The sequence below is a fragment of the Panthera tigris genome, chromosome B4 (assembly GCF_018350195.1).
Source record: "Panthera tigris isolate Pti1 chromosome B4, P.tigris_Pti1_mat1.1, whole genome shotgun sequence".
NCBI classification, from domain to species: domain Eukaryota; kingdom Metazoa; phylum Chordata; class Mammalia; order Carnivora; family Felidae; genus Panthera; species Panthera tigris.
The window spans coordinates 74885785-75026548 of NC_056666.1; the positions used below are offsets into that span (position 1 = coordinate 74885785).

General features: G+C 42.4%; 4 protein-coding genes and 3 non-coding genes across 14 annotated transcripts; 1 reads left to right on the forward strand and 6 right to left on the reverse strand.

The window, feature by feature from the left end:
* Positions 1-11148: 11148 nt before the first annotated feature.
* On the reverse strand, positions 11149-30395 carry KANSL2 (KAT8 regulatory NSL complex subunit 2). Of its 4 annotated transcripts, none has more exons than XM_007072957.2 (10): positions 30328-30395; positions 29518-29776; positions 28550-28728; positions 27881-27995; positions 22196-22359; positions 21804-21970; positions 20840-20936; positions 17129-17280; positions 12036-12155; positions 11149-11364 (listed from the first exon to the last, which is right to left on the reverse strand). In XM_007072957.2, exons 2-10 carry the CDS (start codon positions 29766-29768, stop codon positions 11233-11235), a joined length of 1377 nt encoding a protein of 458 aa, XP_007073019.1. In that variant the 5' UTR covers positions 29769-29776; positions 30328-30395; the 3' UTR covers positions 11149-11232. The 4 variants fall into 4 exon arrangements, with proteins under 4 accessions (XP_007073019.1, XP_007073018.1, XP_015395450.1 ...); XM_007072956.2 differs by having other exon boundaries at positions 17027-17280; XM_015539964.2 differs by having other exon boundaries at positions 12005-12155; positions 17027-17280.
* On the reverse strand, positions 11567-11701 carry LOC122240671. The gene has a single exon (XR_006220443.1). It is a non-coding gene; the product is annotated as a small nucleolar RNA SNORA2/SNORA34 family (small nucleolar RNA).
* On the reverse strand, positions 13082-13214 carry LOC122240670. Its single transcript, XR_006220442.1, has one exon. It is a non-coding gene; the product is annotated as a small nucleolar RNA SNORA2/SNORA34 family (small nucleolar RNA).
* Positions 20612-20748, reverse strand: LOC122240669. Its single transcript, XR_006220441.1, has one exon. It is a non-coding gene; the product is annotated as a small nucleolar RNA SNORA2/SNORA34 family (small nucleolar RNA).
* An 8540-nt stretch (positions 30396-38935) lies between the features above and the next one.
* CCNT1 (cyclin T1) lies at positions 38936-67937 on the reverse strand. Of its 4 annotated transcripts, XM_007072958.3 has the most exons (9): positions 67496-67937; positions 65632-65713; positions 58967-59095; positions 55751-55811; positions 53222-53284; positions 51230-51275; positions 49904-50067; positions 49675-49745; positions 38936-40855 (listed from the first exon to the last, which is right to left on the reverse strand). In XM_007072958.3, the coding sequence occupies exons 1-9, from the start codon at positions 67654-67656 to the stop codon at positions 39452-39454; spliced, it is 2181 nt and encodes a 726-aa protein (XP_007073020.2). In that variant the 5' UTR covers positions 67657-67937; the 3' UTR covers positions 38936-39451. The 4 variants fall into 4 exon arrangements, with proteins under 4 accessions (XP_007073020.2, XP_042848128.1, XP_042848129.1 ...); XM_042992194.1 differs by lacking the exons at positions 65632-65713; positions 67496-67937 and adding an exon at positions 62654-63197; XM_042992195.1 differs by lacking the exons at positions 65632-65713; positions 67496-67937 and adding an exon at positions 62247-62622.
* Positions 67938-75058: 7121 nt separating this feature from the next.
* Positions 75059-102479, forward strand: TEX49 (testis expressed 49). 2 transcript variants are annotated; one of them, XM_042992197.1, is made up of 5 exons: positions 75059-75185; positions 91607-91684; positions 99929-100051; positions 101711-101855; positions 102297-102479. In XM_042992197.1, exons 1-5 carry the CDS (start codon positions 75107-75109, stop codon positions 102343-102345), a joined length of 474 nt encoding a protein of 157 aa, XP_042848131.1. In that variant the 5' UTR covers positions 75059-75106; the 3' UTR covers positions 102346-102479. The 2 variants fall into 2 exon arrangements, with proteins under 2 accessions (XP_042848131.1, XP_042848132.1); XM_042992198.1 differs by lacking the exon at positions 91607-91684 and having other exon boundaries at positions 75061-75185.
* A 215-nt stretch (positions 102480-102694) lies between these two features.
* Positions 102695-118861, reverse strand: ADCY6 (adenylate cyclase 6). Its single transcript, XM_042992192.1, has 22 exons — positions 118518-118861; positions 117547-118402; positions 113804-113953; positions 113299-113420; positions 113093-113204; positions 112812-112939; positions 112171-112323; positions 111947-112088; positions 111701-111829; positions 111405-111430; positions 111025-111172; positions 110686-110783; positions 110421-110508; positions 110128-110244; positions 109688-109846; positions 109204-109382; positions 108288-108323; positions 108075-108204; positions 107504-107767; positions 106496-106700; positions 105546-105670; positions 102695-105345 (listed from the first exon to the last, which is right to left on the reverse strand). Exons 1-22 carry the CDS (start codon positions 118823-118825, stop codon positions 105220-105222), a joined length of 3801 nt encoding a protein of 1266 aa, XP_042848126.1. The 5' UTR covers positions 118826-118861; the 3' UTR covers positions 102695-105219.
* Between the last annotated feature and the right edge of the window lie 21903 nt (positions 118862-140764).

Genomic DNA, 140764 nt, shown 5'->3' on the forward strand with positions numbered 1-140764 from the left:
ACTTCAGGACACCTGGGTGGCACAGTCAGTTAAGCATCCAAATTCTTGATCTCAGCTCAGGTCTTGATCTCAGGGTCATGAGTTCAAGCCCCACGTTGGGCTCCACACCGGCTAAAGCCTACTTAAAAAAATTAACATAGGGGGTGGGGCCAAGATGGCAGAACAGCATGGAACTTTTTTTTGCATCTCTCGACCCTGAAATACAGCCAGATCAACACTAAGCCATCCTGCACACCTAGAAAACTGATTTGAGGATTAACACAACAATCTGCACAACCTGAACCAGAGAACTCAGTAGGTATGTGGTGCAGAGAGGTGAACTGGGGGAGAAAGCTGCAGAGGGCAGGAAGCTGTTTTTGCTTGAGAAGAGAGGATGGAGATGGGGGGAGAGTACGGAAAGCATCCCCCTGTCCGAAAGCAGCTGGGGAGAAAAGAAAGGGTATGCAAGGGACTGAACAAAAAAAGGAGGAAGGAGAAAGGAGAAAAGAGAGGGTTTAAATTCCATTAAGTCTCTATAAACAGGGGCAGCACAGAGTCTGAAACTCTGCAACTCAGTACCTGGTGGTGCTCTCGTGGGAAGGGTGAATCCCCAGGAGCAGAGAGCGAGATCCGAGAGGTCCTCAGACCATATGGGGAGGGGAGAGGCTGTTCCCCTTCTGGGAGGACATTTGGTAGAGGCTGTGCAGCCTTCTCACAGGCAAAGGTCCCAGTGGACCCCAGAGAACAACCGTATTCACTGTTGCTGGAACAAGGACATTAAGGGGGAAGCCTGGTGCCAGATGTGTGTTATGATTTTCCATAATCCATGAAATGCTGCTGCCACACGAGCGCGTGAATTTTTATGGGGCGGGCTAGCACCCAGTCGCAGTCTCTAGGCATCAGCAGGAGCACAGTCTCCCGAACGCTCCTGGGGGTGGGCCAGCACCCGGCCATTGCTCAGTGAGACCCTCCCTAGAAGGCCTGAGTAGGTCAAAGCCGCAGTCCCTCAGAAATGAGGGGTTGGGAAACAGCCACATCAGAGATAAAACTCAGGAGGGAGGTGCCGCCTGACAACTTGATGGCTTGGTCACGGACAGTGTAAAAGCGGGGAGTGGATAGAAGCCAGAGACAGAGGAGAGGTGCACGATTGCTGGTCAGGGAGAGCACTGAGTTCTGATACTAGAGACTGGGTAGCTGGGTGGTGCCATTTTCACTCCTCCTGCACATGTGCATAGACACACACAGGGGCCACAACAATCCACCCAAGTAAGCTAAGCAGCGCCATCTAGTGGAAAACGGAGCCATTACATAAACCCCGCCCAGCTGGGCCAACCTCCCTCTTCAGGAACAACAAAAGTCTCTGCCTGCTTAGTTTACAGACTATAAAGTGCTTCATAGATTGACTTCTAGGAGAAACTGATATAATTTCAATCATAGTTCAGTCTGTTTGCTGGTCCATCCAACTTTTCTTTCCTTTTCTTCTTGAATACAGAGAAAAAATTTATTTTTATTTTCCATTTCTATTAAAAATGTTTTTAATTTTTTTCTACTATACTCTTTACTTTTTTGTAAGTTTTTCAAACTCTATTTTTTAACTTCCATCATTTCATTTTATTCTATTTCATTGTATTCATTTTTTCAAATTTTCAAATATTTTCCTTTTGTTTTCCTTTTCTTATCTTTCCCTTTTGTCTCTAATCTATCAAGCTCCTTTCAATAACCAGACCAGAACACACCTAGGATCTAGCATCCTTTATTTTTTTTGCGTTGTTTTTAATTTTAATTTTTTTTTTTACCTTATTAATTCCTTTTCTTCCTTCAAGATGACAAAACAAAGGAATTCACCCCAAAAGAAAGAAAAGGAAGAAATGACAGCCAGGGACTTAACACAGATACAAGCAAGATGTCTGAACCAGAATTTAGAATCACAATAATAAGTATACTAGCTGGGGTTGAAAACAGATTAGAATCCTTTCTGCAGAGATAAAAGCTAGTTAGGATGAAATAAAAAATGCTATAACCGAGCTGCAATCTCGAATGGATGCCACAGTAGCAAGGATGGATGAGGCAGAGCAGCAAATCAGCAATACAGACGACAAACTTACGGATAAAAATGAAATAGAAAAAAAGAGGGAGACTAAGGCAAAAGAGCATGATTTAAGAATTAGAGAAATCAGTGACTCATTAAAAATGAACATCAGAATGATAGGGGTCCAAGAAGATGGAGAGAAAAAGGGGTAGCAGTGTTGTGTGAGCAAATCATAGGGGAAAACTTTCCTAACATGGGGAAAGACACAGACATCAAAATCCAGGAAGCACAGAGGAGTCCCATTAGATTCAACAGAAACCAACCATCAACAAGGCATATTGTAGTCAAATTCACAAAATACTCAGGCAAGGAAAGAATCAGGAAAACAACAAGGGGAAAAAAAGTCTTTAACCTACAAGAGAAGACGGATCAGGTTTGCAGCAGACCTAACCACAGAAACTTGACAGGCCAGAAAGGAGTGGCAGGATGTATTCAATGTGCTGATTTGGAAAAATATGCAGCCAAGAATTCTTTATCCAGCAAGGCTGTCGTTTAAAATAGGAGAGGGACACCTGGGTGGCTCAGTTGGTTGAGTGTCTGACTTCAGCTCAGGTCATGATCTCATGGTTTGTGGGATCGAGCCCCACGTCAGGCTCTGTGATGAAAGCTCAGAGCCTGTTTCAAATTCTGTCTCTGGCTCTCTGCCCCTCGCCCGATTGTGCTGTCTCTAAACTAAATAAACATTAAAAAAAAACTTTTTTAAATAATAAATAAAATAAAAGGAGAGATAAAACGTTTCCCATTCAAACAAAAATTAAAGGAGTTCATGACCACTAACACAGCCCTGCAACAAATTTTAAGGGGGACTCTCTGAGGGGAGAAAAGACAGGGAAAAAAAAAAAAAGACCAAAAGCAACAAAGACTAGAAGGGACCAGAAACACCACCAGAAACTCCAACTTTACAGACAACGTAATGGCAATAAATTCGTATCTTTCAGTACTCACTCTAAACGTCAATGGACTAAATGTTCCAATCAAAACACACAGGGTAACAAAATGGATAAGAAAACAGGATCCATCTATATGCTGTTTACAAGAGACCCACGTTAGATCTAAAACACCTTCAGATTGAAGGTAAGGGGATGGAGAACCATCTTTCATGCTAATGGTCACCAAAAGAAAGCCAGAGTAGCCATACTTATTATATCAGACAATCTAGACTTTAAAATAAAGACTGTAACAAGAGATGAAGAAGGGCATCATATCATAATTAAGGGGTGCATCCACCAAAGAGACCTAACAATTATAAACATTTATGCTCCAAATGTGGCAGCACCCAAATATATAAATCAATTAATCACAAACATAAAGAAACTCATTGATAATAATGCTATAGTAGTAGGTGACTTCAACACTCCACTTACAGCAAGGGACAGATCATCTAAAGAGAAAATCAACAAAGAAACAATGGCTTTGAATGACACAGTGGTGCAGATGGACTTAATAGATACATTCGGAACATTTCATTGTAAAGCAGAGGAATAAACATTTTTCTCTAGTGCACATGGAACGTTCTTCACTTCTCCAGAATAGACCACATACTGGGACACAAATCAGTCCTCACCAAGTACAAAAAGATCGAGATCATACCATGCATATTTTCAGACCACAATGCTATGACACTAGAAATCAACCACAAGAAAAAACTTGGAAAGATAACAAATACTTGGAGACTAAAGACCATCCTGCTAAAGACTTAATGCGCTAACCAAGAAGTTAAAGAGACAATTAAAAAGTACATAGAAGCCAATGAAAATGATAACACCACAGCCCAAAACCTCTGGGACGCAGCAAAGGCGGTCCTAAGAGGGAAGTATATAGCAATCCAAGCCTTCCTAAAGAAGGAAGAAAGGTCACAGATACACAACCTAACCTTACACCTTAAAGAGCTGGCAAAAGAAGAGCAAATAAAACCCAAATCCAGAAGAAGGCAAGAAATAATAATGATCAGGGCAGAAATCAATGCTATCAAAACCAAAAACAAACAAAAAACAAAACAAACAAACAAACAAAAACACACAGTAGAACAGATCAATGAAACCAGAAGCTGGTTCTTTGAAAGAATTAACAAAATTGATAAACTCCTAGCTAGTTTAATCAAAAAGAAAAAGGAAAGAACCCAAATAAGTAAAATCAAGAACGAAAGAGGAGAGATCACAACCAACACAGCAGAAATACAAACAATCATAAGAGAATATTACAAGCAATTATATGCCAATAAAATGGGCAATCTGGAAGAAATGGACAAATTCCTAGAAACATATGAACTACCAAAATTGAAACAGGAAGAAATAGAAAATTTGAACAGACCCATGAACAGTAAAGAAATCGAATTAGTAATCAAAAATCTCCCAAAAACCAAGAGTCCAGGGCCAGATGACTTTCCAGGGGAATTCTACCAAATATTTAAGGAAGAGTTAACACCTATTCTCTTGAAGCTCTAATCAAAAAAAAAAAAAAAAAAAGGAAGGAAAACGTCCAAATTCTTTCTATGAAGCCAGCATTACCTTGATTCCAAAACCAGACAAAGATCCCACTAAAAAGGAGAACTATAGACCAATTTCCCTGATGAACATGGAGGCAAAAATCATCAAGATACTAGCTAACTGAATCCAACAATGCATTAAAAAATTATTCAGGGCGGGTTCAATATCCTCAAAACAATCAATATGATGCATCATATCAATAAAAGAAAGGACAAGAACCACATGATCCTCTCAATAGATGCAGAGAAAGCATTTGACAAAATACAGATCCTTTCTTGATGAAAACCCTCAAGAAAGTAGGGTTAGAAGGATCATACCTGGAGATCATAAATGCTATATATGAACGACCCACTGCTAATATCCTCCCCAATGGGGAAAAACAGAGCTTTCTCCCTAAGGTCAAGAACAAGACACGAATGTCCACTCTCACCACTGTTATTCAACATAGTATTGGAAGTCTTAGCCTCAGTAATCAGACAGCAAAAAGAAATAAAAGGCATCCAAGTTGGCGAGGAGGAGGTCAAATTTTCCCTCTTTGTAGATGACAAGACACTCTGTATAGAAAACCCAAAAGATTCCACCAAAAAACTGCTAGAACTGATCCATGAATTCAGCAAAGTCGCAGGATATAAAATCAATGCACAGAAATTGATTGCATTCTTATATACCAATAATGAAGCAACAGAAAAAGAAATCAAGGAATTGATCCCATTTACAATTGTACCAAAAAACATAAAATACCTAGGAGTAAATCTAACCAAAGAGGTGAAAAATCTATACACTGAAAACTATAGAAAGCTTATGAAAGAAATTGAAGACACAAAAAATGGAAAACTATTCTATGCTCCTGGATAGGAAGAACAAATATTATAAACATGTCAATACTGGGGCGCCTGGGTGGCTCAGTTGGTTGAGCGGCCGACTTCAGCTCAGGTCATGATCTTGCGGTCCGTGAGTTTGAGCCTCACATTGGGCTCTGTGCTGACAGCTCAGAGCCTGGAGCCTGTTTCAGATTCTGTGTCTCCCTCTCTTTGACCCTCCCCTGTTCATGCTCTGTCTCTCCCTGTCTCAAAAATAAATAAAAACGTTAAAAAAAAAATTTTTTTTAAATGTCAATGCTACCCAAAGTAATCTACGTACTCAATGCAATACCTATCAAAATAACACCAACATTCTTCACAGAGCTAGAACAAACAATCCTAAAATTTATATGGAACCAGAAAAGACCCCGAATAGTCAAAGCAAATCTTGTAAAAGAAAACCAAAGCAGGAGGCATCACAATCCCGGACTTTAAGCTGTATTCCAAAGCTGTAATCATCAAGACTGCATGACACTGGCACAAAAACAGACACTCAGTTCAATGGAACAGAATAGAGAACCCAGAAAAGGACCCACAAATGTATGGCCAACTAATTTTTGACAAAGCAGGAAAGAATATACAATGGAATAAAGATAGTCTCTTCAGCAAATAGTGGTGTTAGGAAAACTGTGGACAGTGACATGCAGAAAAATGAACCTGGACCACTTTCTTACACGTACACAAAAATAAACTCAAAATGGATGAAAGACCTAAATGTAAGACAGGAAGCCATCAAAATCCTTGAGAAGAAAGCAGGCAAAAACCTCTTTGACCTTGGCCACAGCAACTTCTTACTCAACACGTCTCTGGAGGCAAGGGAAACAAAAGCAAAAATGAACAATTGGGACCTCATCAAAATAAAAAGCTTCTGCACAGCAAAGAAAACAATCAGCAAAACTAAAAGGCAACCGACAGAATGGGAGAAGATATTTGCAAACAACATATCAGATAAAGGGTTAGTATCCAAAATCTATAGAGAACTTATCAAACTCAACACCCAAAAAACAAATAATCCAGTGAAGAAATGGGCAAAAGACATGAATAGACACTTCTCCAAAGAAGACATCCAGATGGCCAACCGACACATGAAAACATTCTCAACATCACTCATCATCAGGGAAATACAAATCAAAACCACAATGAGATACCACCTCAAACCTGTCAGAATGACTAACATTAACAACTCAGGCAACAACAGATGTTGACGAGGATGTGGAGAAAGAGGATCTCTTTTGCACAGCTGGTGGGAACGCAGACTGGTGCGGCCACTCTGGAAAACAGTATAGAGGCTCTTCAAAAAATTAAAAATAGAACTACCCTACGACCAAGCAATTGCACTACTAGGTATTTATCCAAGGGATACAGGTGTGCGGTTTCGAAGGGGCACATACACCCCAATGTTTATAGTAGCACTATCAACAATAGCCAAAGTATGGCAAGAGCCCAAAAGTCCATCAATGGATGAATGGATATTACTCGGCAATCAAAAAGAATGAAATGTTGCTATTTGCAACTACATGGATGGAACTAGAGGGTATAATGCTAAGCGAAATTAGTCAAAGACAAATTATCATAGGACTTCACTCACATGAGGACTTTAAGATAAAAAACAGGTGAACATAACGGAAGGAAAGCAAAAATAATATAAAAACAGGGAGGGGTACAAAACATAAGAGACTTAAATATAGAGAACGGAGGATTGCCGGAGGGATTGTGGGAGGGGAGATGGGCTAAATGGGTAAGGGGCTTAAGGAATCTACTCCTGAAATCATTGTTGCACCATGCACTAACTTGGATGTAAAAAATAAGTAAATGATAGAAAAAAAATAAAAAAGAAAAAAAGAAAAAAATTAAAAGGGTAAGATTTCAAGCTGGGAGAGGAGTAGGGGGCTATTGTCTTTCTCAAGAGAGAACGAGGGGTTGCAAATTCCAATGTCTGTAGGAGCCTGACATTAAGTGAATGAAGCAGACAGGGTCTAAGACAAGAGAGAGGTGAAATCTGTGGAAAATGAAAAGCACGTATCCCTAAAAAAACACTATTCGGCTCCAGTCAATTGTTTCATTCAAGAATATTGCTCAGTGGCAGCTTTTTCTACCTACGGGTCCTGTCCTCATGCTTTAATAAAATCACCTTTTTGTACCAAAACAAAACAAAACAAAAAAAGAATATTGCTCAGTATCGCTAGAGCTTCCAAATTATCAAGACATTTTTAAGGTAACTTTTTTATTTTCACAATTGTGCAAAAAAGTCCTCACATATAGGCCAAACCTGGTAATGAAGGTCATCAGTTTGCAACCTGTGGCCCAAAATAAGGTAATGTCAGTAGAGATGAAGAAAGGAAACAAACTCAAGGGACATTATGAAGGAGGAATTGTGATAGCAATCAATCAGGTGTGGGCAGAAGAGAGAACAATGGAATACTTCTAGATTTCCAGTTTGGTCACTGGGTGGATGGTATGCCATTCACTAAGCCATGAAACACAGGTAGAAGAGGTAAAAGGAACATTTGGGTAGCTGTAACTAATCAGCTGAAGGAATGACTGGGGTTGGAGCTGAAGTCATTTTCCAGCTATATCCGTTCTCTAGGCACCACCACTCCCATCCCTACATCTTTGGTTCAGCTCCATCAGTGATACCTAGTCAACTGATGAAACATGGGACATCAAAGTGACACCTGGTACTAAGCAGACTAAGTTTGAGAAAAGCTGGGTAGATACATCCATCAAATGGAACCATCCATGGAGGCTAGCAGTGAAGCCAGGTGGTATTGTCTAATGTTACGATGGTGACAGTCCTGGTGACCTAAGGTTACAACCAAAGTGGCCAATCATTGCAGGTTGAGAGATCTGGGGAGCTGAGCCAGTTGGGGACCTCAAAGTGTTAGGAAAATGAAACAGGGAACCCAGAAAATATCCTCTCCTCTTAAAGGAAACTTAATTTCAAACATTGAGACTATGATCACCTGCCCATTACACCATCCCTGGTTGCTGGAATCTGAAGGCATTAACCTATCTTTATTTATCCCAGCCACACACTGGTCAAAAGGCTTCCTGAGAGAAAGGAAATCCTGCCATTTGGGACAACATGGATGCACTTGAAGGCATTATGCTAAGTAAAATAAGCCAGAGAAAGACAAATAGTGTATAATCTCACCTACACATGGAGTCTTAAAAAAAACCAATTCACAGAAACAGGTAACAGACTGGTGGTTGCCAGAGACAGGGGTGGGGATAAGGGAAATTGGTGACCGTGGACAGAGGTACAAACTTCCCATTACACAATGAATACATTCTGGAGAAGTAATTACAGATTGAAAAAAAAAATAAATGGGAAGTAGGAGAGCCAAAGGGGTTTCTTAAAAGGAGGCCTCTTTCACCTGCAGCACAAAAGCACCCAGAACTGAGTAACGGGCTGAGATTTAAGAGGTAAATTCTAAAAAAAAAAGCTCCAATGCTCAACCACAGTACTTATGCTAAGGTCAGGAGCCTGATTGGAAAAACCTGAGATCTTATAGTATTAACACATCTGGGTAGAAGCCCCCAAGAATACTGGCTCTGCAGACTTCCCTGAACTGTATTTGCAGAGGTGGCCCATCACTCCCTAGCAATAGCTAGCACTTCCCTCATGCAGGCGGGCTCTCTTAAAGCCTTCCTCACACAAAGCTGCCTCAACCTCATCTCTCTTCTGCCAGGCTAGTAACCAGGGTTAAATCCCAGCATAATCCAGCTGGAAATGCAGTGGGTCAAATAAAGATACTGTACCACAAACGAACTAAGAACTAGCTAGCATATACTGGTAGGAGGCAGGGGAATACCAAGGGTATGCCTAATCAAGGGCACCAGAACATAAAACTGGGTAAGTCATGGACTTGGGAGCATGTCCTCAGTACTCAGGATTTAACATCTTGGCCAGGAGCCCAGGGAATGGGGTAAACTAGCTTCCAGGGAGCCTTTCAGAAACCTGGGGAAAAAATGATAGCAAGCACTCAGCGAAATGAAAATGCCAGAACTGCCCTGGCAGAAGGCAAAGCAATCAAAAGGTGCAGAGAGGAGGATATGCCAAATTGGGTCCATTTTGAGAGGCCCAGAGGACATCCTCATTCACCAAAGCCATCAGGTAAGCAGGGCACCAATATTACTAAGTTCAGTGCGCCTTCTCTGGAGGCCAGGACCGAGCTTGGTAATACCTGTGAAGATCATGGGGCTACTAAATAATGTAAGTCAGGTGGGCAGCACTTTAACTGACAAAAATCAAGGGACAATTACAGGTATACCTCATTTTATTGTGCTTCACTTTATTGCACTTCGCAGATAATTGCGTTTTCTCACAAAATGGTTTGTGGCAACCCTGCATTGAGCAAATGTATTGGCACCATTTTTCCAACACCATTTGCTCACTTTATGTCTCTAGGTCACATGTTTAATTCTTGCAATATTTCAGACTTTTTCATTATTATATATGATCAGTGATTAGACTTGCTGAAAGCTCAGATGATGGTTAGCATTTTTTTAGCAATAAAGTATCTTTTAACTAGGTATGCTCTTTTTTTAGACATAATGCTACTGCATACTTAATAGACTATAGTATAAACATTTTTATATGCATTGGGAAACCCGAAAATTCACCTGGCTCTTTATCTAGATACTTGTTTTACTACAGTGGTCTGGAACCTAACCCACAATACCTCTGAGTTAAGCCTATAATAGATAACTTCTAGCATAGGTAACTCAAACCTAAATGAACTTCTATTTTAACCCTATCTTTAGATTCATCATCAAAATGATCTTGACAACTTATGTCTCTCTCAGTGATCTAGCATCAGGCCTGACTTCAATGGAAGTTTTACATATATATATATTCCAAGCTCTGGAGAATTCTATGATAACCAGACATTAACTGGGAGAAAGAAAGGCAAGTGGAAGTAGGGGACACAGAGAGCAGGATGAAAATAAGGAAGATACTTGGAACTAGTAGGCTTTAATAAGGAAATTCCACCCCTTTCTACCTACTTCTTACAGGTTTTTATGTTATCCTCCAAACCAAACCAATTTACCGAAAATGTATCTACTTCTTGGAAAGGAAGTTTATCTGTCCTGTTTTCCCTTTCCCATCAGAGCCAACTCCCTAAGGACTCCAAAATATATATATGTTCACAAATATAAACAAAACATGCATTCAAGTGATTGTTTTACATTTTCATAACATTTTAACATTTAATAGAAACTATATACAATTTTTTATTGTATCTTACATAAGATAGCCACTACAGAAATTTACATAGGTTAGAAGCAAGATGGATGGTTAAGGAGGGCCCAGTCCTGTGGGCTATTCTCAGAGGTTATAGGTCAGAGTTCACTGGAGGGTTGAGGGGGGGGTTCAGATTATCCAATCAGGTGAGAGGTGAAGAAAGGCTAAAACACAAGCCATTAGATAGAGAAAATCAAACACTGGGTTTCATCAATATCCGAAGGGTACACATCTCCTGCCTAAACACCTATGTGGATTTATTCCAAGACTTGGGAATTCCCATTACAAAGATGTCTCTCCCCTCAGGCATGGTCCCAAATACTCTCTCAATCCCAGCAGCTCTGACATGAATCACCGATCTCTCTTCCTTGCACAAAGTGAGAAGGCATCCACAACCTGTAGATACTACTGGTCCCTTCCCCCCAAATTTGGTTTGACTACAGCACTCAATAACCCAGAGGAAAAACAACGTAATCGGAGTTGTCCTTCAGTGAGAGAGAGTCATAAATATTTGTTTAAAGAATGGAAAATTCAAATCCTCCAAAGTCAAATGGTTCCCAAAACAAACTATCAACTGATAGAAGAAGGTTCTGGCTTCCCATTTGCAGTAGCCACTCCACTTTGAGGCAGTGGTGCAGAGACTTTCTCAGAATTTCGAGACCCCTGTGATCTGCACCCATCTCCAGCCATCTGTATCTGGCCCTGTTAAAAGAAAATCACTTTGGTTACAAATCCATTCATTAGGGTCTGAAACATGAATCTGAATTATCAAGATCAAGACAGCAGACATAAAACAACTCTGAGCAGATGCTCTTCCCCATACGTAACAATCTCTGACCCTTGGGAGTAAGCAGTCATTAGCTATAGCATTCCTGAGGCTCTCCCAATGGGAAGGAGAACTGTGGGTTGTTTCTTCCAATGAAACAGCCATTCTTTGCTGAGACTCCAGAACAGCCAGCAAATCACAGGAAGATAGTTCTTTGGGCCTCTGCTTGAAACCAACAGCATAATACAACTGCTAGCCTTCAGTCAGGGCCACTGGTACCCCACCCAAGAATCAAAGAAAGAAGCCATATCACATTACTTGTCCATACTCTATGAGAAAAACAATTCCAGTGCTGAACCCTCCCTTTAAAAAGAACCATTTATGTAGACTCCTTGTCTTAACCTCTTCTAGTTAACTACATAAACAGTTTCCTGCTGAGATTCTGGGACTAGTGTCCATCAGGTGTTCTCTCTAAGGGCCCATCTGGAGAACTGCCATCTGGGGCACCTTATAGTCCTCTTGTGATAACAACCCCACTCACTGGGAGTACATGCTAGCCATAGCCAGCAGGGAGACCTGTGTCTGGATGGGGTTGTTCTTCACTTGCCAGAATATCCACTGAGCCTTCAGCAATTTCTTTGACTGAATGATCTTCAAGGGTTAGTGAAGGATCAAAAAGCAAGGGTGAAGGAGGGCACTGCATACCATCACCCACAACATCCAAGTCCTAGGAAAAGAAAGAGAAAAGCCTATCAGGAACACCAAGGGAACCAATAAGCTTAAGTTGGCATATTTTTCAACAAACCTCAAAGCAATTCTCCCATAGTTCCCTCACCTCCTTGCCTACTTTTAATCAAAAAAAGATTTTCCCCAAATGTCTAACAAATGGGGTAAGATCCAAAAAGCACTAAAAACTTTTCCTTGCTGCTGAGTATAAAGCACAGACCACTACAGTAACTTAAACCCATATTTTCAAATTGAAAAATTCAGAGACAGAAAGAATAGTAACTGGAGGGAGAGAGGAAACAGGAGTTTTAGTTCAATGGGCACAGAGTCTCTGGGCTGATGGGAAAGTTCTGGAGATGGTGATGGTTGTGCAATACTGTGAACGTACTTAACACCACTGAATTATACACTTAAAAATGGTTGAAACAGTCAATTTCATGTTACAAATATTTTACAAAGAAACTCTATTAAAAAGAAGCATATTCCCTCTAAGACTAACTGTAATCAAGATCTACATTCACCGATGTTGAATATAATACAGACAATCAGCATAATCACAAACTAAAATATTGCTTTAACAGATTGGACAATATGAGGGGTGCCTGGCTGGCACAGTCGATGTAACATGCGACTCTTGATCTCAGTGTCATGAGTAGCCCATGCTGGACACACAGCTTACTACAAAAAAAAAAAAAAAAAAAAAAAAAAAAAAAAAAATTGGACAATAGAAGATTGCTTGATTACAATGCCCTAACAGCCATAGTGAACTACAAAATTCTACTCTGATTAAGTCCCTATCCCCAAACAGCAAATCCCTGATTTTTACACATACTCCAGTTGCTGAGAGAGAAAGGAAAAAAGCAAAAAAGGAAAAGGAAAAGGAAAAGGGGAAGGGGAAGGGAGAAAAAGTATGAACAATTCTATAAACTATGTTCTTCCAATTGAACTAGCCATTCCCATTGGGGTGCTGAATGGCTAACAGACCACAGAAACACATTACTCTTGGCTCCTGTTTGAAACCAACAGCTACAGCAAACCACTGGTCTTGATTCAGGGCCTAAGCATTGCAAAGCCATAGACAATGTGTCAAACTGACTTTCATGCCACCAAGAGTCTACTGCTAACCTCTCCTTCACAAGAGTGAATATTACCCAAGGGTTTCTACTCCCCTACACCCAATCCACTTAGCCCCACAAAGCCCCAATAGAGGCTCAAAGTTTCCAGTAATCTAGCTTCACAAGAAGCTTAGTTCTATGCTTTTAAATTAAGTCTAAGAATATGAAACCCTTTCCCTTTCTTTGGTGTGCTAATCACACTTCACAATTAAGGTAAAGTATATAATTAAAGAATGTACTAGACTTAAAGCTGATTAAAGCAGAAATTTGGAAAAGGGTACGGCCGGCTAACATCTATTTCAGATGTGTAAGAAACTTCTGTACTATTCACAGAAACCAGTGTTTGCACATGGTTAAGCCTGTGAACTATTTTCTCCAATTCTTTTAATATGCACATTATACAAATAATTAACATGGAATTTAAAAGAACCCGTTTAGGTGGTACACCACAAAGTTTCCAAATCTCAGGACGACAATGGTAAGGAAATGTCTTCAAAACAAAATAGATACTGAAAAGGCTTTTCTCACATAGTTATGTTGTCTGTTACAAAAATTAAAATTGGGGGAAAGAACCTAAAACAAGAGAGGAAGAAGGGATCAGCAGAAATGCCTATCACAACAGCAATATTCAGAGATATAAATCCATCAGGACACAAAGAATATATATTTTGTTCTGATCTCAAAAATCACACACAAAAAGAGAGGAACCTCAAAGTAATAGAATTAAGGTATTAGGTACTTGCCAAACATCCTTGGATCAAAGCACAGAAAACAGGCAAATATAACACCCAGATGAAAGACTGAATTTTAGCCTAGATTAATACCTAATACCAGGTCTTCCCATAGGTAAAGTTCTTAACTTCTGGTAAAGTTACCAGAAATTATTAACAAGTTATAGAAATGGTGTATAAGGCAGAATATAGGTTACAAGCTAAGAATGCTTGGTGAAATTCATACAGTTAAGAAATCATTTTTTTCCCAGCAAATTTTTTATGCTAATAAATATATCCAGAATTATAGGACAAAATTTCTTTTCTAAAACTGGATTTTGTTTCAACATTTTCTGGAGAATTTTTACCTCCAAAGATTAAGAATAAAACTAACTTTTAATGACCAATATGGTTTATCAAAAGTACATTAATATGAACATAATAGATGTTCAAGTACAAAATGGAATGTTTATCATTTTTAAATCTCTAATGTCAAAGGTCCATCTTAAAAACTCACTGGGTTCCCAAAAATAAGGGGTTACTTCTCATACATTCTTTTTAAGTTTATTTATTTTGAGAGCGAGCAAGCACGTGCATGAGCACACTGACAAGTCAGGGAGGGGCAGAGAGGAGACAGAATCCCAATCATGGTCTGCACCATCGGTGCAGAGCCCAGTGCTGGGCTCGAACTCTCGAACTCATGAGATCGTGACGTGAGCAGAGATCAAGAGTCAGATTTTTAACCAACTGCACCACCCAGGCGCCGCTCCCATACGTTCTTTTTAAAAAATCCAAACAACAAATAAGAATTAACAGATTTGATAGTATATTTTAAAATATTTTTTAAGATTCCTTAAATGTCAAGCTTCACCTATGATCACATCTTATAATCTCTAATGTTTTGTGAAAATTTCTCCAAAAAGCAATACTGAGATGACAAAAACAGGTGAAAAGGGAAAAGCAAAAAGGTCAAACAGAAATGGTTCTAAGAAATTAAAATCAGATGATATAGAATTTACTAACCTAATACATCTATATAAAATACATTTGCTACTTTCTACATATGTACATTAGTACCTGAAAGGAATCTGGTGATGTGCTTATTAGGTTAATTTTTAGATCCTATAAAGCTGCTCATGTTACTAAAAGTTAGAAAAGAAAAGAAAAGAAAAGAAAAGAAAAGAAAAGAAAAGAAAAGAAAAGAAAAGAAAAGAGAAAAGAAAAGAAAAGAAAAGAAAAGAAAAGAAAAGAAAAGAAAAGAAAAAAGAAAAGGGCACCTCTGCATTTTCTTCACATTTAAAATGAAGGAAAGTGGACAAACTCTGTCCTTATCAATCTAGGACTATGTATTCATTTACCCTCTTCAACATAATCTCTTTGGAAAAATTTGGAAAGCACTTAAGTATATAATAAGGTCCCTTTCTAGTTTTCATATTCTATGAAATGTGTGAAAAATTTTTAATAAGAATTAAGATTATAATAAAAATTGTAATTTTATTATAAATGAAGTAATGAAAATCAAAGTCTAATAAGCATGTAAACCATACATAATCAAAACAGGGGGGTTATGGAAAAAAATTAGAATCAGTTTATTCTTTTGTTTTTTAAGTTTTTATTTATTTTGAGAGAGAGAGAGAGAGAGAGATCTCGGGGTTGTGGGTTTGAGTCCCACATTTGGTGTAGAGATTACTTTAAAAAAATAAAATTTTAGGGGCGCCTGGGTGGCTCAGTTGGTTAAGCGGCCGACTTTGGCTCAGGTCATGATCTCGCGGTCTGTGAGTCCGAGCCCCGCGTCAGGCTCTGTGCTGACAGCTCAGAGCCTGGAGCCTGTTTCGTATTCTGTGTCTCCCTCTCTCTGACCCTCCCCCGTTCATGCTCTGTCTCTCTCTGTCTCAAAAATAAATAAACGTTAAAAAAAGATTAAAAAAATAAAAAAATAAAATAAATAAAATTTTAAAAAACAAGCACACCTGGCTGGCTTAGTTGGGAGAAGCACGCAACTTTTTTAAGTTTTTTTATTTTGGGGAGGGGCAGAAAGAGAGGGAGACAGAGAATCCTGCCCAAGCAGTCTATGCACTGTCAGAGATCATGACCTAAGCCAAAGTCAGACGCTTAACCGACTCAGCCACCCAGGTGCCCCAGGATCTTTTTCAGATATTACCCTGTCCTGGTATATCCCCTTTTTTAGCAAGCAATACCCTTGAGGCCACTCAAACTTTGCTTCTACCCTTTGCAAAAATCTTAAAACCTATATTCAATCTTCCATTTAGATTTGTCACATTAAATGTGACATGGTTATATATAATACACCTTTTATTATGAAATTCAGAAGAATTATCTTCAGAATAAATAATGAAGACCTTTATCCAGAGGGCTAAATATTAAGCAAAGTGCTAAGCTAGAGATGGTGTGTCAACTGATGCCTGAAGTCAGACAGTAGGGTAGTGCTAATTAGGGAAACGAAATCAGAGATGGGTTTATGGGCTGGGACCAATTGAGGAACAAGCTTCAAAAAGTAGTGTACATACTTAGAAGGCTATAAAAATAAATAAAGAGATCACTGCTGTTCTAGTCCATTCACAATAGAATCTATGATAACGTATCAAAAATAAAGCCAGTAGCCAGAGCTAAGTTTACAGTCATTTTCTGGGGGGCACGTTAACCTGAAAATGAAACCTTTACTACGACAGAACAAAAACACAAGCTTACAACTGTCAAGAGTAGATCTCAGAATCCATTTGTATTACTAAGATTCTAGTGAATCACTCACCTTGTGGGTACCAAATTTCCTGGCTACACCAAATCCATCCATAATCTTAACTTTCCAACTTCCAATGGTTACAGTTTATTTTCCTTATCATTCTTGCAGCAAAACTTGCCAATTTAACGGTCTCTAAATCAATATGCTAACATACAAATACAACCATACATATATCATTTCAAAAACTTTATCAACTCTCCTGGCCACAAAAGACTAACCTAGTCTCACCATTAACAAATAAGGCCTTGCCTCAAGGGCCAACCAGAGCAGAGCTTCTCTAACTTACATCACTGAACTCCAGAGGTAAACTCTCAGTGGGCTGAAGCTCGGCAGCACTCAAGTACAGATCCATGGGGCCGGCTTCCAGATCGTGTGGCACAGACAGTACCTGCTCGGGCTTATACATCTGAGGAGGCAACTGGAAATGCAGTGGGCAGCAGGGATCCTCAGAGAGGCTTACAGGAACTGGTTTGTTGCAGGGTACCTCTTCAGACCCCTGGCAGCATTTGAAGAGAACCTGATTCGTGTCCTGACAAATATCTGTAGAAAAACGGTCAAGGGAAATAAAATGGATCTATCGGAGGCACAAAATAGGAAAGAGTTGTCTGCCATGTAAAATTCAAGGTGTGGACTACGGAGACAACTGGTTACATTTGAAACAGAACCAAACCCAGTTAGCAATTTTTAAAGTTCTTCTCAAAATAAGTGTCATTCACTAGCATCTAATTCTAGCTCAAACAGCAATTTAAATCTAGTCCCCAATCTACACTTCAGGATCCCAGTCATTTAAACCAGAGACATTAATCTTGTTCTCACTGAGGAGAGTCAAACGCAAAACATTTGAAAACAGTGCTAAGCAAATAGCAGTAACAATTCTAGGTCTCTACACCTATTCAGAAGAAACATGTTATGGCAAAAGCAGGTGGATAGCTTGCAGAGGCGGTACCACCTCCTTCCAAGAATCAAGACACAAATGTTTCTGCTCTGTTAAGCAGACTGGCAAAAGATTACAAAAACTTTTTGAATTTTATTTCCAAACTGTTCACAGGTTTTATACTTAAAGCAGCAGAGAACTGGGGAAAATAGAACCTCTAGTAACTAGGGATCTTATCTTGACAATAAAAATAAACTTATTTTATTTCCATGCCCCCTTCCCTTTTGAGGGGGTGGGGGTACTAATGCAGAGGAGTTGCATGCTCCCCCAGAAAGAAAGGAAATAGAATTTCCCATGGAAAGGAACTACTCCAGGAACATTTCAGGAGTACTAACAATTACTTCTATTAAGAGTAAAACAGAAAAGGGCCAGTTTCCAAGTTGGCAAAGAAGCTCTGTAAAATGAATCAAAATTAAAATCATGGTTAGGTAAAACAACAAAATTTAGTTCCAGTTACTCTATGAAATAGTTTTTTACTCAAATGATACCACTTCTTGAAATCTTAACTACATGTTTTTTCCCTAGATTAACAGACAACTGTTATTTCAAATGTGGGTTTATTTTTAAACCAGAAAGCTCCATTTCCTATAAACTACGTGTACCCAGGATTATAGAATTATGAGTAAACTTTTCTCCCACATTTTGTGATAATTCCTAAAAATTAAAAAAAATCTAACATACAATTTATTTTTAAACCAAGTAAAACTTCTTGAATAAGCCATTTCTCACAATCACTTCTTGGAAATCTAAGGCAGGGTTTCACAACCCTGGCACTATTGACGTTACTGGCTGCCCAGTGCACTGCCAGGTGCTTAGCAACACTCTGGCCTCTACCCACTAGATGTCAGTAGCATCTCACTGTCACTCCTGAATTAGAACAGGCAAAATTGTCTCCACACATTGCCAAATGAGGATAAAATGGCACCCAGTTGAGAACCACTCCTCTAAAAGAACAGTAAATAGTACAAAGTAAACAGTATTTATTGAATGAAAACGAACAATCAAATGAACAAGCACATGAATCTAATAGGAACAATCAGATTTGCATTGCTTAAGAAAATCTAAACAGTCTCCAATGTGCTTAAAAAGCCCAATCTTATTAAATTATTAATACTTAAGATCAATCCATTAAATTAAATGTTTTAATCAGAACTTTTTTCATGGAATTCAAAGAACTTTCGTCTCTTATTTAATACAATATATATATCTTGGAAAAACCCTCCCCCCCATCCTCCTCCACCCCCTTTCCTTTCAGATGGGGACAAGAGAGACAAAGAGAAGGGAATGGTTGACCTACAACTAGAGTCTGGGTCCTTCACTTTCAGTCCAGTGCTGTCTCCATTAGACCAGAGTAAAGAGTTAACAGGTCCCCAATGGCAGTCGCATCTTTCTCTGGGAGAAGGACTTAAGGAAGGGTAAGTGACTTAAGCAACTATGGAGCGGAAAGGAAAAAAGCATAAAACAAAAAAAATCATACTTCCCTTCTCTTTTCAAATACATTTCATTTTCAACTCTGCTTTTTAAAATATTAATATTCTAATAAGCTATTTGAGAATAATACTGTAAGTCTAAAATACTCCTTAATATCTGTAAATTGAGTTTTTTTGACTTATAAATTCAAGCTCACTGAAGAAAACCTGCAAGTACAAGGCAGAGGAATAAAGGGCATTGCATTCACAACCCCACCATCCAAAAATAGTCAATTTTTACTTCCCCTCCCAGGATTTGATTATATGGAATTCCATACCCTATTTTTGTCACTATCAAACATTTTTCTATGTCACTCATTAATTTTATTAAATAAAATGTTTAACCCCTGACCTATTCCATATTATATAATAATTTTCTTCTTTGTTCCCCATCTCTGAGAATTTCAAGGCTGTCTCTAGTTGAAAAAGTTTTATGTAAAAATATTGGTCTTTGCATTTGATTATCTCCTTAAAATAAATTCCCAGAGGTGACATTATCATATCAAAGAATATGAATACTGTCAAGCTGCTTTCTAAAGTTTGTGCCACTTGATCTTCCCACTGACAGTATTTAGAAGGATCCATTTCACCATAACCTCAACCTGAAATTCACTGAATAAACATCATATATATACAAACATCAAATTCATAGATTAAAATTTTCATTTCCTATTTCACTTATGTACAGTGAAAACACTTTTCCACTATTAGCCATTTCTACTTTTAAATCTGTCCACCTTTGCCCAATTATGTTTTGAGCATTTATCTATAGTTTTTAATTACCTTGCACAAGTATTTTGTGTATTAAGGACAGTAATCCTTCATCAGACATTTATTGCAATAATTAATAAACTAGTAAAACATTCAATAAATAGAATAGAAAAAAGTCTTCTTTTCAAAGACCAAGAAAAGGTTCTCCTTTTTCTATTAAAAAGATATTTTATTTTCCATATACTTTATATCTCCTTCCAGGCAAATGAAATCCATCAAGATTTATGCCTTTAGATAATAGTATTTAACAAGTGCTTTACCGTGAAAGCAACTTACTCGATATCCATAATAAAGATGCACTTTCACAATCGAATAAACAAGTCAAAAAGTCTTGTAACCTGATAGTAAACGTGACCTCGTAGCCGAATCAAGAAATGCTATGATGGTTCAAAGGCAAACTAATTGAGAGGGTAGGGGTGGGAGCATTCCATTTTTGGAAACAGATAAGCTTCCAATTTGAATAAAGTCTAAAATACACAAATTGGCCATACAAAAGATTAATTCTCAAAGGAAGGTCACAGTTCAGAACCTATTGTTTTTTTGGTGGAAAACCCACAGTAAATTTTTTTTTTTGATAACTGGACTTAACAGTATTATAATTCCAATGAACAAGTTCTATCAGGGATCTCTATAGTTTGGAATCCCAGTATTAATCAACAACAAATAAATATTAGCCCACACCTATCTCTAATGACTCAGATGTTTCTTTCTAATGAACTGACCATTACATTTCCAAAGTTCTGAAATGGCCAACAGACCATAGAAAGACATTTCTTTAGGCTCCTGCTTGAAACCAACAGCTTCGACAAACTGCTGGCCTTGATTCAGGGCCAAAGGAAAACAAAGACCTTCAATTAAGCAAACTATGAGATATTCCCACCAGCCTTTAGCCTAGCTAGCAAACTGAAAGGAATAAAAAAGATACGGGTAAGGCAGTGTCTGGTCATTGGAAGAGACTGATTGGAACATCGAACATCATCCACAAAGGCCAAGCACCTCTGACTGGAACGAGTCGTATGAGCCTAAAACGGAGAAAATAAATAAACGTTCAAAAGAAAATACAACCAGTTATCTATGACAATACTAACTTATAACATGTAAGGTACACCCTTAAAGGCTAAAGAAAAAAAAAACCCTCAATATTTGACAAATTTACTCACAAGACTATATGAAAGAAAAAAAAAGTTAAAACCTCATGTTCAAATAATGAGTCAACCCTAATCCAAAATACTTCTCCAGATTATAAGAATGTGATCAGCCTAATGGTTTTCAAACTATTTTGTCTTTTAGAAACCCTTCCCCCCTTTTTAAGGCTTGAACTCATAACCTCAAGATCAAGAGTGGCATGCTCCAAAGACTGAGCCAGCCAGGCACCCTAGCAAACCACTTTTTAAAACTGTAATTTTATAGGCGCCTGGGTGGCTCAGTCAATTAAGTGTCTGATTTCGGCTCAGGTCATGCTCTTGCAGTCCATGAGTCTGAGCCCCACATTGAGCTGTGCTGACATCTCAGATCCTGGAGCCTGCTTCAGATTCTGTGTCTCCCTCTCTCTGCCCTTCCCCTGCATACACTCACTCACTCTCTCTCTCTCTCTCTCTCTCTCTCTCTCCCTCACACAAATAAATATTTAAAAAAAATTTTTTTAATTGTAGTTTTATGTGGAGCCTCAACAAATAAAACAGATAAAAATGGAATTATCATTGAGGCAGAGACCAAGGGCTTAAAAAACAAATTAAGAATGATCACTTAACTGTGCTCTTTTCAATTTACCCCACATCCAATTAAAAATTAAGTCAGATTTCAGAGCCAAGACTATACAATATTTTGACTATTTGTGACTTTGTAAACAACGCAAATATATGCCCCTTAGAGGTATAAACACAAATTACCTGTTGGGCAGCACCATCTGTGGCCAGCATTCTGCGTTCCTTCAGCTGCCTATGTAATAAGGCTTCCACTCCATAGCGCTGACGATACCGCCGAAGACATTTTAGACGCTTTAAGTTCTCTCGTTCTTTGGCCAAAAGTCCCTCTGGGCCAGTCAGGAGACTACTACCTGGTGAGTCACAACAGTCAAGACGCTATGTGCCAAGTAACCAATGAAGGATGGCTTCCCCAAATTAAGAAGAAATAAACTGGGAAATCTTTAGCCGTAAGACAGCCATCTTCAAAAGCAAATTTTTCACTCCAGGTACCAAGACAGAAATACATCTAAGTACTACCAAATGCACATGTTGAACCCACAATACAACAGCTTATTGGAACTTAGCATAAAACTTGCCTAGAGCTTCATGTTCCACTTTGCGATTATGTAAATAACGTCGCTTCTTCTCTTTGAGCAGATGCTGAAGTCGTTTAAACTGATCGATGTACAAAGACTGCAACCGAATTAGTTTCTCACGCATAATCAGGGCAACTTCTTCTGCTGTATAAACACCAGCATGTCTACAATGAAACAGAATTCAGCAAAGCATAAGAAAACACAATAAACCCCAAGCTTAAAAGGACACAAGGTTAGAGGTGAGACTTAACCTTGTTACTTAACAAGAAGTCACCCAACTGCCCATCAACAGATGAAGGTAATGATGTGGCATATATATAAATGGAATATTTACTCAGCCATCAAAAAGAATGAAATCATGCCACTTGCAACATGGATGGAGCTAGAGTGTATTATGATGCTACACAAAATAAGTCGGTCAAAGAAAGACAAATACCATATGATTTCACTTATGTGGGATTTAAGAAACAAAACAGATGAACATATGGGATGGCAGGATGGCGGGATGGCGGGATGGCGGGATGGCTGGACGGCTGGATAGATAGATAGATAGCTGGCTGGATAGATAGATAGATAGATAGATAGACAGACAGACAGACAGACAAAAAAGAGGGAAAGAAACCATAAAAGACTCTTTAACTACAGAGAACTGAGGTTGCTGGAGGGGAGGTGGGTGAGGGATGGGCTGGAAGGGTGATATGTATTAAGGCGTGCACTTGTGATAAGCACTGGGTGTTATGGAGTCTTTTTTTTTTTAAGTTTACTTATTTAGTTTTGAGAGAGAAAAAGAGAAAGCACATGCACACAGAAGGGGGAGAGCCAGAGAGAAAAAAATCCCAAGCAGGCTCCACACCATCAGCACAGAGCCCGATGCAGGGACTGAACTCACGAACTGTAAAATCATGACCTGAGCAGAAGTTAGTCATTTAACCAACTGAGCCATCTAGGCGCCCCAAGCATTGGGTGTTGTATGTAAATGATGAATCACTGAATTCTATTCCTGAAGCCAATATTACACTGTTTGTTAACTAACTAGAATTTAAATAAAAATTAGAAAATAAAAAAGAACTCACCACTGAGACAATCACCTTATTAAATATGAACATTGTCATGCAACATGCAAGTTGTTATTAAAAAACAAAACAACAGGGGCGCCTGGGTGGCTCAGTCGGTTAGGCGTCTGACTTCAGCTCAGGTCACGATCTCGCGGTCCGTGAGTTCGAGCCCGGCGTCAGGCTCTGGGCTGATGGCTCAGAGCCTGGAGCCTACTTCTATGTCTCCCTCCTTCTCTGCCCCTCCCCCGTTCATGCTCTCTCTCTCTCTCTCTCTCTGTCCCAAAAATTAAAAAACGTTAAAAAAAAATTTTAAAAACAAAAACAAAACAACAAAGAAAATCTCCAAGTATGGATGCTAATGTATAATCTCACAATATGAGGAAGGGGAGATGTTTCATTATTTTCCCCAGTTATGTTACATTATGTTTAAGAAAAAGTGAAGATATGGAACACTCAAAAATTTTTATTAATCTACATTCTTACCCCATTTCATAATTTAGTCACTTACCAGTCAGGACAGCTTAAAAGTATTCAATTTAGTAGCATTTATATCTTAATATATTTTAAATTAAGTACAAAAGGTAACAAATAATTTCAATTTCTAATTTAAAATACATTCTTTTTTTTTTTTTTTTAATTTTAAGTAGGCTCCACGCCCAGCCCAGAGCCCAACTTGAGGCCCAAACTCATGACCTGAGATCAAGACCTAAGCTGAGATCAAGAGTTGGACATTCAACCGACTGAGCCACACGGATGCCCGGTAATTTAAAACACATTCCTATATTGGGGTTTACGTGGGCCCTTAAAACACTGGTCCACAAACGCTATTCACTGTCCTCCAGCTCATTTCCTTGACAAATTTCTCAAAATACAGTACCCTAGGTTAACCTTTAATTGCCAAAGATCTAGATCCACACCAATTTTACTAAGCTTTGCCACCAATTATAAACAGAATTTTTTAAAGTTATTGTGCTGATTATGAGGTCACAAAGCCAATGAGTTAAACGGCGGTTTAAATGGAGACTTTCCAGACTGATTTAAGTAACTCAAATGAAAAGACTAGTTGCAAATTTAAAAGACTTTTGGTTCCATTTGCCTTGTGTGATCATTAAACAGGAAGAGCAAACTAGGTATGTACCTTGACTTGCTATTTTCATTCTGAGTAAAAAATTATTTCCTTCACTTAAAACACAATGCATGCAAATTACATACTCTAATTTTAGGGGCACCTGTGTGGCTCAGTCAGTTAAGTGCCCTACTCTTGATTTTGGCTCTGGTCACATGCTCACCGTTGAGCCCCATGTCAGGCTCTATGCTGACAGAGCAGAGCCTGTTGGAGATTCTCTCTCCCTCTCTCTCAGCCCCTCCCCTGCTCACAATCTCTCTAAATAAACAAACAAATAAATATGGCTGTTCCAGACATTCATGGCTAATTATTAAAATCATGTTATTAAAACCAGGACACACGGGTGGCTCAGTCAGCTAAGCATCTGACTCTTGATTTTGGCTCAGGTCATGATCTCACAGCTGTTGAGATCAAGCCCTACATCAGAATCTATGCCAACAGGGGGGCCTGGGCGGCTCAGTCGGTTCAGCGTCTGACTTCGGCTCAGGTCATGATCTCACCATTCATGAGTTTGAGCCCCATATCAGGCTCTCTGCTGACAGCTCAGAGCCTGGAGCCTGCTGCGGATTCTGTGTCTCCCTCTCTCTTTGCCCCTCCCCCACTCGTACTCTGTGTCTGTCTCAAAAATAAATAAAACATTTAAAAAAGTCAAAAAAAAAAAAAAAAAAAAACAAAACAAAACCATGCTGACAGCCAGAGCCTGCTTGGAATATTCGCTCTCAAAATAAACAAACATTAAAAACAAAATTTTTTTAATAAAAGCATGCACCAACTTCCCTTACTCTGATACTCATAAATTTAAGTCAGAGATTTATTATCTGACTGCATCTTCTTTTTTTTAATTTTTTTTTTTTTTAACATTTATTTTTGAGACAGAGAGAGACAGAGCATGAATGGGGGAGGGGCAGAGAGAGAGAGAGACACAGAATCGGAAGCAGGCTCCAGGCTCTGGGCCATCAGCCCAGAGCCTGACGCGGGGCTCGAACTCACGGACTGCAAGATCGTGACCTGAGCTGAAGTCAGACGCTCAACCGACTGAGCCACCCAGGCGCTCAACCGACTGAGCCACCCAGGCGCCCCTCTGACTGCATCTTCAACAAAAAGGGAATCATCTTACATTCCTTGTATATTAGTGTCTCTTATCTAAGGGCATTCCTCCAAATTTATTTTAATAACAATGAAGACTCAATAACTTGAAATGACCTTTACCAAAACTAACTCTGAATGCCTGTAGAAGTCATATAATAAAAATTACTTTCTAAAAAGGGAACGATTGAACAATTACTCTTTTTTTTTTTTTTTTAACTTTTCTTGGCTGGCTATTTCTGTTGTTGTTGTTTATTTTAGAGACAGAGAGGGGGAGAGGGGCAGAGAGAAAGAATCTTAAGCAGGCTCCACACCCAATCTTACCATTGTTGAGATCAGGAGCTCAGCTGAAATCAAGAGTCAGATGTTTAACCGACTGAGCCACCCTGGCGCCCCTAACAGTTACTCATAGGCTAAAACTTCACCAGTGCTGGATGTTGTTATAAATGGACTTTTCAGATTCCTTTTTTTTATTTTTTATTTTTTAGCATTTATTTATTTTTTGAGAGGCAGAGAGAGACAGTACGAGCATGGAAAGCACAGAAAGAGGGAGACACAGAATCCGAAGTAGGTTCCAGGCTCTGAGCTGTCAGCACAGGGCCTGATGCAGGACTCGAACTCACCAACAGTGAGATCATGACCTGAGCCACCCAGGTGCCCCTCAGATTACTTTTTACAAAGCAATTAAGTAAATGGTTACTTTGAGGGAAATCACATACACATACCTATAAGGGGGAAAAGAAACTATGCCAATATTAATCCTAGTTAGGATAAAATCTCTAATGACATCATAAACAATACAAAAAGCACCCTCCTGGAACAAGCAAATGAAGACGATATATGCTGTAAATTGCTAACGATTCAAAAAGTGGTCCTAGTGACAATAAGACACTGGCACCAGAGATGAAATTCAAAGAATTTCATAAAATACTCTTTTATTAAATTTAACAAGACAGTAATATGCAACCACATTAACAAATTTAATACTCTAAGACATTTCACAACTGTATTTACATCCCTAAAAATGCAAATATCTTAGGAGGTCAAAATTTTTTGGATAATCTCATGGGGGAATTAAGGAAAGCCTTATATTTAGTTGCCTAATAGTTGACCATACTTGGGGCTTTACTTTCCCCCTTGGAATGTTCCTTTTAGGAGAAATTGACACCACATACCTAGTCCTTTTAACATTTATACTTCTCATTAACTGGTATTTTTAAGCTACACTAGCATAAATGTGTCCCCAAGAGACTGATCCACTCTAGATTACTACTGACAAAATCAAGTTTCTGGACCTTCAAAGCTATTTACCATACCAAAGGACAGTCACTTTGTGACCCTACAGAGCATATACCTCTTCAAAGCAGCAAGTCTGGCATTTCCAGAAGCACAATGGGGGGGAAAGAATGTTTGATATTAAGTTACCAAGTAAATAAACCAAATAAACCGAAGTTACTATGAGAGAATTCTGCTAGATAATGACTAGATAACGAACATTCCTTTGCAAACTACTTAGATGGAACTTTCCAATAAGTACTTCCTGAAGAGCTGACTACACTGACATTACTCAAGAAAAATAGACGCAATTATTATACTCAGAAAATGTAAACCTAAATGACTTTTTATGAACAGACTAAAAATTCATTACCCCTCCCACTATTTATAATACTTCTATGCAAATGGTCAGTGGGAAGTATTAGACAGTAATCAAAAAGAATGAAGAAAACAAAAAAAGAAAAAACTCAAGTAAACACAAACCATGAGACTTTTGAGTGGCAATGTTTGTTTCTGTAACTCCAAGGTGACCCATGGGTTAAATGAAGAGTAGAACCTTAGTTAAGATATAATTACATACACATATTACTCACTTCTGGTTTCTACCTCAGTTTCTCTTAGCCATGAAACCAAAGGGCACTCTTGAACATCTTTTTATTTTTCCACCAGGGGAAAAAAAAAAAAAAAAACACTCATAAAATGTAACTCTGAAAAAAATGCATTCAAATACAATCACATTATTGTTCCTGAGATTTAAGCCAGGAATCCACTTACATCAGTTTCCTCTTCTCTAACTGATCTAAGCCATTTCTCAACCAACCTTCCACTCCTATGTCCAAGAAATTTCCTATTTTTTCCCCTATACTTTCTCATGTGTAGAATTTGATACCTAAAAACTTCCCCAAATTCCAAGACTTCCAAACAAGAATCAAATTTTGCCTTGCAGCAAGATGGTGATGAACCAGGACACTTTAACATACAGAAGCTATTAAGCTATTACTGCTCACAAATAACTAAGTTATCTTCAACACGGCTAGGTTATTAACCTATTAATAGTTTACTATAGTTAATTAACAGCATTACTGTAGTCCACACACTGACTGCAAAAAATATTTAAAAGCCTTATGTGGAGTTACAACTTACTTTAGGGGATCTTCTTGATCACTGTCTATGCTATCAGCTTCACTGTCAGGGTCACCTCTCCATGTCTGATCCACAGTAATGGGTTCCTGCTCCCCATCACTCCAGCTGTCTTCATCTGAGGCAAGGAAGGGAGAGCAGCCATTAAGACTTCCCACCTCTGTAACTCCACCACACAAAACTAGATTACTTAACACATCAACCCAAACCTTAAAATTTAAAACAAAACAAACAACTCCCCCCCCCGCCACCTCCCCCCCAAAAAAATTTTTTAGCAGAAAGGCACTGGCAAATAAAGTCAGCTTAAAAAATACAACCCAGGTAAGCGTACTTATAACATAAAGGAGGTAACCATGCCCTCAAAAAGACAGAAAGGTCAACTCAAAATTACTCTTGCTTCCTGAAATTACCTTGCCTAACAAAGACAAGCATAAAAACAGCTATGAAGGAAACAGTCATAAAGTCAAGAAAGTAAACCCAAGCACAGGCTACTTCAAACTGAAAAGAACTGGCGAACATAGCAATGCTGGAATTCTCATCAAATTGTCAATGAATTATATTATTACCGTATTATCACGTGTCCTATATGTTCAAGATACTGTGCTAAATAAACCAAAATAAGTTCTTTAACTTACTTTTTCCTTTTTCATTCTAAGGAGAGAAGATCCTTACCCAGAATTCGGCTGGCTTCGCTGCGGCTACTTTCTGGAGTCTGAGACCCCAGCTCTGTCTTAGCATAGGAGCTCAGCTGGCACAAGAGTGTTTCACCCATAGGCCCTGGATTAGTCTTCTTCATTTGAGCATGAAGTGCCAGGGCATTCCTACGGGCATGTTCAGCACAGAAAGACACCCTAAGAAGACAAAATATTAACATTTTATACTCAGGTCCCTTCTTGAAAGAGTTCTACCATTTTCACTGTCACTAATCTTTAGATCATTTTTAGGAAATTAAAATTACTATTACCTTCATTTATAAATTAAAAAGGCCAGTGAAGCAAAGTAATTTAGCCCAAGGTCAACTCATTTGGTATTACTAAGGGGAAATGCAGGTATCATAATCTGGTGCTTCATTCATCAAACAAAACATTCCAACTATAAAAACGCTGACATCATCTTAGAACAAATCAAAGAGATCCTCTTTCATCTTTCAAAATTGGTTCTGGAAGGCAACTCTACACTTTAATTCAGTATCAATCCACTGAAGGTAAGAAGATGTGGGACACAATTTTAAAACCAAAATATACATGCAGAATTCACTAGCCAAGTTATGTGAATACTTTTGCTTCTGTGATGAAACCTATAAAGCTTTTCTGGGGAACCAGAATACACATACACGCAGTTTTGCATATTACTTAACAAGGATCAGGGATGACCCACAGGGCCATGGACTCCAGAGTTAAGAATAATCTAGAATATCCCTTTATTTTATAGACAAGAGAAAAGGTCTAAATAGATTAATTGAGTGGACCAAACGGAAGTGGTCTCTCCAGTTTTCAACGTTTTTATTTTTTCTCCCCAAGGATATATCCATAACCCCAATTTTACAAAAATCCCCGATATTCCCAAACCCACAATATACCACATCTCCCCTCTCGCTTTAAAAGTACAAACGACATAGATTATTATCTACACATATATACCCATCTTTCTTCTCAGGCTTTGGAGCAGCACTGGGACATCTTTTTCCATTCTTCGTCGATATATAACTACACTGCTTGAAGGGTGCATTCTTGTCTTCAAGGATATGCTTAATACAAAACTCCTGCCCCTCCAAACGAGGTTGCGAGCATGGGCGATGAGTGAATGAACAAGACAGAGGCTCCTGAGACCTGGGCACTGGGGTTATCCTCCCCCGATTGGTCGGCAAGACGTGGATCCGAATCCTGTTCATACCAAAACCTGCAGGGTCACACACACAAAAAGCCCTTACCCTTCCCGAAAATTCCTGCTCTACGACATCCGGGCAGACTGCAGATAGTTTCCAAAGGACAAGCAGAAGTCACGCTCTGTAACTCCCCTCCGCACAGGTCTCCCCAGGCCATTAGACAATTTGTCTCACTTCAACCTCTGCACCATGCCCGCCCCCACCCTGAACACAAGCACGTCGTATCTCAGACTCGCATGGCCGGCGCACGAGGAAGGAGCGCCCGCCCCACGCGGTGGCGGCAACGCCGCAGCGCCGCGCCCGGCCTCCGCCTCCGCCTCTTTGCACGCCGCCTTTGTCCCAGCCCGCCTCAGAGCTCACGGCTGGGCCCTGCCCGTCCTCGGCCGCCTGTGCAAGCGCCATTTTGTCCTCCGGCTCTGGGCACCAGAGAATCTGGCTTCTGGGAGCCCAGAGCAGGAGAGCGACATCCAGGCTGTTTGAGACAAAGTAACAACTCGGAGAGGGCAGGAGGAGCGAAGCAGCAGCCTAACCGCAGAACAGAGATCAAGCACCGCGGCCATGTTACCTGTGCCGCCGCGCCGCGCCGCGCCGCTAGGCCTCTGCCCGCGCCAGCCGCTTCTAACTCGGCCCCCGCTCCTTTCCAGGCTCCCAATTCCTGATTGGCTACTGTGCCCACGGCGGTGTGTCACCATTGGCCGAGGCCAGCTACCTATCATGTCTGGGGGGGCGGGGCGCTGAGAAAAAGCGCGGCTGGGGTGGCTAAGAAGACCTGTCCGTCAGTCAACAGCTCCGCCCCGGGGAGGGTGAGGTTGAGGGTGATCTTGCTGCCGGAGTCTTTGGCGCCGCGGTGCTGTTTTTTTCTACGTCACAGCGTGGCTTCCTTTCGGTATACTTTTGGGACTACTTTTGGCCGCTGTGTGGTTCTAGGGTGCTGTTACCTCACCGTCCCTACACAGCGGGTAAAAAAAATCAGTCATATAGAGGCCAAAGGATCACGGTACAGTTGACTCTTTATACAGGAAAAAGCTGTAGTTTTCTTTTGTGAGCAGTTGGTTTGAGTACGGAGTCTGGGAAATTAAACACTTGATTTTTCAGAGCAACCCTAAGAGGCAGAGGCTATTATTTCCATTTTACAGATAAGATAACCAAGGAATAGAATGGGCCTAAGTCTAGTAAATGGCAGAAGGAGAATTTGAACCCAACCCTCATTCTTTATCCCTTTATAGTACAGAGCATTGGACTGAGAATAAGGAAATATGAGTTCTGGTTTAGGCCTTGGTTATTGAAAATTCTCTACAATTTCATGCTAAATAATGGAGGTATATAGAAATGGTAGACACAATCCCAATTTTATACGTTAGCAATTTTTAGTTAAAAACATCTTTTTTCATCACCACACCTCTTGTAGAAATGAACCAACAATCTTTCCCTCTAACCCTTCTGGATCTTTTTTGCATCCCAACATTCCCAAAGCTTCTTTATCTAGTGTCAGTTTCATTTAAAACGTTTCTCCAGTACCAATGAGCAGGTATGATTCACAGTGCAGGTGAGTATAGAGAATCTACAATGCTCCAACAACAGCAGTCAGCTTAGTCACAAGGGATTAAAACAAAAATGGGAGGTGGAGTAGGTAGAGGAGATGCCAATTCCAGATTAGGGCATCCCTAGAAGGCCCATTACTGAAATTCATTCAAGAAATATTTACTGAGTGCCTAAGTGCCATGCACTAGACATACAGAGAGAACAGGAAAGATAACCATGCTCTTTTGAAGTAAACATGCTTGAGCAGTTTGAGATTGTGGATGCAATACAAACATAATATTAATAGCAACTGTGATTTATACACATAAGCAAACACTCCGACCTTCAAAAGGGGTACAAAGAAGATATTTGTTATAAACACTCTATAACTCCAAACTAACTGGAGGAAACCACATTACAGAAAATATGGGAATCAGAATCTACAACCAAGGACACCTGACTGACTCAGTCAGTAGAGCATGCAACTCTTGAACTTGGCATTGTAAATTCAAGCCCCACGTTGGGTAGAGAGATTACTTAAAAATAAAACCTAAAAAAAAAAAAAAAAAAAAAAAAAAATCTGTAACCAAATGTGGTAATATCATAAAGGGATATTAAAACTCTACTATACTGAACAATGAAAAGAGGCTTTAGGAACTAGATAGGGATACAGCAGACTTTAACTAGGTCTACCATAGGTCTTAGTTGAAATAAAACCCTCCTGCTAAATCCAAGAAAGGCAAAAAAGTTGCTATGTAGAGCCACTTCCTTCTAAGTGAGTAAGAGGGCAGATATTATTGAAGGGTCAAGATGTTAGCAAACTTTTTGTGCTGTTTAACAAAGTAGATGGCTGTTTGTAATCCACTGAACACTCTGCTAGGCATTAAATAGGTTAAAGTGGACCTGAGGATCTTTGTAAAGAAAAATTGGCAAAGATGAATTTTTTTAATCTTTTTTATTTAAGTAACCTCATTTGGGGCTCAAACTCATGAACCCAAGATCAAGAGTCGCATGCTTTCCTGACTGAACCAGGAGGCCCCACAAAATCAGGTGCCCCACAAAAATGAATTCTTGAGAGTTTTTCAGAATTTGGAGTTTTGGGGACCAGTCCTAGAGAAAGGTATGCATGTGAGACAGAGACAGAATGAATATGAATGAATGCCAAACTCCTCCTCTTTCTATAGTCATTCTCATCTCAGTATGACAACTCCATCCTTCCAGTTGGTCAGGCCAAGCACTGGGAATCATCCTTGACTTCTCTTCCAACCTTACAGCAGATCCTATGGCTCCATCTTCAAGATACGTAATTTCTCACTACCTAGTCCGAGCCACTCTCATCTGTTACCTTAATTATTGTGAAAGCCCCTTTAGCTTTGACTCATGCAATCCATCTTAAATACAGCAGTCCAAATGAACACTTTAAAACCTAAGCCAGATCTTGTCACTTGTCAGCTCAAAGCGTTTCGATGGTGCATTTCACTGTCTACAGAATGGCTTACAAGGCCTTATAGTATCTAGCTTTCCATTGCCTCTCTAACCACATATCCTGCTACTCTCTGTTCCTCACTTATGTCCATATTAGCTACACTGGCCTCCTTGCTATTTCTCAAACCTGCCAGTGTATTCTCACTTCAGAACCTTTGCACTTGTTTCCTGGAATGATCCTGTAAAGTTCTTACCCCAACTATTCTCACGGCTTGCTCTCACCTCTTCCAGATCTTTGCTGAACTGTAATTTCACGAGGCCTTCCTTCCTAGCCATCTTATTTCTGATTTCAAGAGCCTTACCTACACACACACAAAACATCTCTATCCCTCCTTCTCCCCTTTACATTCTCCAAAGTCCTTGTCATCTAACATACTAAGTTCTACTTATTTATTTGTTTCCCCTACAACTACAATGTGTAAGTTCTGTGAGGGAAGGATGTTTGTGGTTTACCGCCATATCCCCATCAGTAAGCGGTACACAGCACTTGATAGGTACTATTTTCTTTTTTTTTTTTAATGTTTTTATTTATTTTTGAAGGAGAGAGAGAGAGAGACAGCATGAGCAGGGGAAGAGCAGAGAGAGAGACACAGAATTGGAAGCAGGCTCCAGGCTCTAAGCTGTCAGCACAGAGCCCGATGCGGGGCTCGAACCCACAAACTGTGAGATCATGACCCGAGCCGAAGTCGGACGCTTAACCGACTGAGCCAGCCAGGCACCCCTGATAGGTACTATTTTCTAATGAAGGAATAAATGTAAGGTAGAAAAGTGCCTGAAACTACTCTTCAGAAAAGGTTGATCTAGTATTCAATTTTAACTTGCTTTTATCGCTGTGGCTTCTTGGTTACCTGTTGGTTTTGTGTTATGTGAAATGAAGAAAAGGTGCAAAAAGGTAGCACACATAGGACAGGTGACATAAACCACATGAGTTCAGAAATAGGCCCCAGAGCTACAGATTGCAGTGAACACATGCCTCTTATACAGTAAATGCAGTCCACAGAAGGGGCTTCAAACTTTCCTCAGAACAATGAATGAGATCAAGCCATTCTTATTCAGCTATCAAGTGTCATGGAAACCATCATCACATAAACATTAAAAGATGAAGCCTAATTCTATCAATTAGTTTAACAAGCCCTATTAATGGGGATCCAGTTGCACACCACCTTTATATTGATTTATACCTCATCTATTCCCAAGGATGACAGTTGATAGTAACTCTAACAAAGAGAAATCACTAAACTTATGACTTTGTAGTATCATCCATCCTTACATTATTTCTCTTCTCTTCCATTCAAACCAGACCAGAATTCTTAAAATGCCAGCAATTCCCACAAAAGTTTTAGGAGAGGTACAGCAAACAAAAATCCTAAGTTGTCTTATTTTAGAAAATGGAAGGATGACCAGAACTCAAGTGATTTTTTTTTCAGAAGTGTACATCATTCTGTTAAATTGATCTTTTTTCCTTGTAGAGTTTACTTATTTTTGAGAGAGAGAGAGAGGCAGAGAGAGGGTCCCAAACAGGCTCTCCACTGTCAATGTGGAGCCCAAGTCAGGGCTTGAACTCCCAAACCGTGAGATCATGACCTGAGCCAAAATCAAGAGTCCGATGTTTAACAGCCTGAGCCACCCAGGAGGCCCCGCCTTTTAGTTTTTAAACTATAGCTTCTGCTAACTTTGTTATAATTTGGGAGTATTTTAGCATAAAATCCTTTCCCTTTAAATGTGTAATTTACATATGTGTGGTTTTACATGTCCCAGAAAGAATATTCACTATCAATTTTTCCAAGCACCACCAAAAATACTTTACTGAGTGAGGGTTTTTTCCCCCTCTGACTACATCATACTACCATACTACCGGGTTCACTGTGACCACCAGATCTTAGGTCCTTCCAATGAACTCAATTCACACAGGATCCTGTGTAGTCAGAAAGTACATACTACTACCAAAACTAAAAACTGTAATCATAACAATAAGGTGACAGTTAAAGACTAATTTGAAGACTTAGGACACATAAACAACAATCAGATAAGTGTTTTATCATTAACATTTATTGATGGGATGGATAAATACATATTGAGAAACATACTTGACAGCAAGATATCAAACTGATAGCCAGACTATAAAATGTATACAACATCCTTTTTTAAATTTTTTAAAAATGTTTTGAATTTTTTTACAAAGAGCCCTTACTGTAATGGTCACTTACATCCTATCAATCACATAACAACAGTAGAGATCCCAGGGGTAGCATCCAGAACTGAGGTGCCCCAAGGAGGACAGAGGCAACAGCAGAATAGTATGCTGAGAAAGGTCTCTTAAGAGCAATACAAAGAAAACAGACAAAAATATTACCACAAAATTGTACCTGAGTGACATAGATTGGTAAAGTATTTTACTTTTTTTTTTTCTTCTTTGCTCTTTGGTCTGATAAGAAAACGGACAGTTTCAGGTGTGTGGAACAGGATAAGGAAAGGTCAGTTTCAAATCCAGAAACCTAGGTTAACACTAAGTTAGGCTGCCGCATTCTTTTCTTTGGGTGCTTAACCCAGACAGCACTTCCATCTTACAACAATTTCCAATGTGATCAACCACTAATCAGTTAGTTCCTCAGCATTCGACTGAAGAGTTCCTGATAACCTGATGGAGACATACTTGCTCTGGCTTCAATTAGCATGCTGTCAAGCATCCCTCTCTACGCTTAACGTGGCAACGGAAAACCCGAGTCTTTCTCTTCTTTTAATTCAACCATAAATATGCACTCACAAAGGGGAAGAGCAGACACTGCTTTTTAGTAAACATTCATTTTCTTTCCCTCCCTTTTCCAATGCCAAGTTCATATTAAAAACTTTAGAAACATTAAAATGGAAGGGTCTCCCACTTAGAAAATAATTCTCACTCCAGGCCACTCTATCAGGTAGGATTGCAGTACCATGCTTGTTTCAAACTCACACCCACAGAGGGATAAAACGACAAAATAAAACTTGATATTCTGATAGAACATGAACATTTCTTAAACCATCAGGAGCAAACCTCAGTTAAAAGCTGGGTGTTAAAAAGCAGCAACATGGGAAATCTGGGGAGGTACTGAAGTCACTGAAAGCTTAGTGGGACTGCGGAGGGCTTATTTCTCACCATGTGAGGGGTTGCATAGACTGCTTAAATTCTCCTAAACCCAAGAGAATAACATTTGTATTCCAACTTCAAGATGTTCTAGAATATCCCTTTTCCTACCATTAGTATCAAAACAACTTATCAACAAAAGAATAATCCTTTAAAGAAGTGATTTGTTCCCAAGTTCCCACAGTCCCTGTGTTTCTGTGGGAAACACAAAATCCTACCATACTGGGATAAGATCCCTCTAATTGCCTTTGTCCAGAAGCATAGTATGAGGGGTATACATTTTCAATACGGGGAATTAGGTAGCAAAAGTTTAAGGAAATCAAGCACTGATGTTACCATGATTTTATTTCTATACCCTAATCCATTGCTGTTTCCAACTGGAGATTTAAATTTTTTTTTTCTATCAACCCTGGTGAAGCCAATAATACGTAACTATGACAAAGGATATATTGAATCAAAATACTAAAATCTTTAAAAAAAAAAAAAAAAAACTGAGAGTCTCAGATATTGCAACACATTGATTCATGAGTGAGAAACTTAGACTAAGTCCTACGTATTTTCTAAACCCAAAAAGCATAACTGATATTGCAGAAGACCAATTTAGCTTTAAATTAATGCTTCACTAGAGGTCAGTCAACAGCAACACAGGTATCTGATTAAAAGCTCTAAGGACATTCCACAGGTGTTTGTTTTTGCCAACATGAGAGTCAAGCAAGGTTTTAGTAATGAGATTTATATAGAACTTGAAGCTCCGGGCCTGCTTACCACCACTTATCCTTTTGACAGTCTAGGTTAAAAGGAGAAAAAAAACCCCATGTTTAACTAGACTAACTTTGGATGTATAAATCCCATTCTCACCCTTTGAAGGTGTGAGCATAGAGAAAACACAGAGTTTAGAAACCACACTACCCTTTGAAGCCTAAGTCTATGTTAATTTGAACAATATGCATGCTAGCTGACAGGCACATCTGCTAACCCAAATCCAGTAGCTTCATGCAAAGCACATAGGACATTCATGACATATGAACAGATCTAAAAGCAAACACTGTAGGTATCTTAAAACAGTATCAGGAGGCAGTAATATAGAAGTCTTTAAACTGACCTATATCAGCAATGATCTACTAGTGCAAACGCCAGACTACACAGCAGAAAGCAGCCCTCAGGCTCTAAAAAGCACTTTTTCTAGTTTACTCCTGACAAAAGGTCTAAGGAACTAACTACAGACTGCCATGGAGAACGGCTCGGAGGCCAAATGGATATGTATGCCTCTGTGGTGAAGGGAGTGCATATGATTAGAAAATATGTGGCATTTGATGAGAAAAACTGAACACTGTAAAAGGTATTTTCATAATCAAATCAGTGATCAATTCCACCAAGACACAAATCCAAACTAAATAAACTTTTGGGAAGGTCAGGAAGGAGAGCAGACTCCACCAAACAAAATCTAAACAAATAGCCTAGATTTAGTAAGCACATCATAAATCTACCAATTACATAGCACAACACAGAAAATATCAAGGAGAAAGAGGAAAATGCCATCTGTAAAAACGAAGTAACATTCCAAGTCAAAAGTATTACTGGTTTATAGATCAGCAGAGAGCTCATTTTACACAGCAATGACAGGCACTCTAGACAGTTCAAATATGCAGAGATACAGGACACTAATTCACCTTAAAGTTTACTGTACAAATTCCTTCCTACATTAGGCCAGTGCATCAACAATTCCAATTGCCTCGGTTTTCTCCCCAGTCTGTTCCTGGCAAGCAGCAGCACATGTACAACTCCTGTCTCCCTATGACTTCCAATGAAAAATATTCAATTTCTCTATAAAGAATATTTGGTAAAGGAAGCTGCGTTAAAAACAAGAAGACAAATTCAAATTGCATCATCTTTTCCATAGCAAGAAATACCATGAAGACCAAAGACTATCACATCAAATGATCTGTAGCTTGGTGGCATTTTCAGTTACACAACTTGGCTTAGAATGCTTTCTAGCCCCTTGAAAAATTTTTTTCCTCAGCAAAAGTGTTGAGTGCTAGGATCCTGAATACCACTTATCCTGAAATCTGGGATAGTCAAACACCCGTAAGAATAGGACTCCTAATCCATTTTTTTAAAAAAAATTCTTAGAAACCGGAAAAACCTCTGCCTAGAAGCTAAAGCCACCAAAGATGAACAATCTGTACCTGTGGGCTAGGCTTGCTCACCCTCATGACACCAGTACTGTTAAATTCACAAGCTCTAATCTCTGAAGTCATATAGGTTTGCAAAAATTAAGGATGCAGCTGTTTCCCTTTAGATATACAGATAAAAAGCAAGTCTTACATTCATAATATAATTTAAAACACAATATCCTAAAAATACCCAATCACAATTTCATTGTTTTCAGTATCCTCTAGCTCCATGGCTTCTCCCAGAACTACTCTCATATATGGTCTGGGCTTTCATAGGCAGGATATACAGCACATCCCCCTTCCCTTCAGAGACCCTGAGACTGCTCTCACTTGAACACTTTCCCAAAGCCCAACTTGAAAAAAAGACACACCCAATTCTGTAGGGCAGAAGCCAGCCTTGCTCTCCAATCCTTCTTCCGCAACCCCACCTTTGTGCTGCATCAAAAGGAAAAGGGGGGTAAAAGTTTTTATAATGGAGTCCAGAGTCAGGCCACTGGCTACACTTGCCCAAACTAGAATTTAGAAGGCTACCAGTCAATTACAGCATAAAGAAATGGGAAAATACCATGTTAAACACATGCCTCTTCCTTCCTTTATGTTCTAAAGGCCACACCGTGTTCTCTCTAGTAGACTGTTGGGAAGTGAAAATGGTGAGGGACAGGGAGGGAAAGATAAAACATGATTTTTAAACACACATACTTAAAAACGCACATACCCACACTTACATACACACTTAAAGGTCTCAACACTTCAAGTGGCCGGAGCCTATCAGAACTCAAGGCCAAAGCCTACCCTCCCATCCCCCCTACACACCCCCCACCCTCCAATCCCACCCCCCAGGAGTCATTGCTATGTATCTCATACACACAGCAAAATCCCTATCCCCTCCCCAATGATATAAAAAAAACTAAACAGATAACTTACTTTCTTTAAATTATTTTTAAAAGTCTCTTAAAAGATTTTGACGTTTAAATACTTCCTCTCTTCTGATAATATTAAACACCAAAAGGATCCACAACTGTTTGATAAAACCAACCCTCCATATTTCAGTCCTGGCAAGAAGAGGGAAGACATCAACTCTAATCGATCTAATTAGGAGGTGGAGAGGCCAAGAACAGAGAAAGTACTCTTAATCCTTCACAGCTTAACACATTCTCACCTCTCTAATACCAGTAAAAACTATAATAAAATAGTTAAATTTCTGAGGCAGTAGATATAACCAAGCCCCTCTACCACCCTCCCACCTGCATGTCAATATTCATTTATTCCCTAGTCCAAGAAGGGTGACGTATTTCATGAGGGAAGTAATTTCCTTAGTCCAGAATCAGTAGTTAAAAAAAAAAAAAAAGTTGTTTTTATGGAAGTTTTTTTTCTCCTCTTCTTTTTCTTTACTTAGGAAGGGGTGGAAGTGGTGGAGGAGGTTCTGATGGTAGAGGTGGGAGCCGGGGTTTGTCTGTATTGCCAGACCTGGAGGACATTCCACCACCCCGTGGATTCAGATATTCACCATAAGAATGAACAAATTCAAATGCAGGGGGCTGAGTGGGCTGCACACCTTGGGCACTGAGAAGGGAGTGAAGCATATTCACAGTATCTTGATAGTCTATTGTCTGGGTTGTGTTGTGACCATTGGCCCCAGTGGGCCCTTTGTCCAGTTTCATATGAGGAACTCGAGTTTTACAGCTAGGCTGTGTAAAGGGAAGGCCACTTGTGTCTGAGCTATGCCCAGGCAACTGGGCCATTGTAGGAAGAGGAGGGAAGGGGAAATTTATGGAAGAGGATTTAGTACTCTTGGCAATCTTGGCTGGATGATCAAACACTGCCCCTCCAGTCTCTTCAGAGGGGCCCCTTTTACGAATAGAACTGGAAGAGGAGAAAGAACTAGACAAGCTATAGGGTTTGTGTGCTAAGGTGCTTGTCTGGCTACTATGTTTTGGATCACCTGGACGTTTGTTCCCAGGACCAGCTGGAAGCTGTGAGTGAGAGTGCTTGTGTGAGTGGTGATTATGATGATGATGATGATTAGATGGGTGGGTCTTGTGCTTTTCTTTGTGCTCTCGGCTCTTTGTGACACTGTCCTCTACAGAATTGTGCTTGTCAGCTGCAGCATGGACTTTAATGCGCATTTTTATCTCCTCTGGTTTTGAAGAGGCAGCTTTATCTCCACTTGCCACTGGGATTCTCATTTTGAGAGCTGCTTTGTCAGGTTTTTCCAGAAAAGGCCGCTCAGGGTTTTCTGAGCCCTCTACGGGCATTTTCAGAATGACCGAAGAATGGCTATCATGGTGTGACAGAAGATTCTGGGCAGCATATGCATATTGTGACTTCACATTGGCCTCCATGTTCTCTAATTGCCTCTTTTGGGCAGCCAACTCTTCTGCATGCTTTGCACGGTATTCTTTCAGAGACACTTTAGCTGATGGCACACTCTTACTATTTTGCTTCTGGGAAATAAATGTATTCGAACCATCCTGTTGCAAAGAATGATCAACTCCTATAAGTGCTAAATTCTCACTAGTCCGATGACCCTGAGCAGGTTCCAGTTTAAAAGGGGGTTGGGAGGACAGCCAACGTTCGCCCTGCAACATCTCCACATTGCTTAAGTTGCTGGATGACTCTTCAGTGGCTGGAAGGGAAGGCACTGCACTTGTGGTAGAAGTTGACATGCTCATTAAACCTGCGATAGTTGTGTCTGAAGAGCTCTGGGAAATCATACTGAGAATTGTCTGCTCCGAAGTGTTTTCATCTGTTCCTCGATCATCTGCTTTTGTTTTCTTGGGAGCCTGGCATGCCTAGAATGAAGCAGATGACATCTCTTTACTTCAGGAAATTTATAAAATGGAAAACAAAACCAAATAAGCACAACCTAAAATAAGAAGACTGCTTGCTGAAACACTGGAAGTTTCAGATACTGAACAGGCAGTTGGCTACTCTGAGATCAATAATTATAACCACTAGAAGTCAGATTTTAAAAACCTTCAATCAAGAGTCATACAAACAGATCTCAAAGAGATCTCTTTACTCCCATGTTCACTGCAGCACTATTCACAACTGCCAAGATAGGGAAGCAGCCCAAGTGTCCATCCATCGATGGGTGAATGGATAAGCAAAATGTGGTACTTACATACAATGAAATTGTGCTTAGCCATAAAAAAAAAAAAAAAAAAAAAAAGAGGAGGATTCTGGGAAAATGTCAAGAGTAGAAAGCACCAGGAATCTGTCTCCCCACCTAGAAAACAATTGGACTGGCAGAATCTGTCTGATGTAACTATTCTGGAGTCCGTTGAAGGCTTGCAACTTTTGGGGCAAGCCTTGGACAGTAAATTGAGGTTAATTTATATCAGTTTCATCTCTCAGCACATCAGCAACTACCCATCTCCTACCCCAGCCACAATGAAGGCAGTTGTGCACCTGCTCCTGGAATAGCCTGCACACACTTTGGGGAAGCCAGTACCAGCAAAAGACTATCCTACAAATATCAAGCTCTGTGCTTTGACCCCTGATTGCAGCTTCTGATCACAGAGGTACAGACCAAGAGGCAGGCAGCCACTGTTGTTGTGCCTCCCTCCACTGTTGCAAGCTCCTCCCCTTCTGGCTAAAGTAACTTCCAGGGGATCTGAAGCACGTGCATCCTTTCTCCTCTTCATTTTTTGCTTTTTTCCCCTTTGGGGAGCCAGACATTAAAGATCAGGACATTAGAAAACTTGGACCACACATTCCCAGGGAAAGGATCAGAAAAGAAGTGACAATACCTTAAGTTTACACCTCAGGCTGATCCTCATCAGCGACACCATACAAAATCAAATCCACTCCACATCCAAAAACAATAACAAAAACAGAAAACCCTGGGAATCTGATTTCTAGAGTTACCACATTATTAGATTCAAATGGCCAGCATTCAACAAAAAAATCACAAAGCATTTAAAGAAACAGGAAAGTATGGCCCATAAGGAAAAAAAATAAATCAACAAAAAAATGCCCCTGGAAAAGACCTGATGGCTGATCTACTACACAAAGACTTTAAAATAACTCCCCTAGGGGAGTCTGGGTGGCTCAGTTGGGTGAGCTCCCGACTCTTAATTTCAGCTCAGGTCATGATCTCACGGTTCATGAGTTTGAGCCCCATGAAGGGGGCTCACTCTCTCTCTCTCTCTCTCAAAATAACATTGTAAAAAATTCAAAAAAAATAGTCTATAACTGTGCCTTTGTTTCCTACATGATTTGAGACTTAATACATTTTAAGGGAAAAAACACAATTATTAGTGTAAAAGCTAGTTATTACTGTAACTTTGGTTTGTAATTCAAATCTTAGTTTCTATATAATTTAAGAGCCTAATGCATCTAAAAGGATTATTAGTTTATGTTCTGGGGGCATGCAATGTTTAAAGATACAACTTTGTGACAGCCAACAATCAAAAGATGTGGGGACACAGCTAAAAGGAGGAGTTTTGTATGTATGTTACTGAAGTTAAACCAATATAAATTCAAATTAGTATAACTTTATGATGTTAAATGTAATCCTCATGAGAACCACAAAGAAAATAGCCATAAAATACACACAAAAGGAAATGAGAAAAGAATTTAAAATTTTCACTATGGAAAAATCACCTAAAAGAAGACAGTAATGCAAGAAATGAGGGACAAAAAACTATAAGGCATATAGAAAACAAATAGCATAAGCATAATGATATCATTTATAATTACTTTTAAGTGTAAATAGATTAAATTGTCAAAATGCATAAAAACGTATGTCCAACTATATATACGCTCTCTACAAGCAACTGAGATCCTAAGACCCAAACTTGAAAATAGGAGGAGGGAAAAAAATACACCATGCAAACAGTACCCAAGAGACAGCAAGGGTGGCTAGTGGTATACTTTTTTTTTTTTTAAGGTTCTAAATTTTTTAAATTTTATTTATTTATTTAGAGAAAGAGAGAGAGAGAGACTGCATGGGTGTGTGAGTGGGGGAAGAGCAAACAGAGAATCCCAAGCAGGCTCCATACTACCAGCTTGGAGCCCAACACAGAGCTCGAACTCACAAACTGTGATATCATGACCTGAGCCAGAACTGAGAGTAGGACATTTAACTAACTGAGCTACCCAGGCACCCCCCAAGGGTGGCTACACTAATATAAAACAAATACACTTTAAAACCAAAAAAGTTTTCAAAAAAAAAATAAAAAAGGTTTCAAGAGAAAAGAGCATTATATATTAATACTAGGCTCAATACAACAACTATAACTATTATAAACATTTACACACCCAATAAAAGACCATCAAAATACAGGAAGCAAAACCCACAGAATTGAAGGAAGAAATAAGACAGTTTTACACTAATAGGTGCAGACTTCAATACCTACCCACAACAATGGACAGAACAAACCAACAAAAGATAAACAGAATTTAAAAAATAAACCAACTAGCTCTAACAGACATATATGAACAAACACTCTACCCAACAACACTATAAACATTCTTCTCAAGTACACATAGGGCAATTACCAGGATAGACCATATGTGAGGCCACAAATTAAGTCTCAATAGATTTTTAAAAGACAGATACCATACAAATTAACTTTTTTGACCACAACAGGATAAAGTTAGAAATCAGTAACAAAAGGAAAACTGGAAAATTCACAAAATTGTGGAAATTAAACAGCACTTTTTAAAAATATTTATTTATTTAAGAGAGAAGAAGAGAGCTCAAGCAGGGGAGGGGCAAAGAGAGAGGGAAACAGAATCCCAAGCAGGCTCCGCCCTGCCAGCACGTAGCCCAATGGGGGGCTCAAACCCACAAACCATGAGATCATGACCTGAGCCAAAACCAAGAGTCAGATGCTTAACTGCCTGTGCCACCCAGGCGCCTCTAAACAGCACTTTTAAACAACCAATGGATCAAAGAAGAAATCAAAGGGGAAACTGGAAAATACTAGGGATGAATGAAAACAAAAACACAACTATCAAAATTTATGGGATGGGGGCGCCTGGGTGGCTCAGTTGGTTAAGCGTCCGACTTAAGATCATGATCTCATGGCTCGTGAATTCGGGCCCCACACTGGGCTCCATGCCGACCGCTCAGAGCCTGGAGCCTACTTTCGATTCTGTGTCTCCCTCTCTCTCTGCCCCTCCCCTGCTCGCACTCTGTCTCTCCCTCTCAAAAATAAAATAAAACATTAAAAAAATAATTTTTAAATTTATGGGATGTAGCGAAAGCAGTGCTAAAGGAGAAATTTATAGCTATGAGCACTGACATTTAAAAAACAATAAAGATCTCAAATTAACAAACTAACCTTATAACTTGAGCAACTAGAAAAAAGAACAAACTAAAGCCAAAGCAAGAAGAAAGGAAATACCAAAGATTAGAGCAGAGATAAACAAAACAGAAAACATAATAGAGAAAAATTAATAAAACTAGAAGTTGGCTCTTTGAGAAGATCAAAAAAGTTAAACCTTTATTTAGCTAAATGGTCTGAGAAAAAAACAGAAGACTCAAACCACTAAAATCAGAAATAAAAGTGGAGACATTGCTACCAATTCTACAGAAATAAAAAGGATTATAAGAGTACTTTGAACAATCATATGCCAACAAATTAGATAATCTAGATGAAATGGACAAATTTCTAGAAACACAAAACCTACCAAGAATAAACCATAAAGTGTAGAAAATCTGAACAGATCTGTCTAGTCAGGAGACTGAATCAATTAAAAAAAAAAAAAACTCCCAACAAAGAACAGCCCTGGACCTGATGGCTTCACTAGTGAATCTCAACAAAACGTTTAGAGTAACACCAATCTTTTTTAAATTTTCCCAAAAATTTGAAGAGGAAGGAACACCTCTCAACTCATTCTATAAGGCCAGCATTACCCTGATATCAAAGCCAGACAAAGACACTACAAGAAAACTAGAGCGCCTAGGTGGCTCAGTCAGTTAAGCGTCTGACTTTGGCTCAGATCATGACCTCACGGTTCATGAGTTTGAGCCCCGTGTTGGGCTCTGTGCTGACAGCTCAGAACCTGGAGCCTGCTTCAGATTCTGTATCTCTGTCTCTCTCTGACCCTTCCCTACTCTCTCTCTCTCTCTCACAAAAGTAAATAAACATTAAAAGGAAAGAAAGAAAATTATAGACTAATATCCCTTATGACCATTGATGTAATAATTCTCAACAAAATACAACAAACTCAGAGCGCCTGAGTGGCTCAGTCGGTTAAGCGTCCGACTTCAGCTCAGGTCATGATCTCACGGCTTGTGAGTTTGAGCCCCGCATCGGGCTCTGTGCTGACAGCTCAGAGCCTGGAGCCTCTTCAGATTCTGTGTCTTTCTCTCTCTCTCTGCCCCTCCCCCACTCACACTCTGTCTCTCTCTGTCTCGGTCTCTCAAAAATAAACATTAAAAAAAAAACCTAACAAACAGAATTTATTAGCAGCATATTAAAAGGATTATACACACTATGACCAAAGGGATTCATTTCTGAAATGCATGAATGGTTCAACATACAAAAATCAACCATGCAATACATCAAACACAATAAAGGAAAAAACCACATGATCGTCTAGATACAGAAAAAGCATCTGACAAAATTCAATACCCTTCCATGATAAAAACACCTAACAAACTAGGACTAGAAGGAAACTACCTCAAAAAAGAAGCCATATACAAAAAACCCACAGCAAATATCACATTCAACAGTGAAAAACTGAAAGCCTTTCTGCTAAGATACAGAAAAAGTCAAGGATGCCCACTCCTATTCAACAAAGTACTAGAAGTTCTCATCACAACAACTAGGCAAGAAGTGGATGGGTGGCTCAGTGAGTTGAGCATGTGACTCTTGATTTCAGTTCAGGTCATGATTCCAGTGTCATGGGATCCACACCTGCATCAGTCTCAGCACTGAGTGTGGAGCCTGCTTAAGATTCTCTCTCTCCCTCTGCCCCTCTCCCCTGCTCGCATACACTCACACTTTCTCTCTCACACTCAAATTTAAAAAAATAAAAATAAAAGAACTAGGCAAGAAAAAGGAGTAAGTATTCAAATTGGCAAAAAAGTAAAATTATCTGTTTGCAGATGATATAATCTTGCATAGAAAACACACACACACACAAAAAAATGAATTCAGCAAAATAGCAGGATACAAAGTCAACACATAAAATTCAGTTGCATTTCTATACATGAAGAATCTGTAAAGGAAATAATGAAATAATTCTATTTACAATAGCATCAAAAAAAAAAAAAACAAAAACAAAAACGAATGACTAACATAACAACTTGTACAATTAAAACTGCAAAACACTGTTGAAAGAAATTAAGACATAAATGAAAACTCGTCCCATGTTCTAGATTCAAAGATTTAATATTGTTAAAATGTGAATATTATTACCCTAAGTAATTTACAAATTCAATGCAATCCCCACCAAAATTCCAATGATGTTTTTTGGCAAAATAGAAAAGGCTACCCTAAAATTCATATGGGATCTCTAAAGACCCCAAATAGCTAAAACAATTTGAAAATGAGTAACAAAACTGGAGAATTCACACTTCCTGATTTCAAAACTTACTACAAAGCTACAGTAATCACTGTACAGTAATACAGTGTGGTACTGGCATAAAGAGACATACAGACAAATGAACAGAATAGAAAGCCCAGAAATAAATCCATGCAATATATGGCCAAATGATTTCTGCCAAAGGTGCCAAGACCATTTAACGGCAAAAGGATACTTTTTTTTTTTTTAATGTTTATTTTGAGAGACAGACAGAGCATGAGCAGGGGAGGGACAGAGAGGGACAGAATCCAAAGCAGGCTCCAGGCTCTGAGCTGTCAGCAGAGCCCAATGCAGGGCTCAAACCCACGAACCACGAGATCATGACCTGAGCCAAAGTCAGACTCTTAACCAACTGAGCCATCCAGGTGCTACAGGATAGTCATTTCAATAAACAGTGCTAGGAATACTAGATATCCACATGCAAAAAAATGAAATTATACCCTTGCCTAATACTACATACAAAATTAACTCAAAAATGGATACAGAACTTAAAACTCTTAGAAGAAAACACAGAACAAAAGCTTCACAACAGTGGATTTGGCAACTTCCTGGATATAATATCAATGGCACAGGTAACAACAAAAAGAACAATCTGAACTTTAAAAATTTTTTTTATTTTTCTAATTAAAAAAATTTAAGAATCACTTCAAAAAATTAAAATTAAAAACAGCAATTCCACTTCTGGGTACATAACCAAAAGAATCAAAAGCAAGGTCTTGAAGAAATAAATACTTGTACACCCATGTTCACAGCAGCATTATTTACAATAGCTAAAATATGGAAGCCACCCAAGTGTCCATCAACAGATGAATAATTAAGGAAAATGTGGTACATACACACAATGGAATATAATCAGCCTTTAAAAGAAACAAAACTCAGTAAGCTACAACATGGATGAGCCTTGAGAACATTATTGTAAATGAAATAAGCCACAAAAAGATAAATACTGTGGGTGCCTGGGTGGCTCAGTCAGTTGAGCGACTGACTTCAGCTCAGGTCATGGTCTCACGGTTTGTGAGTTCGAGCCCCGCATCGGGGCCTGTGCTGACAGCTTGAAACCTGGAGCCTGCTTCAGATTCTGTGTCTCCCTCTCTCTTTCTGCCCCTCCCCCACTCATTCTCTCTCTCTCTCTCTCTCTCTCTCTCTCTCTGTCTCAGAAATAAACATTAAAAAAAAAAGATAAATACTGTATGATTCCACTTCTATGAGGTACTTACAGTAGTCAAATCATAAAGACAGAGAGCATAATTGTAGTTATCAATGGCTGGAGTTGGGGGAGGGGGAATAGGTAGTTATTTAATGGGTATAAAGTTCCAGTTTTACAAGATGAAAAGAATTATGGAGGTGAACGGTAATGATGGGTGCACAACGATATGAATATATTTAACACTACCGAGCTATACACTTAAAAATAGTTAAGATGGGGTCCCCTGGGGGCTCAGTCAGTTAAGCGTCTGACTTTGGCTCAGGTCATGATTTCATGGTTCGTGAGTTCAAGCCCCACATCGGCCTCTGTGCTGACAGCTAGCTCAGAGTCTGGAGCCTGTCTTCAGATTCTGGGTCTCCCTCTCTCTGTCCCTCCCCTGCTCCTGCTGTCTCTGTCTCTCTCTCTTTCTCCCTCAAAAATAAATGAAACATTAAAATAATTAAAAAAAAATAGTTAAGATGGTAACTTTAATGTTATATGTATTTTACCAAAATTAAAAAGAAAAAAAGATGGAAATCCAGCCATCTGCCATAATATGAACAAACCTGGAAGGCCTTTTGCTGTGAAATATGCTAGACACAGAAAGACAAAAACACTGCATGATCTCACTTATATGAGAAATCTAAAATAGTTAAACTCATATAGACAAAACAGATAGTGGCCTGGGGGGAGGAGGAAAACAAGGACATGTTAGTCAAAGGGTACAAAGTGCCAGTTATACAAGGCAAGTCCTAGAGACCCACTATACAACATAATGTCTGTAGTTTAACAATATAGTACTGTATATGCGAAAATTTGCTAAAGGGGTCAATCTCGTTAGGTGTTCTATCACCTGCCAAAAAAGTTACATTAATCTATACCAATGCTACAGGCAATTAAAAAAGTGAATCTGTGCATATCTAAAATCCATTTGTGAACGTCTATGCCTTATGACTGCATAGGACAGCAGTTAGTCCAAAAGCAAATTCCAGAAATATCGGTGAGGTGTGATGTGATTACCATGGTGACCTATGTACTCATAAGCCTCCTTTGAATCCTAGGCAAACTCATTTTCTACAATTCACTGAGCTCAGAAGAATGAAATTAAGTTTATCAATCTGGATTTCTGAGAATGCAGGGAACATCTTAAAACAAACTTTCTATCTGACACTAGGGGGAAAAAAGATTCCATTATGCATAAGTAAAACTTTGAAAAATATTTGAAATACAACTTTAGCCTACAATCTAAATAAAAACAAAGTTCTAAAATCCATTTAAAAAGCAAATAATGTCAGGGTGCCTGGGTGGCTCAGTTGGTTAAGTGTCCACCTTTGGCTCAGGTCATGATCTCACAGTTCGTGAATTCGAGCCCCACATCCATCAGGCTCTGTGCTGACAGCTCAGAGCCTGGAACCTGCCTCATCCTCTGTGTCTCCCTCTCTCCTTACCCCTCCCTGTTCATGCTCTGTCTCTCTCTCAAAAATAAATAAACATTAAAAAAAAACAAACTTAAAAAGCAAATAATGTCAAAGACAGCATGATACCAGCTCTAACCCTGCAACTCCATCTTTCCTGTACCAGAAGTCAACACTTTTATGACTCAGAGAAGCCATACTTTTCCCAAAAGTCTCCACACAGAAAACACTCAACCAATGTTGCTAACTGACTATATCACAGGAGTTGCACAACACAAAACAAATCCTGCTATTACCTACCACCATGGACTTCTGGGCCAGTATCCAAGCTATGAAGCTATCAGTATATAACTAAGAAAAGGAAAATTCCAAACATGGGGTACGTATCCAATTCTGCTATATTCACCGTGCAGTCAAAAGAAAAAAAAATAGTTTTGTACCGCAAGCTGACAGCAAAAATTCTTACCCTCCAATTCCGAATTCGTTTGAGCCTGTTGGGAGTTTTCTCCAGAATCTGTAGAAATTCATGTGTCAGTTCTACAAATGAAATAGAACATTTGAGAAAAACTTAAAGCACAAGTAAAAACCAAGAATAACCTCAACTAACTATTTTCTTCTGAATCAAGTCACTTTGGGCCAGATATGTGACAGATCAAGAGCAAGTGCTTTCAAAGGTCCCTTACTCTAAAACTTACCATCTAAAAGTTCCAAGGTCACAGTGGCGTCAACATACTCCCACCAGTGCTTCCCATCAGTTGAGACTGGGATCTCCCAGTTGGACCACTTGCAAGCCAGATGAATGCAGACACAGGCCACCACAGGAGGTGTGTACTGCAGGCTAAATGTGGTCAAATGCAGGCTGACATCAGAGGGAAGGAAACAAGAGAGTGTCATGAGCTCTCAATTCTGAACCCAAAGTTAAAACTCTCCATTATTTAAAAAGAAAAAAAAAAGTTAAAAAAAAAAAAAAAAAAACCACTGGGGAGTAAAAAGGGCAAGAAATATCCAGTGCTCTGATCCAGCACTCAACATGACTTTCCATTAACCCACCTGCCCACTCAGGTAACATTTCTAAACATTTTGGCTACACATCACTCAATCCACATACTGACGAAGGACAAGGACCAGGACCAGGACCAAAACCAAACAGACAAGGAACTCTGTTATTTAAAATAAGGATCTATTAAAATAAGCTTCTTCTGAGAAGAAGCTTAGAACTTAAGGAAAATTGTAAGATTTTGGCTATGTGTAACCCCTAAACCAAATACTTAAAACCCCCTTAAAATTATCTGGTTTCTTGCCAATCACAGGTCTGGTCCACTTAAAATAACGAATAGACAATCACTCTCTTAATTGTGAATGTGGCTGATTGATGGTTTACTTCAAAAATGTCTCCTATCAGGCTATAAAAGTGAACTTCTTAGTCCCGGCAGTCAACAGAAGTTATCTTTGGTTTTCATGAACAATCAATTAGAGATGAGAATGAGCAAATAATTTGGTAATACAAGTTATATATTAATTATTTTAAAGCAAGAAAAAAGAAAATTATTATAACTCTTTACACATATATATGCCCATTTATCTGGAATGGAGGAAGAAAAAGGAAGTCTTTTCATTATCATAATTATTGCAGAATCCTCCAAATTAGATTCTCAGTCACTGTCAATGAACCCCAAGTTTACCTAAACTTACAGAACTATGCTCTTGGATATTTTAAAGAAAGGTAAGACATGCAGAATTGAGTAGGCTACCAAACAATCAGTACTACATAATTATATTACCTTAGCAAGTTAAACAGCATGGAAATTTAAGGTACAGTATGAAAACTGTATAGAAAAATCAACATTTACCAGAGAATTGTCTGTTAACACATTGTTATCAAAGATCCATCCTGGGTCCTTGGGTTCTAGTTTACTAAGTGCCAGACCTGATATCTTTCCACATACCCCTCAAAAGGTGACAATTCCAACCCAAGTAAAGTCCTATCCCAAAATATAAGGGAAAAATATTAAAATATAAACCTGTTGGTTGCCATGAAGTAAGAAGTCTGTGCTAAGTCCTTGCTTGCTAAAAAAAAAAAAAGAGGGGGGAGAGGGGAAAAATTATTAGTTCCTTTCATTCTCAACAATCATTTAGTGAACATTTAATATTTCCACGTAGAGAGTATCATAACGAATAAGGCAGACAGGGTCCTTGATCACCTGCTATTTAACATTATACCAAAAGTGACAAATTAGTTTTTGTAATTACAGTAACTATGCTGCTTCCAGACCTAGGAACTCAAGCTTTCTACACACCAAATATTTGGGGTACTTGTTTAAAATGCAATTCCTGGACATCCTCCCTACAGTGTGACTCAGTATGTCTGGAGAAGGATACAAGCATTTTTAACAGGTAACCCAGAAATTCTGATGCAAGAGTTCACTGAGAAATACTGAACTGGAAGATGAACTAATTTAGAGGCAAGATCAGAACCCAGAAGACCTTGATATATTTGGTAAAAGTGATTTGTGCTTTAAAAAAAAAAAAAAAAAAAAAAAAAAAAGGTTTTTAATGGAGTATCCTGTGATTCATACCCCAAATCATCAAATAACATGAATTACTGACATATCATAATCAAGGGGAAAAAAAAAAACAATGACACATCCCTCTTTCCCCAAAAAACTTCTCTGGGTAAAATAAAGCCAATTTTAATCTTTCTTAAAACTTAGTCTTTTCAATATTAGCATGTATCTACCTCTCTTTAACCTTATCCTTGTTCAAAATAAACCTTCTTATGCTTTCAAAATATAAAGAACTTGGGGAAACTTTGGAAGGCAGCTATGCTCACCACTATACCACCAATGCTGCACAAAAAGTTGGGAAAACTTTGGGAATTTACAGATGAAGCACACATTAGCAAAATATAAAATAAAGCCAAATGTTAGTTTCATCTACAAAATGAAAAGGCACTCCAATGCACAAGTGTCTAGATATTGCTACTACTATTAAACTAAGTAAAAGGAACAAGGTTTCATGCAATTATAGCTACTAGGTTAAATTAGAAAAAAAAAGGAAGTCCTGCCAAGGGTTTGTCAATCATGGAAATAAGTCAAATAAATTCTACATGATCCTCTGAGTGGCCTAGGACAATCAACCCTAAAATCAAATTAAGATCACCACTCCCAAGATAACCTTAAACTGCTATTAGATACTCATGATTTGACTTTATAAAATCTGCTCCAGGCTCTGAGAAACATCCTCAAGAGGCTAATTCTCTTTAACCGGAGAATTTTTCTTAAAAAATTTAAGAACCAAGAACCCAGGGCACCTAGGTAACTCAGTGGGTTAAGCGTCCAACTTGGGTTCATCATAATCTTATGGTTCGTGAGTTCAAGCCCCAAATCAGGCTCTGCACTGACAGCACAGAGCCTAGTTCAGATTCTCTGTCTCCCTCTCTCTCTGCCCCTCTCCCACACACATGTTCTTTCTCATTCTCTCTCAAAAATAAACATTAAAAAAAAAAAAAAAATCCTTGGGGCACCTGGGTGACTCAGTCAGTTAAGCGTCTGATTTCAGCTCAGGTCATGATCCCACCATTGGTGGGTTTGAGTCCCACCAACTCAACTTTAAAATCCCAAGTTAGAGGGGTGCCTGGGTGGCTCAGTCAGTTAAGTGTCTGACTTCAACTCAGGTCATGATCTCATGGTTCATGAGTTTGAGCCCTGCGTTGGGCTCTGTGCTGACAGCTCAGAGCCTGGAGCCTGCTTCAGATTCTTTGTCTCCCTCTCTCTCTGGCCCTCCCCGACTTGTGCTCGCTCGCGCTCTTTCTCTCCCAAATATAAACATTAAAAAAATTTTTTTAATAAAATAAAATCCCAAGTTAGAAACACTCGTTTTGATTTAAACCAGGTAGTCCTTTCAATTTAACTTCTAGCTAAATTAGCTGTTATATATCTGTCCACCATAAATAAATCATAGCCATTAAATGGTAAAACAATTTAAGACAACCGTTTCAAGTTGGGATTCCTTACCTCGAACCAGTTGAGTGCACTTTACCACATGTGTATGTGGATGATCAATTGTTAGTTCAAATCCTTTTAAAAAAATAAAATAACTAGTTAAAAAGCTAAAGATACTAGAGTCATTTTATACTTCTGAGTCATCATTAATGGCCTCTCTCATTTTCCTCTCCCAAAAGTGCTGTTCAGAGGCTAAGAGGGTCACACAACATACACAGCATGCTCTTCTCTAAGACATATGATCTTCAATGACACTTATATCTTGAGCTAGATAATAAAGCTAATGCACTTTTAAGACTCCTGAGGAACCAATAATCTCTAAATAGAAAACACTTTTTCTAGGGACAATAGAATATAAGGTTAGAATAAACAGTCATTCAAGTATAACTTCTAAAGCTTAACCTTGAGAAAACATTTTAAAACCTATTCCTCTTGGGGCACCTGGGTGGCTCAGTCAGTTAAGCATCTTGGTTCGGGTCATGGTCTCACAGTTGGAGCCCCACGTTGGGCTCTGCGCTGACAGTGTGGGGCCTGCTTAAGATCCTCTCTCTCCCTCCGTCTCTGCCCCTCCCCTGCTCATGCTCTCTTTCTCTCAAAATAAACAAACCAAAAAAAATACTCCTTAAAAAAAAATTTTAATAAAATAAGAATAAATTAAAAAAAAACTACTACTTTTATCTCAGTTTTGTTTCTTTTCAACATTCTAACTTATAATAGTAAGTAGTAATCATTTATTTAACCCCAAATGGTGTTTACCAAAAAAATACTTAAGGAGAAATTGGTCTATAAAAAATTTTTAGTAAGTTTCTTTTCTTTTGCATATGTAAATAAAATTTTCTAGATACAATTAAAAAATTCTACTGAGAAATTTACATGATGTAAATTATTCTAAATGGATGACTCAGGCAAATTAAATCTTAGTGGCTTCCACATTAAAATATTAATAAAAATTTATTCCACCAGAAAAATATCAATGTCCCCTAAAATATGTTACTTTGAAGATAATTTAAAGTAAAAAGCTAATTAACATAAACTTCAGAGATAAGCTTTGCAGAACTGTGTGTACAGACATGCAATAAAATACAGCTATACCAGTAACTTTCCAACACGACTCAGGAAATCTTCCCTTACCCAGAGAAGAGAAAAATAGCCCAATAGAACTAAGAAAAAAATCTTTGTTTTCCATATTTGGTAAGCTTTTAAAAGCAGTGTCTCTGATAAAAATAATAATAGATAATAGCATCATCAGCATTGCCCATCAACCATGATAGCTTGAATTTCTCCATCCTCCACTTTGCTAAACACTGACCACCAATTTTAAAAATAAATGCTATATCTAAATATAATGACAAACATGGGAATGCAAGGTGGTGCAGCCACTCTGGAAAATAGTATGGAGGTTCCTCAAAAAACTAAAAATAGAACTACCCTATAACCCAGCAATTGCACTACTAGGCATTTATCCAAGGGATACAGGTGTGCTGTTTCGAAGGGACACATGCACCCCCATGTTTACAGCAGCACTATCAACAATAGCCAAAGTGTGGAAAGAGCCCAAATGTCCACTGATGGATGAATGGATAAAGAAAATGTGGTATATATATACAATGGAGTATTATTCGGCAATCAAAAAGAATGAAATCTTGCCATTTGCAACTACATGGATGGAACTGGAGGGTATTATGCTAAGTGAAATTAGTCAGAGAAAGACAAAAATCATAGGACTTCACTCATATGAGGACTTTAAGAGACAAAACAGATGAACCTAAGGGAAGGGAAACAAAATTAATATAAAAACAGGGAGGGGGACAAAACAGAAAAGACTCATAAATATGGAGAACAAACTGAGGGTTACTGGAGGGCTTGCAGGAGGGGGGATGGGCTAAATGGGTAAGGGCCATTAAAGAATCTAGTCCTGAAATCATTGTTTCACTATATGCTAATTTGGATGTAAATTTTTAAAAATAAAAAATAAAATTAAAAATATATTATAATAATAATAATAGTAATAAAATAAATATAATGACAAACAGATCATAAAAATCCATAAAGGAAAAAAGTTCTTTAGTTTCTGCCATTATTTATCAGAGAGTTAAAAACGGGGGTGCCTGGGTGGCTCATTTGGTTAAGCATCAGACTTCAGCTCAGGTCATGACCTCACAGTTCATGAGGTCCGAGCCCTGCTGACAGCTCAGAGCCTGGAGCCTGCTTCAGAATCTGTGTCTCCCTCTCTCTCTGCCCCTCCCCCGCTCACACTCAGTGTATGTGTGAGTCTCTCTCAAAAATAAACAAACACTTAAAAAAAACTTTTTTAAAAATTGACCAACCTTAAAAAGCAAATCATGAACCCAAAATTTAAACACCCTGCTAACTGCTACTCTATAGGTTGGCTATACCTGCACTCTCCACACTATACAATTTGCAAAACCTCTATAATTTGCAAAACCTTCAGTAGAAATTTTCTTCCTGTTTCCTATTTTGCAAATTTTAAAATATTATATTACATTCATTTTTTAATGTTTTAAAGAAAAATAAACTTACCTAAAGTCTGCAGAATTATGCTTTCTAATATCACCAGATCTTGAACTTGTTGCAGGTAAGCCTGCAGGTGAGAAGATAGATAAATTATTCCCCAAAAAGGCACAATATATGAAGTGTAAACAATTCTAACACCCCTTCCAGGGAAACCAAAGCAACAAAAGGCAGGAATGGAGTTAGGAGGTAGAGTAGGAACTAAAATAGAATCCTTGTATCTATTCAGCACAAATTCTCCTCTTAAAAGAAGAAAAAAAGTAGTATACTGAGATATAACACTTTATTGATAACTGGCTACAGAAAAGGCACCAGAGATTTGGCTCACTTTCAAGAATAATATTTGTGACGTAGACACAGATAATTAAAAATACATCTTTTTCAACATCACCAAAATACATCTGTAGATCCTTCCTATAGTACTATAGGCAATATCAAACATTTGACTACTGATAAACCTTTGAGGTAGATTTCTAAAAATTATAAGAAGAGTTCAAAGGAAAAGGGAATAAACTAACAGAAAAAAACTCTCTCAGATTTGTACCAGCCAATACTATAGCCACTATCCACACATGGCTACTGAGCACTTAAAATGTAGCTAAATTTAAATGTGTAATAGAATATACCCCAAATTTTGAAGACTTAATTTAAAAAAATGATGCAAATTACCTCAATAATGTTTTAATATTGATTTTATGCTGATATTATATTTGGTGTTAAATTATATAAAATCATTAAAATTTCTTCTTTTAAATGAACATTCCATTTTTTAAATGAAGATTTTAAATCAAATTCAATGAAATGTCAAAAATTTTTAATTACACATGACTCCCATTATATTTCTATTGGAAAGGAATGGTCTAGACCTCTAGGAAAATGAGACTGAGGGAGGAGTTAGATCTATATACTGTAGTGAAGTTTCCACTTTATGATCCTGAGGAAGTCCAGTAAGGACTTAAACTATGCCAGTTCTCCTCTCCATATAGTGAAGAAAATATCTTCTAAGATTCATCATCTCATGTGAGCACTGGGTGTTGTATGGAAACCAATTTGACAATAAATTATACTTACAAAAAAAAAAAAAAAAAAAAAAAGATTCATCATCTCATGAGGAATAGAAACTCAAGTGAGGGGCACCTGGATGGTTCAGTCAGTTACGCATCTGATTTTGGCTCAGGTCATGATGTCACGGTTCCTGAGTTTGAGCCCCACATTGGGCTCTGTGCTGACAGCTCAGAGCCTGGAAACGGCTTTGGATTCTGTGCCTCCCTCTCCCTCTCTGCCCCTCCACCCCTCCTCTGCTCATATGCAGTCTCTCTCTGTCTCTCAAAAATAAATAAACATTAAAAAAATTTAAAAAAAAAAAAAAGAAACTCAGGTGAGAAGTTATATAAATACACTTTAAAGGGAAAAAAGTGAGAATTATTTTTTGTTTTACTTTGTTAAAATAAAATTTTGTTTTATTTGGTCAGTTCTATGGACCAGTGTTATTTACTAGTCTAAAGCCAAAAAAAAAAAAAAAAAAAAAAAAAAAAGTCCAGGGCAATATAAGTCTTTCAAGAAGAGCTACTGCTGTACCCAGAGAAAATGATGTCAAGACACTGCAAAACAATTCACATAATTAGGGGCTATTATCAAAATAAAAAGAACCCTCTCAAAAATTACTTTCTCCAATATGAGCAAAACACGCAAATTTATTTGATAAAGGATGACTCATGCATCCATTGTAAGAGACGGAAGTAATCTAGTAACAGAAACCCATAGTTTAAATACTTACAAATGGTCAGACCTCAAAATTTCTCACAACTCATCACTCTCCAACAAGACTTTAAGTTTATTTATTTTGAGAAAGCAAGAGAACACACTCTAGAGAGAGCACACAAGAAGGGGAGGGGCAGGGAAAGAAGAAGAGAGAAGTTTCTAGATAGGTTCCGTGCTGCCAGTGCAGAGCCCAACATGGGGCTTGAACTCACAAACTGTGAGATCATAACCTAAGCCAAAACCAAGAGTTGGACACTCAACCATCTGGCCACCCAGGCACCCCCCGCACCCCAAACAGACTACTAAAGCCAGGACAGAGTTTCCCCTCTTTAAAAAATGGAGGGTAAAAAAAAGCTATGTGCACATGCATAGGACAAAGGTCTGATGAAAATATACTGGAATTATAATCAGTAATACCTTGCTAAGAGGAAGGAAGGTGAGCTTTAACTTTTACTTCAAATGATTCTTAAATGTTTGGATTCTTTTTTTTTTTTCCATGTTTATTTTTGAGAAAGTGCACCATCAGGGGAGGGACACAGACAGAGGGAGCCGGAAGATCCGAAGCAGGCTCTGCAGTGACAGCAGAGAGCCTGATGCAAGGGCTTGAATTAAGAACTGCAAGGTCATGACCTGAGCGGAAGCCAGTCGCTTAACCAACTGAGCCACACGGGCGCCCCAAATGTTTGGGTTCTTTCATAACAAGCATATAAATCTTTTGTAATTTCTTTAAAAGTTGAAAAAAAAAAAGTAACAGGACTCATTTTTTTAAGAATTCACAACAAAAATATATTTGTAAGAGTACTATTCACAATATTATACTGGTAAAAAGTTGGAAATTATGTTAGCAGAGAATGAATGATTATGTATGTACATAAGGAAATAAATTATCTCAACATTTAAAGAAAATGGAGAATAAGATGGGAAAATATTTGGGGGGCACCTGGGTGGGTCAGTCGGTTAAGTGACCACCTCTTGTTTCGGTTTAGGTCATGATCTCATGGTTTGGAAATTTGAGCGTCGTGCCAGTCCTTATGCTGACTGTGTAGAACCTGCTTGGGATTCTCTTTCTCCCTCTGCCCCAATCTCTCACTCTCTCAAAATAAATAAATAAACTTAAAAAATATATATTAAAAAAAGAAAATATCTGGGATAATAAGAAGTGAAAAAGACATACAAAATATGTACGTGTGTGGCTATTCATAGAAAAGCAGCTGGAAATAATGATTCACCTACATATCCGTGGTTCAAATTATATCTAACTAATATTATTTTCTTTCTGTTTTCCTGTGTTTTCCAATTTTACTATAATGTATACAATTAACTTTTGCCATAACGTTTCTGATTTTTTGTAAAGGAAAACACTGAAAGTTTAACAGCCCCCATTTAGATTTCAGCAAATCAAAGTTACAAAATTAAATCATCATCAAAATAAAGAAAAACAGATATGTGTAATTAATCCCTTACCTCACTCCTAGTATCAGGAAGTGATTCCTGTGGATGGAGACAAGCATGTGCTACCTTGATGACGTGTTCCAATTTTTTTGGTTGCTCCTCTACTTTAGCTGCTAGAAATAAGGCCGCTGGAGCCACAGACTGGATGGAGAGAAAATAAATCGTATTTATTCCTAGATCGAAGGAGATCTAAAAAAGAACTAAGTCTCAAACCAAGTTCTTGGCCTGCCTCAACTTCATCACTTCTTGTTAATGCCTTTTCTTCTACTTAAAATATCCTCCCCTCTCCTACCCATTAATTCACATCCACTCCTGAAAACCAATCCTTCAACAAACTAAATACCTAATGCAAGAAACTACTAGGTGTAAATAGTTGGCTTTTCATTTAAAATGAAATTCTTTCTTTAAGTTTATATCATAGCCCTCTGTATACTTTTTTTTAAAGGAGTACACTGAAAGTAATTAGTGGTCGCCAGGAGCTAGAAGAGAAGAATGGGAGCGACCACTAATGCTTAAGAAGTTTCTTTCTGGGGTAATATAAATGTTGTGGAATTAGATCATGGTGAAGTTGCACACCTTTGTGTGTTAACTGTACACTTTAAAACCAGCTAATCATACACTTTAAAGGATAAATTTTATTTTATGTGAATTATCTCAAGTACACTTACATATGAGGGAGCACAAATCTCAAGGGAATTCAAAGAATATCATTACATTCAAGAGGCTATACAAAGAAAGCACTTAGGGAGGGAAAGAATCTCAAGCCAACACACAAGTAGACAACAAATTCAGTCACTAAACAATATAAGAGATTAGAGCAATAGGACATAAGTGTAGCTTGGTAGTGATCTAGAAAACCTCAGGAAGAATTCTTTTGAATCTTAACAAGAATACTTCAATGAATCAAAGATGGAAATGGCAAGAGGCAGGAGTCAAAGAAATACAGTAAATAATTTTTTATACAACTTAAATATCCACTTTACTGAGTAGAACTGACAAGCATTCTAATACTTATTTGTATCCCTGCTATCTGCTACTTTGCTAGAAGAGATTTTTATCCACAAATTCAATTCACAGTAACAATTCTCTTCCTTCATATTGGCTGCATATTTCCTTCACATTTGTATGGAGCCCTATTTGTATGCAGCAAGCTCCATATACATACATTCCTAGACCTTAGGATAAGCACAGCAGAACCAGAAGAAAATTGTCATGAACAAGATGTGGGGAATCAGAGCAGGAAGCACACTAAACTGAGTAGGTGACACAGATAACAGGATATGGAACACAAAAGATCTTTAACAAGAGAGTGACACTAGGGGCGCCTGGATGGTTCAGTTGGTTAAGGTCCAATTTCGGGCTCAGGTCATGATCTCATGGTTTGTGGCATCAAGTCCAGTGTCGGGATCTGCGCTGGCAGTGGGGAGCCTGCTTGGAATTCTCGGTCTCTCTCTCTCTCTCTGCCCCGCCCCCTTCACATGCATGTGCGCACGCTTTCTCTCTCTCTCTCAAAAATAAATAAAATGAACATTAAAAAAACAACACACAAAAGAGTGACGCTAAAGATTTTAGGGAAAAAAATGTATAGTTTAAGAAACATTTAGAAAGATATCTTTGGTCCCAGGAGGGACCGAAAGGAAGAAAGAATGAAATGCATTAAAAGGTAATTTAAAAAAAAATTTAATAATCCAGGTATTAAAAAATAAAGTTTAGAGTAGGAACTAGCAATACAAATAAGGAGGGGAAAAAAAACACAGACATGATTTTAGAAAATTAATAGGGTTTCACTAAATGTATGTATTTGCACGCAGAAAAAAAAAATCCTAAAATGGTAACAGGGTTATCTCCAAACAGTGTAAGAATATCATCATTTCCTCCTTTACTCTCTGTCTTCTTTTAATTTTATGATGATGACTGCGCACCAATAGAGACATAAAAACAGTTAACACTATAAAAATTAACAGGACTTTATAACGGATTTGAAAAAATGGAAAAGAACTACTTAATGACAATACTAAGATTCTAAGCCTACAACTTTGCCTTCAAAGAGCTAAAAATATATTTGAAAGGCAGAAACTAAAACATAGTATACTAACAATAACTAAGAATGCAAGATAATAATGAAGTGACTACAAGAGATAAACTTTAATCTAACTTTTGTGCAGTCAACCATGTAAATACTCATTGTTCCTCATGGAATCACTTACCAAGCCAGTTTAGCAAAACATTTTCCCATTAAAGGCAGTTTCTAAGAGGAACTCTTATACCAGGTAAGAGTTTAAGATTTTCTCCATTTTGTTTTACTTAAGTTTATTTATTTGAAAGAGACAAAGAGTGAGTGGGAGAAGGGCTGAGCAAGAGGAGAGAGTGAGAATCCCAAGCAGGCTCCGCACTGCCAGCGCAGAGCCGGATGCGGGGCTCGAACCCATGAACCGTGAGATCATGACCTGAGCCTAAGTCAGACGCTTAACTGACTGAGCCACCCAGGCGCTCCTACATTTTAAAAGAATAAAAACGCTGGGGCGCCTGGGTGGCTCAGTCAGTTAAGCGTCCGACTTCGGCTCAGGTCACGATCTCGCAGTCAGTGAGTTCCAGCCCCACCTCAGGCTCCATGCTGACAGCTCAGAGCCTGGAGCCTGCTTCCGATTCTGTGTCTCCCCCTCTCTCTGCTCCTCCTCCTGCTCGTACTCTGTCTCTGTCTCTCAAAAATGAATAAACATTAAAAAACATTAAAAAAAATAAAAATTAAAAAATAAAAGAATAAAAATGCCACTTAATATTTGTTTGCTATGTACAGGCATTTTGTAAATTAATTCATTTAAATCTTATTAATACTCTATGAAACAGGCACTGTTACTGACTCCAAAGAGATGAAAAAACTGAGGCCTATGTAACTTACCCAAAGCCATAGAACTAGTAAGCAGTGCAACAAAAATCCAAATCTAGACAGGTCTCACTCCAGAGCCCATCCTCTTAACCACTAAGTTTGACCCCTTACGGATTAGCTAATCAGAAGAAAATACACATAATCAAATCAGTTAGGTATCAAAATACAACACCCACATTTTACAATATATGAAATACAACATAAACACACATACCAAGTTGCTCACCACTAATTTTATATTCCCCCATTTGAAAATACTTAAAATAATACATATAGAAATTCAATTCATGAGGTTAAATTTCTTCTCAAAACGAGAGTAATGCAATGCCAGTATTTAAGTAAAAATAAATCTATTTAAGTAAAAATAAATCATTCAATCATGTTCACTAAAGAAATAAAACTTACTTCCATTGAAAGGCAACCTCTCTATCTTCCAGGGTGTTTGAAATATATTTTATCTTGATATAAGTGATGCAAAATACAATAATGCAAAAATTAATCAAGTTGCACACTTCAGATTTTTATGCTCTACTGTTCAACTTCAATAAATTTTTTTAAAAAACAAATGTTTAAAAAGCAAGAGCTCTAGGCTCCAAAACACTGAAAAATGAGAAAAGTACCCACAACATGTGAAATACAGCTGTAATACATAAGAGCTCATATAAATTAGGAAATCAGGATAAAAGCGGGACAAAGGGAATCAACAATTTTTAGTCAATTCTTCAATTTCATAAGAACAATGACCAATAGGTATAAGAAACTCAACTTCACTAACTGAAGAAATGTAAATTAAGAAAATAATTTAGGACTACCTCTATCTTGTTCACCACTGTATCCCAAGTGCTCAACAAGTAGTTAAAACTTGGCATTTCCTGATGTAATGAATAGAAGTTCTGATGTAATGAATACAAGTTATTTGTGATGAAGCAGAGAAAAGGATCCTCTCTTACAGTGCTATAAACAATGCATACTGATATAATCTTTCAGTAGGGCAAACTGGCACAATGAAACAATGTATACTGATATTATCTCAGTAGGGCAAACTGACATAAAAATTTTTCAAATGCAGTCTCCTGGACACAGCAATTCACCTATAGGAATTTATATTAGAACAAGCACATAAGTCACATACTATGTATGTACCAATTTTATGTAACACTATTTGTAATTAATAAACTAGAAACAACCCAAATATCTACCAATAGGGAGCTGACATAAATTATAGTAACTACACAAATAAATACTATGTGACCATTTAAAGTATAGTGACCCTCAAAAACACATTGGGGGCACATTTGGGGTTTGGGGCACCTGGGTGGCCCAATGGGTTAAGCATCTGACTTCGGCTCAGGTCATGATCTCCCAGTTTGTGAGTTCGAGCCCTGTGTCAGGCTCTGTGCTCAGAGCCTGGAGCCTGTTTCAGATTCTATGTCTCTGCCTCTCTCTGCCCCTCCCCCATTCACACTCTGTCTCTTTCTCAAAAATAAACAAACATTAAAAAAAACTAAAAAAAAAAAAAAAAAACCAAACAAAAAAACAAACAAAAAAAAAAACCCACGGGTTTGAACTGTGTGGGTCCACTTATATGTGGGTTTTTTTCTATAAATATAGTCCAGTACTATAAATGTATTTTCTCTTCCTCATGATTTTAGTATTTTCTTTTCTCCAGCATATTTTATTGTAAGGATATGGTATATATAACACACACAAAAAACGATGTGTTGACTGTGTTATTGGTAAGGCTTCTGGTCAACAGCAGGCTATTAGTTAAGTGTTTGGGCAATCAAAAGTTATATGTGGATTTTTGACTATGTGGGGGTCAGTGCCCCATCCCCACCCTGTTCAAAAGTCAACTGTAATGAAAAACCAATACAAAAAGATAGAATATACAGTTAACTGATAAAAGCAACTCGCATAAGAGTATAGTAAGAAATGATTTTTTTACTAGAAATAAATACTAGTATATTTATAAAAAAATGTCCAAGACCCAAAATGACAAAACATTTATCCGTGGTTACCTCCGGAGGGTGGGATTACAAAGGAGCTTTCACTTTCCACATTATACATGTCTTTCTTTCCTACTTTTTTTTTTTAAGTTTATTCATTTATTTTGAGAGAGAGGGAGAGTGTGCGAGTGGGGAAGAGGCAGGGAGAGAGAATCCCAACAGACTCTACACTGCCAGCAGTGAGCCCAATGTGGGGCTTGATCTCATGAACTGTGAGACCATGACCTGAAATCAAGAGTCAGACCCTTAACCGACTGAGTCACCTAGGCACCCCTACATTATACATTTCTATATTAATTTTTACCATAAGTATTTATTACCTTTGTAATGGTAAAAAAAAAATAATAACATGAAAAATGCATGGCAGCTTGACTGGACAAATATCAATGCTACAATAATGTATGATGTGCTTTATAATTTGAATTTCAACTTATCACAAGTAAACTCTTAAAAATTAAGATATTAAAAGGTGATATTTTTGATCTGTTAATTTTCAAATGTGCCTAAAATCAATTCTCTAGAGAGAAACAACAATCCCAAATTTAAAGTCACTGGATTTTGGGAAAGGTCGTGTCATCCACTAGAGTCTCTCTATATTGAATAATTATCAAGTCATATTCATTCAAATTTACTGAAGGTGTTTTGGAGGATATACAGAAAAGTGAGTCTCTGTCCTTGCTAAGCGTATAATACATAGGAAATAAGGAAAAAATATACTTTACCATAATAAAAGAGAAGACATTTAGAAAACTTTTAGAATTGGCAAGACAGCTATGGACTTTGTCTTCAAATTTCATTCTTTATCCACACTGCCTTCTATTCTAGAACTATCAGATACCCTCAATAAATGCTTTTCTCTGTCTTAGTTTGCTCCTTGCAATCAGAGGTAGGGCATGGTTGCAGGTAAAAGGTCTACTGATAGGACAAAGCCAAGCTGACTGGATAATTGCCAAAATTCGGAACACTTAATCCACAGATCCAAAGGGTTTCCTGTGAGTATGCCAATATCTTACAGGAGCAATAGCTAGCTTCACAGATTCTCTTTCTATGGCATTAAAAAAAAAAAAAAAAAAAAAGAGGTCAAAGCTATCATCCTAAGGACAAGTCTTGAAAACTTTTCCACAAAACATAACCTTTCTTTAAAAAAAAGATGAAATATTTGACTCACAAATCCATACGAAGTATTCATCAGGTTTAACCCTATTACCTTGTGATTTTATTAAACAAATATAGTCTTACCTGCAACTGGGAAATCACTATGCACTCGCTTCCAAGTCACTTATAATAATGTTAAATAGGACCATTTCAGGTATCAAAACTGAAAATAGCACTATTTACAATTCTGTCCAGAAAAAAAAAATCCCTTTATTACTATTATTTTCTTTTTCCTGTCTTAAAAGTCACCCCCCAGTCATCACATAATGTGCCTTCCCTTCCCAACTGGTCACTGAATCATTTACGTTCACCTGTTTTCCTGTGACTATATTATTATTTAGTATTTCAAAAATTACACTGAAATTAAGCATTGTTTCCCCTTTAATGCTCCTCTCCCATCCCCAAAATGCTAAGTTTAAGTGTTCAATAATCTTTTTATAGAGAATCCACCTATTCTAAGGATACACTAAGCCTACCAAATAACTACCTAAGCAGGAAAATTGGAAGAACTGGATTCAGTGTGGCACATAATGATCCCATTGAAATCCCAGTTCACCAACAAAGATCACAAACACACACACATGTTGGAATCGATCACGAAAGGATTACACATACAAAAAAAGACTTACATTTCGATGGAACTGTGTAAAGGACTGAATCATGTAGAATCGATGCATGTATACTATAGCAGTGTTGATAGTCAATTGTGAGCTAAAATGTTCGTTAAGGCCCCAAAACAGACTGGCAGCACGATTCCCGAAAATACAACCTGTATATCCTCCCAAAAGGACCATGCAGCCATGCACAATACATGCTTCTAAAGGAAAATCATACATAATTTTCCAAATTAAAGAGCAAATCTGTTTTCTTTCACCAAGTTATTAACCACCAATTGACACCTAACATAATGCCTTACATACATACAACAGATATTCAATATAACAATATGCTAAATTGATACACAAGCAAGCTTCTTAGCACGTGGGGATCAAGAAGGATATAAAAAATTTACGTAAGACCTAAACCAGTCACTTGCCTCCTGAAAATCTTGCAGTGGTGATCCATTAGCTCAGGGTATCTCTTCACATGACTTACAACATTACACCTTCCGTGATCCGGCCCCTAGGTATGACTCCACTATCTCCTCACCTTCTGACCTCTAGAAATTAACTTTCCACTCCCACTGGTCTCTGGCAACTAATAAGCCTTTTCATATGGTGATCCCTTGGACCAGAAACACTACGGAATGATTTTATATTCATTCACTGACAAGAAAAAAACTTAAATGCCTTTACTTCTAAAGCCCTCAGAAGACAATGTGGGTTGTTATTCAGAGAAAAGGTCGTCATCCCATGACGTCAACAACCTTAACAACAACACACATGTAAAAAAGGATTAGATGTATGGAAACAGAATTTAAAACATAAAAAAAGCTTAACTCAGTACTGAACTGATGCTTAGGAAACAAAATGGATATCTGCAACAAAGAGGACACTTCTTTTGAGAGGAGCACAACTTTAAGACACAAACATTACAGCCAGCAACACACTTAATCCACTCAGAAACACACTTAACCCAACACACTTAATCCACCCAGAAATAATTTTCCACTCTCAGACTTTAAAACTATATACGCTTTATCTGTTACAAAATGAGTATATTTTCTAACAAAAATACTTCAAGTGAAATAAGTCATTAAGTTACCTGATCTTTGAAATGCAAAGAAAATACACATTAGAACTCTGAGTAATTTAAAAACCCAACATTTGTAAGTGCTTATTTATTTAAATGCTTTTTTAAAACATTAGATCCTTGGGTCTGTATCCTTACGAACAGAAACTGACATCCTTCTTTCCTCTGGAATTCTATAGTTTTAACAGTAGCTACCATTTGAAAATCTAAATACCACGCATTGTGTTGGGCACAGAAACTACATGCAAGGGGTAACACTCCATTTTACAGACGAGAAAACCAAGAATTTGACAAGTTTCCTAAACAGCTAATAATTGGGAGGAACGGATTTTGAACCTAAGCTGGGGCATTAATTCTAGGTCACCCTTTCTTTATAAGCCCTTCAGGTCTTGAATTTCTCAAAACTCTCTTTAAACACTAAGTTCAAGAGGCAGCCATCAACAGTGAAACCTCTACCAAACCCTTAGGGCATAGCGGAAAAGTACAATCTGAAAGTCACCAGACCAAGAGACCACAACACAACGAAAAGGGACTAGGAAAGGCTGGTTAAAACACAAAACTGCGAAGGATACGAATTCCCAGCAAGGCTGATGGCACTGGTGAGCGAGCGGGAAATTAACTCCGCTTCGCTTCCCTCGCGCAAACACTGAATTTGAGGCTGCCCCAACGCAGGTTCTACCACCTCGACATTCAGCCCCTGCCTACCCTGTTCCCTCTTCCGTCCCTGACATAGCCTGAGGCCTGGACGCCCGAGCTAGGCGGGTCTGACTCCAAGGCCGGAGGCCTAGGCCGCAAGGATACACGTTAAGACGTTGTCCCATGTCCTGGAGCAGATTGGCCGCCTGCTGGCGAGAAGAAAGTTCTTTATCTGGGTCCAGGCCAAAACGACGGGACGGGCTGTTTTCCAGCTGTTCTCGAGTAAAATACCACCGTTTGTTGTTGTTCTTCCTCTCTCCCTCCATAGTGCTTCAACCAGAAGGCAGCGGCGGAGGCTGCAAGCACTTCCCAGCGTCACCTAAGCGGCGACACACATCCGCTGTGCGGGGGCAACCGCGACGTGACGAACTTCCGCTGGAGGATGGACGGCTAGGTTGTGACAGGCTTCCGCAAAGAAGGACTAGATCAGGGGTCTACTTCCGGAATGGACCTCACGACAGCCTGTAGCCGAATTAACAGCCAGTAGGCAACCAGGAAAGACCTTGAGTCTAGGACGCAGGCGCCAGTCATGTGACCCCTGGGGGTAGGGTGGGGTTAGAAGTTCTCGTTTGAAACCCCATCTCCTCCCGCGAGATCTGGGTTTAGCCTTGGCGTGGTGGAAGAAGTGGCGGGGTAACTGTTGTGGCGGGCGTAGGCGCCCGCCCACGCGCCCCTCGGTGGTTCTTCAGAGAATTTCGTTTGTGGTGGAGGTGGAGATATAAAAATGGTGCCGATTCTGAACTTGACAGAAAACAGGTGAGACTGTCGAAAACTGAAGAAAGTAATCAAAAAGAGTGACCCTATCATATATCGTAATATAAAGCAACAAGAAAGCTGTTACGTTGTTGGTAACAGTGTAAACTACCCATTTACAAAGCCGCTTTACAACATTTATCCAAAGCCTTGAAAAAATTCCTATCCCTTGCTACAGTGATTCAGCATAAGGGAATGAAATGAAATGAATAGTGTTCATGAATTTAGCGATTATGGGGCGCCTGGGTGGCTCAGTTAGTCAAGCTTCGGACTTCAGCTCAGGTCATGCATGATCTCACAGTTCGGGAGTTCAAGCCTTGGGTGGGGCTCTCAGCACAGAGCCGACTTCCATCCTCTGTTCCTCTCTCTGCCCTTCCTCCCTCTCAAAAAAAATTTTTTTTTAATTTAGTGATTGCTATGTTCCAGGCGCACTATTGACTCTTCATTTAAAAGGCCCAATATCACTACCAAGAGATAGTAGTACTTCAGTCCTCGTTTGGCGGACGAATGAACTAAAACTCCTTCATTGTGGAAAGCTTCCACCTCCACATAACACACGCACAAGTTTGTAAGTCCTTGTCCTCCGTCGAGATACACTCCAGCTGAACGCACGGGCAAGATACTTAGCCTCTTTGTGCCTCTCGTATAAATGGAAATGGTAATAATAGTACCTACAGGTTGTGAGAAGGATTAAATGAAGCTATAATTAGTTAAAAGCCTTTGTAATAGTACCTGGATCATAGGAACATAGAAAACATTGATTAGATGTTATCATAGTGTTTATTATATTAAAATTGAGGGCAAGGACAATGCCTTCTTCATCTTTGTGTCCATAGCACTTACCTAGTGCAGTCCTGGCCCTAGTAGTCAATAAATATTTGTCAAATATTTGCTCACAACACCCTACAATAAAGAAACGGGCTCGGGGAGATTAAGTAGTTTGCCCTACACTACACTGCTTACAAGTGTAGGTTTTTAAATCAAATCTAATGCCATAATTCTTTCCATTCTAGTAAACTGTATTCTTGCTTTTCTAAAACACTCAATTTGCCTGAATTAAATTGGTATAGATTTAGAATCTTTGTCTTTTATAATATTTTGAGTTTCACCATTTTAGACGTGGCTGTTCTCACTCAGTTGGATTCTAATTCATTCTCAGAAGTATTTCCTTCCATTTCAGGCCCTTCTCTGCCATCTACTACCTACAGTTAGCATTAGCGACATTTTACTACAGAAAAACTGAGGTTCAGGAAGATTTAAGTGACTTATTTCAGGTTATAACATTTAAAAAAATGTATGATTTGAAACTTCTGATATCACAGACTTGTTTCTTTTAGTAGAATAAGCATTTTTTCAATTATATAGTCATTATATAATCTTTTAAACAGCCAAAATTATTTCTCCCAGAACCCTCTTGCCTGTTTCTCTGACCTGTGTTTGGTTCTCTATTTGATCCCTTGGACTAATGACTCCATTTTGAATTTGCTATCCTGGCTGAGTATACCAGTCTTCCAAGAAAAAGTTCTAAGAAAAAGTTAGCAGTATCTGCTAAGCTCTAGGCAATGCAGGTGGTAATCAATGCCTTGCTACCCAGGCATACAGGAAATATGAGAAAGGAAATATTCTTTGACTGAAGATAAATATTTGAAAGTAGGCAGCAATAATAATAATTGCTAAACATGAGTTTTGCATCAGGCCTGGATTCAAATCCCAGCTCTTTTTTGTTGTTGTTGTTGTTAACCTTCAGCCATTTTTAAGTGTACTTAAAAATGTACATTCCATAGGGTCAACTGTAATCACATTGTTATGCAACTGGTCTCTACAGCTTTTTCATTTAGCAGAACTGAAACTCCATACCTATTGAACAACTCCTCATTTCCCTCTCTTCACACCTCTGACAACCCCCATTCAATATTGTGCTTCTATGAGTTTGACTGCTTTAGCTATCTCATATAAGTGGAATCATACAGTGTTTGTCTTTCTGTGACTGGCTTGTTTCACTTAGTGTAATGTCCTTAAAATTCCCAGCTGTTCTTTTAACTAGCTGTGTGATCTTAAATGTTATCTCTGGATCCTGGCGGGACACCATCTGGCACATAGTAGGTATTCACTGCATGTTTATTGTCAAAATAATGTTAACCTTCAGGGCGTCTGGGTGGCTCAGTCAGTTAAGCATCCAACTTCAGCTAGGACATCATCTCACGGTCCATGAGTTCAAGCCCCACCTTGGACTCTGAGCTGACAGATCAGAGCCTGGAGCCTGCTTCAGAGTTGGTGTGTGTGTGTGTCTGTCTCTCTTTGCCCCTCCCCCACTCATGCTCTGCCTCTCTCTCTCAAAAATAAGTAAAAACATTTAAAATTAAAAATAAATAAAAAATAATGTTAACCTTCAGATAAGTTGTTCTGAAAGAACAATTGACAAAATCTTAAACCAGAGGAATTTTCCTTTTTTTCTCTTCTTTTTTTAATTTAAATAGGACCCTATTTCCTATAAATGAAACCCATCAAGCTACTCTTCCTCATAACTAGATTAATCTTGTTCTGAATGTAGGATTATACCATATCGCATGGTTTGATCTTATTTTGCATTGTGCTTACAAATGTCGTATTTCATCCACGTTGAACATTACCATCTACTACTGTTAAAACAGTTTCTTTCCAGGACCCCTGGGTGGCTCAGTCAGTTAGGTGACTCTTGATTTCGGCTCAGGTCAGTATCTCACAGTTCATGAGATTGAGCCCTGCATCAGACTCTGCACAGACAGCTCAGAGCCTGCTTGGGATTCTCTCTTTCTCTCTCTCTCTCTCTCTCTCTGCCTCTCCCTGCCCCCACTCTCTCTCTCTCTCTCCCTCTCTTAAACATTTAAAAAAGAAATTTCCCCCCAAAAATTTCTTTCTAACATTTGTATAGTCTCCAAATTAAAACATGAAAAGACGGTGTGCCATTTGTAACTGTTCCTAATTCCACATTCAGTTGATGTCACTCTGATAGCTTGAAATTGGCCATGGTGTGTGGGTGTTCTGGTAAATTATTAACAACTAGCTATCCAGAAAATAATTATATGTGTACATATATGTACATAAGTTTATACATAAACTTACCAACATAAAAGATGTGTAGCACACAATTTCTAAAAAATAGAGTATACAATCTTTATCATAAATTTCTTTTTTTTTAATGTTTATTTAAACATTAAATCAATGTTTATTGAGACAGAGAGACAGAGAGAAACAGAGCACAAGTTGGGGAAGGGCAGAAAGAGAGGGAGACACAGAACCCAAAGCAGGCTCCAGGCTCTGAGTTGTCAGCACAGAGCCCGACGCAGGGCTCAAACTCAGGAACCATGACATCAAGACCTGAGTTTAACCGACCGAGTCACCCAGGCATGCCTACAATCTTTATCATAAATTTCTTATAGCCAGTTGATTCTCACAGAATACTTTAACCCACTTTTGCTGAATTCTTTTTTTTTTTTAATGTTTATTTATATTTGAAGGAGAGAAAGACAGAGCATGAGCGGGAAGGGGCAGAGAGAGACACAGAATCTGAAACAGGCTCCAAGCTCTGAGCTATCAGCACAGAGCCTGATGTGGGGCTCCAACTCACGAGCCATGAGATTATGACCTGAGCCAAAGTTGGCCACCCAACCGACTGAGCCACCCAGGCGCCTCCAGTTTTGCCAAATTCTTGTTTTAAGAACTAACCTGTGATTTCATTTGACAAATGAGAATAGTTTTGACTATTGGTTGACATTTTCATTTATGTTAATCAATAAGATAAAAGTGAAACAATGAGACTTAATGTTGGAACTCCACTTATTTTCAGTGACTTGAGCAACATTTTTGCTGACTTGGATAATAGTTTTTGAAAACTTGAAGAATCTTTCAATTTTTTGAGCTATTGACATTTAATGGCTATAGACATGATATACTTTTTTTATGTTTATTTTTTTTAATATGTTTATTTTAGAGAGAGAAAGAGAGAGTGGGGCAGGGGCAGAGAGAGGGAAAGACAGAGGATCTGAAGTATGGTCTATGCCAACAGGAGAGAACCTGATGTAGGGCTCCAACTCATAAACCGTGAGATCATGACCTGAGCCAAAGTCAGAGGCTTAACCAACTGGGCCACCAAAGTGCCCCAACATGATACACTTTTAAACTTAATCTACATTAATTTATTCTCTTATCGCTTTCTTAAGTCTAGTCAACAAAATAAATAAATCAAGCTTTTATTTGTAGCATTTGCCAATTCTGTATTGTAAATTCTCCCATTATGGCCAATTTCAGGCTACAAATATGACATCACTGAGCATGAAATTGGGAAGAGATGAACACACCATCACGTAGTATTTCCTCCGTATAGATAACAATAGACAGGGACTTCTGGTTTCCAATCTGATATGTAAAGAGCTTGGAAGTCATTGCCCCTGTTCTCATAACAACAAAAAAACATGAACAAACTGAAAATCAACAACCCTTGTTAGATCCAGCAGAGAACTGACATGACAGGGCAAACCTCCACTATAAAAACTAGAAAGACAGAATCAGAAGAGGCAGAACAGAAACTCATGATTTACTGGGAGCAAAAACTACTTTTGAAACCAGAAACTGATAGGAATACTTGGGCAGTTGACTAACTGCTGGAGATTGCACATAGGCTAGATTGAGAGATTGAAACAAAAATAACAACTCCTGAGGGCCCCCACATTTTCATGAGTTTTACCTCCAGGAGCCCCATAGGTCTTACTATGAAGATTGGAGAAAAATCCCCTCATCCTTCTGGCAGGGAGAGAGAAAAAATACTTGGAAATAGACCCAGAGCATTCAGTTCTCCTTAACAAAGGCCTGTCCTCAATGCTAGCTACTTAACAGAGCCTAACCAACATAGGAGAAGGAAAATAACCAACTCCAGCCTCCTCTAGCCTTCTGGTTTCACCTAAGATGGGGGTGGGGGAGGGGAATAAGTTAATAAGCATTTGTGAAGGTCAGTCCAGGGAGGACACAAACTCACTAAAATACTGAGACCTGATAGGATTATAAAACGCTTCCCCCCGGGGCACCTGGGTGGCTCAGTCGGGTTAAGCGGATGACTCTTGTTTTCGGCTCAGGTCATGATTTCACAGTTCATGAGTTCCAGCCCTGCATCAGGCTCGCCACTGACAGTGTGGAGCCTGCTTTGGATTCTCTTTCTCTCCCTCTCTCTTTGCCCTTCCCCTGCTCATGCTCTCTCTCTCAAAATAAATAAACTTAAAAAAAAAAAAAAACCACTTCCCCAGCTTCTCCCTCTTATCAACACATCAGTAGATCTGTATAATAACAGGATTACAATGGAAGGAACTAAAAATTCAGACCCTATTTAAGGAGTCTGTAGGTAAACCCAAAGATAACATGGGAGACAGAGACATCAGAGGAAATTTTAGCCTCTGACAGGTATAGCCATAGCAAACAGGAAATACCAGCCTAATTCCCAAACAGATAAATATAAAACCCCCATTCCTTTTACCCAATATGTCACATCTAACTTTCTACAAAAAGATTATAAGGCATACCAAAAGGCAAAAAGTACTGTTCAAGAGACAAAGCAAGCATCAGAACCAGACTTTTGATAATTTTGGAATTATCAAACTGGGAATTTAACTGACTAATATGCTAAGGACTCTAAAGGAAGAAGTGGACAACATGCAACAAAGATGAGTAATGCAAGCAGGGAGATGAAAGCTAAGAATCAAAAGGGAATGTTAGAGGGGCGCCTGGGTGATTTAGTTGGTTGAGTGTCGGCTCTTGATGTCGGCTCAGGTCATGATCCCAGGGTCATGAATTCAAGTGCCACATCAGGCTCCATGCTCAGCATGGAGCATAGGATTCTCTATCTCCCTCTTTCCCTCTCTCCCACTCCTACTCTCTTTCTCTAAAAAAAAAAAAAAAATTACAAAAGGAAATATCATAAAAAACACTGTAATAGGGGTGCCTGGCTGGCTCACAGTCAGTAGACTTTTGATCTTAGAGTCATGAGTTAAAGCCCCATGTTAGGCCTAGAGCTTACTTCAGGGAAAAAAAAAAAACAAAACTGAAGAACACTGTAAAGGAAATGAATGCCTTTGATGGGCTTATCAATACACTGGACACAACCAAGTAAAGAATCAGTGAGTTTAAAGATATGTCAATAGAAACTTCGCAAACTGAAAAGCAAAGAGAAAAAAGAATAAAAACAACAATATCTAGATACAATACATATAAATAACTTCATAAGCCTATATATAATAGTACAATGTAGTATAGGAAGAGATGAGTTTTTAGTATCTATTTTATTTTTAATATCGTTTATTCAATTGTATGTTTAGATACTTTTTAATAGTGGCTTGTTTAACAACGAGCTTGCAAAATTCCTGAAAATTTAACAGGCAGCTAAAAACTAGTGTGAACTGATTGAGCGCTCTGCTTGAAATAGCTTAAAGACTCATCAGGAGTACCATATTTACATTAAAATACTGTCGTTTCCATCATATGCTAAACACTATACTGAGGAAATTGGCATGCATTATCTCATTTAATTCTCAATCTATGAAGTAGAATCTAATCTCAATTTAATTCTAAATCTATGAAGTAGATACCATTGCCATTTTTAAAAATAAAACAGAGGCTTAACCTATTCAAAGATCCCAAGAATATGGCAAAACTAATATTTGACCCCAGGTCTGTGCTCTTTCAACTCGCTGCCTTCTGAAACTTACAGTACACATAAGACTGGGACAAGAAAAAGAGTAACTGGCACTTGATTCCTCCATTTTTCTGAAGTTATTTAGCCCACTCCCACTCCAGCTCTACATTGAACCCATAAATCCTGTCTCCTTAGATAAAGGGAGTGTCAGTCATAGTAATTCTTCAGGGCATTACCATGGTTACCAAACACAGAGACCAGTGCTCCAGCCTGGACATTCCAGAAGAGGACAGGGAGGAGCTAAGATGGCCTTCTTCAACTTATATCTATTGGGATATCAAAATTCCTTTTGGAACAAGAAAAGGGACGCAACTAAAGAAACAAGTAAGGGGAATACAGGGTGGAGGAGAAGAGCTGGTGGTAGATATAGAAGAGCTTCTTCTAAGCCGTTTCTTTTTCTACCTTGAGTTAGAGCTTTATCCCCCACAATTAACAATTACTCTATAGTTAAAATTATGGAGTAGGGAGATTATCCATTCAGCTTCCCTCTTCTGTCATTTAATATCCATGTTGAGACATTCAGTTTGTTCAACAGAATAAATGTATTCTCACTCATTTGTTCATTTAGTTAACATTTACTAAGTACAGTTTTGTGCCAGGCTTTATATTGGTGCCTGGGGTAACAAAGATGGATAGGAGGTCTCTGCCATAAAGTGGCTGCTGGATAAAGATAAATATGCAAACAAAAAATTTGCAATATAGTGTATGAATAAATTAAATATAGAATGCTTTGGAACTACAAAAGAGGAAGTACCTGATACTATTGGATTTGAATGAGCACAAGAGAATCCTTTAGAGAATACTTCACACAGGAAATGCTCCCAGAACTAAGAGTTAAGAGATGATTGGAGGTCACCAAGTAGACAAGAAGGGAATATTGCACAAAGGAACAGAGACTTGAGAGAGAGCCATACTAAGTGAACTCCTTGGGTATAGATAAAGTGTAAAGAAGACAAGTGCTGAGAAGTAAGCCTTCAAAACTTGTCAGGGGCCAGAAAATGGAGGATGCTGTTAGCCATGCTAAGAATTTTAACTTTATAGGGAACCATTGAAGGATTTTTAATAGGCAGTGAGTAAATACCCAATTGTATTATCTTCACAATGCCTAGTAATGCCTAATACATAATACACTATGTATTATGCAAGAATACATAATACAATTAATAAATACTTGTAGGTAAATAAATTAATAAATGATATTTGATCATCTCTAAAACAAGAAGTTAGAGGAGGCTTTGGAGGAAATGTGATAATTGGTTAAGGTCTTAAAAGATGAATTGTTTAAAAGCACAGAAATGGATGGGACAGGGCATTTCAGGAAAAATGGAGAACATATGTGAAGGAAATTAAGTGTAGGCAGGTCGTAAAGCAAAGTTTTATTGGGGTGAAGGGAGGGGGTGGGGTAAGTATAAAGCACAAAGTTAAGGTTGAGAGAGACTAATCCTGTATAGGCCTCTATTGGCACTCTCTTTCCTCTTTCTAATGATATCAGAAAAGCTCTGTTTTTACATACCCACCTTTCAGGTATGGTTTGTACAAAGGGTCCCACTGGTGAACTCTAGAAATTCCTTAATACCCCTACACCACCCCTCCCCCACTGGCCTCCACCCAGCTGTGTCCCAGCATTATGCCATGGGGCCGCCATTGTCTCCAAATAAGGAGCTCCTCACCCTCTCTCAGAGAAACACATTTGGCTTAAGCCATAAATTTTCTTTGTTCCAGGCCAAAAATAGGCCTCTCCTGGCTGCTTCAACCCTGCCTGCCCCTACTAGATGGGACTTCTCACCATTAAGGGAACTAAGCCCCAAGCCTAGGGTTTTTCTACCCAGTTCGCTACCTAAACTCCAGTAAATAAGACCTGGTATCAATCCAAAGAGGCCTGAGTCTCATTTCTGATTAATTTCATCGTAGGCTAGGCAGAAAAAAAAGACTTCACTTTATAAAACTGAAGTCCCCTATGGGGTAATAGAGATGTATTCTGATATCATCTGCTTACCCAATATTTTTCATTCCAGTGGCAGACTATCAGAGGCTGTAGGCTTAGCCAAATTGTTGGCTTAAAATGTAAGGTTAGAAGGAAGACTGGACAGGAGTGCCTGGGTGGCTCAGTTAGTTGAGTATCCAGCTTCATCTCAGGTCATGATCTCATAGTTATGAGTTCGAGCCCCACATCAGGCTTGCTGCTGTCAGCTTAGAGCCTTCTTTGGATCCTCTGTCCCCATCTCTCTGCCCCTCCCCCAATCTCTCTCTCTCTCTCTCTCAAAAATAAATATTAAAAAATTTTTTTTAAAAAGTAAGACTGTACATCAGCTTTGTCACCCCTACAAGTTGTTTCCCCCTCCCCCCTCAATTTTACACCCTCATGCATGATTCCATTTAATTCTCTCAACATGCCTGCGAGGTAGGTATTACTATTCTCTTCTTATCAATAAGGAAACAGGCCCAAAGAGGTTATTAACTTATTTACCCAAGATCAGTGATAGAGCCGAAATTTGATTCCAAATTGTCAAACACATATTGCTCATATGTGGATTTTTTTTTACAAATATGCTACAACAAAAGAAAATTACAGAAAATTATACAGGTCTTTTGCTGTGAGCAGGCAACTGTACAAATGATTGATGATCAGCCTTTCTAGGAAAATCTGTTAACTCCTAAACCCTGAGTTTGAATGGCAGGTGGGCTCACTGTTCTCTAACAGGTGGTTCTCAAGATTGCCAGAAGCCTACCATTCACTGGAGCTGAATGTAACTTTTTGCTCAGCTAATGTCCAGAATTGTTGATTTGGGAACTCTTCAATGGAGTCAATGCCTTATAACCTTCTCTCATAGCCCCTGGGCAACTTCCCAAAAAGTTACAGTTCTCCACCCTCAAAGTGGTGTTCTGCAAGCATGGGGAAAAGTAACTGGGTGGGTTCTTTCTCTCTTTTTGTCTCTCTCTCATACGCACAGAGTCATTATTATGTGGTCTCTTATATGCAGATATCAAAACAATAGTTTGATGTTTCCTGTGCTTAAAACTCAAACTTTGCTGGAGTTATTGATGAAACCCAGTGATATAAGTCTATCCACATCCTATTACTCCATAGAAAACTAGGATGTTTCAGTTCTGTGACAAGAATTTAGTGAAATCACCATTTGGCAAGGTAACTAGTTACCACTGATTCCATCCTTCCAGGAGGCACGTTAAACTAATTGTGGTCCATATAACCCTGGAGTGTGGCTAACCTAATCCATAAACTCCTGACCACCAACTACAGATCCCTGGTATAAACCTGCCAATATATGTCAAGCTAGCAAGCTTAGATCAATTAATAAATACTATATAATACAAGTTGAATATAATTACAGTTGATCTTTGAACAATGTAGGGGTTAGGGCCACTGATCCCCCACATAGTAAAAAATCTGCATGTAACTTTGGACTCCCCCAAAACTTAACTACTAACAGCCTATTGTTGACCAGAAGCTTTACCAAGAACATAAACTGTCCAGTTAACACATATTTTGTAAATTTATTATATACTGTGTTCTTATAGTCAATGTAGGAAAGAGGAAATGTTAAGAAAATCATAAGAGAAAATATATTTGTATATATTTTGTTGTAGTATATTTATGACAAAAAAAAATCCACATATAAGTGGACCTATGCAGTTTAAGCCTGTGTTGTTCAAGGGTCAGTTGTACAGTAGACTCTTCTGGACAAATAGTTGGTCAAAGATTACATTGTAGATTGAGAAATCAAGAAAAGATACATACCTTATACATTTTAGTTTCACTTAATATGTGTAACTGTAGATTCACCAATTTTTTTGACATGGTGCCAATTCCATTTCTTTGAAATTGTGTCCATTGATGACTGTCATGCCTTTCTTTGCCCCTGCAATGCATCATCTATAATTTTCTTTTTTTTTTTTTTAACCTTTATTTCTATTTGAGAAAAGAGAGAGATAGAGCATGAGCAGGGGAGGAACAGAGAAAGGGGGAGCCACAGAATCTGAAGCAGGCTCTAGGCTCCGAGCTGTCAGCAGAGAGTCTGATGCAGGGCTTGAACCCACGAACGGTGAGATCATGCATGACCTGAGCCGAAGTTGGACGCTTAACCAACTGAGCCACTCAGGTGCCCCTCATTTGGGTCTTTTTAAAGTGGAGTCAGGCATTTGCAAATTTTATGATTTTTATGATATTCTTCAAACCTTTTAGTTATCTTCCTCATGTGTAATCAGAAATACTTAAAAGTTATCTTTGTAATTCTTTTTCAGACTAATATTATGGGGCACCTGGGTGGCTCAGTCAGTTGAGCGTCCAACTCTTGATTTTAGCTCAGGTCATGATCCCAGGGTCGTGGATCAAGCCCTGCATCGGATTCCGCACTGAGTGTAAACCTGCTTAAGATTCTTTCTCTCTCCCTCTGCCCCTCTCCCCTGCTTGTGCATGCTCTCTCTCTAAAAATTAAAAACTAAAACAAAAAAGTAATGGTGCTAAAAGTTTACAATGAAAAATAAGAATCCCCTACTCTACCCTCTCACCTCCAGTCTCCAGAGACAAATTTTGAACTCTTCCAGTTGTTTCTTTGGTACTTAACCTTCCTATTTTTAAAGAATATGCTTTTATGGTATGTATTGATTTATCCATTTTTGGCTATGATATATTGCTTTCCTGTTATGATAGTTGAGAATTTAGCTTTCTTATACCATATACCCCGTGCTTCTCTTCTCCCATCCTGGTTTTTCCGGTATAGTTATGTCACAGTTTTAGGTTTGCCGTAGGCAAAATTCTCGGAATGACCCTCAATGAATCTTACCTTTGTATAATCCCCTCCCCTTTGAGTGTGGGTGGAACCTCTGAATATGATGGATAACACTCCATGATTGTTACTTTATATGGAGAAAGGGAGATTATCTGAGTGGGCCTAACCTAATTATACAAGCCCTTTCAAAGCAGAGTGTTTCCTCCAGTTACCAGCAAAAGAGGAATTCAGAGATTAGAAGCACGAGCGGAATTTGACACATCATTGCTGGTTTTGAAAATGGAGGGGGCCACATGCCAAAGAATGTGGGTGGCATTTAGGAGCTGAGAGTGGTCTGGCTGACAGTCAGCAAGGCTGAGCCCTATAACCACAAGAAACTGAATTCTGCCAACAACCTGAATGAGCCTGAAAGTGTATTCTTTTTTGGAGCCTCACATAAGACCCCAGCCCAGCCAACACCTTAATTTTGGCCTGGTGAAACTAAGCAGAGGACCCAGTCAAGCCTGCCCAGACTTCTGACTTCTAGGACTGCAAAGTAATAAATTTCATAATGATGCAATTTGCTGTAGGTCTTTTTTCATTCATTGCAGTAGATACTTCATGAACCTTTTCAATCCGGAAATTTGTGCCCTTCATTTCTTTTAATATTTTATTAAAAAATTTTTCTAATGTTTCTTTATAATTGAGAAACAGAGAGAGACAGAGCACAAGTAGGGGAGGGGCAGAGAGAAGGGGAGACACAGAATCTGAAGCAGGCTCCAGGCTCTGAGGTGTCAGCACAGAGCCCAACGTGGGGCTCGAACCCACAAACCACGAGATCATGACCTGAGCCCAAGTCGGATGCTTAACCGACTGAGCCACCCAGGTGCTCCTGTGCCCTTCATTTCTAGGAAACTGTCTTTTATTAATTTATTCTCTGTTTTCTCTCTTCCCTCTTTTTGGAACTTCCATTTGTCAACTATAAATTCTTCTGAGCTGAGGGGCACCTGGGTGCCCCAGTTGGTTGAGTATCTAACTCATGATTTTGGCTCAGGTCATGATCCCAGGGTCATGGGATTGAGCCCCACTTTGGGCTCTGTGCTGAGCCTGGAGCCTGCTTAAGATTCTGCCCCCCCCCCCAAAAAGTAAATTTAAAAAATTAAAACAAAAAACCTTCTGAGCTGATTCTCTAACTCACTAATCATTCTCTTTATTTTCTTTGGGTTTTTAAAAATGCATTCCTTGGGAGATTCCCCAACTTTATCTTCCAACTTTCTGTGTTAATTATCTATTCTATGTAACAAAGTATCCTAAAACAGAGGCTTAACAAACATTTATTACTTCACTGTTTCTGTGACTCAGGGATCCAAGGAGCAACTTAGCTAGGTAGTTCTAGCTCAGGGTTTCTCATGTGGTTGAAAACAGGATGTCAGCAGGGGCTGCAGTCATCTGATGGCTATAGGCCTCAGTTCCTCTCTGGCTGTTGACAAGACACCTCAGTTTCTCACCACATGGGCCTCTCCATAAGCTGCTGCAGTGTTCTCACGTGGGAGGTAACTGCAGAGCAGGTGATCCAAGAGAGTAAGGAAGCCACAATGCCTTTTTATGACCTAGTCTCAGAAGTGACTATCTCTTCCACCTTATTCTTTTTGTTAGAAGAAAGTCACTAAATGCAGCCCATGCTTAAGGGGAGGGGAAATAAGCTCTACTTCTTGAAGAAATAGTGAAGAAGTTGTGGACATATGTGGAAAACACCACACCTTTGTATCAGAACATTTTATCTTGGTTACTGTATTTAAGTTCCAAGGGCCATTTTTGGTTATCTGGCTTTCCTTGTGCATATCTTTTCTCTTTTCTTCATGGATATTATACTTTATTTGAAATTCTGTTCCCTGCATTAGCTCCATCTCCTCTGAGTTATTTTTCCTATGACCTTTTTTTTCTCATTGATGACTCTTGTCAAACAATTCATGATCCTTGGCTCTCCATTATAATTTAAGAGTGAGGAACTAAAAGCTGACTAAAAGCCTAGGGCGGGAATTGTCTATTGTGGTCTTCACTGTGAGCTTTCTTCTGGATAGCTACAATTTTTCCAGGAAGAATCGTATAATTGTTTCTCTGGGGCTTGGGTATAATGCTAGGACCAGGACAGGAGAAGGGAGTATTGAGAATCACACTTATGAGGATCTGAATTTTCACTTAATCATCAGATTTTTGGTCTTCCACCATATGCCATCCCTCACAGTGAATCCTGGCTAGGAGTGCAGTGCCTCTTAGATTCACTTTCCCCAAAGAAGTCTTTTTTCCCCAATTTATTGAGATGTAATTGACATATAACATTGTGTAAATTTAAGGTGTACAACATGTTGATTTGATTATATATACTGCAAAGTGATTACTACAATAATATTAGCTAACACCTCCATCTCATTACATAATTACCTTTCTTTTTTGTGGTAAGAACGTTTAAGATCTGCTCTCTTAGCACCTTTCAAGCATATAAAACAGTATTATTAACTATAATCACTATGCTGTACATTAGATCCCCAGAACTTATTCATCTTAAAACTGGAAGTTTGTATCTTTCAACCAACATTTCTTTCCCCCACCCCACAGCCCTTGGTAACCACTATTTTACTCTGTTTCTATGAGTTCAGCTTTTTTAGATTCCATGTATGAGATCATAATAGTATTTTTCTTTCTCTGTCCAACTTACCTTAGCATCATGCCCTCAGGATCTATCCGTGTTGTTGTTGCAAATGGCAGGATTTCCTTCTTTCTCATGGCTAAATAATATTCTACCATACACATATATACACACACACCACATCTTCCTTATTCATTCATCCACTGACAGACACTTAGGTATCCACATCTTGGCTACTGTGAATAATGCTGTAATGAAAATGAGAGTGAAGATAACTCTTTGAGATCCTTTTTTCATTTCCTTTGGATATATACCCAGAAGTGAGATTGCTGGGCAGAGAAATCTTCTATCTCCTTGTTGGGCTAAGTGGTTTTTCTGCTTGTGGTGCATGCTCTGTAGACAAAGTTTCAGTTACCACCTTCCTGTTCTCAGACCTATTCTTTACTCCTGCCTTCTGTGGTAGCTGTTACATTATAAAGTTTGAACCTCTCAGATGAAATAACCCAATTCTAGTTCTTTTTTTTTTTTTTTTAATTTTTAAATGTTTATTTCAAGAGAGAGAACAAGCATGAGCAGGGAAGGGACAGAGAGAGAGAGGGAGAGAGAATCTCAAACAGGCTCCTCACTGCCAGCTCAGAGCTCTATGCAGGGCTCAAACTCACAAACTGAGATCATGACCTGAGCCAAAACCAAGTCAGATGTCCAACCAACTAAGCAACCCAGGCACCCCGGCCCAATTCTAGTTCTATCCTCCACTGTAGAAACTTAAGTTAGAACTGTTCCCATTCTGAAAGGTTAGTTACTACCCCTCTGTCCACTTGCCATTTTCCAAAAGATATTTCCACTGAAATGTATCATCTGCTGTTTTATCCTTACTCTCTCTTTGCCCTTGAAGGTTAATGCCGTTGTTGTTATTTTGATGTCATTTTAGCAAATTTGAGAGAGAAAGGAAATAAACTTATATGGTCAATTAATTATTTTTTAAAAACTTTCTTTGGTGATATAATTTCAAAATGATATAAAAGTTGTAAGTTTAGTACACATTCCCTATACTGTTTATCCAAGTTAGCCAATTTTATTTGGCCACATTTTCTTTCCCTCTCCCTCTCTTTCTCTGTCTTAGCTAGTTGAGAATAAGTTGCTCATATTATATTCCTTTATCCCCAGACATCTCAGTTTGTATTTTTTAAAATCTTTTTTAATGTTTATTTATTTTTGAGAGAGACAGAGCACAAGTGGGGAAGGGGCAGAGAGAGAGGGAGACACAGAATATGAAGCAGGCTCCAGGCTCCGAGCTGTCAGCACAGAGCCTGATGTGGGCCTTGAACTCACATACAGTGAGATCATGACCTGAACTGAAGTCAGATGCTTAACCGACTGAGCCACCCAGGTGCCCCTCAGTTTGTATTTTATTGTCTTAGATAACAACCCACAATATAGGTTTGAAACTCAGCAAATTTTAACATTGATACAATACTATTATCTAATCTATAGTCTATATTTCAGTTTTTCCAGTTGTCCCATTAATGTCCTTTAGAGAAAAATTTTTCCTTCAGAGATCTGATTAAGGATCAGCATTGCATTTAGTTGGCATACCTCTTTAGTCCCCTTTAATCTGGAACAATTGCTCAGTTCCTTTGTGTGTCATGACATTGATACTTATTTTTTTTAATAGTACAGATAAGATATTTTGTAGAATTGTCCTTAATGTGAGTTTGCTGATGTTTCTCATGATTAGATTGGGTATAAATATTTTTGGCAGGAATAAGCAACAGTATGTCTTCAGTAGGTCACATCAGGAGGTCCCTAATGTCATTTTGCCCTTTATAGGTGATGTTAACTGACCTTTTGATTAAGGTGGTGTTTGCCAGTTTTCTCCACTGTCAAGTTATTATTTTTGTGTTGTAATTTGTCATTATTATTTTTGTTTTATAATTTGTAGTACTTTCCAGGAAGATACTCAAAAAAATGTAAATACCTTATTCTTTTTTTCTTAAGTTTTTTTTTTTTAAACTTTATTTATCTATTTTGAGAGACAGAGAGTGTGAACAGGGGAGGGGTAGAGAGAGAGGGAGAGAAGGAAAATCCCAAGCAGGCTGCATCCACACTGTCAGCACAGAGCCTGACACAAGCCTTGAACCCACAAACCATGAAATCATGACCTGAGCCAAAATAAAGAGTGAGACACTTAATGGACTGAGCCACCCAAACTCCGCATAATACCATATTCTTCATCAAACTTCCATCCACTAGTTTTAGTATCTATTGGCAGTTCTGAGTGATACTATTTCGTGATAGCTACAAAATGGTAATTTTCTAACTCAAATCTATTTTAACTCAAGGCTTACAGTAATTTGTTAAGTTTTGAGTTTTTCTAAAACATTCAACTTACTTTTTGTATAATTCACTACTCTTTTTTAACACATAATCTATTAGTTTAATATTTTTTAAAACTGTAAAATTGCAGTTACAAAATAACCCAGCATAAATTGTTTGGCGGGGGGGTGGGGGGGGCGGACCACACTACTGCCTCATGGTAACCAGTAACCATACAGTTTAATTTGTGGGAGCAGAAGTATGCAGATATGCTGAAGAGTAGCTCTCAGCTGCAACTGAAATGTTGCAGGCATCTTTTAATGTTTTTCAGAGGAAATGAAGAACATTAATTTACTTAGCAGTCCTATTCAGTGGATCTTCTACTATTTATAATATTGAGTTATTCACATTTTATGTTCTAAAATACCTCAAGAAAAAAAAAATCAAGACATTCAAGGATCTTATGGGATACCTGGATGGCTCAGTCCATTAAGCGTCCAATTCTTGATTTTGGTTCAGGTCAATGATCTCATGGTTGGTGAAATTAAGCCCCACATCAGTCTCTGAGCTGACAGTATGGAGCCTGCTTGGGACTCTCTTCCCCTCTCTTTCTGCCCCTTCCCCTCTCACCCTCCCTCACTCGTGCACTCTCTCTCAAAATAAATAAACATTAAAAAAAGAAGAAGAAAATGTTTATTTATTTTTAAGAGAGAGAGAGCCTGAGTGGGGGAGAGGCAGAGAGGGAGGGAGACAGGATCCAAAGTGGGCTCTGTGCTGAGAGCAGAGAGCCTGTTGAGGGGCTCGAACTCACAAACCATGAGCTCATGACCTGGGCTGAAGTTGGACGCTTAACCAGCTGAGTCACTCAGGTGCCCCAGAAATTAAGGAATCTTAAAGAATTAATTACTAATAGACACTTAGATAACTTTGTCTTGGACCAAGTTGGAGATTCCTGAATGTTTGCCAAATTCACTATGTGAGCTGAGCTAGCATGTAGGAGAGGGATAGATTAGAGCTCCCTTTCCAGGTGTAGCTTAGCTTCTTAGAATTCCTTGTGCCAAAGATGATGGTTCCTAGCAAAAACTGACGAAGTACCCTGAAATTCACATAGAAATTCATAGGACTCGGAATAATCAAAGCAACGTTGAAAAATAACATTGTTGGAGAACATACTTCCCAATTTCAAATCTTCTACAAAGCCACACTAATCAAGACAATGTGATACTGCCATAAGGATTGACATATAGATAGATCAATAGAATAGAATTGAGATCTAGAAATAAACCCTTACACTTGTGATCAATAGACTTTCAACAAGAATGCCAAGACAATTTAATAGGAAAAGAATTATTTTTTCAACAAATGATGCAGCAAAAACTGGAAATTCACTTGCAAGAGAATGAAATTGGACTCCACATCACACCATATACAAAAGTTAACTCAAAATGGATCATAGACATAAATATAAGAGGTAAAACTTCAAACTGTTGAAAGAAAAATCTTCATGACCTTAGATTAGGCAGTGGTTTCTAAGATATGATACCAAAAGCATAAGTGACAGAAAGATAGATAAATTGGATTTCATCAAAATGAAAAAAAAAAATGTTGTACTTCAAAGGATGCCATCAAGAAAGTGAAAAGTTTGTGAGTTTTTTTGGTAAATGTTTGGATTACAAGACAAATATAAAATAAATAAGTATAAACCTATATTAAGTCAATGATCACAAGAGAAAAACTTGCTAAACAGTTGCATGAAAAAAAGTCTGTGAGTGCAATTTTGATAGGAAGTTTTTTCAAAAGTTTAAGTTATAATTCCATTTTTTAAAACACGAAAAGCAATGAAAACTATTCTATCACACTAACACAAAACTGATAAAATAATATAAAGCATACTATAGAATATAGTACAAAAGAGGAACCCATGGACCAATGTAAGTATAAATGGACAAATCCCACTGACAGATCAAATTCAAGAATGTATTAAAGATAGTCATCTACCACCAAGTAGGGCTTATTCCAGTAATACAATGATGACTTAATATTGGAAAAGATTGATATATCATACCTATGTCAAATTAAAAAGATATGTACAACTATCTCACTAGGAACTAAAAAGGCATTTGATATTTTTTTAAGTTTATTTATTTTGAGAGAGAGAGAGTACTGTGTGTGCATAAGCAGGGGAAAGGCAGAGAGAGGGAGAGAGAGAATCCCAAGCAGGCTCCACACAGTCAGTGCAGAGCCAGACACAGACCTGATCTCACACAGCATGAGATCATGACCTAAGCCAAAATCAAGAGTGGGCCACTTAGCCAACTGAGCCACCCAGGCATGCCAAAGCATTTGATATATTTTTTTAAGATTTTTTTTTAATGTCTATTTATTTTTGAGAGAGAGGGAGAGAAAGCACAAGCAGGGGAGGGACAGAGGGAGACACAGAATCTGAAGGAAGCTCCAGGGTCTGCACTGTCAGTGCAGAGACTGACACAGGGTCAAACCCGCAAACTGTAAGATCATGACCTGAGCCACTCAGGTGCCCCAGGCATTTGACATTTTTAAATTTTTGCTTAATGTTTATTTTTGAGAGAGAGAGAGAGAGCATGAGCAGGGATGGGCAAAGAGAGAGGGAGACACAGAATCCAAAGCAGGCTCCAGACTCTGAGCTGTCAACACAGGCCCAATGCAGGGCTTGAATTCACGAGCTATGAGATCATGACCTGAGCTGAAGTCAGACACTCAACGGACTGAACCACCCAAGTGCCCCTTGATATTTTTTAAAAAACTTTTTGTAGGGATGCCTGGGTGGCTCAGTTGGTTAAATGTCCGACTTTGGCTCAGGTCATATGTCACGGTTCCTGAGTTTGAGCCCCACATTGGGCTCTCAACACAGAGCCTGCTTTGGATCCTCTGTCCCCCTTTTCTCTGCACCTTCTCTCTCTCTCTCTTTCTCAAAAATAAACATTGAAAAAACACACTTTGTAAATTAAGAATGAAAGCATAATAAAGACCTCCCACATCACATCATACATAAAAATAAATTCCAGATGGATTAAAGAGCTAAATCTATAAAACAAAAGTATAGAAACATTAGAGGAAATAATATTTTTACAGTCTTAGGATGGTCTTGGAAAACTTTTTTCATAGGACATAAAGCCTAGAAGCCTAAGAAGATTGACAAAAATTTGTACTAGACAAAAAATTGTAAATTGTGTAACAAAAGACATTAAAGTTAAAAAGAAAGAGATTGAGAGAAAATATTGGCCATACAAAGATGTGTGTATATATGAATATATACATATATACATACATATCCTCATGTGTATAACTCATATACATAATAATATTCAGAATATATAAAAAGCTCCCAAGTAAAGCACCAATCCAGACTCCCCTTCTCATCTAACATCAGATATTTATTTATTGGGAACTGATTGTGCCAAGTACTGTGTTAAACACTGGAAATACAACAGTGACTAATAGACAATAAGTAAATAAACAAGATGTTCACAGATTATAACAAGTGCTAGGGAGGAAATAAGGGGAGGGTAATGCAATAGATCAGAAGTTATAAACTGCTGACTAGAGGCCAGGCTCAGCTTGCATTGTTCTTTTCTTCAAAAATTTTGGACCAACATTTAAAAGTTAGGAGATTAAGGGGTGCCTGGGTGGCTCCCACTTCAGTTCAGGTTATGATTTCACAGTTTGTGAGTTCAAACTCCATATTGGTTCTCTGTATTTAGTGCAGAGCCCACTTTGGATCCTCTGTCTCCCTCTCTCTCTGCCCCTCCCCAACTCGAGTGTGCATTCTCTCTCTCTCTCAAAAATAAATAAACATTTAAAAAAATAAATGAAAATAAAATAAAAGATTTTATGTAAAATCCACATTCTTGCCTCTTAAAAAATTAGAACTGGCCACACTGGCCTTAAATTCCCATGTAACCACAAACAGCCAGAGCAAATAGCAGCTGCCTTGTTAGATGGGACAGGTTTCTTATTCAATTTGCTTTACTCATAAACATCTGTCTGGCTCTTACAGGCAACTGAGTTTGCAGATCTCAAAATGGAGAATAAGTTTATTTATTTTGAGAGAGAGAAAAAGCATGAGAAGGGGGCAGAGAAGGGGGGCAGAGAGAGAAAATCCCAAGCAGGTTCTGCACTGTCAACGTGGAGCCCAATGTGGGGCTCGACCTCACATACTGTGAGATCATGACCTGAGCTGAAGTAGGATGCTCAGCCGACTGAGCCACCCAGGTGCCCCTTTTATTTTTAAAGTTTATTTATTGGAGAGGCCCACTTTATTAAACAAAGTAATCCAGGAGGTAATGTCTGAGCAACACCCTGAAGAATCAGAACAACCCAGCCTTGCTTTATCTTCATAGAAAATTTTAAAATCTAGAAGCAATTCAAGGCCAAAACTATAGCAAAGCACCTGCACCCACTTTGATCACAGACTGCTCTCACTGCATCCCCGCCAGAAGCCTGTAACCCATCTCCCACTTCTGACAAGCCGTTTTAATAAATCATGCACATCCTGAAATATCTATGCACTCTGCCCATCATTCATGACCTCATAATAAAAGGAAACTTAGAACAATATTTCTGGCACTACTACCCTTTCCACAATGACATTCAGGCAACGTGGTTGAAGCCATGGCTTCAACCATGTCATTCAGATTTCTACCTAAAATTCCATTTAGTAGAAAATATGTTCTATTTCTAGTATTTCCTTGAAGCCTTTTGAGCTGTCTCAGAGCTGAAGTGTGGGCCCATGTGGCCAAGGTCTGGGGCACACTAGGCTGACTAGGAGCTTAGTATAAGGCTGTGAAACTCCAGGAAGTTGGAGTGTTGAGCTCCAGGGAAACCTATCAGGACAAAGGTTCATGTATTTGGCTCTCCTCCGAGGACATTTAGTCTTTCTAGAATGATTAGTACTGTAACCGCAAACCTCAGATGGGCACTCAGGACTGCCTGACAATCCTATTATATTTCTCTAGTCACTCCCCTACTCCTCAAGGCAATTATTTCACATCTCTTCCTCCTCAAGTCTTTAAAACCCCTCTCCCATCCTCATTCTGAGCTGATAACGTCTTTGCTCCTTGTTTCACTAAGAAAATAGAAGCAATCAGAAGAGACTTTCCATCATCACATCTAACATTCCACTGCATCTGTAACTTCCCTCTAGCACAGTGAGTGAAATGACTCCATTTGTGCACTGGATCTCATCCCCTCTCACCTACTCAAGGATTTTGCTCCTGAAATTATCTCCCTCTCCTTCAGTTTTCCTCCTCCTAAATAAATCATTTCCATAAGTATCCAAATATTCTGCAACCTTTTGCAGGGGGGTGGGGGGGAAGGAAGGAAAGACCCTCCCTTGACCCTGAAAATATTATTCCCATTTCTTTCTCCACCATTCTCTCCTCCTTCCCACCCCTGATTATACCACAACTCCTAGAAAGAGTAGTTTGTACTCATCAGCTAGAGAAAAACAACCATGCTGATAGGCCTCACTTTAAATTCATAATCACTAAACTCAAGTGGGCCTTTATGGCTGCCCAGAAGTCAGACTACATTTCCTTGTTCCATGTACTGTCTCCTGGAGGCCTCTTCATACCTTCTCTTTCCTCAAACTTCCAACACTTCCTCCTCTAGCTTCACTTTCAGATAATGACTTGTTTTCTATTTCACAGTTTTCATTGCGAAAACAGAAGCAAGTAGATTATTTCTTACAACCTCACACAAACCACATCTATCCATCTACATGCTTCTGTGTCCATATTTGTCTTGTAATGAATGAACGGTCCACACACCTATTAAGACCAACCCCTCCACTTGTGCATCAGAGCCCATCTTTTTGCCTGTTCAAGGACACTACTCCAATACTATTTGCACTCGATTGCATCAATTTTTCTGTCCCTGGTCATTCCTATCTGCATACATGCATGCTACAATTTCTTCCATCTTAAAGCCCTATATTTCCTATTTCCCTGCTCCCTATACAGAAAAATTCCTCAAGAGAGTTGTCTGGTCTTGCTGACTCCATTTCTTCTCCTTCCATTCTCTTTTTTATTTTTTCTAATTTTTTTAATGTTTGTTTATTTTTGAGACAGAGAAAGAGAGCTCAAGCAGAGGAGGGGCAGAGAGAGAGAGGGAGACACAGAATCTGAAGCATGCGCAGTTTCCAAGCTATCAGCACAGAGCCCGATGCGGGGCTCAACCCCCGAACCATGAGATCATGACCTGAGCTGAAGTCCAATGCTTAACCTACTGAGCCACTCAGACGCCCCTCCATTCTCTTGAACTCATGCCAGTCAGGCTCTTGCCCCAATCATTCCACTGAAACTGCTTGTATCTAGTCACCAATGTTCATATCCACTTACCATGTTGCTGTTCTCTTAGCTCTCATCTTGTTTAACACATCAACAGAAGAGTGCAAGAGGGCTCAGATCATTCTGACTCCTGGTACTACTGAGGCTGCTTGCAGTATATGGTCCGCTGGGAGAGGTTTGAGCCTGTAGACCACCATAATGGGGAACTTGCCCCATTTGTTTCTATTATTCAAAAACTGGTTTGGGGAATTAACAAGGAAGGGGCAGGAAGAGTATGGATAAGACACAACATTGTATTTGGCTGTTAGCAAGCCTACATCTACCTTGCTTGCCTCAGTCTTCCTAATCCCGACTGATATGTCCATTAATTCAAGAACCCACAGTTCCTGACTCTGCTCCCCCTTAGTTCCACAATCCAAACAATCTTGCAGGACTGATTTGTAATCCTCACTTGTCTTTAGAATGATTATCTAGCTGATTTCACCATGTCAACACATTCACTCAAGTGGCTTGACCCTTTTCTGTTCACCTGCACTAGCACTTGAGCCTGTTCTCCATGCTCAAATTAACCACACTCTTAACCTTGCCTATCACCTAGGGCTTTAACAGCAACCATAAAAATGAACCTATTAATATTAAAACTTCTAATACTCTTATTATAAGGATATTTTTAAGTCATTCACAATTTTTCTTTAAAGAAAGATAGGTTTTTTTTTTTTTCTCCTGTAGGTGTGACTGTATTAACATTCTACTCAAAAGGGCCCACTCAAGCTTTCCTTATTATAGTCATAATGGAAACTCATAGAGGTGAGTCAACACATGTAACCAAATATTCTGTGAGTCTCTGCCTCCTTCCTTTCTTTTCCTCTTGATAAAGAACTAAAATAGAAAAACCAAAGGGATGTGGGGAGCATACTTAGGTCTATCCTTGACTTCATAACTCAGTTTTATCAGGTATCCAGGGTTGTTCATGTTCAGGGGGCTAACTCACACTAAGCAAATTCAGAGTGCCTCAGTTTCCTTGCCTGTAAATGGAGATAATAATGCCTTATAGATCTGTTGTGCAGATTAAATGAAATGAAATAATGTATGTAATACACATAAGACCTAGCACACAAAACTGTACAATAGGTGACTGGAGGAAAAGTTACAAACCGTAATATATGTTAGTATATACATGTGGAATACATACTTTTCCTATGACCGAAATATCTTTGTTTACTTCTTGAGACATACTTGCCAGGATAGGGTATCTGGAAAGCAATATTTTTAACTATTAAGTTTCCTTGAGAAGCAAAAACTACTGGCTGGCTTCAAAGGATTTTTCCTCCAGTTACAGCTATCCGCACAAGAGCACCCCTCACCAGTGACCAGAACTCACATGTCCACCAATCAGTAGATTCCTGCCCTCCCAGATTCATTCTTCCTGATCCTAATATTGGTGGCCCCTGCAGTTTCGGTCCAGCTTCCAGAATTTGTTCACCTTATGTGCTGGTCTCTTGGAATGCCTAAGTTTTACCTTCTCTGTTCTCCCCTCCCTGGGGAGCATGACCCTATATCTGCCCTTTGCTTTGCAGACTCTGTCTCACCACCTGCTTTGAACTCTGCTCTCCTGTCTAAGCTTCATACCTGAGGAGTCCTCTTAGTCCAGAGTTTCATTGTCTTGAATTCAGACGAATTAACTTTTATTTGGCCCTTTGATGAGGCAACTCCGTTGTCCTGTTGCATGAAAACCCAATGTCAGTCTAAACCTCATCATAACACAAATCTACACTCAGGACATTTCCCACTGATAGGAGTCTCAGAGGCAAGTTGATGGGAGGGGTGGTAGGAAGAGATTATTGTTGTTTTTGTCTTGAGACAAATGACAGTTCCCTGCCAGACTTTAGCAACTGCCCTCTAGCCAGACACAGTGACGTACAAGCTCCACACATCTTCCTCCACTGCTGCTTTTATCATTCCTCTTCCCAGAGGAATTCACTGAGTACTCAGAGCTGCTCTCCCAATTCTTTTTTTTTTTTTTTTTTTAATGTTTATTTTTGGGAGACAGAGAAAGAACTTGAGTGGGGGAGGGGCGGAGAGAGAGGGAGACAATTCGAAGCAGGCTCCGTGCTGTCAGTACAAAGCCCAATGTGGGGCTCGAACCCATGAACTGAGAGATCATGACCTGAGCCAAAATCAAGAGTCAGACACTTAACCAACTGAGCCACCTGGGCTCCCGTCTAAATAATCTCTTCAAAGAAAGAGTAAGCCTCAAATGCATGGTAAAAGCTGAGCACTTCTCACTTGCATTCTCATTTTCTGGATCCTGTCAGAGGATATTAGATGATTTTCCCCACCCTGGCTGGAATGTTCTTGATCAGTCTTCTAGGTCTTCTGATCTTTCCCAACTGCCTGTTTGGTGACCCACCTGTTGGGAGACAGCTGGGGATGCCATTCTTAGATTCCAGCAGAGGGCACTGTAGTTCTGGCTTTTCAAATGGCAGTTTGAATGGCACAATTCAACCAAGAATGAATTGCCCAAAGCCTCTATAAACCCCTCTGCCTTTCGAAATGTATAAATTTACTGAAGTTAGAGAAATGTTGCTTGGAGGCACATGGGTGGCTCAGTCAGTTAAGTGTCTGACTCTTGATTTCACCTCAGGTCATCATCTCACAGTTGTGAGAGCGAGCCCCGTGTCAGGCTCCGCACAGGGCCTGGGTGTGGAGCCTGCTTAAGATTTTCTTTCCCTCTCCCTCTGCTCCTCCCCTGCCCCCAACCTGCCCACCATGTGTGCACTGTCTCTGAAAAAGATTTTTAAAAATAATAAAAAGGAAATGTATCTTGGAAACAACCCATACATCTTGTAGCTGCTATAGACCATCATCCCCTATCTACCTGAAACTAGAGAAGATACTCAGGCTACTCATAACTATAATCTGCCAAAGCCTAAGAAGGAGGCACCTCCAAGGTGGGTGACTATGTCTGTATAGCAGCAGATAGGCCACTTTTTCTATGGGACCGCAGCCTTTCCCCACTGGTTTTCTGCACTGGCACTGGTCCAGTCTACTGCAGAGTGGCCAACCAGGTTCAATCCTCTGCTTCCCCAATGCCGGTCATAGGAAATGATACTCCACATTTCAGTGGAGCTCAAGGAGGCAGGGATCTGCCTTTATTTTATTTTATTTTTTTTTAATTTTTTTTTAATGTTTTTATTTATTTTTGAGACAGAGAGAGACAGAGCATGAACGGGGAGGGTCAGAGAGAGAGGGAGACACAGAATCTGAAACAGGCTCCAGGCTCTGAGCTGTCAGCCCAGAGCCCGATGCGGGGCTCAAACTCACGGACCACGAGATCATGACCTGAGCCGAAGTCGGACGCTCAACCGACTGAGCCACCCAGGCGCCCCTGGGGATCTGCCTTTAGAATGAAATAATGAGATCATGTGCCACACCCAACTCAACACTGGTGAGCAGATACCTTTGACAGGACCCCCACTGAGCTGTACACAAGGGATCCCAACAAGAGGCCAGTTTTATCAGTTTGTGTTTTCCCTTAGTCCTTTGTTTTGCCTGGAAGCCCTGAATAGATGATTTCAAGAACAGGTTAGTGTGGTGGTTAACAGCCTGGGCTCTGGATCCAAAATACTGAGTTATATTCATGTCTCTGCCATATGCTAATTTAGTGAACTTGGGCAAATTAGTAAACTTCTCCGGGACTCTTTTCCCCCATTTGTAAAATAAGATAATAATAGTACCTACCTCTTATAGTTGTGCCGAGCACATTTGTTATTCATTTGGTTTATTGTTATCATCTCTAGAAGATCCATGTAGTCCCTTTTATATCAGCAGTCTGCAGCCAGCAGTAGGTCTGTTATCCCATACCCCATCTACTTCCCCTGTGTTCAGAATCCTGAACAAATGCACGACTTTGAGGAAGATATTTTTGGACATGGAGGCAAAGGAACTGCCCCCATATGTAAAATGTGCCCGGTTCCCTGGTCTTATGCTCCTGTCTACTTCCTCCCAATGCACTGACGATGTTCTTGTGTCAATGAAGACAATAAATCAAGATGGTCTTCCAAACACTTCAAACTGCCTTCAGCCAATTTCAGTCTATGTTATTGCTCCAGCCAACTTCAAGGTATTAATGCCCAGAATCTGATAGGAAATCCTAGATAGGAGTCATTTTTTATGTAAAATACCACAACATTTTCTCTCAAACTGATCTGTGAATTTCTAGTCAGGGTGCTGTTACTGTGCTTACAGCAATACCAACTTGCAAGTAATGTGTGTTAGATATTATCACCACTATGTACTAAGCATCTGGAATGGTCAAGCAAATATCCTAATCTACAAGTCAGAATTCTAGCAGCCATTGAGGTAGACCCATTCTAAAAATTCTTGAACCTGAAAACATTGTGACCAGTCACTCCTAGTTCCAACTAACCGGGGGCAATAGGCAAAGTAGTGGATAACAGTGGCCCTATGCAGCCTGTAGTATTGAGAAACCTGCAACAATAATTTGGGTAAGTGGAGGATCCATCCAAGTACCTTTGCACCACCCCAATGTCCTTCATGATACATTCAAAGTATAAGATGTGGTCTTATGGAAACTCCCAATTTATGGCCCAGTTCTAGAAGAAACCATCAGGGCCTTTTGTACCACCAAAAACTATATGGAGCGTAGTATTAACTGGGGGGATGAAGAACCTCTGTTACACTACCAACAAAATGATGGGTTCATCTACTCTGCCACAGTATAGTTTGCTTATAAGAACTCATTGCCTCCCTCTACCTCAACATGCCCATTCACAGTAGCTGTGGCATGATTTTTACCTACAGCTCACCACCCTTCACCCCAGGTGGCTTCCAAAAGTTGGCAGCTGGGGGAAATTATGGGTTACCAAAAATATCTTCCAGTTTGCCAAAAACCCCATCCAAAGAGTATGCCAGCTGGTGCTTGATTCAGGAGGAAGGCATCCAAATGAGAGATACTGTCCAGCACACCTCCAAACACACAGTAACCACTTATATGGAAAGCTGGGAGCCTGCTACTTGAAAACTGAGATTAAATAGAGAACATGACCTGGCTGTACCCTTAAGGACAATCAGTAAGAGACCTCAGGACCAGATAAAGAGCTCCTACCATTACCTGCACCCAGACCAATAATTACTCTCAGTCAAGGTCCCTTTGCCCACTAGGAATATGGTCTTGCTCTTTCTCCTCAGTCCACATGTACTTGGCCACAGACATTCTGCCACCCCCACCTTGCCCAAAGTCAAATGACACTATTTCCAGGAACTGGCCCCTTATTGTGGTAATCTGTGATGAAGTACAAATCAGCCCCCAGGCTCAATTCAGGCTTGGAATTCAGAACTCAATATTCTGTCACCTGTCCAAATCCTCAATTGGCAAAGAGGGGATTCAAACAGTGCATCACTCTGGTGGTATGAGAGAGAATGTGAAAGAAGATTTCCACCAGAGAGCAAAAGTTGGGGAGGAAGGACAGAAACGAATGAATGGGGTCAAGCCAGAATGAAGGGGAAAGCAGGAGCCAGGGAAAAACTCCAGAAGACAGGTAGCATCCCCACTCTGTACCAGAGGTGAGTCAGCGATCACAACAATTTCTGGAGAGAATGGCTTCCAGTTCCTGACAAGCTCAGGAGTCTGAGATGCAAGCCAAATCTAGCCTATTTAAGCAGAACATGAATTTATTAAAAAAAATATTGGTGGGATAATATCAAAAAGCTTCTGCACAGCAAAGGAAACAATCAACAAAACGAAAAGGCAGCCCACAGAATGAGAGGAGACCATTGTAAACTGTATATTTGATAAAGGATTAATATTCAAAGTAAATTCCTGTAACTCAATAGAAAAAAAAATCTGATTAAAAAACTGACATAAGATTGGAGTAGACATTTATCCAAAGAAGACACATGTATAGCCAACAGGAATATGAAAAGATACTCAACATCACTAATCTTTAGAGAATTGCAAATTAAAATTACAATGAGGGGTGCATAGTGGCTCAGTCGGTTTAAGTGTCTGACTTTGGCTCAGGTCATGATCTCATGGTTTGTGGGTTTAAACCCCACATCAGGCTCTGTGCTGACAGCTCAGAGCCTGGAGCCTGCTTTGGATTTTGTGTCTCCTCTCTCTGCCCCTCCCTGTTCTCTCTCCTCTCTCTCTCAAAAATAAATAAACATTTTAAAAAATTACAATGATATATCACCTCACACCTGTAAAAGTGGCTGTTATTTCAAAAGGGGGGCGGGTGGTGCCTGGGTGGCTCAGTTGGTTAAGCATCTGACTCTTGATTTTGATTTGTGAGTTCTAGCCCCACACCAGGCTCCATGCTGACAATGTGGATCCTGCTTGGGATTCTCTCTCCCCCTCTCTCTGCGCCTTCCCTGCTCTCTCTCTCTAAATAAGTAAACTTTTAAAAAGAAATAACATGTTGGTGAGGATGTGGAGAAAAGGGGGGGAACCTTTGTATACTGTTCATGGGAATGTAAATTGGTGCAGTGCGTGGAAAACAGTACAGAGGTTCCTTAAAAAAGTAAAAGTAAATCCTATTTCTGGGTATATACCCAAAGGAATTGAAATTATGGTCTCAAAGAGATATCTGCACTTTGATGTTCATTACAGCATCATTCACAATAACCAAGACATGGAAGCAACATAAATGTCCATCAATACACAAATGGATAAAGAAAATATGATCACACACACACACACACACACACACACACGGGCGCACGAATATTATTCAGCCTTTAAAAAGAAGGAAGTCCTGCCATTTGCAACAACATGGGTGAACCTGGAAGACATGCTAGGTGAAATAAGCCAACAAGGGACAAATACTATATGATATCACTTACGTGAAAAATCCAAAATAATCAAACTTACAGATGCAGAGACTAGAATGGTGGTTGCCAGAGGCTGGGGGTAGGGATAAGTGGAGGGGTAGTAGTCAAAGGGTGCAAAGTCTCAGTTATATAAGTCCTAAGGGCACCTGGGTGGCTCAGTCAGTTGAGTATCCAACTCATGATTTCGGCTCAGGTCATGATCTCGATGGTGAGATCGGGCTCAGCACTGAGTGCAGAACCTGCTTGGGATGTTTTCTCTCTCACACATACACAAAATAAATAAACATTAAAAAAAAGATGTTATTTAAAAAAGGTAAGTCCTAGAGATCTGTACAGATAGAACCTACAGTTAATACTGTATTATATACTAAAATTTTCCTAAAAGCATAGATCTCCTGTTAAATGTTCTTATCACAAAATAAATTACAATAAAGAGGGCAGGAGGGAATTTTTGGAGGGGATGGATAAGGTTTACGGCATAGATTGCAGCGATGGTTTCACAGGTGTCTACTTACCTCCAAACTCATTCAGTTATACATATTAAATATATACAACTACTTTTACATCAATTTTACAATAAGGTAATTTCTTTAAAAAGAATATCGGTAAGTGCATAGAGCTGTAAAAGGAACAGAGAACCAGGTTTGGTGGCTAATAACCAGAAAGAATGTTCAGAATCATGCTGCAGACCTGGCTGGCATAGACACTGCTGCATTCAGTACTGTAGCAGACACCGCAGACACCAAGGACACTGGGCTCTGGATGCTGCTGCTAGAAAGAAGAGGTAGCTTCGCTGCTGCAACTTCCCATTAGTAGAAAAAGACTTTACACAGCCCCTGCTTCTTTGCAGCCTCATCTTTGATTCCGAATCTGAGGCAGATGTGTTTGGCCTAGCTAAAACTCTTTGCCTATGCCCTAGCTGCAAGAGAGGCTGTACCTTAGTCCATCTGGGCTGCTATCACAGAACGCCATAGACTGGGTAGCTTATCAACAACAGAAATGTATTTCTCACAGTTTTGGAGGCTGGAAGTGCAAGAGCACTGTGCCAGCCTGGTCAGGAAGAGGGCCTTCTTTCAGTTTGCAGCCTTCTCATTGTGCCCTCATGTGGTGGAAGGGGAGACCTCTCTGAGGCCTTTTTTAGAAGGGCACCAATTCCATTCTTAAGGGCTCTACCCTTATGACCTAATCACCTCCTAAAGACCCCACTTACAAATACTATCACCTTGGGAATTAGGTTTTTGATATAGGAGTTTAGGGGAGACACAAACATTTAGACCTGGGTAAGGAAGTTCTGGTCTTTTCAGCCTCCATAGTGCGATTCCAGTTTTGCCTCAGAGAGGATTCCTAACCCCCCATAAGAATGCTAGGTCTATACTGCCCTACTCTAGGGGCGTCTCGGTGGCTCAGTCACTTGGGTGTCTAACTTCGGCTCAGGTCATGATCTTGCAGTCCGTCTGTTCAAGCCCTGCGTCTGTCTCTGTGCTGACAGCTCAGAGCCTGGAGCCTGCTTCAGATTCTGTCTCCTGCTCTCTGTCCCTCCCCGCTCGCACTGTCTCTCTCAAAAATAAAATAAAAACATAAAATATATACTGCCCTACTCTACCATACCTTACCTTACCCTACCCTACTCTCTACCACTTTTCTAGCCCCTTCCCTGCCCCTCTCCATTTTGCCAAGCACAAATCAGGCTCTAAATCAATAGCAAGCTGAAACCTCTCTCATACTTCTATCTTCTACACACTTGCTATCCTGCTGCCTGGAATGCTCTTCTTGATACCACTATGTCCCATGGACTCCTTCTTATCCTCCAAGACTTAGCTCAAACATAACTTTCCCTATTAGACCAGTTAAAGCTCTTCAAATATGCCAATCCCAGGAAATAGGTGTCCATCCAGATAAGGGGCCTTTTTCACCTGCACTAACCCTAAGGGTCTGTCAATATCCTGATTCCAGCAGGAAGCCATTCAAAACCCAGGAGTTGAAGAGAAGCAAGAGAAGGGTGAGGGATGTCTTGTGATCGGTTCCCTCTCCCTCCCTTCTGACACAGGCATTGTGAATTGACTTCTGAGATCTGAGATCAGATTTGAGTGGCTAGGAGAGACCCCTGCCATGTGCCTGGTTGGTATGGAGACCAGAGACTCAGAAAACCAAAGAGCCCCACTTTGTAAGTATTTATAACAAGTCTGCTTCTTGTTTCAGACCAGAAGGAACCAGTGCCAACTAGGCTTCCCCGTATTATCTCAGAAGATGGGAATTATTCCGTACACCAGAATAGCCACACAAGGTATCATGAAGCTATAAAGAAGGTGTTGTTAAAGACATGTAAGTATCTTGGAGTGGGCACTATGCTAGGGGCAGAACAGATATGCCTGAGTTCATAAAGAATGGCTGGGCTGTGGTGGGGCATGATTTTAGGGCAAGGGGAAAAAAAAATAGCCAAGAAGGGGGGCTGAGAAAAGGAGGGAGAAAGTAGACTTGAATGGGGTGAGCAAGATAAAACAAAAATTGAATCAGACTGGAAGCTGAAGCCCCATATTTGAGTCCTAGTTTTAAGTGTCTCACCTTGGGTAGTCACTTACGCTTGCTCATTTGTTAAGGAAAAAAAGGGGGGAAAAAATGCCTGCTCTACCGAACTTATGGAACTGTGAGGATCACAACAAAATGAGATAAGACAGTACTTTTTATATTATATGCTATGCCTGTGAGTAGTGGTAGACCAAGCACTAGCTTTGGAATTTGAATGGAGTTTAAACTCCAAACAGGTTGTGTGACCTTGGGCAAGTTCCTTTAACCACTTAACCTCACTGAACCATGTGAAAATGGGAATCATACTCTAGCATTGTTATAAAAGTTAGAGAAAATGTACATTTAAAAAAGATTCTAGGACAAACTACTGATACATGTGAGAACTAGGAATCTTCAAAGAGTTATGCCATGTAAAGAAAGCCAGTCCCCCCAATGTCATTTATATAACATTCTTCACATGACAAAATTATAGAAATGAAGAACACATTATTGATTGCCAATGAAGGGGTGGGAGAACATGACTATAAAAGGCCAATTACCTTTCCCATTGGGAGAAACTGAGTAAAGGGTACACAGGATCTTATGTTATCATTTCTTACAACTATATATGAATCCATAGTTATCTAAAAATTAAAGTTTAACTCAGAAAACTAAGATACTTTCAGAAATTTAAAGAGACATATGTGTGAAGAGGAGTATCTAAGAGTTATTCCTAACAGCAAATTCTTTTTAAGAGCTTACTATTAATCAAGAGGAAAACAACTAAGTAAAACATGTAACATCTACTCAAATGGTATATTAGGGATTTTTTTTTAAAATAATGATTATAAAGACCATATAGCCAGGATATTAGGCTATAATTAAGCTTAAAGAATATACAAATTTTATACAGTGGTATAATTAGATTTATCCAAGTAAAGAATAAAAATACAAAAAAACCTAGGAAAGTCTGATACACTATTCAAAATCTTAAGAACACCTAATACATTTAGAACATAATAGACACTTGATAAGTGACTCTATTAGCAGTACCTAAGTATGAGGTACTCATTGCTGAGTTTCAGAGAATTACCTGGAATGAGAAAAGGAAGCAATTTTTTTCAGAGAGGAGGGAAGGGAATGAGAATGATTAAGCCTGAGAGCAAGGGGGAAGAGCCAGTAGACCCATCTTGCACATTTCCCTAAGGGGTTGGCCACTTGTTTTTCCACCATCTTAGCACTTGGGAAAGCTCTCTTGGAGATGGGCTTAGTAACAGCAGGAAGAACCAAGACTGATTCAACTGACCATGAAGGGTATTAGATGCTGGAATCCGGAAATGAAGATGGGTGTGGTGACCAGATTCCCAGGACTTCTTCAGCACCTGGTCAGGCCCAGTTGCTAGGCTGGGCTTATACTGCCATGGGGGAGCAAAGAACTTGAAAAAATTGGATAACTTGCCCTTCCCCAACATTCAGTCCCCAATCAGGTCTTCAGAGTCCCCTTGACTGATGCTCAGAACTTCAGCTTCTGGCGGTCCCATGATCCAGGAGTGCGCCCAGAAGAAACCATGCCATGGATCCGGAGCCCCCGCCACTGCCTCATTAAAAGCCCAATGACCAGGTTGGGCTGGGATGGGTAAGGGTGGGGAGGCAAAGGGAAGTACTCCATCCTTAGAGACTGCTTCACTCTACTAAGAGTTAGGGAATAGAAGACAAAGTTTGGATCTTACCAGGAAAAGCTGGCCCCAGAATCTGGGCAGTGGTGGCATTCAAAGAAGTTAAAGATCTGTTTATGTCTGTGTATTTCATCTTGTGGATAGGACTTCTGGAGCAAGCACAAGACAAGTATCTATAGCTCTCCTGTGAGGTCCAGGGATGTTTCCACTCCCTTCATTGCTGTCTCCCACCCTCCAACCACCATTCATAGGCAGCAGCCCTACTTCCTCATTACTGCCCCTGCCCTTTCTGCCCTGAGGCAGTCTTGGGAGCTATGTTTAAGGACACCACCACACACACACCAGCCTGGCCTGGCTGAATCTGAGACCCTCTCTTTCTTTTCCAGGTTTATGGATCACTCTGTTCTGAGTGACAGAAACTTCAGTCTGTATTGAACAGGATATATTTGCACGATGGACTGTGGAAGCAGGGCAAAGAAGGAGAAAACGGAGAAGGTGTCCTGGTTCCACTGAGGGACTAATGGGAGGAGGGGACCTCAAGAACAGAGTAAACATTGGATTAGAAATCATTTGTGTGCACTGGCAGTGAGGGGGAGGGAAATTATTCCAATGCCCAAATTCCTATGAGATCAGATGTGTGGGAGCCAGAACTTGGTGTTTGGTTTGGGAGGGGCCAAGGTACAGGAAAGACTACTGAGGGTGTCCTTGACCTCAGGAACGGCAGGTGTCCGAGTAACAAGTCTGGGAAGACACACAATGGTCTTCATGATGCTGAAGGGCCTAGAGTAGTCATGCTCTCTGAAGACACTGCAGCTTCAGCTTGGCAGGGAAAAAACCAGAGGAAACCCTCTAGCCACAGAGGAAAGGCTGCCTCCTATACCTGGCTCTGCCACTTCTGACCCAACCCAGGGCCCAGAACATCTTCAGAGAGCTGGGAATTTTACAAAGAGTTTGATTTTATTGATATTTAAATATATTAAATATTTCACTGAAATACATGGTATACCACCCTCCCCCACCCCCACAGTGGTTACATTATAAAACCAAAGTCCATGGACCTCCCATCCACTGACTCCACCACCAACTGGTGAGAAAGGGGGCAATGGTAGCCCAGGAAAAGGGCATGGCTGGCACTGTGGTATGGGGAGTCAGGGTGTTGGACAGTCCCTCCCACTTGACAAGAAGCAAAGACAAATCACCCAAGACTGAGGTCTTCCCACTCTGGTCTCCTTACACCCCTATCCCCACCCCAGGGCTCCAAGCAGTCCCTTTCCCATCCAGGGATATGTCTGGGGAGAGAGAGTTGATCTTCTCTCTGGACCAACTAGTCTTTTCCCCTCCTCCTGCCATAGCTAATGAAGTGCCTGATGACCCACTTGACTGATGCATCAAGATCCCCCAAGGCAGGCAGTGCAAGCCAGAAACCAGGCCTCTGCAAGGAGCTCGAGTCAGAAAAGGCATGAGGAAGGGCAAGGGTGCCACCCACCCCTTTCATTCCCCAAACTTAGCAACTCTGGAACCCTCTTCTCTGTCTCTCTAATCATCTTTAACACAAAATGATCTTCAAGCAAAATTCAGGCTAATGCCTCTGCTTAAATAGGTACAGACAGACAGAGAAACCAAGGCACCAACTAAGTTAGGTGGCAAGGAGGTTGCAGGGAAAGGAGTAAAAGGAAGGCAGAGATAGGAAGGGAACCTAGAGTCCAACCTCCTGACCCTCCTTCCAGCCCTTGAAGGCTTCATGGAGACTGGGGAGCCAGGAACATGCTAGACTGAGACTGAAGGCTGGGGAAAGCCAAGTTTCAGGTTCCCTTGCCCCATCCCCTAGTACCAGTATCTGGGTCCTCAGAGGGATCCCATGCTACCCCAGTCCCAAAGTATACCACCATCTGGGGAACCCAGGAAAGTCCTGAGGCTCTGCCTGCCAAACCCAGACAGTTCAAGTGCATGAGCACTGAGGCTCAAGCAGGCGCTTGGGTCCCTGCCCCAGGCAGGGAGACAGTCATGCTGCACACACGGCCCCCAAATGGCACTTAGGGATTTGGCACAAAAAGGACTCCTCTCCCCAGGGCCACCTTCCTCTTGCTGCCACACCCCATGCTACTCCTGTACAACCTAGGCGTCTCTCTCCATCCCTTGAAATCAGAAACCCTGCCTTATTCCCCGAAGACAGAGGCCCACAGGAGAGAGGCAACCCAGGGTGGAGAGCCGAGGAGAACCATAAGGACACACACAGACCTGGAAACAGATACACACACAAAAAGGCTGACAGGCACACACATTACACAGACATACAGGCCCTCCCCAGTGCCAAGACTTGGGAGGACAGGTTTGAGATCAGGGTCACCCTCCTCCATGCCCTGACCCTTTTCTATTTGGCAACAGAAGGGGTAGAGATGCTCTGTGCCCCCTTGCCAGCAGACAGCAAGAGAGCATGGGGGCAGAGTGACCTGATCCTGACCCCAATGGGGCCCTCAGATCAAGAGTCTGGTACCACCCCACTCCCTGGCCAGCCTGCTCTCTTGGGCATCTACAGGTGAACTTCCAGCTCCTGACCTTTTGACATCCCCACATACGTGCTTGCTTTCTGGCTGGGTGTTTTCACAGTACCAAAGGAGGCTAGATGCCCCTTTTCCTGGAGCTGTGCAGGAACTAGGGCTAAATCTGAGCTGTCAGAAGTCCCTTTGTTCCCCTTTGGGGACAGATCATGGGACTGGGATTTGGCAAATGGAAACATTCCCCTGAAATATGGACAGAGCAGGGTCCCCAGAGCATCTCCCTTGTCTGCCCTGTGCCTAGGAGGAAGACCCGACTGGGGTGGGGTATCCAAGGCCAGTGCTGGGGATGCAGGCATAGCAGAGGCAAGCATGGAATAGGCACTCCTCATGCCTGCCCCAGTCTTTGTACAAAATATTCCCAGGAAAAAGAGGGAAAGGAAGGGCCCAGCCCTGAGTCTGTTACCCAGACAGACAGGGAAAGGGTAGGCATGGCAAGCTGCCATTTTAATCCCTGCTGCCTCTGCCGCTGCCCTGCCCCTCCCCTGCTCCCAAAAGCTGGAAGAGAGGAGAGGGAACAGCCCTATCCCAATTAGAAAAGTAAAAGTCACTTGCATAATCCTCTTGGTATCCCCCTGTTCACCAGCCTGAGGGCAGACGAGCATGGTCCAAGCACAGCCTGCTGGGAGGTTCCCTTTTGTGGTCAGCAGGGTCTGGAGGCTCGGTGCCCCCTGCCACAGCTCCACCCAGCGAGCACAGAGTCCACTCAAATGCCCACCTTGGTCCTGTCAGCTGAATGTGTAGTTGGGTCCTGCTAACTGGGGGGGCCCCCATTGAGGAAGTAGGTGGTCATCTCCCCCTTGCCCTTCACCTTGACCACCCCTCGACACTCCAGCTGGTAGCCCTTGGCAGCTAGAACCTGGTACAAGTCCGTGGTCACCTGGGGGATGGGAGGGGAACCCACTTAGCCTGGGATCCTTCCTGCTGCATTTGCAGGGGTCCAGGGGTTTCTAGTCATGCTAGCCCCCCATCCCACACACCCCCAACCACAGAACACTGCCACCCTACCCCTGTCCTAGCTGACCTGCAGAAGCCCTCCGGACCCATACCCTTCCCAGCCTCTGCTCACATCCCCCTCACCTGGATTCGGTCAGGGACCCCCGTGCTGTCCATACGGCTAGAGACATTCACTGTGTTCCCCCAGATGTCATACTGTGGTTTCCGAGCCCCAATGACGCCTGCCACGACTGGGCCCATGTTCAGCCCTGCGATGGGGACAGCAGCAAGAAACAGACTAGTGGATGTTCCAGAGTCAGCCCAGGGAGTCATCCCCCCTCCTGGAACCTTTAGAAGGACCCAGAGAAGAAAAGTGGCAAAGGGACAAGTGTCCTGGTTGTAAAGAATGGAAGATCTGGGTATGTCAGCTGAGCAGCTCCCCTGAGTTAAAACAGCTATTGCTATAACAGTAGTTAATCAACTGAGTGCTTGCTCTGTGCCAACCACTCTGGTAAGCTTTATGCATTCCATTATTTCATCCCTTCAACAACCCTAAAAGGTAGGTATCATCCCATTTTATAGATAACCTTGTGAAACGTAGAGGAGTTGGGCAACTTGCTAAACAAGCCAGTAGGTGGAACAACCGGAATTTAAACCAGTTATGAGTCCAGAACCCAGTCTGTTAACCATTACTCCCGCCCATCAGCTCCTAGGACATCTGAGAGGAAGTACCTCTTATTGGACTGGCCATAGGTGAGGGTACAGGTACTAGAGCTTAAATAAACCTGGTTCTGAATCCTAGTTCAGCCACCTACTAGTTGTTTGACCTTGGCCAAGTTATTTAATCTGAGAGTCAATCTCTATCTGTAAAAGGGGATAACAATGTGAGGATTACGATGTCTCAGTGCCTAGCACACAGTAGGCCCTCAATCAATGATCTCTGTTCTTAATATGAGACGAGCTAGGAGGTGAGAGAAAAGGACATCCCAAAGGATTCCTGATGGGAAATCTGTGATGCCATCCCCAGCCTGATTCCTTGGCCTCACCCAGAAACAGCCCTGGGAAAAAGCTGCCAGGCAAGCGGGCCATCTCACCAATCTTCATCTGGAAATTGTTGAAGGAGTGCTCGTTGATGTGCTTCATCTGTTCCATGAGCCGCATGGCATAGTCAGCCAGGGCAGTGATATGGGAGCGGCCCGCTTGATCATAGGTGCTGGCATTCAGCCCTGAGGCAGCCATGTAGGTGCTACCAATCGTCTTGATCTTCTCCAGCTGCCGGAACCGCTCCTCGCTGATGATCTGGACAGCACAGGGAGACCTGGCTGTCAAGGCAGAGAGGCCAAACCCACCCTGCCCAATGCTCACTCATGCCATGCCTTGGCCTCATCCCCCCCTTCCCTGTTTCAACAGCTCCCATCCTTTTAGTGAGTGAGTCCCGTCTTCCAGTTAGTGCAGGACTGAGGGAGGAACTTGGAAAATAGGCCTCCTTTACAAGGCAGCCATCAGAACCTCAGGCCAGGACTCAAGCATACAGCTTTAGGCCAACTTCCAAAGCTCGCTCACAGAATCCAGAACTATAGAAGGGATATTAGCCGTCAATTATTCTAACCCTCACTTTTTGGGAAACTGAGTGCCAGAGGGAAGTGACTTTCCTCCAGAACACTAATGACCCATTCCTGACCTGGATACTCAGGATACTTCCTCACATTTGCTTCCATTTTCTCTGTTGAGGGGCCCATCTTGCTTACTTGGGCTCATGAGGTTCTGTCCAGTTTACTGCCTTCTTATTCAGTAACATCCACCCGGTACCTATCATGTCCTCTCCGCAGGTCGTCATGTCCTTTGCTCCCCAGCAGTGATGACCCTGCCCCACTGGGGCTGACCTCGCTGCCTCGGACACCAATGGTCCTTGTCCTTGTTTCTGCCGTACCTACCCTTACTCCTACCCTAACATCTCTGGGTCCCATCAAACCTCCCTTCCTCCTCCCAATCCAGCCACGCCTCCTCCAATGCTGGCCCTCCTATCCAAAGTTCTCTCCACTGCCCTGGTCCGGCTAGTCTCCCTTAGGCGCTCTGCCAGCACCAACCAACCAGATAAGTACCTCATCAAAGTCAGCGATGATTTCGTTGAGCAGCCGCAGGCACTCGACGCCCTCATTGTTTGCCTCCAGCTCCACATAGAACTCAGAAAAGTTGGCAATGGAGGCAAACATGACGGCCACACACTCACACGACTGATAGTAGAGCTCATCGTTCCGGCGCTCCCGGGCCAGGAAGTGGGCAGCCACGTCCTTGGGCAGAATGTTATGGAGCAGCCTTCGGTTGTATGCCTGCAGCTCCTCCATCTCCTCCTTCTCCCCTGTTGCCTGTGGACACCACACCCATCACCCACTGCCCAACATTCACAAGAGATAGGTGCAGTGGCCAGTGCCTGGAGACGGGCATCAGAAGGAATCACGGGGAAGAAGAAAGGCATGGACAGATGAGGCCTGAAGAACAGGCAAAGGGGTGATAGGGGCAGGGACAGAATGAGGCAGGGATAGGGGATGGGCACACAGAAGGCTTGGGGCCAGGGTGGGCCTGAGCCTTGGCCAGCTAACAAGATGCATTTCTGGCTTGACCCAGATTCTGTCCCCAGGATCCTCCCCCTGCCCCAGAGGCCCACTCAGTCACCTGCAGTTTCCAGAGAAAGTCCAGACGAGCAGTTGATTCCACCTGCTGGGCATGCAGATACAGCGCCAGAGCAAACACCAGCAGAATCACGGGGGTCATGTATTTGAGTGCCACCCTCCCTGCAGCTGGGCTGAGGGTAAGCAGAGTCAAGCTCAGTGTCTGCAAGAGACATGTGGCAGTCCTGCCCTTCCCTGCCCCAGAGCCCTCACTTACCAGTCCAGCCCGTCGAAAGTCTCATTGGAAGAAGCCCTGGCAGGAAGATACAAGAGACAAAGTCATCAGTTCTTGGGTTGCTGGGTGGGGGCAGGGAAGGGGAGACAGAAACTGCATTTACTGAGCACATAGCACAAAATAAGGCACAGGGCTTGTGCTTATATTAACTCATTAAGAGCAGAGGTTATGAGAAGGTTCCACTCCTAGCTCCTCCACTTACCAGTTCTGTGACCTGGAACAAGATGTTTAACTCTAGGCCTGTTTCCTCATCAGTAAAAGAGGGACAAGATCTAGATAGTGCACACAAAAGGCCTAGCGTGGCACCTGGCTTGGAGTAGGGCTTCAACAAATATCACTATAATCTCTACAGCCATCTACAATCTAGGTGCCACTGCTATTTTACAGATGAGGAAACTGAAGCTCAGAGAAGTTAACTTACCTGTCTAAGGTCACATAGCTAACAAGAGGCAGAGTGGGGTTCAAACCCAGTGGACTCCAGAGGCTTTTCCTACTACACAGAGCTATGGGATGGGGTTTGCAGAGGAAAAGCCAGTGTGGTGTCCCAGGCAAAGCCCTTAATCAGGAGTCGAAAGTTTTTGTTCCTAGCCAGGGCTCTGCCACCAAGCAGCTGTGTGGCCTAAGAGAATGGGTATGAAAGTACCATGCAAATGAGAGAAGGAATTCTTTAAATGTCTAGCCTAAAGACACAGGGACTTCCCAAGACTGGGGTTTCCTTGGGGTGACGGTCAGGGGTCATATGCTGGGAGCTCCTCTACTGCCTCTTTTCCCCCTAAAGGTGAAGAGTGTGAGTAGTGACATTGCGAGGGCACAAGAGGCCTGGGGACCAGAAAAATCACAGTGACCCAGAAGGGTCAGGAAGCTCGCAGGGGATTAAAGGGATTGAGGATAAACTCACAAGCCATGGACACCAAGCAGCAGGTCATAGTTGTCAAAGATGGTGGCTGGGGGGCCCAGCAGAAGCAGCACCAAATAGATGAGCCCGAGGACAAAGATCATTGCCAACTTCCCGATGCTACTGATGTGTAGGAAGACAGAGCTGGCCAAGAGACTCAGCAGCATGTTCCCAACGAAGTACTGGGGAGCAATGGCAGAGGTGGTGTTGGACGAAGACAGAAGTCATGCCCTCCCCCACCCATTCAGGAAGAGCACCGCACTTCCCTGCCTGACCTAAGCTCCCCTCCACAACCTCAAACCCAAACGTCCTTCACCTTCCACAGCCAGCCCCACACCACTCCAGGACCCCTAGATGTTCCTCCAGTAGGAACTCTGGTGAGATCCTGGGTCCCCATTGCCCATCAGCAGGTCTGGCACAGAGGAGTCAATAACTAGTACTGATTAGGAACCCCCCACCCCATCCCGCCTGAACATGGCTTGGACACCTCAGGGAAGCTGCAAGTGGGTGCGGTGCCCTCACACAGGGGAGCATCCAGGCCCAGAGAGTAATTGAGCTGCTGCAGGTGGCAGGCAGTGATGTCAGCAGGTGTTACATTCAGCATCCGGGCTGCACAAGTCCGTATGGGGGTGTGGTTACAGGTGAACTGCAAAAGTTGAGGGAGGCATATCAGGGTACGCATGGAGGAGAGGGGCTCAAGGGCCATGCCTCAGTACCTTATACCCTGAAGGTCAAAGTTCTCACTAAAGGATGACAGGAGATGGGGAGAGCAAGGAGAATGGGGGACTAGGGTTAACCCCACCCCCTCCTTTGGGATAACAACCTCTTGGAGGGCAGGAAATGGGTCTTATTCCTTTCTGTAGCCCCAAAGCCCAGAGCAGTGCTTGGCATAGAGGAGGGGTAGAAGAATCCCCACTTGACCTTTACCATGTTGGCGATGGCAGAGGTGAACACAAGCAAGACTGAAAAGATGCCAACCGCAGTGCTGTGTGCCCGAGAACGGACAATGCTGCGGGAAAGGCGTTGCAGGGCCTTGGGGAAGAGCTGCAGACAGGCAAGAGACCGAGAGTTAGAGACTGTGTCAGCCAAGGGGTAAGGCCAACCAGGGATGGGGCCCAGTAAGGGAGGCCTGGCCTTCTCTTCCCTCTCCCTGCATGATTCCTCACCGCCCCGGCCCAGCTTGCCCTCCCCAACCAGCCCTGGAAGAACCCCCAACATACAGAGCCACAGGAGTACACGGCACAGGTCAGCACAGTGATCAGCAACAGCAGGAAGATACTGGCATAGATCCCAAGCAGCAGAGTTGAACTAGGGCAGAAGAGGGCCAGGGAAAATGTTACTCTGGAAGTTCTGGGTATCCTTGTCCCACTCCCCAGATTGGCAGGGTACAGGCTCCCAGGACTGTGAGCTTGCATGGGTGTTTAAGAAGGTTCTGGGAAGTGGTGGAGGGAAGAGAAACAGAGCAAGGAAGGGCGGGGCTCTCACTGTGGGAAGACGAGGAGTTGGATAAAGCAGATGAAGCAGAAGACCAACAGCGCACAGGCTACGTAGGCTCCGAAGCGGGGGTCCACCTTCCGTGAGTACTGAGGGAGAAGAGGCTGAGCTGGGGGCTGGGCTCTGCCCTGGGGGAGGCAGGCCACTGCCAGGGGCCTCAAGTAGGGGGAAGCAGTGGCTCAATTAATAGGAATCCCCACTGTGCCCTGTGGTCACCCCCCAATCCTCAAAAAACCTGCTGATCCCTCAGTTGTGCTCAGCCTCCCCCCCTGAACCTCCCCTCCTACCCCGGCCCTCATCCCCCTTTGCCCTTAGCCTTTGGGGGCAAACCTTCTTTTCAAGATCCTCTCTCTGGAAGGTGAGCAGGAAGCGGCGCACATGGTCCTTCCGTAGTTGATCGATGCTGCGGGCATCGATGGCACGGCCCAGGAACTCATCTACCTCATCCTCAGGGTTCAGGGCATCTTGGGCACCCCGGCTGAGGGCAGGGGACATGGCTTCACCAGGGGCATGAGCATTACCACGTGAGAGGCAATGAGAAAGGAAGGGCATGGGCAGCACCCAAAGAATGGAGTAGCTGTGTGGCACCTACTCCCACAGGACACACCTACAGTCCAGGAAAGAGGGGGATCTCGGCTCCCCCACAGCCCTGTCCCAGGGTGTAAGTGCCTTCTCCCTCCCCTTCCTCCCTCCTCAATAACCTGACTTACTTGTCTTTGCTGGAATCATCAATGCCCTGGAGAAAGGGACAAAGTGTGCAATGGGGTGAAGGGCAGACCATCTTCGCCTCCACAATCCCTTCCCCATTCCCAACACTGTGCTGAGTGTTCCCCCCATGTACTTTGGAGCGGCTTAGGACCCCGTTATGAAGTCACCCCTCCTGCCCCCAGTACCAGAAGTCATACACGGAGATGTATGAGCCAGAACAAGGAAGGCCAAAGAGGGAAGAGGGGCACAGCGTGTTAGGAAGGTGAGGCCTCAGGTCCTAGTGCTGTGGACCCCTCACCATCTGGCGGAAAGCCTTGGAGTCCTTGGTCCGGGAAAAGGCGCGCTCAGGCACCCAGCGTGGCATCAGTCCTTCCATGGAGTTGGCCCGTGTACGCTGCAGCTTGGCCAGCATGGCCTTCTCCTCTTTCTGTGCAGGAAGCACGGGCACAGGATCAAAAGAGGGTCCCAGACAAGATGTCTGTTTGCTCCCTGCATTTGCCCTTCTCCCTGCCTGCCCCCACCCCCACCCCCACCCTAGACTGACCCGTTTCTGGCTGGCTCCCAGGATGAGGAAGGTCTCAATATGCTGCTCCTTGAGGTATGCATTACGCTCACCACCACGGCCTGGCTCCACCTCATAATCCCCATTCAGGTACTGCAGTGTGGCCCGAGTGATATGGATGCGGCTGTGAGGGAACAGGAGGGTGAGACCTGGGCTAGCCCACCTCACTCCCATCCCTGGCCACCCGGACCCGACACTCACCCGGCCCGGCCCCCGCCTCCATGTGGTTGGCCAGAGTCACGTCATTGGACCACACATCGAATTGCCATTTCCGCAGACCAAGGACGCCACAGTGCACACGCCCGCTGTGGATGCCCACGCGCATGTTCACGTTCACACCTGTCACCTCACGCACCAGCCTGGGAGGAGGCGGCTCCGGCTCAGCTTCTGGCACAGACATCCCCACCCCCAGCCCAGAACTCAGGCCCTTCACTCCCCTCAGAGCCAAGCAGGCAGGGACAGACCCAGATGCCAGACATGAGAACACAGCCTTGGCTGGACATGGGCAAAAGGCTGCGTGGGTCTCAAGGACAAAGGTTTGAGAACTGTGTTCACCAGCATCCTGTGGAATTGAGCTACAAAGGGAGGAGTCACTGCTCTCCCCTTAGGCTTGCTCAGCTAGCATTCTCACCAGCCCAAATCCCCTCACCATGGCTCCCCTACCCTGCCTGGCTGGCTGGAGTCTAAAGTGCACAAGCTGAAGAAAGATCCATTCCCCTCCCAGGCGATGGATCTCCAAGACAGAGAAACAGCCAAAACTGAGAAAAAAACCCCAAGGACACATCAAAGGGTAAGAGCTGGTGGGGGCACCCTCAGTTCCAGGGAGCCTGGGAGGGACACTGCTTACGAGATGGCCTCGATCATGTCCACCCCCATCTCCACACAGCAGTGGGCATGGTCTGCTCGGGCTTCCGGCAGCCCCGACACACAGTAGTAACAGTCCCCTAAGATCTTGATCCTCAGGCAATGATTTTCCTAAAGGGGAGAGAGTTAGAGACAGTCACTCCCACTCTCTTGCCCACCCAGCACCCTCACTGAGTCACCATCTAGCCCACTGCCCCAGGCCGCTCCAATGAGGCTATGTTCTCACCACATGCAGCCCTGCCCCCCCAGCCCCAGCACCCTCACCGCAGCCAGTTTGTCAAACCGGGCAAAGAGCTCATTCAGGGTCATGACCAGCTCCTGCGCAGTGCACTGGGATGCCAGGCTGGTGAAGCCTTCAATGTCTGCAAACAGGATGCTGTGGACAATGGGAGAAGATGGAAGGGCCACGTGGCCCTCAAAGACTCCCAGGTCCCCCATCCCTCCTGGGATCCTCCCACCCCCAACCCTACCTGACATTGTCATGCTTCTGGATGTAGATCTTGTGGAACATCATGTCTTCTTTCTTTGTGTTGATATCTTCTTTCATCTCCATGGCAACGTGCTGGGGCAATACTGATAGCAGCAGCCGTTCCTAGACCAGTAGTTTCAACAGGGCACCACTATCTTCTTAGCCTCACACTGTAATTCCTCCTGCTGCCTCCACAACCCCAGAGGCCTCCCAGACCCCCCTGGAGACCTGAGTTTCCCTTCTGGACCTCCCCTATTACAGTCTACAGCAGATATACCTCCCAGCCCTCTCTGACCACCCCCACGCAACCCCTCACTCATGCTCCCATCTACGCCCTCCCACCTTCAGACAGGACAGGAACCCCAGTGTCACAGGGCCTATGCTGTGCATAATCAGGGGGAACCATTCAGACTTATTCCATGGAGTGGTACAAGGCAGCAGATCCAGCATACAGGTTATCTGGGGGTGAGGTGGGGGAAGGCCTTGGACAGGGAGAACAGCCCCACCTGCTGCCGATTCTCATGCTGCAGGTGCAGCCGGGCCTGGATGTAACCACGGGTCTCCTGAAAGGCCTGGCGCTGAGACACCTCAGCTGGATAGTGTGTGCAGATGCCAATGACGTTGGTGCAGAGGAACAGCAGCATGTTGGCACCAAGCTGCAAGAGGGTGGCAGAGGCAGAATGGTGACCACCCCCCACCTACGCACAGGTGCAACTTGCTATCCTCTCTGTGGATGCATTGCTTCGGGAAGGAAGCCCGGATCCTGTGCCCTGTCTGTCCCCAAGCTCTCCCCACCCCTGTAATACACTTCCTTCTTCTCCCACAGGACTCTGGACCCCTGCCTGGATCACTCCACAGCTAGAAATGAGAGCTTCTCACAACTCCTGGGAGCAGAAGCACCAACCAGGGCAAGGTGGGTCATGAGGCCGGGGCCTGGAACACTATGACTTCCTGCCCCACAATCAGCCCAAACAAAAGACAAATGCTGCTCCTTCTGCATGTGGTTCTCCTCACACGACAACACCCAGGAGACTCGAGCTCTATATCCTCCTGTGAATGCCCAGGACAAGTCATCTCATCTCTCTGGGCCTCTGTTTGCTCATCTAGAACCTGGAGCGGGACAATAAGAAGATTTCTAAGGTTCCTCCCTGCTCCGACATAACTTGATAGAATAATAATTATTATTATAATCACTGAAACTAATTTGTTGGCTGTCTTCAATATGGCTGGCTTCTATAGCTGCCTCCTATACAGTAACTAATGGATTTCCTACAACTCTATGAAGTAAAACTATCTCATTTTAAAGGTGAGGTACTCAAGCACAGAGAAACTAAGTAATTTGCCCAAGATCACACAGCTAATAGTGGCTGGTGTGGGACGTGAATCCAGGACAGTCAGACTCCAAAGCCTCTGTCCAAACCCTACTGCTGGTACATTCCAGATTTCCAAGATTCCTACTCACTCCACTCACCCAAGCTCTTGAGGTCCAGCCCCATAGCCCAGGCTTGAGAGTCATCAATTCAACTATCATGAAAAACTCTTCCTAACTAGGAAGTGTTGCCACCATGCCCAGCACCCCCAATACTTGGCACAGCCAGCCCCCATGCCCTAGGACCCTGATCTCAGGATGATCACCTCTCAATTAGCATCAGTAGCACTGACTGGAGAGCATGTCTAAGAAAAGCTGGCCTCAGTGTTTCTGGAAATTCAGGGGTTAGCCTGGCACTTGTGGCTCCACCCAAGTTGGCTGGGGCAGGGCTCTGGTTTGGGGAGAAGGGAGGGAAAGAGCACCAACTGGAAGAAAGGAATTCTGGGCTCTGCCCAGAACCAGAACCAGTCTTGCAAACTTGGGAAGGTCAGTTCATCTCTGGGACCTCAGCTTCAATTTTCTTAGGTAAAATGGAGGGGGAGATTCAGCAAACCCCCAGCTATTTCTAGCTCTGACCCTCTAGGACTGGCCTCCCAGCTTTCCTTCCCGGTCCAGCTCACAAGGGCCCCCCTCCCAGCAGCAGGGGTGAAGAGGGGGGCACATTATCTCCCTCAGGAGTTTCTAAGAATAGCCCCCAGTCGGGGAGAAGGGAAGGGGGGGTAAACCAGGCAACTTCCCTTCCTGGCCCCAGGAGCCCAAGAGGAAAAAGTGAGTCATGGTGGAGGGAAGGGGAAGGGGGACGAGAGACTGAAATAGATCTGTACACAGACCCCTATCCCACTGTGAGAAAAAATGGATGCCAGGGCACTAGAGGAGATTCCAGGCTGCGCCAGGGTCACTGGGTGAAACTGCTCAATGTGTCTGAATGAGTGGGTCAGAGGAGAACGAAGCCTCCTTCCCATGAGCAGGGCTGGATCTGGAAAGGGGCTGCCCAAGGAGCCTAGAAAGGAGGCCACAGACCCACACCATCCAGACACCCATAGGCCAACTGAACACAGGGAATCCTTCTTAGTTCAGAGAAGGGGTATGGGCAACCCTGGCTCTAAGGACTGGCACAGGGGCAGGGGTGACTTTCTCCCCTCGCCCCAAGAATGTGCATGCTGAGACCTACTGGGTAAGGCTGCAGCTGGGTGCCCCTGGGGAGGCAGGAGGCTGGCAGAGTCCTGGCCTCCATGGGGCTGCACCTCCCCAATCAAGCCTTGGGCCTGGCTCTGGGTACCATGCCAGCTGAAAGCAGGGAAGAGACACCCTCCTACCCCTGGCCAGCCAGAGAGCTGGCTTCCTCCAAGCTCTTCCTTCCCCAGGAGGGTAGTACAACTCCAAAGCCCAGCACAATAGCTACCTGGTGAGAAGTGGGGGGCCCGCAAGGACAGAAAGACCCTGGCCCTTTAAGAGGTCTGGCTGTCTTGTGGGTGCGTGCTCCACAAACAAATGGGCTATAAAGTTACTTTTAAAAAGGTACGTTCTGTTCCGGAGCACAAGCTGGGCGGAGAAGGGCATCATGCCAGAGCACCCAGCTTCTCACCCTGGGAGCCCCAGGCAACTTCCTCTTTGTGGGTGGGGCTAGGGTGGGCTACAGGCCACAAACCCTAGACAAGGCAGAGGCCAATTCCCTCAAAACTTAGGCAAGACAGACACCCTCAATATCAGGGTACCAGCACAGGGATCATGAGGTGTGTTGGTTAGGGGCCGTGTCTAGAGCAGCCCCTGAAGATCAGCTGGGCAAGATGTCCTGGTCTCTGCTCCCTGGTCAAGCGGATGACCTGAGATGGGCAACTCCACATGCTCCTGTCTCTCTGAAAGGGACTTCTGGGAGGGCCCTTCCCTGAGTACCATCCCCTACAGCACTCCCACACCTCCCTGCCCCCAGGTGAGAACCCTGCCCTGTAGGGTTCTACTCCACTCTGGGAGAGGGTGGAGACCTAACAGCAACATCATGAGGTAGATACTATTTTTATCCCACGTTTACAGACTGGGAAGAAGGCTGGGAGAAGTAAGGTTAGTTGTCGTAAGAGCTCACAGAAAAGAACGCAGCCCATTGGACAACCAGGTCTGCCAGGAGCCAAGCCTTGATTTCTCACTCAAATACCATGCTGTCAAGCCCCACCCCACGCACCACTCAGAACCCAGATGCAATAGCTGGCATGGGCAGAGAACCTCGAGGCAGGGCTGCCAGACCCCTGGTGCTCAGTGGGAGGAGGGTAGGAGGAGATCAGACCCTGATGCCCCTCTTCCAACCCCACTCAAACCACTCCCAGCCCAGGAGAAAATGAATCCTACTTATCACCCTCCGCGTCCTTTTAGAGACTGCCTTGGGCCAGGAGAGAAGCAACTCCTCTCTTGCTAACTGCATCCAAACCCCGCTTGCTCCCTCCAGGTCACCACCTGGAGCTGCTTTTCAGGAATGGCACCAAGGCCTGCGTCTCATGTATCGACTTGGGGCCAGAGATGTCGCCAACACTGCTCTCTCAACCCCGCTCCTGCCCTGGGGCTAAACATCACATTCCCACTTCCAGCCCTACGTCAGGTCTATGGGCTACACGATTTCAGGTGCCTCAGGCCAAAGAGCTGTAAACCATGACCCTTGGTGAGAGTACAAGCTGGATCCTGGGGCCCTCCCTCTCCTCAGCAGTGCCCTCTGCTCCAGATCCCAGATGGAGCCGACCCCTGAAACCTCGCCTCCCATCATCTGCCCTTCCTCTTGGACACAACCAGACATCCCTACACCCAGTCCCCACCCACCCTCGAGTACCAGACCCCTTCTCATTCCCGGCCTGGTGCCCCCAAGCACTACCCTGTGCCTGCTTCCTGACTACGCACCTGCTTCCAGAGGAAGGCATCACCATGGTTGAGCTGCCAGGCCAAGATCAGATGCAGGGTGGAGAGGCCCAGGCCACTGAAGACAGCCGCCCGCATGCGGATGGGTAGGAGCGTGTAGGTGATGTAGACAAAAAACACGGGGCACCAGAGGCCCACAGAGGGGCTGCGGGGGTTGGCTGCCAGGGCACCCCCAACCTGCACGGCTGCCAGGATGCCCAGCACCACATAGCTCACCACCCACATGGAGTCCTGGCGGAAGCTGTGCCGGTTACACACCACCATGAGCGCTACGAAGAGGGCGGCGGCACAGGCCAGTAGGGCCACATAGGCAGGCTGAGGGCGGGCAGGTGCGGCATGAAAGGCTAGCAGCACGGCCGTCAGCAGCACCAGCACGGCCATCAGCAGCGTCAGGCTGCTCTGGTTCATCTGAAAGAAGTACCGCTGGTACAGGCGCTCCAACTTGGCCGAGCGGAACTGCTTGGACTGGAACACCTGGGCCAGACGGCGCCAGCAAGACCGCCTACCCCGGGCTGCCACGTCGGGTGCCACCTCGGCTGCCCCGACTGCCGCCATCGTCTCAGTGTCCTCAAAGCCGAGGGCCACCGCCCGCAGCCCCGGCTCCTTGCCTGGGCCACCTCTCCGCATGAAAGTCTCATCCTGCCAGGGGCACCGAGGAGGAGCTGCAGGGGTGGGGCTGGGGGGCTGTGCATCCCGGAGGCAGCTCATATAGCGCGGTGTGCAGAAGCCGCTGGTCCGAGTCCCACGGCGTGGACGCTTCTGCCCATTGCGTTCACCCCAGGCTGTTTTCCGTTCATCCACCTTGGGGACCAGGAGGCCACTAAACCAGGACATGCTGCTGAGAGAAGGGAACGAGTTGGTATTAACACCACCGTCACGGCCTACCGCCACCAGCAGCTACATAAACCAAGTACTTCCACAGCCAAGCTAAACGCTTCCGACACACCACTCACATAAAAGTATGGAGGAGGACGACGGGATCCCCATTCAGCAGGTGAGGAAACCGAGACAGAAGCAGGCGGGTAATTCGCCCTACATCAAGCAGCCACGGAGGTGTGGGCACCAAGATTCTAACCCAGATCTGCCGGACTCCAAAGCAGTACACTTCAACATTCACCTCTTCCCTAAAAAGCACTGATTTCTTGGTGGTTACAAGCTCGAGTGCCTGTGTCAGTAAGCAAAGGAGGTCTGGGAGGAACTGAAAAGTCCACTCCCGAGCACCGGGGCAGGCACCACACCAGCTCATAGCCGGCACGGGCATCCCAGTGGAGCCTGATCTTCTGACTTTCAACAGAAGCTGAAAAAAATGTACATTTTAACATGACATCTCCTGAGTTTTAAATGCTGGCAAGTAACTCACATTTTTCAACACTGCAAGCCAAATAAATCACGTCTATGGAATGAATTCAGCCTGTGAGCTGCCAATCGGTGACCTCTATACAAAAGGGAATCTCTTTCTACATTGTTCCTCATCGTACTCACACCATGCACACTTCACCAAGCCAAATTCAACTTCTCCCTCGGGTCACAGCTTAGATGGAACTTCCTCAGGGAAGATGTCCCAGCTCCCCCACCCACACTAAATTTGGCCCCCTGTTTACCCTCTGTACATTTCCTCCATAGTACTTATCACAATTAAATTGCCCCTTGTTCATGTGTCCCCACCCCTCTCACTATAAACTTTTGTGAGGGTAGGGATTGTCCTGTTTTGCTCAGCACCTTAGCCCCAGCACCGAGTACTGAGCCTGGCTCATGGTAAGGACTCGAGAAATGTATGTTGAAAAGACAGAGAGAAAGCTCAAGGGCACTGGCATAGAGCAGCTACTGTGTAATAATAATAAAGAGTGATAATCCTATGATTCTTCATCTTTCTCACCGCACTCCAGTTCTATTAGCCTCCTTGCTGGTCCCCAACACACCATGCACGGGGCGGCCTGGGACTGCGGTGCCCGCTGCCTGGACTAAGAGCTCCTCCAGGTCACAGCTCAAGTGTTCCCTTATCAGTGAGTCTTTCCCTGACCGTTCTATTAAAATAGCAACCCCCTTTCCTGGAGCTCCCTATCTTTCTTCCCAGCTTCATGCTTTATTTTTCTCCACAGCTCTTATCAGCAACTGCCATTCTATATATTTTCCTTATTTGTTCATTGTCTCTCCTCACTGGAATGTCAGCCTCATGAAGGCAGGGATTTGGGCCCATTTCGCTCCCTGATGTATCTGCAAACACCTAATAGGGCCTAAATAAGTGTTCCTAGAGTGGATGGGTAGATAATATTTTCTCTGTGCTTTAAACTCTTCGAGGTCCCTTTCACATACCTAATTCCATCTGATCTTCACCAAAGCCCTGCGAAACTGCTCCTGTAGCCACCTTGCACACAGATTTGACGGGGGGGGGGGTGGGGGGGGGTGGGGGAAGGAAGGAAGGAAGGAAGGAAGGGAGGGAGGGAGGAAGGGGGAAAGAAAGAAAGAAAGAAAGAAAGAAAGAAAGAAAGAAAGAAAGAAAGAAAGAAAGAAAGAAAGAAAGAAAGAAAGAAAACACGGTGCACAGCAGTTCTATACAGCTGGCCCAAGTTACAGAGATCCTAGGTCACCAAATCAGCCCCAGATCTCAGGTCTCCTGGAGGGTAGTGCCTTCAACTGGGGTGGGGAGGACTCCATGACAATACCCTCAATGTGTCTCCTAGCTGAGAGCAGCTCAAGAGAAAGTGTGGATGAGAGCATTCTCGTCCACAGATGCCTGTGTTTCTAACAGGGCCACACTCCTCCATGCCCACAGGGCACCCTGGGGCTCTTTGTATTTAAACCTTCAGAGCTAGCAGCCTTGACATTTGTCCTCACTGGAGGGGGGGAGGGGGGGGAGTAATGCCCACAGGATCAGCAGCTCAAGGCAGACAAGTGGCACTTCGAGCAGACACCCAGAGGCCCACTAAACAGAAGGCAGACTGGGGACCTCTCTGCATGCTAGAGACCCACACCCCTGGATCACTCTCAGCCAACTTCTCTCAGCATCCCTTCTCCCGTATCCCACAGAGCACCGTGCCCTCCTAACATCACCAACAGCACCCTCTGGAGGGACAGATCAGAAATCCCAGACTTTGGGTCAGGTTGGCATTTGGAAAAAGTCACCAAAGGAAGCCTGGCTCTTCAAAATACTTCATTAGAAGCACGATTTTTGGAGCAAGACCAGGCTTCAAACCTTAGGGTAATTACATGCTGGCTGCACAGCCTTGAACAAGTTACTATCTCCCTGTATCAGTTTCTTCATCTGTAAAATGGGAAAAGTAATAGTCATGAAAAAAATCCAACAGTATCTTTCACATAACACACACCCGATAAATGAGTTCTTCTCCCCCACCCTTTACCACTTTGAACCCAAAACTCTGCCAGCGTCCAAGAAATGGAAAGACAGAAGAGCCACAAGCAAGAACACACATCTCCCCAGCCAGTCAGACACCTGGTTCTATCAGTCCCCACGTCCTTGGCTGTAGTCCCCAGAGCTGCTGGAGACAAAGCCCAGAGTGAGCAGGTTTCCCACCACCCCTACCAGGACATTTTGCTTCAGCCTCCTCCTACTTGCCAGTCCCCTGCCCTGTATTAACCATTCCTCCCCCCCGCTTGAAATGGCCCAGACCTCTGTTCCCAAGGGACCTGTTTCTGGCCATGTTCCCAGCCTCCTGGAAGCACATCCTAGCATCTGGCTCATACCCACAGAGGAAGGGGCAGACACTGTCCAGGAGAACGCATGACCATCCCCAGAACACTCTGACTCCCCAAGAGGTTAGCTTCCGAGTTATGTAACTGTCCAACTAACTGCAACCACCCCACCTGGCACTCCACCCCAAGCACCACTGCCCACCTTGGAGAACTCACGAGGCTCCTAGCACTCCTGGCACCCCAGACTAGCCCGGTATGACAAGGAACAAGGGAGGGCACTGCTCAAAGCCACAAAACTTCCCTACATGCTCCCCCAACCTTCGTTGTCCAGAAATAATCCGGCACTCTGAACCACAGACCACCTCCCTCTTCCCCTGCCTCCAACCCTTTCCGCCCCTGGGTCCTGGTCCCTTGCTCTCTCTCACAGATGTGCTGCTCCAGACACCAGCTCCCACAGCCAGAGCCACATCCATTCAGCTTGGCAGTTGGAGGCCCAGTGCCTCCCAGACCTCAAGTCCCTCCCAACACTGATCCTCCGGCTTGAGACCCAGAGTCTGAAGCAGGCCAAGGCCCAGCCCCAAGGATAGCTCTGCCCACTGCTTTGCCCAAACCCTCTTCCTGGCCACCTCTGTCTGTCCCTGCCCCTGCCCTCCTTGGCAGAAGGAGGCTCCAGGGGATTTAAAGTGACTTCAGAAAGTTCATGGTAGAAGGCGCTGCCCAGGCAGGGCCCTTCAGTGCCAGCACCGCCCACCATGCTGGGAAGTGGGCCTCAATTCCAGGCCTTTCCAGATGTAGAGGAGCCTCCCCCAAGGCCTGTATCTGGAGGTCCAGGATTGCCTTGGCCTGGCTTCCCCAGCCTTCAGTCTCCCTGAAGACCGCAGAAGGCTCCCACTTCCACACCCAAGCACACAACCCCCACTAGGATTTTCCACCCACAGGGGTGTTCTAGTAAGGGGAGGGTATGGGGAAAGAGTCTCCATCTCGGGATTCCACCTCTAGGTTTTCGGTCAGACCACGTTCAGAATAAAGTCTGCTCCCCACCCTGACCCCCTGCAGCGGGCAGTGACACCACCCTTTTCATCGCCAAGCTCTGGGGTTAGAGGAGTTGGGGGGAACTCCTGCAGGCTGAGGGCATTCCCTCCTGCCGCCCAGACTGCCCTCCTCCCTTAAACACAATCACAGTCTACCCCAAACTCGGAGGCTCACCCCACAGCCCCTCTGCGAAAACCTCACCCAGTCCCTCCCCCAATACGTGCCTTTCCCCGGGTCCCAGCAAGCCTGGCACTCGCTTCGGGTGGAGAAAGGCGGTGAGGGTGGGAGCCTTGAGCCCCTCATCTCCTCCCCGATTTCTCAGTCCAGCCCCAATGGCCTCAGGCTCGCCTCCAAACACTATCGAGCCTCCCCATCTCGCGCTTCTGTGCCCCCAACAAAAAACCCTCACTCTCGGGAGCCGCGCGGAGTCTTCACTCTCCGCCCCCCCCCCCCCCCGAGACCCGAGCGCCCAGCGCCGCCGCTCCCCCCCCACCGCTCCTCCGCGCGGGCTCACCTGCCTGCCGGGCTCCGCGCCTCCCCCGGGCCCCCGCCCCGCCACCGCCGCGGGCTCCGGCCGGGCGGCCGGCCGTCCCGCGGTCCTGCTCCGTGCCCGCGCGTCCCGGCCGTCCCTCCCGCTGTCCGCAGTCCGCCCGGCCCGCGCCCCCTCCTAGCTGGCCAGCGCAGCCGCCCTCTACCCCGGATCCAGAAGTCCCCTCCCCGCCGGCTCCCGGACTCCCCGCCTTAAAGGCACAAGCTCCTATTGTCTGGGCGCCCCCTCCCCCTCCGCCTCCCGAGACCCGCGCGGGGGCCCACTCCCCTTCCGAGGAGCCGGGTAGGGGTGGGGGAGCCCGAGCAGCGCCCCTCCCTCCGCGCGCCCCCTCCTCTCTCCGGCCGCTCCCTCCCCCAGTCCTGGGAAAACAAGTGGCTTCTGTTCTGGGATCAAGACCCTAGGGGAGGGGGCCGTCCCGCCCGCTGCCCCTTCCCTCCACCCCCTGGATGCCTCCTGCAGCGTTCTCCGCCCACCCTCACCCAGGGGTCCCCGGGAGCGCCTGCAAACCCACTATTTCTCAGCGATTACCCACCGACCCCCCCCCCCGCCCCGCCCCGCTCCAGGAGGGTCGGCTTCCTTCCGGCCGGGGTCCCTCGAGGCTGAACCTGCCCCCCGCGCCCACTCCTCAATCCTCCACCCTCCCTCCCCCAGCCCCCACCCTGCCATTCCCGCCCAGCCGCCGCGGCCCCGCTCCCTCCCGCGGGAACTCAGTTTAATAATTAATCAAGATTTCATTCCACCGGGCGCCAGGTGTGTGCGGCCTGCTTCCCCACAAGCCACTTGTTTCCTTCTTCCCCAACCCTCTGGGGCACCGGCCCGACGCGAACCTGCTGCACCCAGAGCCCAAGAGGGAGACTGAAGGCAGGGGCGCTCTCCCCGCGGCCCACTGCCCCACTCTCTCGGCAGCCCCTCCCTCGCACCTGACAACGGGCAGAGGCCCTCCCCCGGGCACCATTTACCCAAAGGGTTGTGCTTCCCTGCAGCGGGTGGGGGCGAAGAGGGGTGCATTGCTAGGTGCACGTACTGAGAAATTATTTGGGATTTTTATTTATTTCCCACGTTTTCTCGCACAAAGCATCAACCCAAGTTACCTGGGTGATGGGAAAATCACGTGGAAGCTGCTTTAACCCTTTAAGGGTTTGAAACATGCTATAGCCAGAAAGGGAAAGAGAGTTAATTCCCAGAATGTGGGTGAGTCTGACTTTGGAACGAGTGCCATTCATTGCTCCAGAGCTGGGAAGAGGGCAGCTTGCCTGGCTTCCCTTGGAAGCCTGGCTAGTGGTTCCCTCAACCACACCCATGGCTCCTTCTCCCGTAGGCAGCTCCTTCCCCACCCAGGATCCCACCTCAGCTGGCTCTTCAGCGCCTCTACTAAGCTGTAGACCTTCAAAGCCCAACTCTAGTCCTGCCAAATCCCCACTGGGGTTCCTGAACCCAGGATAGAACTTGAGGCAAGGAAGAGAGGGGAGGAATTAGGGAAATCTGTTTCCATCGCTCATCAGCCATATGTAATAGCAAACTATGTGCTTTGGTAAATCATCACTTACCCTCTTGGAGCCTCATCTAAAAAATGGGAATTTTTTTCAAGATTTTATTTTTAAGTAAATAAGTCAGAGAAAGAAAGATATATGATTTCATTCATATGTGGAAATTGAGAAAATAGATGAACATAGGGGAAAGGAAGGAAAAATAAGACAAAAACAGAGGGGGAGGCAAACTGTCAGAGACTCTTAAATACAGAGAACAAACAGGGGTGATGGTGGTGTGGGGGTGGGTTAACTGGGCGATGGGCATTAAGGAGGGCATTTGTTGGGATGAGCACTGGGTGTCATACATAAGAGATGAATCACTGGGTTCTATCCCTGAGGCCAAGACCACACTGTATGTTAACTAACTTGAGAACAAAAAAAAAAAAAAAAAAGATTTTATTTTTAAGTAATCTCCACACCCAAAGTGGGGCTCAAACTTACAATCCCCGAGATCAAGAGTCACACTCTCTACCCACTGAGCCAGGCAGGCACCCCTAAAATGGGAATTTTAAAAGATTCTACTAAAATAAAATAGAAAACATAAAATAGGGATAAAATGATCTGCCTTGTCTTTCTTACAGGATTTTAAGGCTCACACAGAAAAATGTTTGAAAATGGGAAATGAAAATGAGAAAGGTTACAGATTATTCTGCCGTGGACGATTCTCGGTTATACAGGCCTGGCCTATTATTTGACCTTTGGGGCCTCTTTGCTTGACTTCTCCCTTCAAGTAGCCACTGTTCTCACCACTATCAAAATTTCCTCTCCACCCTTAAGCCAGTATCTGCCATTTACCTCTTAGAATAATACGTTCATGGGCCATACGGGGAAAATCCAAAACACAATTGAGAAAAAAATAAAATTTTGAAATTTACGTGCATCTATGTGCATTATAACGTTATTTTTTTGGAACTGAAGGCTTTGTCCTTCATCGTCTTTTGGAATGAAAAAAAAATTTGACACCAACCAAGTCAGCTGGAAAAATGTGCCAAGGGTCCATCTCTGGGTGCTTTCAGTCACACAGGCCTCCCCTACCCTTGTGTATGGCCGGGTGTTAGTCTGGCCTCCTGAGTTCTACTGCCGGTTGCTGGAGGGCAGAGGTACCATCAGCCCTTTTCTTTGCTCCTCCTCACCATCAGCACCTTACACAGAGGACCTCTTCGAGCACTATGGACTGGCCCTGAAAAATGATTCCAGTCTCTTGTTCCATGGATAGGAAACGTGAGCTAGGGCTAGACACATGGGAAACACTCAATTATTGAATTTTTAAATGTAGAGGACATTAGAGCAGGAAGGGGTCATCAAGATGGTCAATTTCAGCTGCTATCCTTTTGGTAATTTTAATAGCAAGCACTTGGTTAGCATTTACTATGTGCCAAGTTTTCTTCAAAGCCCTTAACACAAAATAATTAGCCTAATCCTTATAAAACTGCCTGATGCTATTATTGTCATGTTCATCTTAGACATGGGAAAAATTGAGGCACAGAGAGGTCCAACAATGGAGTCTCTGAGACAGTGGTTCTCAGACTTACACTGAGCCCCTACCCTAGAAGAAATGATACTCTTAGCAGAACACGATGAAATAGTAACATATTAAAATAACAGAAAAAATAAATAAAATAACTAAATCACGATTTTGTGCTATTGCCAGATCTGACAGAGTCTAGAATCACAGACACCAAAGACGTAGGGGGGAAAATATTGGAAAAGTCTTAACACAGAGGAAATTCTACCAATTTTTTTTTCTTTGAACTGGGACAAGATGGCTCTTGCTGAATTTTCATGACAGAATACCTTGCTCCGGTTTACAGAATATCAGCCCCGCCCGCTGAGCCCAGTTTGAGAACCGCTACAAGTAAAATATTCAGAAAGGACCTCCTCGTCACAGGATGGAAAATAAACCTCAAGTCAGGAATTAATTGAAAGGTCTTCACCCTGACAATGAAAAGAAAAAAGGAGCCAAGGCAGCTGGCATGAACTGTTTCTATTTCTCCAAGTCTAGCTTGGTCTCAATGACCTTGGTTTTTCTAATACAGACCACACTCACGGTGATGTAGTCACACCTCTCATTTTCAGGAAGGAGAAATTCCCACAAGGAGAGTGTATCACATGTAAATGCAAGTTTCATATACCCCTAAGTGTATCTGGACAACACTCTATAAATATCCTGTGTTGAAAACATCCTGTAACAAAACTAATGGATGGGCTTGAGTCCCCTGAGTCTTCCCAGAGGCTAAGTGAATCTCTGCCTACTCCCTTTTACAAAGCAAGGATTCCTTTTACAGTGCAAATAACCATTCCCTAACTTCTCTGTCTTAAACATCAGATTTCTGCCCATTACATTTTCTGAAAGTAAGAAAGAAAGATGTGCAAAGAGAACCCACGTTCGTTCAATGCAGCATATATACCCTGCCCACCTCACCACCCCTAATGAGACTGCAGCACCCCAAAGATTTTGGCTTCCTCTAGGTCCCAGGGCTGGAGGAGGCCTTGGCCCCCACCCGTCCCACAACAACTGCCACCCACAGGAATGAAATGATTGACCATAAGCTCCCAAGGGATACAAACTTCCCTTGCCCATTCCTTAGCTCCCCACCATTCATTCATTCATCCATCCTTTGCACAAATCTGTACTGAGAGACTTCTATGGCCAGATAGGGCTCTGTTAATAGGCACTAAGGATATAGTAGTTGAACTCGGCAGACTGGCTCTCTGTTCTTATGGAGTTGACCTCTAGTGGGAAGGGACAAGAAACCGGTGAACAGATGAAAAGGTAGTTGATGGTGATAAGTTGCCATGATCACAATTAGAAGTGGGGATGGATAGGAAGTGACCGGAGGAGAAACCCAGGCTGGATTGTCCAGGGGCCTCCCTGAGGAAGTGACGTTCACGGAGACCTGAATGGCAAGGAATCAGCCATGCAAAGAATCTGGGTGAAGAGCGTTCCAAGCAGAGGGAACAACTCGTGCAAAAGTCCTAAGGCAATAGCAAGTTCACTGTGTTCAAGAAACAGAAAGAAAGTCAGTGAGGCCGAAGCCCAGTGTGTTGGAAGAGAGTACAGAGTGAGGTCAGAGAAGGAGACATGCCTTAGCTAGTACAGAAGCTCACAGGCCGGGGTAAGGAGTTTGGATTATATTCAAAGTGTAATGAGAAGCCTTTGGAAGATGTTAGGCTCGGAAGCGGCATGATCTGATTTATGGTTTTAAAAGATCGTTGGCTGCTAGGTACAGAATAAATCAAGGGATCAAGAGATGCAAGGGAAACCACTTAAGAAGCTATCATAGTGGCACAGGGAGAAACGGCAGTGGCTTGGACAAGGATGGCAATAGAGGGCTGTTGAGAAATGCTTTGGAGTTGGAGTACCGAAGCCAGCCTTGGTTCCCTGTGTGTGGTTTATTCATATCAACAACCGAAAAATATCTATTGAGCACCTACCATATGCCAGGCACAGTGCCAGGAACTGGACGTTACAGTCCAGAGGAGAAGACAAACCTACCTCCGCCTGCCCTATTGCCATAGAAAGCTCTAGGCTGGGAAGCTACTGCCCATCCCCAACCCTGCCCCATTTTCAGGGCCAGAGGCACCCCACCCCTGCACTCTACTCCAGTGCTGAGCTGGGGTTGATGGGGTGGGGGGAGTGTTTACAGTTGGAGAATTGATGCCATAAAAAAGAGTCCAAAGTTCTCCCAAGATCTCAGAACAAAGACCAGGGGAGCCCAAAGCCCTAACAGTGGGGAGAGGGTGCAGCCAGGGCCACAAAGACAAGAGAAACCTGTTGGTACCCACACTACTGCTCCTTCTTTTCTGGGTCCCCAGAGCCCAGCCTGGGGAGCCCTAACCAAGCCTGACTGCCTCAGCCTTCTCCACCATTCCTAGTAATTCTGCTGCCCCAATAACCTCTTGCTCCCTTCATAGATTTCTGAGTCTCATGTGCCCTCTGGTGGCAGATTTCTGACACTGCATTCCCATAGTTAATCGCCCCAGGTTTTCACTACTTAATCTACGGTCTTCTCCTCTGGCTCCCTGCTCCCTGCGGGGCAGTATGGGAAATCCTGGGAAGGGCTGGGAATGTCACTGCATTAAAGCAAAGGGTCATATCAGTTTCTGAGGCACGAGCCAGCTCTCCATCTGCGACCAGATTTGTCTTTTGTTTGTAAACTGAATAAACTATTTTTGAGCATCTACTTGCTGTGAGCTGATCCCAGGCACCAGCCTGTGTGAAGCTGACCCAAGCTCAGATGATCAGGCACTCCAACCAAGGGCTTTGAGTCTAGAGCTGTTGAAGTGAAGAAGCTAGAGCAGTTTAGAATTTATTCTGCTGTCGGCGATGGTGTGCCCAGTGACAGTGGCAAGAACCTCCAAAACCAAACCCTTCCATGGTTCCTGCTGCCTAATTTCCCTTTGTTCCTGCATGTTTTTAAAGACTGGTTAGTACTCTGGCCTTGCCATCAATTCCATGGAAAAGTTATTCCTTACCCCTCCAATGAATGTCTCTTCCCACATTAACTGGAGTTGGTTTCTGGTTTTGTAACCAAGAAGACACCTGGTACATTGGACAATTGATCAAGCCTCCCTGAGCCTTGGTTTCCTCCTCAGTAAAAAAGGATGATAACAATGGCTTCCATATGCAAGGCTGTTTTGTTACGTGTGTTAGTTACCTAGTGCTACATAACAAATTGCCACACACTTGCCATCTTAAAACAACGCACATTTATTATCTCATAGGTTCTGTAGATCAGGAGGCTGGGCATGTCTAAGCTGGATGCTCTAGGCTTCAAGACCTCACAAAGATGCCAGGGCTGCACTCTCATCTGAGGCTTGAATGAGAAAGAACTCAACTCCAAATTCAGGTGGCTGTTGGCAGGATCGAGTTCCTTCAGGTTGCTCAACGGGCCACATGGGCCTCTCCAACATGGCAGCTTGCTTCATCAAAGCCAGGAAAGGATAGAGTCTGCTAGCAAGATGGAAGTCATATACATCTCCAAAGGCAAGGGAATTAAAAACAAAAATGAACTATTGGGACCTCAAGATAAAAAGCTTCTGCACTGCAAAGGAAACAATCAACAAAACTAAAAGGCAACCGATGGAATGGGAAAAGATATTTGCAAATGACATATCGGACAAAGGGCTAGTATCCAAAATCTATAAAGAACTCACCAAACTCCACACCCGAAAAACAAACAATCCAGTGAAGAAATGGGCAGAAGACATGAATAGTCACTTTTCCCAAGAAACATCCAGATGGCCAACAGACACATGAAATGATGCTCAACGTCACTCATCATCAGGGAAATACAAATCAAAGCCACACTGAGATACCAACTCACACCAGCCAGAGTGGCTGAAATGAACAAATCAGGAAACTATAGATGCTGGCGAGGATGTGAAGAAACGGGAACCCTCTTGCATTGTTGGTGGCAATCCAAACTGGTGCAGCTGCTCTGGAAAACAGTGTGGAGGTTCCTCAAAAAATTAAAAATAGACCTACCCTATGACCCAGCAATGGCACTGCTAGGAATTTACCCAAGGGATACGGGAGTGCTGATGCATAGGGGCACATGTTTATAGCATTGCTTTCAACAATAGCCAAATTATGGAAAGAGCCTAAATGTCCATCAACGGATGAATGGACAAAGAAGATGTGGTATATATATACAATGGAATACTACTTGGCACTAAGAAAGAATAAAATCATGCCATTTGCAGCAACATGGATGGAACCAGAGGGTATTATGCTACGTGAATAAGTCAGAGAAAGATATCTCATGTCTTCACTCACATGTGGATCTTGAGAAACTGAACAGAAGACCATGGGGGAAGGGAAGGGGGGAAAAAAGTTACAGAGAGGGAGGGAGGCAAACCATAAGAGACTCTTAATACAGAGAACAAACTGAGGGTTGATGGGGGATGGGGGAGAGGAAAAAGTGGATGGTGGGCATTGAGGAGAGCACTTATTAGGATGAATACTGGGTGTTGTATGTAAGCTAACGTGATAATAAATTATATTTTAAAAATAAATTTTTAAAAAGATGGAAGTTATAATCTCTGGCAGCTAATTACAAAAGCCATCCCATCACTTTTGCTGTGTTCTACAAACTGAAGCAAATCACTAAGCCAGCCCATACACAAGAGAAGGGGATTATCCAAGGTCATGAATACCAGAAGATGGGGATCATATAGGGGCCATCTTGGAATCGTCCTGCCACAATGATGTAGCTATTAGTCACCATTCAAGCCTTGTTCAAAATCCCACTTCCTTCTCGAGGGCTTTTCAAGTCCCTCCTCAGCCCAAACCCATCAACAATTAATTTAAGTTCCCTTCTTACAAGTGGAGAAACTTGAAGATGTACTGGGTATTTGATGGAATTATTTTTAATTGTGTTAGGAAGCATAATGTTATTTTGGCGCTATAAGAAAATGTTATTTTGGGGGCACCTGGCTGGCTCAGTCAGTGGAGCATATGACTCTTAATCTCAGGGTCATGAGTTCAAGCCCCACGTTGGGCATGGAGCCTACTTTAAAAAAAATGCTCGGGGTGCCTGGGTGGCTCAGTCGATTAAGCACCTGGCCCTTGATTTCCACTCAGGTCATGATCTCACAGTGTGTGGGATTAAGTCCTACACCAGGCTCCTCACTGACAGCATGGAGCTTGCTTAGTATTCTTTCTCTCCCTCTCTCTTTCTGCCTATCCCCCACTCAAGCTCGTGCTGTCTCTCTCTCTCTCAAAATAAATAAACATTTTTTAAATGTTATTTTTTAAAAATACTACTGAAGTATTTGGAGGTGGAATATCATGATGCCCACACTTTTCCTTAAAACTTTTTAGAGTATTGGGGCGCCTGGGTGGCTCAGTCGGTTGAGCATCCGACTTCGGCTCAGGTCATGATCTTCCAGTTTGTGAGTTTGAGCCCCGCGTCGGGCTCTGTGCTGACAGCTCAGAGCCCGGAGCCTGCTTCAGATTCTGTGTCCCCCTCTCTCTTCGCCCCACCCCTGCTTGTGCTCTGTCTCTTTCTGTCTTTCAGAAATGAATAAACATTAAAAAAAAATTAAAAAAAACTTTTTAGAGTATTAAGGAGAGTCAGAAGGTCATTTTCCCTTTGTTTCCCAATCTCTCTGACTAAGTAATTACTGGAAGGAAAAAAAAAAAAAAAGCTGGAAAGAGTTGCTTCGGCCCTTGCCAAAAATGGTCCAGAAATCCAGCTTTATATATGTGTATAAAAGGTGAGAATATATTTAATGATATAATATTTTAATGGAATAATATTTAGCAAATATCAAACTTCCTCATCTCATATATACTCACAGATATATACAAATTCACTAAAATTCTTCCATCGCTCCCTGGGGCACCTGGGTGGCTCAGTTAGGCGTCTGACCCCTCTTTTGGGCTCAGGTCATGATCTCATGGTTCATGAGTTCAAGCCCCACATCGGGCTCTTCTCTGACAGCATAGAGCCTACTTGGGATTCTCTCTCTCCCTCTCTCTGTGCCCCTCCCCTTGCTTGTACTCACTCTCTCTCTCTTTCTCTCAAAATTTATTCAAAATGAATAAACATTAAGGTAATATCTTCTATGATTAAGAAAAATGCCACAAACACCACCCTAACCAAATGACCAAATTTAACACCACCAAACATGAGACGAACTGACATCATATACCCCCAATGGATGCACTGAGAAGGACACAATGTCACCCAAGGTAGTATTGCTACCAAAAATGTTGAGGGGCACCTGGGTGACTTAGTCGGCTGAGCATCCGACTCTTGATTTCGACTCAGGTCATGATCCCAAGGTCGTGGGACCAAGCCCCACATTGGGCTCCACACTGTGCATGGAGCCTACTTAAGATTCTCTGTCTGTCTGTCTCTGTCTTCCCCTCTCCCATGTGCACATTTTCTCTCTCTCTTTCTCAAAAAAACAAAACAAAACAAAACAAAGTTTAAACTGGATCCGACCACAAGGAAACAAATGGTGGTATATTTCTAAAACAATTGGCCTGTTCTATTCAAAAATATCAATGTTATAGAAGGAAAAAAAACAGCTAGGAAACTGTCACAGTTTTAAAGGAAACTAAAGAGACATAACTAATCTGGATCCCAGATTTTTTTTTTTTTTAAGTCCTCAGGATATTGTTGGGACAATTGGGAAATTTTGAAATGGACTATATATTAGATAGTATCGTAACAATGTTAAATTTCCTGAGTTTGATAATGTTTTGAGGTTATGGAGAAATGTCTGCTCTTGGTAAGTACGTGATGAAGTATTTAGGAATGAAGTTGACGTCTGCAAGCAGCTCTCAGGATGGTTTAGCAAAAACACATAACCAGTGTGGGGAAGTGTTAACTAGCGAGTATAGATGAAATTGGATTATTCTCGCAACTTTAAACCTGCAGAAAGTTTAAAAATCTTCCAAGATAAACATTTGGGGAAACACTACTTCAGAGTTTTCATGCCCAGCGGGAAAATACTCCAAATGAGAAAAGTGACAATGCCCCGTGTTTCCTCTAGGGGCGCCTGGGTGGCTCAGTCGGTGAAGCATCTGACTTCAACTCAGGTCAGGATCTTGTGGTTCACAAGTGTGAGCCCTGCGTGGAGCTCTGGGCTGACAGCTCAGAGCCTGGAGCGTCCTTCAGATTCTCTGTCTCCCTCTCTCTCCCTCTCTGCCCCTCCCCCGCTCACGCTCTGTCTCTCTGTCAAAAATAAACAAACATTTAAAAAAATGTAAAGGTTTCCCCCCAGAGGTAGGGTTGGGGGGTGTGCAACGGGGAATATTTACACAATAGGCGTGCTGGGTGCTGGCAGAGCAGGGGCACTGAAAAATATTTATTTAGAGATAAAGTTGGTATTTGTCATTTTCCTCTAAACACGAGATCTGTCATGGAAATTTTCAGAACTTTGTTAGACTTATTTATTTATTTCTTTTTTTTACAGTTGAATTGTTTGTTGACTTGCTTTTCACTGCACAAGGATCGTCACCATCTTTTTCACGCTTAGAGCATCTTAATGTGCCCACACACCCACCAAGGCAAACAGCCTGTGAGCTGGGAGGCAGGGAAACCAGGAAGGCATTCAAGGGGACTGAAAAATTGCAGAGAAGTCCTTTGGAATTGGGGAGCAAGATACGCAGAGAGCCCAAGTCTGGGAGTCCAGGGATAAAGCTAGCTGCAATGAGAATGGCAACTTTATACCCCAGTCTCTCCTGGACTGTTTCACAGTTCATGCATTGTCATTGTTTATTTTCTTTTTGTTCCTCCTTAAATAATATTAGGTAAAGTTTTTTGTTTGCTTAAAACAAATGTGAGCCTCTCTCAGTTATGTTGAGAAGAACCAGGGGATTATGTTCCCACTGGCCCCCTTGGCCAATGTGTTCTGTGGAAAATTGATTTGCCCTTCCCCTCCTTCTTTCTTCCCTTCACTCTTCCTGCCCTTTCCCTTCTCTGTCTTACCGCGCCCCGCACCCCCCCACCCTAAGGTGGTGATGAATGAACTCATCAGTTTGGGCTATGTTAAGGAGACCTGGATTCCAATCAATTAGGATGTGACATGGACAAATCTCAAGATGTATTCTTCCTCTCAACAAATATTCATTAATGCCTACTAGGTGGCAGGCACAATTATACGTACTGGGGATACAGTGTAAGTCAAGAAGACGCACAAGGTTTCTGCCCTCCGGCAACCTGCGTTCTAATTCAGGGGAGCAGATAGTAAGAGAAATGAATAAGAAAATTATATATCACGAAAAGGGTATTGCAGAATCTAGCTGTGTAGTGTATGAACCCAACTATGTGACATTCTGGAAAAAGTCCAGAACCCAACTATGTGACATTCTGGAAAACTATGGAGACTGTAAAAAAACTCAGTGACTGCCAAGGGTTTGGGGGGAGAGAAGGACTGATAGGCAGAGCACCGAGGATTTTTAAGGCAATGAAACTATTCTGTATGATATTATATGAGTGCACACAAGTCATCATACACACGTCAAAACCCATAGAACGTGCAACACCAAGAGTGAATCCTAGTGGAGACGACAGACTTGGGGTGATAATGATGCATCAAAATCAGACTCCATCAATTTTAATAAATGTACCACTCTGATGGAGGATTTTTTTTTAACATTTTATTTTCATGTAATCTCTACACCCAACGTGGGGCCTGAACCCACAACCCCGACCTCGAGAGTCACATGCTCCACCGACTGAGCCAGCCAGGGCCCTGTATATATACATATATGTGCGTACATATACACAGATATGTGTACATAGACACACATATGTGTACATATGTACACACATATATACACACACACACATATACACACACATATAGGCAAATACCCATACCTCCATCGTATAGATGAGAAAACTGAGTCTCAGAGAGAGCTTCCTTTTTCACCCTGTCTAAAGTAGTTGCCTCCGGGTACTTTTTATCACAGGTTCATTTCCCACAACGTACTTTTAAAAAAACAGACTTTATTTTTTAGAGCAGTTTGAGGTCTACGGCAAATCAAGCAAATCAAATGGGAAGTACAGAGAGTCCTCATATACCCCTGTCCCTACAAATCTTAAAAAATATATCCTCCACCAGAGTGGTATGTGTGTTGTGCATGTACCTTTTAAATTACTGTGTATCTTCCCGTTCGACAAGGTATGGAACATCATCTATAATTTATGGGTAAGGCAGCTCTGAAATGGCTCCCAATGATCCCTGCCTTCTGGGATTCAACTCTTGTGTAATCCCTACCCTCCGAGCATGGGCTGGATCTAGTGACTTGCTTCTAAGGAATAAAACGCAACAAGAGTGTTGAAAAGCCGCTTCCAAAATTAGGTTACAGGGGTGCCTGGGTGGCTCGGTTGGTTAAACCACCAACTCTTGATTTTGGCTCAGGTCATAATCTGGCGGCTGGTGGGTTTGGGCCGGGCCTGCATGGGGCTCTGTGCTGACAGTGCGGAGCCTGCTTGGCATTCCCTCTCTGCTCCTCCCCTGCTTGTGCTCTCTCTCTCTCTCTCTCTCTCGCTCTCTCAAATAAACAGATAAACTTTTTAAAAAGTTAGGTTACAAAAGACTACGATCTCTCTCTCCCTCAGCAGTAAGCTGCCATGATGTGTGTAAGCCCTATGTAGAGGTGTGCATGACATCCAGTTAACAGCAAGGACCTGAGATGAGATCTTACAGGATGCAACCACCAGATACAAGGATGTGTGATCCTTGACTGGATGCTGATTAGGAGATATCAGCTACAAAAGACATTTGGGGAGATTTGAATATTGACTGGAATTAGATAAAATGAAAATTAATGAAATGGAAAGGGAAACTGTTGATTGAAAAAATAGCAGGTTCTGGGGTGCCCGGGTGGCTCAGTCAGTTAAGGGTCTGACTTTGGCTCACGGTTCACGGGTTCGAGCCCCGCGTTGGGCTCTGTGCTGACAGCTCAGAACCTGGAGCCTGCTTTGGATTCTGTGTCTCCCTCTCTCTCTGCCCCACCCCTGTTTGCACTGTGTCCTCTCTCTCTGTCTCTCAAAAAGGAATAAACGTTAAAAAATTTTTTTTAATAAAAAGAAAAAAAGCAGGCTCAAAACAGCATGTTCATGAGCACTAGATGGCTCAGTCGGTTAAGCATTGAACTCTTGATTTGGGCTCAGGTCGTGATCCCAGGGTTGTGGGACTGAGCCCCGAGTCGGGCTCTGCACTGATGAGCATGGAGCCTCCTTAAGATTCTCTCTCTCTCCCTCTCTCTCTCTCTCTCTCTGCCCCTCTCCCTAGCTAGCATTCTCTCTCTCAATTTCTAAAATAAACTTAAAAAAAGATTCTCTCTCTCTTCCTCTCCCCCTCTCCCCCCATTCTCTTCTCTAAAGAAAGTTAAAAATTTAACATTTTTTAAAAATAGCATGTTCATTATGATCTCATTTTGCTAAACACACAGACATACTACACTTATTTGTGTGTGTGTATGTGTGTGTTTGGCATAAAAAAAGATACAGTCTACCCTGGAATCCAGTAATTCCATTTTTAGGTATATATATCCAAGAGCAATGAATTAATTCACAGTTTGTGAGATTGAGCCCTACATCGGGCTCTGTGCTGATAATGCAGAGCCTGCTTGGAATTCTCTGTCTCTCTCTCTCTCTCTCTACCTCCCTCTCTCTCTCTCAAAAATAAACAAACAAACATTTCTTTTAAAAAAAAAAAAAGAAGAAAAAAACCAGAAAGATTACACCAACCAAAAGTATTAATGGTGGTAATTTCGGGGTGCTGGGAATGCCGTTTGGATTTATTTTGTTTTGTTGTTTCTCTGTATTTTTTTTTTATTTTCTACAATACATAAGTCTTGCTTCTGTAATGGTAAAAGGCTATTTTTTAACTGCATTCCAAATACACGATAATATTATTCATGCTGCCTCAGGGGAAAGTCAGGAGGCGTACTTGCTGCATTATTCCTAAAAGAGAGAGGGGTGTGGCCGCACAAATCACAAAGGAATGAAGTACTAATCACTGTGGCATCAGGGTGTGGGGGACTTTTCAGGGGAAGTCCCCAGTGCTGAGCACGTGGGAGGTCGGAGTAGATCCCAGTATCCAGCCCACACGGTGTCATGGAAAGAACCCAGGAGGTAGAGTCTGAAAGATCTGGGTCCCACTCTGGATCAACCATTGACTGATGGTGGCCTACGGAAAGTCATTTAACCTCAGAAGTGGAAAGGCTAAGAGTTAGTCACAGGACATGAACTAAAACCCCGGCCATGACTCTGTGCAGGTCCTATCTCCTTCATGCTGCTTCCCTGCGCATGATATAGTCTTGCCCAAAAATAACAACTAACTTTTATGTAGCAATTCACGTGTTATGAAATACAGTCGTTCCTGTTGAATTCTCACAGAACCTCCTGTTAAGCAAGCACTGTTCTTTCCTCTTCGTAAGGATAAGAAAACTCCATTTCTGAGATAGTGACACTTGCCCACAACTAGTAAGAGACAGAGCTAGCTAGGACTTGCTCTCTGATTTTCAGATTCCAAGCCCTGTGTTCTTTGCACCATGCCAGACAGCCTATCCAGGACTCTGACACCCAGCCGCACCTGTCCTCAGCCAGCACGTGCGCCCCGCGGGCGGTGGCTCTGCATTCTCCGTTCTCAGCAGGATGTCATTTCCCAGGGAGGGAGAGAGGGCTCTGCACATAGCATCCCTGAATGACCTAATACCCTTACTGGCGCTGACTCCAGGTCAAAGAAGGACCCAGACTCTTTCTGGCTCTGCGTTACCCCGAGGCATATAATGCTCCGATGCTGGGCAGCCACTGGGGTCAAGGGTCTTCCAGTCTCACTTCCCAATCTGGCTCCAGGGTGGCTGCCGGCTTCCTCTGCCCTCCTGATTCATGATGAAGGGCCACAAGTCTTTGCCAGCCATCTTCCCTCCTCCCCAGGAGGCTTCTCCCCAAGGTCTGAGTCTATACTTCCTCATCTCTACCCCGTCCCTCGCCTCTCCATAACACCCCCTTCCCTCGTGTCCCTTGGAGCTGGTGAAGAAGCAGTGAGAAGCAGAGAGAGGCAATGGTGGGCCCAAGGGGCAGAGGCTGTGAGCAGCTCACATTATGCTCTCTTCAATAATTCATTCCCAGGGAGGCTGCAGGCACCATGCTCTCATTCTGGGCCGGAGAGGGCTAACCACGCTCAGATCCTTAAACTGAAAGTAATGGGAGTCTGGGGTGGGGCAGAGGGCTGGTGAGAGCCAGTGGACGGGTACTCCAGCCCACACCTGGCACCTCTCCCCCAACTCTTTGTCAGAGAGGGGGAGAGGGGCTCCGGCAGAGTGGGGAGGCACCTGGGTGGCTCGGTCAGTTGAGTGTCCGGCTCTTGATTTCCACTCAGGTCATGATCTCACAGTTTGTGAGTTAGAGCCCCGTGACGGGCAACAGTGCAGAGCCTGCTTGGGATTCTCTCTCTTCTTCTCTCTCCCTCAAAATAAATAACTAAACTTAAAAAGAAAGAAAGAAAGAAAGAAAGAAAGAAAGAAAGAAAGAAAGAAAGAAAGAAAGAAAGAAAGAAAGAAAGAAAAAGAGGAGCATAAGGAGCAACTGACTGGGTTGCTCAGTCAGTTAAGCATCCCACTCCAGCTTAGGTCATGATCTCACAGTTTATGAGTTCGAGCCCCGCATCGGGCTCTCCGCTGTCAGCACAGAGCCTGCTTTGGATCCTCTGTCCCCCTCTCTCTCTGCCCCTCCCCTGCTCATGCCCTCTCTCTCTAAAATAAAGAAACATTTAAAAAGAGAGAGAGAGAGAGAGAGAGAGAGAGAGAGAGGCTCTGATCTGGGCTGAGATCAGGGGTCTGGCAAGAGATAAAGGAACCCAGAAGCTTCAGTGGGCCAGAGGGGCAAAGAGAAAGGATCCAAACTCAGTGCTTCATCCCCACTCATTCCAACTCTACGTCCAGGATTAGCCTGTCCTCCCTTCACTCTGAGCCTTCTTCTTAAGGCCACTTTCAGCCTCTTGTCAATAGCCCCACCTCCTAAAGCCCAAGTCCCCTCTGTCCCAGACTTTTGGAAGCCCTAGGATGTTTCTGCTGCCCCTGCTTGGGGAACTCTTTCCCCAAAGAGCTCTGGCCACTTAGGCCAGGAATCTGAGTCAAACATCTCAGAACAGCCTCCCAGGGATTCCCACCCCCACTCATCTCTTTCCAACCCCAGCTTCCCTGGCTAACCTCTGATGTTTACAAAGCTCGCAAGCACGTGGGAGTGAGGGAAGGATTTGAACTGGCCCCTTGGGCAGTGCTGTGATTCAGAGTCCTAAAGCATTTAGGACTTGGCAAGAGGAGGAAAGAAAGCCAGTGGAGTCTAGACCAGCCCCCTTTCCCCAGGCCACCCTAGGGATCCTGCTGCTAATACCCCTTCCTCTCCCTGGGGCAGCCCTACAGTTCTGCTCATGGCCCGGCCTCCTTCCGCCCTCCAGTTCACCCTGGGGAACTGGAATCACCAATCCATGCAATGCACTCAGGGGGAAACTGAGATCTAAGACTAAAATAAACACCTATCAAGCACCATATGCCCGGCCGAGCCAGACTCTGGGCAGCAAGAGAATGAGAGCCAAGCTTCCCAGCCCTGTCACCTTCCCTCCTTCCCAAGTAGCAAAAGGAACCCCCAAATCCACAGCGCAGTCACACTGCCTGCACCAGGGCTGGCTAGAGTCGGGTCTTTATGCCACAGCTGAGAGCTCAGTCCCTCCAGAGAGGCTCGGTGTGGGAAGGAAGGCACACTCTTGCTGGGCACTATCAGCAAGAAACTCTTCAGACATATTTATAGCAAATGCTGCGTCAGGGGATGGAGAGTAAAAGTGCCTAGACGCATCAAATATCACCATGGGTTCAGAGGCGGAGCCCAGAAAAAGAAGTCAGAGGTTGCAGCAAAAGGGATTGAGGTTTGATGTTGGAGGAACTTCCCCAGAGGAGTAGGCAGAATTGGCAGTGGGGATTCCCTGTGGCAGCTGCTTCCACAGAGCTTTCTCAGAAAAGAGGGGGAGACCCTTTTAGGTCTCAATAGAACAGATACAAAGGGTGGACGTGGTGGTTTTTGTTCTCTGTCCCCATGATACACAGGTTTTCAAATGTCCGGGCCACATTCTGCCTTGCTGAGAGGAGGCAAGCGGTGATGGAAAGCCAGCTCAAGATCCATAGGGCAAGCCCCTGGTGCAGAACGCGTCTGCACAAACACTAGCCAAAAGGGTTAGCAGAGGCCCTGCCAAATATCCTGAGGTCCTAAGGACCTGGGGGTCTGGGAGGTCACAGAATACTAAGCCAACCCCAGAGAGAAGAGATCAAGGCTGCCTGCAGAGCCCTGAGGGCCTGTGTGCTGGAGCTGAGGACCTGAAGGGCCCCTAAGGCATGGCTCCCAGGAGCGCATGCAGTCTAGAGTTCCCCTCTAGCAAGGTGCCAGATACAGTGAGGTCAGAGCCAGAGATGGGGGACCCAAGGAAGGCAGAGTGGGGAGCAAGAGGGTGTGCACCCTGGACAGGGACCAAAGAGTGATAAGCCTGCTAGTCATCTCACACAGAGGGGGTGGGAGAGGACAGTTCTCGGAGCCTGCCACCTGGGCTCCCAGCTCTAATTCTGAGGTTCCTACCTTCTCTCTGTGACAGAAGGGAGAGGGGTGTGGTCCAGCAGCTTGAGTGAAAGTGAGAAAAAGTGCAGAGTGTGGAGCTGTCCCGCTGCACCTCAGATTCCTCCTGATAGGTTCACAGAGAAGTCATTGGTATTTCTATTTTAAAATAAGGGGAGGAGAGAGAGGTGGTGTTCTAGGCAGTAGGTTCTGGGAGAGTGGAGGGAGGGGGGGAGGAATGGGGAAGCCAGGGACAATTGCTTGCCTTGGCCAGCACCCCCACCCCCCTTCTATGGAAACTTAAGCTGCCCCAAGGCCCAGAGGAGCTAGTCCATTAGCTGTGGTCTGGGGGGGAGTGGCGGGGG

Bases quoted from the DNA above. Each gene is read 5' to 3' on its own strand.
- KANSL2 (XM_007072956.2), bottom strand. From the start codon at position 29,768: ATGAACAGGATTCGGATCCACGTCTTGCCGACCAATCGGGGGAGGATA. The intron at 27,996-28,549 runs GTAAGGATCTTC...TCCTTGCCTCAG, and splicing joins CGAAGCCAGCCGAATTCTGG to ATGAAGACAGCTGGAGTGAT. The intron at 17,281-20,839 runs GTATCTTTTTTA...GTTTTTCTACAG, and splicing joins GACCAGACACTGCCTTACCC to ATATTTGTCAGGACACGAAT.
- ADCY6 (XM_042992192.1), bottom strand. From the start codon at position 118,825: ATGCCCGTGCCGGCTATGAGCTGGTGTGGTGCCTGCCCCGGTGCTCGG. The intron at 108,205-108,287 runs GTAAGTGAGGGC...GCTTACCCTCAG, and splicing joins ACTTTCGACGGGCTGGACTG to CCCAGCTGCAGGGAGGGTGG. The intron at 106,701-107,503 runs GTACTTATCTGG...TGTGCTGTCCAG, and splicing joins TCATCGCTGACTTTGATGAG to ATCATCAGCGAGGAGCGGTT.
- CCNT1 (XM_007072958.3), bottom strand. From the start codon at position 67,656: ATGGAGGGAGAGAGGAAGAACAACAACAAACGGTGGTATTTTACTCGA. The intron at 51,276-53,221 runs GTAAGGAATCCC...TTTTTTTTTTAG, and splicing joins GTGCACTCAACTGGTTCGAG to CAAGCAAGGACTTAGCACAG. The intron at 40,856-49,674 runs GTAAGAATTTTT...GCTTCATTCTAG, and splicing joins AACGAATTCGGAATTGGAGG to GCATGCCAGGCTCCCAAGAA.
- TEX49 (XM_042992197.1), top strand. From the start codon at position 75,107: ATGGCCTTCTTCAACTTATATCTATTGGGATATCAAAATTCCTTTTGG. The intron at 75,186-91,606 runs GTAAGGGGAATA...TTTCTCCTGTAG, and splicing joins GGACGCAACTAAAGAAACAA to GTGTGACTGTATTAACATTC. The intron at 101,856-102,296 runs GTTGGGCTGGGA...TTTCTTTTCCAG, and splicing joins ATTAAAAGCCCAATGACCAG to GTTTATGGATCACTCTGTTC.